The sequence below is a fragment of the Xiphophorus maculatus genome, chromosome 2 (assembly GCF_002775205.1).
Source record: "Xiphophorus maculatus strain JP 163 A chromosome 2, X_maculatus-5.0-male, whole genome shotgun sequence".
Lineage (NCBI taxonomy): Eukaryota > Metazoa > Chordata > Actinopteri > Cyprinodontiformes > Poeciliidae > Xiphophorus > Xiphophorus maculatus.
The window spans coordinates 5,856,499-6,000,677 of NC_036444.1; the positions used below are offsets into that span (position 1 = coordinate 5,856,499).

Here is a 144,179-nt window from a genome sequence, read left to right on the forward strand (position 1 = left end):
ATGTATGTAAAATTTTGTATTAACAGAAAATGAGAAATGGTCAACATAACAATAAGATGCAGTTCTTTCAGACCTCAAATAAGGCAAAGAAAACAAGTTTATGTTAATTTAGAAACAACAATACTAATGTTTTAACTTAGAAAGAGTTCAGAAATCAATATGTGGTGGAATAACCAGGAGGTGATCGATGAGGTTCAGTGCAGCGGACTCCTAATTTTTTCCAGAGCTGTATTTGTTAAAACTGTCACCATGTCGCGATGGTACAATATGTGAAAAGATGGAGCTAATCTACCTTCTCCTTGAGCTAGTTGTTGCTGCTCGAATAAATAAAAAAAGAAAATAAAAACAACCAATCAGAGCCAGGAGGAGGGTCTTGGCTCTCAATCAACCTCATGTAATGGCTGCTCAATAAGCTAATGGTGGAGAAACAACTTACTTTTACAGAACAACCTTTAATCTGCTCTCATTGGTAGCCATGCTAACTAGGCTAGCGCTCACAAGCTGTAGTAGCAGAGAGTGATTGACAGCGCTAAGGCCCGCCTCTTGGTTCTGATTGGCTTTTTCTAGTTAGAACTGGGAGAAGACAGTTGAGGTTTATTTTTTTTTTCACAGATTATCTATCTCATACCATACTGTCACAAAACAGTGACAGTTTCAACGAATATGTAAAAAAAAACAAAACATTTTTATAAAATGTACAAACTGCATCTGTAACAGCCATCTTGTTCTCTCTTGTCAGCGGACTGTGGTTGTTTACAAAACATAACTGGTGCATTGGATACACCACGGGAAAATGTAAGCGATTGGGTAAAATTCAAAACCTACACATTATTTTTTTAAAGGGCCTGTTTTTTTATTTAGTTTTTTTCACCAGGCTAAATTTACCAGAACTCCTCCTGGACGTTTGGTCCAGATCCAGAAAGCATCTTGTCTGTGAGCCGCTGCTCCTGGATCACAGTGAATCCAAGCCTATTGCAGTAATAGAGTTGAAAAGGACTTCATGAAAAGTCACCACGGGTCTCAGGTGAATGGAGCCTGGTAAATCGTAACCACCGGCAACTAATCACCCCAAAATGGCTCCTCTGATAGACTTGTATTTGGTATAATTTCAGTTCCTCCATTCAACCCTGACAATAATTTCATACATGGAGCCACCCGATCCAAAGGTAATCACAAACCTTTTGCTTTCTGTTCCCTTCATCAGCTTCACCACGAAGCAGGAGGCAAGTCATGTCTGAGAGGAGGAAGGCGGGGGGCTTTAACTCAGAGTTAATTACATTCTGCTCTTCCTTCTCATCCTGCAGCTCTCAAAATCAGCCAGGCTCTCGTAAGCTTTTTTTATTTATTTTTAGACTTGTTGCTCATTGTGTGCTGGCAGGGTCAAAAGTAGGACAGGTAGCTGTGACGGAAACAGGAGGAACAAGTCCAAGATGATGTTCCCTCTCTGCTGATCAGTGAAGCATCACTAAATGAAAAGACAAGATCTTCATTAGAGGTCCCAGGAGTCTCCAATCAGAGCTCATATCCCCCCATGAGCCCTCTCTAATACGTCTAAATTATACTTTCAAATAGTAGTAATTATATTAACATTACCCTCCGTTGTTTACATTTCTGTCGCTGCTGATAACTGTCACATAGAAATGGCGATCAAGACACGTAGAGGAAATAAAATTAAAATAGTAACCCACAGAAACTCAAAGTGGTTTTGATAAGTGTTGAAATAGCAACACGTTAGATTACTCGTTACTGTAAAAAGTGGTCCGACGTCAGTAACGCGTTACTTTGTAACTGATAGTCTGATCAGGATGTCTGATAGCATCAGATATCCTGATAGTATCAGTATCAGACATCCTGCATATTCAGCAGGATGTGCAGGATATGCATATCAGACATATCAGGATGTCTGATATGCAGGATATCAGACATCCTGCATATTCAGCAGGATGTCTGATACTATTTTGTCAGAACATAGTGAAAAAAATGTATTTTTAATTTTTTATGTGTTTTATAACAGCCACCTACCCTCGTTTCAATGTTATATTGATTTAAGACAGTTATCTGAACACTGAAATACCCACGTTTGTCTGCGGCTAGAAATGCTTTTGTCTCCAGGTGTAGCATACTGAAGAGATTAAATGAGTGGGTTGAAACTGGACTTTCCTGTAAAGCGCTCTCTCTTAGATTACATGCTTTTACCTCTAATCGCTGTTTGGAAAGAAAGTGGAGTGGCGTGAAATTACCAGGGTCAGATGGTCCACAGCAGGACTTCGTCTTCCAAACGACACAGAAAGTCACTTCTGCTTCTCTCTGACTGCGTGATGGCCATGTTGTGCTGAGATTAAATAACTTTAACAGCATGTCGAAAGCTTTGGCACCAGTCCGTTTAAAGAAAGGGGGTTCAAAGTGGGGTGCGGGGGCCATTTGTGGCTCCTGGACTGATGTTATTCAAGTAAAACTACAACTTTCAAATTAAAATCTACTTTCAAAAATGTTGGATGTGATAATCTTTTCCATGTTTTATGCTTTCCTTCTGTTGTTATTGTAAATAGGACCACATCTACTACATCTACTCATTGACTTATATACTAAAATATGATTTAATTGCTGCATTAAGGTTGCCATTCGTTAAAGAACCTCCATTGCTCGTCTGTCACGTTTTATTCCAACTGCTCTTTCAACACATGTTTGTAAATCAGGCCAACTTCTTTAAAAGTAATCAATCCTGCGGGTGTTTGGCAGCATGAATTTAATTTTTCAGTGCTCATTCTCTCAGTGCTATTTGCCAACTTAGTTTGGTAACTTTCCAGAAAATAATCAGTTTAGCTTATTTGGTGACAAAGCTATTTTTATATATATAAAAAATTATTTAATTGTACTCCAAAACCAGCTGTATTACAAAATATTTTTAGCAGATTACCCAAAAAATGATTTACTGTCAATATCTTTTGTTTTTCTTTTTTCTGAATATTGGAAACATTTCTACACTGTAAAACATTTGGGTCACATTTAGTTGTGTCTACTATCTTCTACTCTTCAAGTCAAATAAATTTATCCAGTTTTAGATTTTGAACCTAAATGTGAGTTTGTGAAAGATAAACTTACAGCAGTAAGTTGTGTTAACTTTTTATTAATTTAGTCAAACCTCCAAGAGTTTAAAACTAGATTTTTTAGGTTAGCACTTAAAAAACTGAAAGAAGAGAAAGACGGGAGTGGGAACTATTTCCCAGAATGCTTAGCGGCATGTTTTTGTCTCCTGAGATGGAAGTGCGTTACATTGATCTGACTCTTGTGTTTTATTAAGGCAAATGTTCATTTTAATGCAATTCTCAGTTAGCAAAGCTTGAGGATAATGTCCTGTTCACACTAAATGTTTCTGAGCTGAATTCATTGGGATGTTTAATAAAATTCATTATCAGATCAGAAATTTGGTTCCTGCAGTTTGAAACAAGAACTTAAATTATTCTATAGTAAAATAAGTATTTATTTTAACTTGATATTGTGAGTAAAATAATAGAGAAATGTGGCTCTTTAACTCAGTGAGGGCAGATTTTTTAGTTAAAACTCACAATTGAAGATTAATGAAGTTAAAAAACAATGTTTAGACAACTTGTCTCTTGTTATTAAATCAACTTCATGAACTTTAATTTTTGAGTTAAAACCAAAACAATTTTCTGTTGACTTAAATTTCATTTTCAAGGCAGCAAGTGGACTTTCATTTTCAAGTTAAACCACATTTGAAATGTTTTACAGTGTAGTGTTACAAGGTCAAATTAGTCAAACTTTTCCTCTCAAATGATGCCTGAGTAATTCTAGCATTTCATGCAGAAACATTACGGGTCAGTGGAGTGGGATGGCCGGGCAGATTTTACATTTCTAAACTCTGAGCTTTCAGTCTCACTTCACGGCTGCACTGGGAGTTTTTCAGGGACCTTGAATTGTGGGGAAAGATTTCCTTCAAGACCTTATTTTCTATGCAAATGTGCCCAGAGGCTGCGACAGTATGAACGCGCACCAGTGTTGCGGTGTCGTGTGTTGTCATGACAACAGCTGGTGAGCTCAGGTGGGCTATGAGTCTCACATATCTGACCCGGTCACCTGCCAGACCGGACACCGTCCAATAGAAATCAGAGACACAGGAAGAAGAGATGGGCCTTTTGTTGGTTTATGTGCTGCTATCAGCAAATTATTTCCATCTTATCTCAGTCACGGTTGCAAAGATAAAATAGGAATTGACAAATACAATTTTTCACACATCTGCAGGGGTTTGTTATGACGGAGTGTAAAAAACGCTGTTTAATGCTAAGAAAAAATAAAATAAAATTATGAGGATATAGATGTGATAATATGAGAACAAAGTTGCAGTATTACAAGAGAAAAGTCGAAATAATATGATAATAGAGTTGCAATAATACGTCAATAAAGTCATAATATTATGAGAATAAAATCAAAATGATATAAGAATACAGGCATAAAATTACGAGAATAAAGTTGAAATAATATGAGATTTTTTTTCAAATATGAGAATAAAGGCAAAATAATATGAAAATTAAGTAATAATATTTATTACAAGAATAAAGGTGTATGAGAATAAAGTCATAATAATATGACAATTCTCATAATACTATGATTTTATTCCCGTAATTTTATTTATGTTTTATTGAAATAGCATGGCCTTAATACTGTCATAGTATTTTTTATCAGATGATTACAGTTATTTGTGTGCTTCCGCAGAAATAAGCACACAAAATTGATACGATTAATTTTGTTGAATTAATCTTTTATTCCAGATTTTGTTTATCTCATACTTTATATTTCCGAACTAAATGGTAGCAAGGCAAATTCCCAAAATTACAAAATAATTATTTTTCACAAAACAACCAGGCAGACAGTTAGGCAACTGGAAATGTGACAAGCAAAGAATGAAGAGGACCCACGTTTATTTTGCCAACATGCACAGTGTGGAGGTAAGTTTAGTCAAAATAAAGAATATCCGGGGTGCTGTGGTGGCGCAGGGGCAAAGCACAACCCACGTATTGAGGCCTTGGTCCTCGTGCTGGTGGTCCAAACTAAATGGTAGCAAGACATTTAGGTTCGACTCCCGGCCTGGCGACATTTGCCGCATGTCTTCCCCTGTTTCCTGTCAAACTACTTTCAAATAAAGGCCACTAGAGCCAATAAAACCTTTAAAAAAGAACATCCAAAACAAAGCAGACCAGCTTTGGTGACCAGGTCACCATAACAACCATTACAGAATATACCCATCCCATCTGCGCGTCTTATTGTTTCAGCAATGGGAGAAAAACCTTTTCTTTTCCACCATCGCAAATTAATTCTGCTGGGAGTTCAAATGGAGCCATGCGCTATGTAGCTAGCTCGTTTTGATGGCTAACTGGCTTGCTGTGATCGCTAGCTTTGATAGCTAACTGGCTGCTGTGATAGGTAGCTTTGAAAGCTATCTTTGATAGCTTCCTAGCTCACTTTAATAGCTAGCTTTGATAGCTCCCTAGCTCACTTTAATAGCTAGCTTTGATAGCTCCCTAGCTCACTTTGATAGCTAGTGTTAAGGAGAAAAGTTATTATGTTAGCTTAAATTTTGGAAAAAGCATGGCTCTCCTTTTCCTCCTGTTAGCCGGGTCGCGAGCGGATGTCATCACGGCTGCAAAAGTACGGCGAAACAGAATGACGTCACAGATCACAGAGTTTAATCTCATACAAAGCAATCGACAACAAAGCTGCAGAGATACAGAGATATGCATTTTCTCATGAAAATAAAAACACACAAGGGAAGACAAACGAACACAGAGACAGACAAAGGCGCCCATGTGGAGAAAAGATGAAAAAACTCTCAACTCTCCGGTGCTGACCTGAAACTATAAACCAAAAGGGTGTTTCCCTATTTAATATATGCAAAGAAGGCGTTCTGCTCTTCGACCAATTAGAACTCCCTCAGGCCCCCAAAGAAAGTTGGGACTTCCTGATTTATAGCAAAGGTGTCTGTTTTTTATCTAAGTAAAGGCGGACCACTTCGTGCCCATCTCCATCCGACCCGGGCCGAGAGGCGCCAAGAAGTCTCTGACCCCTTTCGGACTGTAAATTTTATTGCTCTGTGTGTCAGCGGGGGAGGAAAAGGGCCCTGCTTTGTTTGAATGTCTGCTATTGTGAGCTCCCCCATGCTCCACAGAAAACTGTTCCAAATAAAGTGTTGGCTATCCCTTTACACATGTCGTAAGATTAAGTGTATTTTTAGCATTAAATAATCATTTTCCTTAGCACTAGCTTTGATAGATGGCTTTCATAGGTAGCTAGCTCGCTTTGATAGTTAACTGGCTTGCTGTGATAGCTAGTTTTGATAGCTTGCTTTGATAGTAGGTAATTTGGTTTGACAGCTAGCTTTAATAGCTAGCTGGCTCACTGTGATAGTTAACTTTGATAGTCTGCTTTCACAGGTAGCAGGTTCGCTTTGACAGCTAACATTGATAGCTAACTGGCTAGCTATCAATACCTGATGTGGAAGAGTTCTGCTATTTTTTTTAATCAAAGAACCTAACCTCTTTTATTTAATTTGTTGGTATTGTAAGATTTTTAGTTTGCACCATGCAACTTGATCTTTCAGCAAAATTCCCATTTTCTTTGTTAATTAAAGAGCAGCTGCAGGTAATGTTTTGTGAACAAAAGAAAGAGAAATGCAAGTTTTCCGGATCTCGTCTTCTTCACTTTGCACCAGTGTTTTACCAGTCTGTTTAAGCCCCTTCTGGAAGCATAGTACGTGTGTGAAATATAAAACTATTGATATCACATTAACATGACAGTCATTATCATGACAGAGCTGTGTGTTTACATGGATCCGGTTTCTGTCTCTGCTATCCAGAGGTTCAGAGGCAAGAAACACACAGTGGCTCTAAAGGAATAGGAGAAGGACTCGAGGCTGATTGTAAGGAGGTTTGGACTGATTGAAAACTTGTCAGGAGGCTGATGACTGATTTAGCCCCGCTGGGAGAGAAAGCCCAGAGATATGGAATCAGAGCAGACAGGATTGCAGACGAGAAAAAAAAACTGTGAGCCATGGGAAACAAAAAATTTGACTGCACCAAAGTTTTACTTGAAGTGCAGGTTAGCAGAGTAGAGTTGAAGAAATTAGTGTAAATCCTAATTATTGGGATGAGAAAGAACAGCCTCCAGTTCTGCAGCTAAGCTGATCCACACTTGCCACACAGAGACAGAATTTGCCACTTGTGGTGCGACAACAAGTCAGGCTGACCAAGGAAGGGATACAACAGGAGTGAGAAGAGGGTTCAATGTGATTATTTTTTTTGTTACACTCAAATACAACACTTACATGGTTATGTCAAATTTAGTTTCTCAATAAAGACAGCTTTTTTAAACTGAGAAATAATAATAATCCTGTTAGAAACTTAGTGATTACAAAAGACATGTCACAAATATCCAACCCAAAATTCAAAATACAGATTTTTATGTATAAGCGGGGATCATAGCTCTGTGGATAGTTATACCTCTTGCTCTCGTCCTATAATCTATGACCAATCAAGTTGTGACTACAGATACAGGAACAGAAAGGACCTTGCTTGGAAGAGGATCATTGAGGAAGTTGGAAGTTAAAACTTTAACTGTTTGAAAATATTTCCCCTCATTTGAGCCATCCAAATCCGTCCAGCAAAAACGTTGAGTCACGTTAAATAAACGTATTTATTTAGCCGAAATATGCAGAAGACGGTGGAAGAGATTGAAGGACACATATGCCAAGTAGTTTCCTCTCATCATCAACTTAGAGCGATTTTGACTCGTCTACAGCAAAGTGTCAACCATCTGACTTCAAAATGCACATGCGTCAAACTTAAAGCATGATGCAGTTCGGTGCGACCGCATCATTACACCTGCAACTAGTTTATAATCAGCCATTTTTTCTTGTTCGGTATTTAATCTTCAGACATCTCATTCTCCGTCACTCCTTGCTGGTTTCTCCTGTCTAATCCCATTTTCTCCTTGTTTTTTGGATTCCTGTTTTTGTTCTTCTCTGGCTCCTTGTATTCCCTGTGTGACTTTTTTTGGTAATTTTTCTTCATTAAAAATTTAACATGATCCATGCTCCCACCTCCAGTCTCCATTTTGATCCATCCAAAAACTCACAACTCGTGATAATTTTTATAACTGATCTTTGGTGACGAGCTCTGCGTTTTAGGTTTTGTGGTTGGTCTTCCCTCTTGCCATCCCCCAAATATTTAATTTCCTATCATATTCAAACTGGGTCTCTGGCTTAGCCACTTCAAAAACCTCAATGCAACTTCCAGCTGGAAGAAATTTGTTGGTTAAAAAAAAGGTTACTTTAAATCTAAACATGCCATAGGATGTGAAAATATTAAGGCTTAACTGTTGAAAGACATATGATAGTTTAATCAAGTAAACAAATTAGTGTGTTTGCAGACAGTCTTTCTTTTCAGTGCTGCAGTCAGCCATGGCGTTATTCCAAGTGTTAAAAAGAAAATTAAGCTGGAAAAAATAGCTTCAGAAAGATGCATAGGGCTCTGACTGAAAGCTTCACTAATTAGCATAATGGAGTGCAAATTATCTGTGATAATATTTGTGCTGCTTTAGAACAGCAGACTTGTGTTTTTTTCTCTTAGAAACCCTCCTAGCTTTTCATAAAAACTAATAAAAATGTCTAATTTGAATTGGTTTGGTTATTAGCAAACATTGCATGGTGGTTGCGTATGCAGTCGGCCATTAGCAGGCAACACCAGTTTAATTTAAAATTCTTGTAAAAGGCATTTATTCTAGAACGACAAGCAGATCTTATTTTTGTTGCAGTCGATAAATGAACTACAGTTAATCAAAGGAATTATTCTTATTTATTATAACAGCTAATGGTGAATCTGGGAGATATTTCGTCTTCCAGCTGCAATATCAAAGCATCGGTCAGGAGCAGCGAATACAGGTGAAATAATGTGAATGAGGGAGCATTAAATTATTGACTTGGAAAAAGAGGCAGCCAGATTGGCATGAAATGATCAGATCTGTCCAGCACAATCAGGCCGTTTTTGGTCACCCGACCGTTTACATTTCCTCTGGGTCTTATTTTCAGCTATTTGCATAGTTTTTCTTTGCTGATGGAGGTGGGGGAGGTAATTGTTATGTTGCTGTGTGCGCCTCGAGACAGAAATGTTCTATATGCACCAAAACATTATTTTTAGGAAGTCCAATAACACCAGTTGTGGGTGCTTTTAGTAGGGGTGTCTCTGAGGTGCTGTTTCTGTGTTATGTGCCGAATTGTCCCCCGTCTCTGCGAGAATAGACCATTTTCTGTGGCATGTTCAATAAAGCAGAAATCTGAAAATAATATTGCGCCGTCTCCTCTTTCCCCTGCCTCTCAGAAGAACCATCCTCATTACAATGAAACTCACCGTTTCTTCTCTTTGCTAGTTGAACTTTGCTTTTCTCCATCTTCCTCTCACACTCCGTCAATTATCTCCTCAGAGCTTTTGCTGACTTGGGTGATTCATTCACATCTCAGATTTAGATTGGTGGCATCTCAGTCCCCGGGGCGGCTGGCTGGTCTCTGCTGAATTCATTTTGAATCCACGCTGTTTCGTCTCTGCCTGTCATTTGAGAATGACTGAAAGGGACCTCGGTGGGTTTTAGACAAAGCAGAGTATGTAGGACCCCAGTTAATGTAAAGCATTCAGATCTCAACCATTTCCAGAAAAATCGTACAACTTAACTGTGTTGTCTTTGTCTCAATGTCAGGAGAACTGAAGAATAAGGCTGTGTTCACACTGCAGCCTGACGTGACCCAATTACGTTTTTTTGTCAAATGGGATTTTTTTTTCCACTTCCAAATGCAGCTCTGGAAAAAATTTAAATGATCAGTTTCTCTGACTTGACTTTATATGAACATTGTTCTTTTAGTGTATAAACTACTGACAACATGTCTTCAAAATTCAAAGCAAAAATGTAGTATTTATTTGCAGAAAATGAGAAATGGTCAAAATAACAAAAAAGATGCAGTGTTTTCAGACCTCAAATAATGCAAATAATGCAAAAAAAAAAACAAAAAAACAAAAACAGGTTCATATTCATTTAGAAACAACAATACTAATATTTTAACTAGGGAAGAGTTCAGAAACCAATATTTGGTGGAATAACCAGGAGGTTTTCAACGGGGTTCATTGAAATGGGCTCTTAGTTTCAAGAGCCCATTTGTAGGCGACTTGTATAGGATCTTCAAACGACCTGAAAGTGTCCCGCATGCGCAGTAGAGGGCGCAATAACGTCACATATACAGAGCGTGCTCAGTATTTTACCAACCGCCAGAAAACATGGATGCTAACGGTGGAGCATATCTTACGATTTTGAAGTTGTTATCCAAACTGCGTATCGGGACGCAGAATAGTGACTTTCATCGAGAATCAATGACTTTCGGGTCGGATGACCGCGACCAGGCCGTTCAGATTCAGGTCATATAAAGATCAGATATGTATCGGACATCCAAGCGGCCTGGGTCGCATTCAAAACAAATCCGCCCTGTGTTGTTCAGACTGCATGAAAAGACCAGATACAGGATGAAATAAGGCAAAACAAAACAAAAAACCCCGTCACCCTAGTATGAAGACTAATAATACTTTTTTCCACTGGCAGATTATGTCACTTGTGTAACTATCAACGGGACTTCGCCGTTACCTAGCAACCACAGGCAACCCCAGGATGTCACCTAGCCTAGCAACCAAGTTCTAGTTCCACTGGCAGATTATGCCACTTATAACAAGACATTTTCCCCACGTTGTAAGTGAAATAATCAGCACTTTTAGTTACTTGGCAATTTATTCCTGGACAGATACAAGCAGTAAAACTGAATGGAGTGCTTGGATAAGAGTGTAATAAAACAGTGCAGCGTCCATACAGCGCTCCAACGTGTTATTTTTCAGTTGACGACTTTCAGCGTCTTTCCCAGCCCAACAGTTAGCTGATATTCTGCTGCACTTACTAACAGCCAGTACTTCATGAATTAATAAAGTTGTAAAGTCTAACCGCTCATAGTAGTTCTTATTTTACATCAGTTCAAGGGGGAAAAAACTTACATGTTCCCTTATTCAAGCAATAAACGGACACAAGCAGAGTAATATTGTCTGTTTCCCTTCCTACTGACTGTATAGGCCACATGTGTTAAACTCAAGGCTCATGGGCCAAATCTGGCCCACCGTAGCTTTTTATGCGGCCCTCTAGACTTCAAATTACATCAATAAGTCCCTCCAGTTTTTAATAAATACACAAAATTCACACAAAATCATCAGATTCCCACATTTTTTCTGAGGTTTTTCTCAAAATTGGCCCAAAACATTGCGGTAAATTGACTGCTGCCTCAGCCTTACTTAGACAGTGATTAATAAAAAGTCACATTTAACATCACACAGAGCGAATATTGTAAAAATTCCTTGCAAATGTTTCTAAATTAGCACCACAAAATCTGTTATTTTGATCGCCAAAAATCCTGGATGAGCTGATCAGTGTGAAAAGACGTTTACTATTATTTTATTTTAAGAAACACTTACTGAATGCTGAAACAGCTCTTTTCTGATATTTTAGCAGTTTAATGGGTTTTATTAACACATTCTGGCACAACCCGCCCTTTGAGAACATTCAGATTTTTGATTTGACCCAAAATGAAGATGAGTTTGACACCGCTGGTCTAGATGGCAAAAATCCACTCGAGTGTTTTAAGGTTTTCTTCCAAGAGTGCCTTTCCTTGTTTTGCATCCAGCTTCCCTTCAAACGTCCCTCTCACTGCTGAAGAACAGAAATCCCACAGGACCATGCTGCAACCACCGTGTTTCGTAGGGGATATGAGACATTCAGTGTGATGCACTGTGCTAGCTTTCCTCCACACATGCAGGACAAAAACTTTTGGTACAAGCTGGAAATAAAATGTGTTCTGGCTTTTCTTTCAAAAAAAATTTATTTTCTGAATTTTTCCATAAAATCCAGATTTATGGAGATTTTGTGGAGTGACCATCTAACAACAGATTCTTCTACCTGAACTGTAGTAGAAAACAAATTAGGTGATTTTTAATGGAAATTGGTTGAATCCCAGTTAAATTATTTAATGTGACAAAATGTGTAAAAGTTAAGAGGGTATAATCACTTTTTGCAAATCCTCGGGAATATTTCTTACACACATTTAACCTCCATCTATATTTGTATCAGGTGTTTAATTTTAACACAATATCATAAAGCACAATTTAGATAATTTACTGCATATGTTGTCTTCCAAAATAATACAAAATTAAAGCATTGATTCTGCGTTAATTCACATTCTTTCAATGGTGTAATTATTTTTAAATGTGCGATTTATGTGCAGGTTTCTGTACTTTGTGAATGTAATTTTGTTTTTCTATGGGGACAATCTCCTGTTTCTTATACAAGTGATCTGAAAACGGCTCTAATCTATCTCTGCTTTGTGGCGCTGAAATTATTTTACTGTTGTAGACAAAACAACATAGCGAAGCATCATTTTACAGATATTCCCAACTGAAGCAACACTAAGCTGCTACTATTTAAAAAACATAAACAATAGCAAACACAAAAGCATCAAAGACATGAGAAAAGATCCCATGTTCTGCCCTTTTCATCATATTCCAATCAGTTGGCAGCCCTAATGAAAACATTTAGAACTAATTAACTCATTTCTTTCTTTTAACAATTAATTAATTGTGATTAATTCATGGCAACCCCGTGATTACTCAGATTTAAATTTTTAGTCGTTCAGATGACGATGTGTTGCAAAAACCTTTCTGTTTCTCTGCCTGCTGCAGTGTTTGCTTGTCCTCATACCTTTGTGAAGGATGGGAGAAAAAATAGCCCACACATTATTCAGCCCTTACAGCGGTCTTCTCTCTTCTGCAGTGATGAAATATAACGTGAATGTTGCAGGCATGCATTCATTTCAGAGCATGAGTAGAGGCTTGATCAATGTGAGAAATACCTTTCTACCTTCAGGTGATTCCTTCTGTTCTGCTCAACAGACATTTGTGCTCCAGGAGTCGGTTTGATCAATTATGCTTACTTTTATTGTACCAGATTGAAGCACCTTTTTTTTTTCTCTGTACTTGCACATGTGTTCAGTTGATGTCGCCTCTTACTGTTTCGACCCAGAATCAATTTGGATTAATCTGCTTTTAATTACATCATTAGCATTTCTCAGACCTGTTGGCTCTGGAAATGAAGCATTCACTTTCCCCCCTCATGGGAAACTCTTCGGATTTAAAAACTATTATCTTACATGCAAAAAATATAAAATATACTCATTACTCAGGGTTTATGTGTTACACTGAAACCAAGTTTGATTTTAATTATTAATTTTCTCCCACTTCATAATACTTTTTGGCTGGCGTACAGAGAGAATTTAATTAAAATGAGAGTAGGGATGCTATTGTTTCCATAAGACGGGCAGCTTATAGGTGTTAAATCTGTAGCTCGTCGTATGAAAAACAGTTGCCATTTGCATAAGCTTTTAATTATCCTCAATTAGGTTATCTGTATGCAAGGTTTTCAGTGTAAATACAACTGATGTGCTTCTTCAACTTTTTTTAGTCACTTCCTGCAAAGGAGGGAAAGATAAGCCGCTTATTTGTCTGGATTGTTATTTAATGATCAATGCAAGATCAGATAAAATTATGGATTATTCTGAAAAGTAAATTATTAATTGTGGAAATGATTAACTGGATATGCAAATGCTCAAGCTGGTAGAAGAAGACAGGCACATGTGCAACCCTTATATGTTCGTCTCAGATCCAGTCTCCACCTCTCCTAAATTATTTTACCTCATAAAATGTATTTTTTTTTACCTCATAACACCCAGATTTTCAGTACATTTAGGCTTGCAACAGACATACTCAGGTTCACCGTATTTATTCAAACAAAAGAGGAAATCAAGTTGGTGGTTAACATCAATCTAGCAGCTTCTGCCCCTATACATTAAATAAAACACAATAATTAACCCTAAACAAACTACAAAGCAATGGTTCCCAATGAGCAATGGAGCTAGCAGTAGTAAAATAAAACATAGCTAAAATGTGCAAGATTAATAATGATAACAGTTGAAAATATATATACTGTATATGTATTTAATCCTATATAGTGAGTAGTTTTGCTAAGTTGTGTTTATATATATATATATATGATTAAATGTATGTAAAATGTATGTAATACTTGTAAAGAAAACACAGATCTGATCCTAATACACAGCACAGTTATGATCAGTCCTACCCTATACTGATGTTAAGCTTTTCACATGTTGAAATAATAAGAAATTTTCATAATGTGCTAATTTTTTATCCAATTAATCAACTAATCATCAAAATAATAGAATAATTGATGACTGCAACAGTAATTAGCTACATCTCTAATGTAAAGGACGAACAGACATACCAGATAATACTGTTCAAATTTGATTGCAGCAAAGTATTGACTCATCTGGTTTCAATAAATATTCATGCCTCCTTTTTCAGATTGTTCTTCTGCTACACAATGAAGCCTTATTTTATATTGATCCAGCAAATAAAATAAAAATAAAAATACTTTGAAATTTGATGATGTAATGTGACTAAATGAAGAATGAGGAGCCTGAGGAGCAGGAATACTTTTTCAGGGCATGCTGTCCAGAAAACTGATATATGGGTGAAAACGTTCAGGCCATTTCCACAAAGCTCATTAGCCCTGAAAAGTATTGGCTGATTCTCGCTATTTTTCCAGTTGATTCCTGTTGTTATTGATTTTTTTCTGCAGTGATGCTATTAGGAAGACCTCTGCCCTCAAGTGAAAGAAATCTCACGCTTTAGTTTTGCTCCATCCTCCTGTCTCGATGCAAATAAAGAGGTCTCATTAAAGATATACAAGGAATAGCTCATATTTTTAAAGAGATTAGGCAAAAGGGTAAAAAAGGAAAACAAAAGAGGTGAAAGCTGTTTACCGTGATTAACTGAGGAGGCGGGATGTCTGCAAGCGAGGTGATAACAAGACCTTGGTGACTGTGAGGGTTTGGAGGTGTTTTAGTTATAAAACTACTGACCCGAGACGATCCTGAGGGTTGTGCTGAGTTTATTTCTCCTGTCTTCTTCCTTCGGTTCTGTGAGTAACAAACAGTGATAATGTTAGATACCACCAATTTCCTTTTTTGATCCAATACTGTGAAAAATTCAATACTGATCCAATACGATACTTTTATGCAAAAACACCTAACATGTCTGGGAAATCTAAAAATAAAAATAAAAAGTGGTGAAGTAAATTCAGTGTCTCTCAAGTAAATCTTACAACACAAGACAATTTATTTAATTGTGGTAGCAGCCTCACTTGTTAAGCTATTGCCAAGCTATTTTAACAACAGCAGACAATCAGAAAAACTATGTGAAAATTGTGTTGCAAAATAATAAAAAGATAAAATTATTAAACAAATAACCCTTCTGAAATAAATTCTTGTAGGGCTGTTGTAAAGAACTATTTTAGTAATTGAGTATTCTATCGATTATTCTTACAATTAATAGAGTAATCAAATAAAAATTGGTAAATTTGACCATTATTATTGTAATAGTATAAAATGTGATAGTATAAAAAATTAACCCGTATCAATAATGGCTCCTTTTTTAAGTTAACCTGGACAAAAATTATGCAAAATATAAAATTATGTTCAATTTAATAATATAGCAGCAGGCTCACAGTTTTTAGTTTATGTATTAATCTTCAGCCAATTTAACAGATGAACTCTCTCTTTTCCCAGCCTTTTATAGGTTTGTGTCCATGACAGCGATGGATTTTGCTCCTTCGTGACATAAAAACACAAATGACAGATATGTACCGAAACAATGCGCTCCGCCACCCATTTGTTGTGAGCGGGATGGCGGTACATTTATTTTCCGGTTCCTCCATAAAGCTACACTTTCGGACGAGCCGGAAAGCGTCCGGCGTGTTCAGCCTATCCGCTCACCTGTATAAATACACCGGCCGCGCTCTGCCCCGCTGTTCGCCGCCAACCGGCCACCGGCAGCAGCTACGGAAGAAAAAGGCTGCCGTAGTCCAGTCATCACGCCATTTACTTTAAGGATGCTTATGGATACACCGAAAACGATTTTTTTTAAAACCCCGTACATGATCATAAATCAATGGACTCCCCCTCGGAACGAACTGAAAAATTGTACGTTATGTTGCTAGCACTTAGCAACAACTCAGAGGCGGAAGTGAGAGCGATGTGCAACACAAATAATGACCCGGGCGGAACACGGAGCGCTAACTAAGAAAACATAATTTAACGAACCTTCGAGGCAGATAAAAAATTCTTCGAGGAACTTTAATAATCGAGGTACTCGAATCATCCGAGGCCTAAATCCTTGTTTCACTATTTAATATTACAAGGACATGTTTGTTAATGAAACTGCAACAAAAGCGTCCAGCTTTCGCTCATTACATCGGTATTCATTACACTCTTACCAGATTGAAGAAAAAGTAGTTCCCACGAAACCCGACTCTTTTAGAAAAATATTAATAATTTAATTACTTTCCGAAATGCTCTCGTGAAGATACTATCAATACTTCAAGTAAGTGAAGTACTGAGAATCAATTTTAAAGCACAAAGGTTATTAAAGAATCAATATCTAAATATCAATTATCACATCAGTAAGAAACAGCACAAGACTGGCTTGAATAAAATCACAAGCAGTATCATGTTTTCAGATTTAGTTGACTGCTCGGTGGCTCGATTCTTCTGAATTCCTATAAATAAACGTATTTATTAGAAAATAATAAAAAGAAAAAGGAGGCATGCAGCATGTGCTATTTCTGGTCCCTTTTTAAATTACAAAAGAAATGAATGACAAAACACAAAATGGGATTTAAAGCTTCCTGTCTTCGAACAAAGTGGAGAAACACCTTGTTCCAGACAGCCACAGTGGGACAGGCAGATGGCAGAAATCGGGTTTTGTAATACTGGCGCCTTATTGGTTGCGACGTGACGGGGGTGGAAGAAGAGTGTCGTTCGTTTGACAGGTCTGAGTGTGGGTGAAGACAAAGCACACACATGCCTCCCCCATACATGCAAGGCCCCCCACTCCTCTCAGAGCCCATGTCTCCTGATTCAATACGCAAATTTTACAAAACATGTGCACACGATAATATTTATTTCCTCTCTGCACCTTCATCTTTTGTCCTCTGACACCTGTCCTGCTTTTCTTATCCCCTGAAAGACCCCCATTATCTTGCAGCATTGCCCACCTCCATCATTGCTTCAGCTCAAATGTCACATTTTCCCATGAGAGGCCTGTAACCTGGCAAACATCAGCGAGATGGATGGCATAATAATGCATGTGAGAAAACATGGCCTGCATTTTAATGTTTAAACGCTCTCAATATTGCCTCAGCAAAATTATAGATTAGAAGAGCTAGACGCTTAAAGAAATTTTCACTATTTCTTAAAGAAGATAGAACTGGTTGCCTTATTACGGCTGCTCCTGGTGCTAAATGTGTTTTTATGTTGATTTGATTTAACAAATATGCCTTTCATTTACTCACGCACAAGCAAAAGCTCAAATCTACAGTATGATACAAAAGTATTAAAACCCGAGAATGTTTTATATTTTGCCACATTACAACCAGAAACTTCTATTTATTTTTATTTTACTGGGAGTTTGTGTCACAAATCATCATAATTCAGAGCATCGCTGGCAAGTATAAGAAAGCTCTGACGCTAATTTATGCAAATTATTGTTAAATATTTAGGTTTAAAATAGTAAAGTTGAAAGTTGGGTATAATGCAAATTAGTCATTCTGTGTTTCTGTAGAACAACAGCTTATTAAATTTAGCAAAATCTGAAAAAAAATACAAACAAATCTCAACCAGCTGTAGTTCACACTCCAACCACTAGATGGTGGCAACGTGCTTCCAGTACAATCATTCGTGTGTTTGGAAAATAAACTATCAGACTCCTTCGCTGAATTAAGAACAGAATAAGACAATATGTGAAAGGAGTGTATGACTTTTTGTACAAATTCTCGTTTCAGGCCTCTTTACTTTGATACCCCTAAATAATGTCCAGCTCAACCAGTTGCCTTCAGAAGTTGTAAATGTAGCAAACAGACATCTGCAACTTCTAAAGGCAACTGTATAGAAGTTGCCTTTTAAACAGTGCTAAACACTAATTTAATCTCAGCATAATTGCACTTCAGAGGTTTGTCAGGGAACATTTGTCAACAAATTGGTCGTTAAGGAAAAGAACAGAGAGGTAATTTGTAAACTTGTGCAGCGTTAGCTTGTAAATCAACAGCCAAACTTTAAATATCTCTCTGCTCAGTCAATCTAGCTGAGCAGAGAATGAAAAGAGTTGGTCTTAATTTTAGGTCTACCAAGAGCATAAGCAATGCAAATATGTGGAATAAACTGGGTGGTCAGAGGACACTAAAACTAAATGTTTTATGTGTAATGTGAGGAAGAAAATTTCTTGAACAGGAAAAGATGGTAGTGGCAACATTATGTTCATTCTCACTGATTGTCTTCATGCAATCTCAAAAATCTTGAGCTGCTTTGAGTTCCTATTTTGACAGATTTGCAGAGCGGGCAAACCTTTAGAGTCATTCACCATCAGCTAAATTCACCTGCAAACCAATTTTTAATTTCTGCTTTTATGAAAACAAAAATACAGAGAGTACTTTGTCCCAATAAAATACACAGAAGTTTGAGGCTGTCATGTGACAAAATGTGATAAAGTTCAAGGAGCATGAATACTTTGCAAAGCACTGTTAAATATTAACCATCAAAGCTACTGTGTCTCCAAGCTAATTTTGTAATGAAAACTTTCCGACTCAGGATATTTATGTTCTAAAATTTCACCTATTTTCCTCCTTAAATCTGTTTTGTTCATCTTCAAAATTTATCCATCTTTCCACCTTCTAATTTTTCCTGCTTTGCAGGAACTATTCTGAAATGAGAGAGCTTCTTCTCATTCTCGTGTTGGACATCTTTGTTAGAAATATTGCCCAAATAGCTTTTTGACAGAGCAACATTCAGGTGCGGCCCACTCAGCCACAATTCAGAGAAACAATCCTGCGTCTCCCTCTGAGGACAGTCTTCATTTATCAAAACAGATGACGAAAGAGTGAAAGAGATCAGAGAGCAAACTGGCACACAAAGATATTTCCTTTTGGTCATGGCATCAAAAAAGATCCGAAAATATACATGTGCAAAAAAAACAAGATTTATTCCCACCTCCACCTGCAATTAACATATACTGAGAGCTGTTTTGCCCAGAGAAATCTATTTATGTTGCCATAGAGCTGCTCTATTTAATGTGAGCCACTTCATCTCGCTGCCAACATCCAGCAAATCCTCAGTGGTATTTTCTCCCGCAGTAAAGCAGCAGCCCTTCGCGAAACTGAGCAGCTTGTTTTATTAGCACCTGGATGCTGTTACAAACACAGGAGATCACAGAAAAAACACTCCTCTTTTCAATATAGATATATATATTTTAACTTTTTACTTTTGCTTCAAATGTTATGTGAACTGTTAAAACATAGAGTTGTCCATTTTTAGAAATGCACTGTAAAACATTTATAGGAGGTTTAACTTGAAAATGAAAGTCCACCTGCTGCCTTGAAAATGCAATTTAAGTCAACAAGAAAATTGTTTTGGTTTTAACTCAGAAATTTAAGTTCATCAAGTTGAGTTTTAACTTAATGCTGCAATTTAAACCAAGTAATTATTTCACACTATGCAATAAAAAAATCTGCCCTCACCTAATTAAAGACCCGCATTTCTCTATTATTTTACTCACAATATCAAGTTAAAATAAATACTTATTTTACTTTAGAATAATTTAAATGATTGACTAAGTTAATAAAAAGTTAACTCAACTTACTGCTGTAAGTTTATCTTTCACAAACTCACATTTAGGTTCAAAATCTAAAACTGGATAAATTTATTTGACTTAAAGAGTGAAAGGTAGTAGACACAGCTAAATGTGGCCCAAATGTTTTATAGTGTAAGAAGTTGTTAGACTGTTTTATTTTTCTCACTTTGTAAAATTGTCAAGACCCCTTTACTAAACATCCTTGGATCAATCAGGACGGTTTGTGAGATAATTAACAAGGGAAAAGTATCGTCATGTTCGGTTAATCTACGCGGCCTCCCCTACACAAGCTTTATCCAAAAATTAGGAGGTAAATACTGTATGCTGTGATTTATTGCATTGTGGGCAGGAGAAGTGGCTTTGCATTTCATCTTCTGTTTATTCATCTCTTTAAAGTTTCTAGTCAGCCAGTGACCTGTTACAAGTCCACACTAAAACCTCGCCAAACAAAAGCAATAAAGCAAAAATCTTTTATTACATTTCTTTGCCTTTACACAATTGATGAAGAAATAACTTACATTTATACGGTTCAAATATAACACATTAATCAAACAAATATAACAAACAAATTAAATGTCTTTGCACAAAGTATGGCATCGGTATTACCGACACCAGCTTAAATTTGACTTGGTATTGTAATATAAACCAAAAATTAAAATATTAAACATGACATTGAGCTAATCAATGTAGCTGATTCTAACCTCATTATGTGGAATACCAGCCATTTAATGTCACACATGTTAATAGGAATGTCATGACATGTCAGTATCAGGTCCCACATCTTGCATCTTTTGATTTAGCCATCTGACCATGGAAGATCAAAATAAGGAAAGTCCAAAGCAGATGAAAACATGTCAGGAATTATCTGGATACACAAACTAGTATTGTCTCCGCCGTTGTTACAAGTTCTACATGTCAACTGTTTAAATATTAAATTATAATTTCCAGAACACTCTGTCACCTGTACAAGCATATAAGTTCATGGTTTTTAAAAAAAATTATTGACAGTAACACAAGGGCTACCATTTGGAAGCCCTGTTTTAATTATCTGAAGAGATTTTGTTAAGTAAGTGATTTCGTTTTTTGTGCTTAACATAAGAAAATTTTACTTGGATAAAATAAGTTCTAGACTTGAAGTTTGCTTTAAATATTGATATTCTAGTTTCTAGTATATATTTACTCATAATAAGTAATATTTTCTTAGCATCAAGCTTTTATATCTTACTGAGATAGTTAAGTAAGAAAAATATTCTAACACAAAAACATCTTGGTGAGAAAAAATATCTTGTCAGAAAGTAAACAAGCATAAATCTCCTTAATTTAAGATATTTAATCTTACTAATATTTCGGTTTTTGCAGTGTGATTTGTGCTTACACTTTTTCCTGTGCGCACTTGTTTTTGTTTTACGGTAACAGCAGGCAGGTTTGTTCCCGCGCACTGCTGTGTTGTATTACGGCGGTGTATTGTTTGCTGCCTCCACGAGCTTCCCCACAAACTGCTCGCTCGCGCTCCCGGTGAACACGGATAACGTTCCCGTCGGTCAAACTGCGGATCCCGCCTCGCTCCCCGCCGTAAGTTACTCTTTTTCCCCATTCCGTTTGTTTTCGCCGCCTTTATCGCTCTATTTGCGCCAAACTACACTTTTAATTTGTGATGCTTCGCGCTTTTGTTTATTGTCCGTCCATATCTTTGTGGTTAAATATTAAACTGCTCCATTTAAAATGTAACTAATGCGGGATGTTTGTGGCTGGAAAGTCGTTTAAAGGTGGTTTTATTTGCATCAGGTGCTCGGAGTTGTTTATTTGTGCTCATACGATTTTTAATAAAATGGAAAGTATCAGAGTAACACAGCTTAGTGATGGAACTTAACCGAGAGCAGCGAGGCTCCGTTTGATTTTTCTGAATATCAGCAGCAGATTATCGATAATTACCAACACACACAACACGGACCATGTTCTCCACGGTGCTGTTTTTATAGCTTTGCTCTGAGTAAACGCCTGTGCCGCCTCAACCCCCCACTCCACCCAACAAGTGTGAAGTTATAATGGAGCCAAGATAAAAATGTTACCCGGGATACTCATCGTTTTCATGCCCAATTAAAGTCTTTCCTCTCCCTTATTTCATCTCTTCTGCTTCATTTTTTAAATGTGTGGCTTAAAAGATGAAAATAACTGAGTTTGCTAGTGCAGTAAAAACTAAAAATAAATTCGAATACTAACTACTTTTTATCTGATTCATGGTAGCCAATTAGCTGCATTTTAAAATAAATTGTGACCACACCACCTGCAGGAAGAGGGGAGCTCTGCTTATCTTTGCTGCTGCGGTGTTTATGTTAAAATGACATGATCTGTGTATGTTTCTGCCACTTCCCCTCCTAAACTTGGCTTAAAATGACTTTTAAATAAAACACACAGGACTATACATTGAGTCCAGGTTTAGGAGTGGTAATTCAGGCTGCTGTTGTCAGTGTGCAACACTTTTCCTCCCCAACCTTTGCTGTGTCGAGGCTTGTTCGTTCATGTTGTCAGGGGAGATTTCAGATTTGTTTCTTATGGGCCAATCTTTTTAGGCGTTTTCTTCCGTTTTTTGTTGCTAAGGTAATTTTATTTACATAGCACATTTTCAATAACAAAGTAATTCAAAGAGCTTTACATGAATTAGGAGGAAATACAAACAAAACCAAAAAAAAAAAAAACCAAAAAACGGTAAAGTACCAAACTACATATTGGTTCCCCATGTTTAATAAGAATAAGTAGTCCATAGCTTATAAGCTATAACTTATGGACTTATAGCTTATAAGTTATAAGTCCATAAGTTATGGACTACTTATTAAGTTTTCTGGCTTAACCAGTTTCCCCAGAAAACTTGTTAAGCCTGTTGGTTGGGTGGCAGGGCAGTCATTCATCCAGCAGCCCGTCGTGTTTTTGAGTAAAAAATGTTTAAAGTTGGCAGGAAATTTGGAAATATCACTTGATAATTATGTGTAATTGGAAGATTAATCCCTGAACACCAACTATAAAGTCTAAAAAAATGCAGACATTTTAAAAATACTTGAATAGTAAAAGTAAAGCTTAGCCTGGTGGGGGCACAAGTAAAGCCTGGTGGCCCGCCAGGTTTATATTACACTGGGAGAAACAGGGGGTTTCTTAAGCTTGTTCTGGATTAGTGAGGTAAAAAAACGAAATATTGGTGAAGTATAAAACTACATGTTGGTTCCAGGTGTTCTGGGCTGAGTTCTAGATTTGTATAAAGCTAAATGTTGATTCTCCATGTTTGATTCTTGTTCTGGGTTGCTAAGTAACAAACTAACAGAAGTTTCTCCAGGTCTTGCTCTGATATTGAAAGTATAAATCTAATCACATTACAAAGCCTTAGCTGAAAAAAGGATGTGAATTTCCTTCAACAACTCTACAGTAATAATAAATATACATTTTCAATGACAGACTCTTAATTAGTTTTTTAAGCTATACTTCAGTGCACTGAATGTTAATTTCACTAGTGTTAGAGGTTATTTATGAGGACTAGTAAACATAAACAATAATGGCTGACAACTAGAATTAACACAAAGTTTCAAGTGAATTTTGTTAGTTTTTGTAAACCCGACGCTGAAGAGATTTCTAAACAAGCTCATTTTAATTTCACCAAGATCTTGGACATCCTCAAAGGGCCGGTTGTAGCAAAATGTATTGATAAAGCTACTATTAATAAGCTGTTAAAGTATTGTAGCCATGGGAGAAATATGATTAATTTCTTCGGCACCGGTCTTGGTGGTGTAGATTGTTCTGCAGATGGATGGGACTCCCTGGTTCGACTCAGTCTGTCTGGAGATCGCTCTTGATAGCTGTGGCGGATGGTGCGATTGCTTCGCAGCTCCCAACAGGATATGGAGTTTAAAATAAAATAAAATCTCACAAAAAAAACAAAACTCTGCTTCATGAATTGCACCCAAAATATCCGGAAACCTACGTTGCATTGTCACTACAGCATACAAATACGCACCATTGACGAACACTTTTGAATTTAAATAATATTAAAATAAGAATAATAATAATAAAAAAAGTAGACATATTAAGATCTGTATTTGTTCCAATATTGAAAAAGATTCTAGATGAGGTTTTGTGAGAATACCTCATTTATTCAGTCTAATTCTATACTTTAAGCTCTGAGCGATGTAATTTATTTTGCATTATATTTAGAATTCCTGATTGCATTTTCTTTGCCATTTGGAAGAAGATATAAAGCCGTTTACTTTACATATTTGTAAAGTGTAACAGTATGTCAACCTATTATTTTGTCAGTTTATCTATTTTACATTGACTTTTATACTCCTAAATTCACTGACTGATCAAATTGAATTTGTTTTGTTTTTACATATTTGACCAAACTTGTGAAACTATCGGTTTATGTAAGTGTGCTTTACTGGTGCAGCGTTATCAAATAAATGTGTAATTCAGTTCATTTATGTCTGTTTTTTTTTTAAAAAGGAAAATGTTTTAACATTCAGGGCTGTTTTTCTGTATCAGATCGGTATCGACCAATAATAAACCTCTGATATTGGTATTGGTATCAGAAGTGAAAAAAGTGGATTGGTTCATCCCTTAAAAACCAAAAAAAAAAAAATTAAGTCTGTTTCATAGAAAATGAGCTATGTGAGATAAATATTGAAGCAAAGTCTGTTTTAAATAAGAAGAATGATGCAGTTCTGTCAACCAGTTGACATTTTTGCATACTTTTCTTGTTCTTCATTTCATAACTCGTGCGTTATTCTCAAGGCGGCAGTAACATTTGTTCCTCCAGTGAAGAAGCAGAATAAGATCCAGGTTGCGTGGGTGGGCAGAGGTTTCTAATTGGATGAAGAAACGGCAGGAATGAAGCTGAGCTCCCATCTCCGTTCTCCCTGCTAATAGCAACAAAGTTCTGATGTTTGTTGAAACTGCAGATAGTCGTTGTAGAGTGAGCTGAATATTGCTGTCTGTTCGCGTTACTGTGGTCGTGTTGATGTAGCTTTCAGCCTTTTCTCTGGCTTGGGTATTTCAAAGGCTGCTCTGTCCTTTCAACCATTTTAACCACCACACCGTTTTATGTTTACACTGCTCACTTAGTGATGAATGGGAACAATAAGAGGTCGTATTAAGGTACACTGCCAAACACAAAATCTCACCAAGTACTTTTGGTCACGTTTCTAGTGCAAATATCTTAGTAAACCTGAAATAGGACAAACCAACTTGCAAGTAACTTTTTAGCAAGATATAAAGGCTGGTTTTAAGCAACTAATTCCTTAATATTGATGAAAAAGCACTAGCTTTGGCAGAAACTTATGTCACTGTCAACGGACACTTTGCCGTTACCTAGCAACCCCAGCCCTGCCCAGGATGTCACCTAGCAACCCAGTTCTAGTTCCACTGGCAGATTATTTCACTTGTAACAAAACATTTTTCCCTTGTTATAAGTTAATTTATCTGCCAATGAAGCAAGAACTTTTTCATAAATATTAACGAATTACTTGCTTAATACAAATCTCTATTTCAGGGATGTCAAACTCATTTTAACTTTGGGTCATATCAAAAATCTGGATGTTCTTAAAGGGCTGGTGGTGCCAAAATGTACAGAAAAAAACCGTTAAATTGTTAAAATATAAATAAATAGCAGCTTGTTTCAGCATTCAATACGTGTTTCTTAAATCTTTTCACACTGATCAGTCCATCCAGGATTTTGATGTTTTTTGTCCAAATCAAAATCAGATTTTGTGGTGCTAATTTAGAAACAGCAGTAAGGAATTTTTACAATATTTGTGCTAATGTATGATGTTAAATGTGATTTTTTATCAATCGCTGTATCGGTCACAGATATAACTTGACATCAAGCAGTCACTTCAACCCAAGGTTTTGGCCAATTTTGAGAGAAATGTCAGGAAAAGAAAATGTGGGTATCTGTTGAATTTTGTGTGTATTTTACAGATTTATGAAAAACTGGAAGGACTTAACTGATGTAATTTGGAGTCTAAAGGGCCACATAAAAAGCAACGGCGGGCCAGATTTGGCCCCTGGGCCTCGAGTTTGACACATGTGCCCTATTTCTTGTTATTTTGCTTAATTTCAAGTTTACTTGTATATTTGCACTAGAATTTTGATCAAAAGTACTTGGTAAGATTTTGTGTTTTTGCAATGTATCAGGCTGGACTGGGTGGTGACATTTTTCGGCTTGTTTTCTCTCCCGGTTCGGCTTATTAAATTCACATTTTGTCACCTTCAGAAACCCTGTAAAGGACCTCCCGGCTTTTATCCCAAGTTTCCCTCTGATGGCGCTAATGTGGAACAAGCTTAGTATTGCATGTGGGCATTGCAGCACACTGGATTGAGGGTTGGGCCTCTTGAGCCGGGCAGTGAGGCAGGAGGACCCCTCTGAGAGTTACAGTAAGCCGTATAAATGGAGATGCGTCTCTGTTTGGTTTTGATGCAGGACTCAATTCAGCCTCAGCGGATCTCAGGGGTCCTTCACACTTTTTGTTGAGCTGGATGACCAAAGCAGATGGTAAACCCCTTTCAGCTGTAGATCCTTTTGAAATAACACAGTGCAGGGGCAACACAGCGGACAGATGCTCACCGAAGTACATGCTATGGCTTAGATATATAATCTCCATTCTTTCATACCAAATCTGATTTTAATAAATTTTTTGGTAAACATTTTTCATGAAAAAATGTACAAAAAGTTTATTTTACTAAAAATAGTGTTTTGTATAAGTTTTTCATTTAAAAACATACTTTTTAAGGTTTTTTCTTTACTAAAAAATGACAAATTACAGAAAATATTTTCACAAAGTGGTTTTTATTTCAATCATTATTTCTCTAAGTTGTATGATGGTCTCTTCTGGTCAGGCTACAAATTTTAATTTAAATACAGGGATATATTAGCAGAGAAAAATGGGCTCAATGATTTGACTTTTTTATTTTGGTAAATCACTGGAGCTGAAATTAAGTACGTCTTGGTTACGTTTTGTTATTTTCTGAAATTTTTATAATTTCTTCTTTGCATCAAGCATAATTTTTGTTTAATAATTTATCTACCTGTGTCGTGAAGCACTTTGCTCGTAAATAAATAAACTTTGACTTGACTTGAGAATAAACACTCAATTTTACCAGAAGATCGTCTTAAGATTATGATAAAAAAGTCATTTTAATGAGAGATGAAAAGCTTTGATAGTGTCTGACATGTTCAGTGTTTGTGGTTATGTGCTCAAAACAGATTAGTTTGTTCCAGAGTTTCAATATTACTCATAATCAATTGATGCTCATATGTTTATGATAAGGGCTGCACAGTGGTGCAGTTGGTAGCACTGTTGCCTTGCAGCAAGAAGGTCCTGGGTTCGATTCCCGGCCTGGGGTCTTTCTGTATGGAGTTTGCATGTTCTCCCTGTGCATGGTGGGTTCTCTCCGGGTTCTCCAGCTTCCTCCCACAGCCCAAAAACGATGACTGTTTGGTTAGTTGGTCTCTCTAAATTCTCCCTAGGTGTGAGTGTGTGTGCGTACGGTTGTTTGTCCTGTCTGTCTCTGTGTTGAGCTCAGGGAGAGCTGTGTTTTAGAGTCTGCTGGGGTTTGTTTTCATACTTTCACTGGAATATTGTCATTGTTTTGGCTGCTGGCTTGTGTTTGGCCCTGCAAAAGCTCTGCCAATGTGTTATTACTTGTCTTTTAAATGCTTTATTCTCCAGAGATTAATAGTGTATTTTGATTTTAAAGATTTTTCTTTTGTGAAACAGTCAATAGTTAAATGAGCATGTTACCAAACAGAGTCCCGGTAATAATGTGACATCTGACCTCAACAGTGATTTTATATTTTCTTTAAATCATTTTACCTTTTTTCTTTCATTTAGATGAAATCTTTTTCCTCTACACTCATCTTGCATAAGGTGAGTGTATGTTGTTCTATATCTGGAAATTTTGCGCATGTGCACAATGCTGGAGGGCAAAAAGACGATTCACTGCCTTCCATAGCCGCGCTGCCACGGTAGAAAAACTCCGTTAACTAAATGAAACCTGGAGATGTTGGTATTATTAATTTATCGCATTGAGACACAGCAAAGGGAAAAAATAACGCAGAAAAACCGGTAAATAACAACTCAGAACCACTTTTTTCTCGCTCTCTGTGTCGTCTATGCAACGCACAGACTCTTTGCCATAGAAACTGACAACAACGCCACTACATGTTTCAGGATTCAACAGAACAAAAGAACAGAACATTCAGTCCGTTACAGTTTTATGTTTTTAGGCTTCATTACTTTGCGATTAAGTGATCGGTGTGCAATATTAGCTGCTGCTGCTATTAGCTGAGCTAACGCCGCGGTGGTTGGTTAGCTAATTTAAACACCTGCACTACTGATAATCTGTCAGAGTTGATTAGGTCGCCAATTTTTTTTTATTTTGTAGCCGAACTGAAACGCACTGAATTCCACATCACATCTATATGTTACGGTTGTCAAAGTCAAGCTACATTAACTGAACTACTTCCCTCTTCCTCGTTATTTGTTTTCGTAATTTAAACTTTTCCTGACCTTGTTATCTAGTTGTCATAGTATTGATAATTAGTAGCAAACCACGGAGTCCCCATTTCTTTTATATATTAGGCGTGTATTTAAGATTTAGCACGTTATTTTGATAACTTAACAGCTAAAATCAATGCTAGTCACTATTAACAAGCAGATATTTGCCCTCCAATAGCGAGATGGGGGCGGGATCTTGCAGGCTTGACGTCACGCTGCAAGGGGTTCATACCATTCTAAACATTTACCTGGTTTACTCGGTTTGTTTATTTCAGGGAAAACTTTTACTGGAAGGTTTAAGGCGGAAACAACAAAGAAAGAAAACATCTCTTGTTAATTGTTGAAATGTTTCCCAGGGAGCCACTCACTGGCTGAAATCCTTCTCTTTCTCTGATTTAATTTTTAAAATAAAGAGCTCGCTTTTGTTTGTTGTTTTGAGAACATTTAGTTCCCACTGAACCCACAACTTTAACTCGTTTTCTTTGTGATCGATCGCCTAAAATCTGTATTTAATTAAAGGTTTCTATTAAGTAGTTTCCTACTAATTGACCTGGAAAACTACAGATTTAATTTGAAAAGCTGAAAAATGCATCACACTCTTGTTTGTGTGATGTATGACCATGAACTAATCTGCCTTTGTTCTACACTAGATTGCTATTCTTAGCAGGCATTTTTTAGGTGAGCTTGTTGAGGTCATGGAGGTCATTGCTTTTTAATCCAACATTGAACCAGCTGGAAATGAGTCTGTATGTAGTGGATTAACTTTGAGAATTAAGGGCTTGCTGCTGCAGACGAGTAAGAGATTAAAGTGTTACAAACAAGGCCCAAATTATGACAAAAATCATTAGACTACTGTGGATTATGACTCAGTTGGTTATTAATTAACTACAAGCACACAATCATGCTTTAATTGGTTTGAAATGACAACGAATTAAGACTATTATTGACAGAAACAAATTCTGCCAAAAAAAACCAACTGAATTTTTGTATTAATCTCAATAATTTTCTAAAAAAAACCAAGAACATTTCTGAGACTCAAAAGTGAAAACATCCTTTTTACTTTTTCTTTTTGAAAAACACAAAAAACCCACAAAATCCTGTATGGACTTTTCACACTGGACATCCTTTCAGTGTGAATAGATGTTCAATATTACATTTATTGTTTGCTGAAACAGCTATTTATTGGTATTTTGGCAAATTAATAAGTTACATCAATGCATTCTGGCCCTTTTAAGAGCATTCAGATTTTTGATGTGGCCCAAATTGAAAATGAGTTTCACACCCCTGAAATCGATAATATGTCTAATAACACATTCAACCATTTCACTGAACTCCAATCCAGAACCGCACAGCATTCTGGGAAATGTTGGCAGAGGAAACACTAGCTGCTGAACCTCTCCTGGCTAGCTAGGCTCAATTCACTCGCTCGCTCTATGGTTACCTAGCAACTCACTCATTCTTTGGTTACCTAGCAACTCACTCACTCTTTGGCTACCTAGCAACAGCCTGTTGAGTAACTGGCGCAGCAGCAGTTTATGGTTCATCTATCGTTCCTTGTAACTGCTTATAAATAAAAGACAGGCCTGCAGGATCTTCTTTTTTCTGCGTGGTGCATTTTATTGGAAAATGCTCTGTCTGCCTGCAAACGGCACTTTATCAAAAATCTAATTTAAAAATGTCAAACGTTTGAGGAGAAAATAGTTATTTCAAAAGCGGCACATAGTTTCTAATCTACCAGAAAATGCTCTTGGTGTATAATTGTGTAATTATTTTGGACATTGAGTAATATTTCTTTCAAGCTGAGGTTCTGTCTAAAACCATTTCCATGACTGGAAGTGGTTTTAGTTTTTTTTAGTTATTTTTACCTTTAAGATTTTCACATGTATTTGTGTAATGGGTTTGTTTCTATAAGCCTGAAATTCCTATTAGATTATATTACTATCATGATATGAACCCTGCAAGTGTATTATTGCAAAAACACAAAATATTATTAAATATTTTTAGTCTGGGTTTTAGTGAAAATATCTTAGTACACTTGAAATAAGACAAAACTAACGTACAAGTAACTTTTCAAGTTATATACGTATATGGATAGAAGCTTGTTTTAAATGAACAATTCTTGAATATTGATAAAGTACTAGTTACATTGGCAGATTATTTAACATATATCAAGACATTTTTCCCAATTTATAAGTGAAATAATATGCAAAAGTACTTTGCATCAGTTTAAAAAAATACCTTTCTTAAAATAAGCTCCTATATCTTGCTGAAAAGTTACTTTAAGTTACATTTGTCTTATAAACTACACCAAAAATACTTGATAAGATTTAGTGTGTTTTTGCAGTGGGAGAAGAAGCAGAATTGAAGAACAAATTTATCAATTACTACTTTTTTTTACTGATCACATATTCATTCAGTTCCTCAAACTTGATGAATGAATCAAACCTGATATTCAGATAAAAGAAGAAAGCATATTTTTAAAGTAATTTTGTGCAACAGTGAAGAACCAAGTTTATTCTGCTGTGACTGTTTGATAATTGGTGTGCTTTAAATTATTTTCTCATGCACAGAGGCAGAGCGATCTGCTTTTTGAACTTCTGTTTGGCTGCACTGCTTTAATCAAGTTACACAACTGCTGCTCCGCTTTTGTTGTATTGATTTCTCTGATGGAAAGCTGCTCTGAAATTGCATCTCTTCACAAACGATTCAGGGTCTTTTTAGCAGCAATTATTTATGTGCCTATACACTTTTCCCCAAAATTAACATTTTTTTTAGATCAATGATGTCAAACTCAGTTTGATTTTGGGCCATATCAAAAATCTGAATGTTCGTAAAGGGCCGGTTGTGCCAGAATGTGTCGATAAAACCCATTAGATCAAGAAATAGCTGTTTGTTTCAGCATTCACTGAGTGTTTCTTAAAATTAAATATTGAACATCTTTTCACATTGATCACTCCATCCAGGATTTTGATTATTTTTTGTGTTTTTGTTTTTTTTGCAATCAAAATTGCAGATTTTGTGGTGCTAACTTAGAAATATTTGTAAGGAATTTTTACAATATTTGTGCTAATGTGTGATAAATGCAGCTTTTTATTAATCGCCATGTAGGTCACAGATACAAGTAAAGCTGAGGTCACTTAAATCCAAAGTTTTCGGCCAATTTTGAGAAAAAATTTGAGTAAAATCAGAAAAAATGTGGGAATCTGTAGATTTTGTGTGGATTTTGCGAATTTGTGAAAAACTAGAGGAACTTATTGATGTAATTTGGAGTCTAATTTGGGCCACATAAAAAGCTACGGCGGGCCAGATTTGGCCCCCGGACCTCGAGTTTCACACATGTGCTTTAGATGAACATTTTATATTTCACACAGGAAAAAGTATCTACCAGATTGAATAATATACAGTATTTTTTTGTTTTAAATGAATATTAGTGCTGCTAAATTGCTCTGTATTGTCTCCTGTTTAATGAAAACGAGGAAAGCTGATGTTTTTGTGTCACTTGGTGATGCTGCGCTTTAATTAAGACTCCAAGCATCCATATACAGAAGTAATCCTGCGGTCACGGGTTTGTTTGGACCAATGTGATTCCCACTGTGGATAGTAAATCTGTCGTAGAAGTTAATCATATGATCAACTTCCCACCCTAGAGGCAGTCTGTCTATTAATGCTTCAGGGTGTTGATGAAGATCACTTCTGTTTGTGGTTTTTATGTGAATCTTTGCTCAAAACTGTAAGTAAATAGGTGGAAATTTTTAGTTCTTATTTTAGCATACAGTTTTTCAGAGTGATAGAAAATTACTCTGAATCAGTCACACAGTAAATATGCTGCGGTTTTCTTTCCACCAGACATAATCAGACAGTAAGCTTTATGTGCCTTCGCGTGACAGTTTCTTTCTTTCTTTCTTTTTTTTATGGTGAAGGAGAATACTGGGCGCCATGTTGTTTAAGAGCCAGAAACCCCTAAAGCACATGTGTCAAACTCGAGGCCCGAGGGCCAAATCTGGCCCGCCATAGCTTTTTATGTGGCCCTCTAGTTTCCAAATTACATCAATAAGTCCTTCCAGTTTTGCACAAATCTGTAAAATTCACACAAAAGCAACAGACTCCCACATTTTTTCTGATTTTACTGAAATTTTTTCTCAAAATTGGCCAAAAACAGAGTTTGAGTGACTATTGCCTCAGCCTTACTTGATGTCAAGTTATAGTCCGTAATTGATATAGCGATAAATAAAAAGTCACATTTTAATCAATGAATCAATCAAATTTTATTTGTATAGCACTTTTCAGAAATAAGGCATTTCAAGGTACTTTGCATCATAAAAACACAAAGCCAGCAACTGAAACATTACATTTTGCCACCATTACACATCAGATTATTGATTAACATCACACATTAGCGCAAATATTGTAAAAATTCCTTACAAATATTTCTAAATTAGCACCACAAAATCTGTGATTTTGATTACAAAAAAGCTACAAAAGAAATCGCAAAATCCTGGCTGGACTGATCAGCATGAAAAGATGTTCAATATTATTTAATTTTAGGAAACGCTTGTTGAATGCTGAAACAAACATGTATTTATTGATATTTTAGCAGCTTAATGGGTTTTATCGATACATTCTGGCACAAGCGGCCCTTTAAGAACATTCAGATTTTGATATGACCCAAAATGAAGATGAATTTGACACGCTGGCCCTAAAGGAACTAGATGAACATGAAAATGCATTCAGGCTGAGTTAAAGGAGATCAGATGAGGACGCAGCCTTTCTTCTGATTAGGTGTTTACTTCTTGGGGCTTCAGCACCAGCCGTTCAGGCATTGATTTGCCACCAGGCTGAGGTCGATTGCCTCGTTTGTTTCCGTGTAAACTCTGGATGGCATTTGAGCTGCATGGTAAAAACCCGATTAGCAGGCTCTCATTTGCCGAGAAGTGCCTCTGGAATGTCTGGAGATACGTTAACTAAATCATTTCTGATCGGGGAGGAGAAGAGCTCTGACATTCTTGTTTAAGAGAGAGCAGGCACGATATGTTCTGAAGTAATTAAAGCTCTGCAGAACTGCTTTACTCCTATCTGACAGCAGAAACCCAGAATAACTTTAATTTCCAGCGTACATGCATCCATATGTTGGTTAGAGCTGGGCAGTAATGTGGGATTTGAACCCACATTACTGCCCAGTACCAGCAGAACGTTTCTAAACACATCATTAAATTTTATCTTATGAAGAGCGTACGTCCTGTACAGCTCTTCCTCTGCTGCGTTTTTCTGTTGCCTACTGTCAAAATGGACATCTATAAATGTAACAAATGGATGTAAACAAACAATCCACTGCATTGATTACACAACTCTCTGTTTTATAGAAAGACACAGTGGTGTCACTAGGACCATTTTAGGGTGCCTGAGGCCCAAATGAAATATTCTGAAACCTGAAAAAATATATGGAAAACAATTATTATATATATATATATATATATATATATATATATATATATATATATATATATATATATATATATATATATATATATATAGACCCAAGGTGTAGGTTGTGCAAGGAGGCCCCTGAGACAGTCCAGCACATAACAGCAGGGTGCAAGATACTGGCAGGGAAAGCGTACATGGAACGACATAACCAAGTTGCAGGCATAGTGTACAGAAACATCTGTGCAGAATATGGACTGGAAACCCCGGGATCAAAGGTGGCGGAGAACGCCAGAGCTAAGATCCTGTGGGACTTCCAGATCCAGACAGACAAAATGGTAATGGCGAACCAACCAGACATTGTCGTAGTGGATAAACAACAGAGGAAAGCCGTTGTGATAGATGTAGCAATACCAAGCGACTGCAACATCAGGAAAAAGGAGCACAAGAAACTAGAGAAATACCAGGGCCTCAGGGAGGAACTGGAGAGGGCCTGGAAGGTGAAGACCACAGTGGTGCCTGTGGTCATCGGGGCCCTCGGGGCAGTCACCCCCAAACTGGACCAATGGCTACAACAGATCCCAGGAACAACATCAGACATCTCAGTCCAGAAATGTGCAGTCCTTGGCACAGCCAAGATACTGCGCAGAACCCTCAAGCTCCCAGGCCTCTGGTAGAGGACCCGAGCTCAGAGGATAAGAACCACCCGCGGTGGGTGAGAAGGGAATTTTATATATATATATATATATATATATATATATATATATATATATATATATATATATATATATATATATATATATATATAAATAAAATCTTTATTGTTCTTTTTTAAGTGTGACTTTTTATTCATCATTACAAGTTATGGCCTGTATCGATCACAGGCCATAACTTGACATGAAGTAAGGCTGAGGCAGCAGTCACTTAAACGCAGTTTTATTTGGCTAATTTTGAGGAAAAATGTCAGTAAAATCAGAAAAAATGTGGGAATCTGTTGATTTTTGTATGAATTTTGTGGATTTGTAAAAAACTGGAGGGACTAATTGATGTAATTTGGAGTCTGGAGGGCCACATAAAAAGCTACGGCGGGCCAGATTTTGCCCCCGGGCCTCGAGTTTGACATGTGTGACTTAAGGTGTAAATTGAATCGTCTGCCATGGAGTTTCATACAAAATGTGCATCACTTATCTGTATGGGCGGCATTTCATACCTGCTTTGAAAACCGCTAATTTAATTTAAATAAGTTTCCAGATTCTACTCAGTTGAACGAAATATGATCGCCAACTACTGTTCATACAGGGAACAGATGCCCAAATAAATGGAAAATATGGTGTAAGGCAAAGTTTTCAATTGAATTATAAGTGAGATTTGACCATTTTTATTAACATTTTATATAGAAGTATTTAACTTTGAGAACAATAAACTATGATGCAATGGCAGAAGTAAATTGGTGTGAAATATTTTTGGCAGAAATGGGCTGAGTACAAAGGTTTTTGTTTTTATTTATTAAAGTATTTTCAGTTTTCTTACATTTTACGTAGATTTTAAGTGTGAACAGCGTATTTAAGCTTTCCTTTATTATGTTATTAATCTACTAAATGCTCATTTAACTGCCCGGTATTAAATTATTCCCAGCTGCTCTTAAAATTATTTATTACTGTAACACATTTTGATACGTTTATCTTCTCTTAATGAAAGCACTAATAATAAAATTAACATATTACATCATAATCCAGCCCGAAGTCACTTAAGAGATTAATCTATACCTCAAACACTTAATTTATTAAGACAGTTATATTAAAGTAAAATGTTATAGATGTAAATCACCTATTAGGGCAGCTATAAATGTATGTCTACATGCTATTTAATGCATTGTCCAGCAGACATATTAACATAAATAAACAGATTAAAAAGCTGATGCTGCCCTGCAGCTCTCTGGTTCTCCTCTGGCTGCTTCAACACAGAAACATTCACTACACAGTTTACTTTATCGCTAGTTTTGTGTTTACATTTCTGCTTGAATGAGATGTCGGCTCAAACCTTTTGATTTTAATCCAGAAAAACCAAGATGTCTCATTTATTGTTAAAAGTATCTTAAGTGACTCTTTATGTCAGGGGTGTCCAAAATTGACAGATCAAAAGTATAAAAAATAGAAATATTAAAATAAAATAAAGCAATGCAAGTTGTCTTATTTTGATGTTTTTGGTAGAAAATTGATATTATTTATTGTAGATCAGAAATAATTTTTTTTTCTGTATTAAAAAAATTGAATTTAGTTTTCAGGTTTTTTGGGGGGCTTGATTGAACAAAAAGAACTGAGTCCGTTTTATTTCAAAACACTATTTAGCCAAGTTCAATAAATAAATAAAAGTCCCTACATAGTCGTGGTTCTGCTTGTTATGAACGAGACAAATACTTTGTTATACTTGACATTTTCCATTGCAAGACATTTATGTTGGTAACAATTATAATTTTACCCTAATTAAAAATAAAAGGTTTGCATCTGGCCAAATGTGTATCATTCTTGAATTGTAGTTGAAGGCTGAACAAAATCACTCCAAGTGCCACAAATGGCCCCTGGGCCGCACTTTGGACAACCCTGCTTTACGCCATAAGAATTTTTTTACTTTGTAAAAAGAAGCGAATTTTTTTGATGTACATACCTGGCCTGCAGTTTATTTTCTAAGTTTTGTTAGAAATGGTAAAATAAAGCTGTCAATAAGTCGTTAACCTCCACCTGGTTGGTTCGTCTCCTTCAGATATCATTAATTATTAATGTTCACGCTAAAAGTTTACCGTACTTGGAAAGATTAAAGCAAACATCAATTACCTCAGCTCAAATGTTTTGCTCTGACCCCAATTACCTTCTTTTTAAAAGTATTTCCCTCCTCATAATGAAAATAAAAAGCGATTCAATTAGCTTTAGTCTTCACAGTCTGCTGAGGTTGTAGGCTGCTGAGCAAAGTCTCCACAATTAAACTAAGTGGCTGTTCTTTTCCTAACACTTTATTAAGGCTTGAACGCGCCGTGACATTCCTGCATGAAAGGCGTCACGCAGGCGCAGACGTCAGTCAGAGTTTTGGAGAGCCGTTGAGGTTTGGGAGTCTGGCTGGGTCTTTCTTTGCTCTAAGTTTAAGCAACTCAAGCACCTTTTGAGTGCATTTATGCCTGTCTGCTTGAGAAGATGAACGTGTCTACTAGCTCTGGAAAACTACACTTCCTGTACTGACCCTTTGCACGTGACGTCATGCTCTTCACGCCCGCGCCGCCATGACGTACGTCCTCTTCCGTAGAAGTTTGCAGTGGTAACGTAACAAAATGTGATTATTCCTGCTTTTAAAAGGCTCTGAATGGAACACCATAGGAACATAAAAAGTGATTAAAATCGATGCGTTGGCCTCGGCTTTCCACGGCGTGTGTGACGCTGCGCTTTAAGAGAAACCCGTAGTACCAAAACAGCAGCCACTCAGAGGAATCCACCGTTAATCTTTGCTATAATCACGTTTCTCACATTGTCACAGAGAAAAACGCAGACATGCTGCCGTCTCGTTTTTATCCTTTAAGCTGCTTGAGGACTAATTTTCTCCAGTTTTACTCACTTTGCTCTGCGAGATTCACAGAACTGCTGGGCATTCAGCAGTTCATGCTTTCAGTCAAATGACAGGTCCGTTCAGTGTGCGCTCAGGCCGAGTAATGATGTTGGACGAGCTTTAGCTCTGCAAATGGTTCTGGTAAAACCAATCACAGTGATGTGTGGCAAAACGCCTTGAAGGAGGCAAAGCTTTACTTTTTCACAAGCTGAGGTAACGGCGTGAAAAATCAGCTTGAATTGTTGATGCATTAAAAACGTTAGTTCTTAATGTTAAAACTCCTGTAATGCCTGCATTTTAAGGCATTTCATGTTTTTGTTATAAAGAAAATTAAAACAATTTTTAAAAAGTTACAATTTGAATTTAAATTAAGGTGAAAGAGAACCAAAAGTACAAGCAGTATATAATTGATATTTATATATTGTATAATTTTTTTGAACAAAAATTTTATTTTTCCAAGTTAAAATTTTAATTTTTAAGTAAAATTAAGAACCAAAAGTATATACTTCCCAGAAGTTTATTATAGTAATTTTAGTCAAAAGTCAGGTAATATTTCACATACAGTGATATGTAACATCACCGCAATATTATATTTATTTAATATTAGATATAAACATAAAATTAAAACATTTTCCCAGCAAAACCCATAAACACATGGGCAAGAGAAGATTTCTCTTCATATAATACAAACATTTAAAAACATCCAGACATGTGTAAGTCTCAAGTAGGCTCTGTTTTCTAAACTAAAGTTTTTAAATTTAAACGTTAAATGATGACACCACCACTCATGTTTAAATCAGTCCTGTGAAAATAAAAGACAAATGAGGAAATTTGCTGATGCATCTGCAGCAGAGGATTGAACAGCAACTACTCGCCTGTTCTGGGGTCATCCGGACCACCGTGATGCAACGGTTCTGCACAAGATGTTTACATATCCAGGACAGGCTGTTTCTCAAAAGGAGAGTAAAAACAGAATAGACATTTAAAAATATCTCAATAAATCACCATTAAGCTAAGTTTTTTCTGCAGTCCTTTTTGTCTCTCTGTAGAGTATTTCTTTCTGTAAACTGGTTGATACTTGAAAGTCCAACACAACCAATAAAATTTCTTGCTTTTAGCAGGAAAAGTTCACTATTTTTTGTTTTAAAACTTTTTTTCTCTTGGAGTTAGTGTGCCAAGTTTGACCAGACCCTTAATAATTATTGGCTGGCTGTCTAGTTGTTTTTTTGTGCTAATTGGTTAAATGTTTAAAGAAATACTCTACACCTTTCTTTTAAATTGCTTCCACTCATTTTATTTTAATTTGAGGGTTTTTGGTCCAAAGTATGCTATATGTTAGAAAGCAAATGATGGTTTTTATAGGATGAGAAAAGGAAAGTATTGCACTGCACATTTTCATTTTCTAGTAAGACAAAGAAACAATGTTTGAAAATCATGTTTACAGAAATAAACATGATTTCAATTTGGTCTTTGCTGTAGGTTTTAGATCCTGGTTACTTTTGTTTCTCACACTGCGAAAACATAAAATCTTACCAAGTAATTTTGGTCTGGTTTCTAGTGCAAATATCTTACTTCACTTGAAATAAGACAAAATTAACTTACAAGTGACCTTTCAGCAAGATGTAGGAGCTTGGTTTAAGTCAGTTTCTTAATATTGAAGAAAAAATACTAGTTTTGTTGGCAGATTAATTCACTTATAAAATGGAAAAATTTATTGTAAATCAATCTGTCAATGGAACTAGTAATTCGTCATTAATATTAAGAAATTATTGACTTAAAACAAGCTTTTATATCAGAAATTTGCACTAGAAACTAGAACAAAAATACTTGGTTAGATTTTCTTCCTTCGCTGATGAAAGTCTGAATAAAATGGACCATTTCTGATCAGTTCTGCTCCGTTTTGCTCCACATTTAGCCCTCCATTCCTGTGAGGTCAGGTGTGAAAACAGTCTCCTGTTAAAGTGGCCGACTGTCACATGTCATGTCGGTGAATCCATTTCCTGTTGGAAGGACTTTTTGAACTCAGTTTGGGGAAAAACACAGTCAAAACACTTAAATCAAAGACTTTGATTATTGTACGAAGCAGTTTCTGCTCTGATGGTGTGACATGTGCGTGCGTTGTGTGCGTGGAACATTATTTTCATTTCCTCCTGTTAGGAGATTAGAGTGACCGCGTTGGCTCTGGGTTGGTTGCGCCTCAGCTGCGACTCGTTGCATCCAGCCTTTCACTGAGGACGGCTTCAGGATCGTAGTTCCTGCTTAAAAGATACAGATTCAACATTACATCATATCTCCATTGTAGCTTCATTAGGTTGCCAATATCGAATAGATTAAAGATGTTACTACCCACTATAATGATGAATGTAATTAGATTTTTATAACTACATGTGACTGGCCTCAAGAAAACAACCCATGAACTCCCTGCTCTCCACTTTTCAAATCATGTCAAACATGAATTACACACTTTTCAGGAAATTTCAGGGTCATAAACATATGAATTGATATTATAAACGCGTTCAGGGCTTTACTGTGACTCCTGCAGTGCAAAAAATACTTTGAGGTAGAAATGGATGCAGTGTTCAAAAGAAAAATTAGGATAACATACTTTGGCATGTCTCAATAAGAAATAAATCAATTAATCGCATGATAAAGTAAAACGAGCAAAATTTCTTGCATTTGCATGATTTATTGTTTTTCCCTCTTCTGGCAGAAACTTTAACATGTTAATTTTGGTTGTAGATTTTAATGTGTTAAAAATGTATAAAAACAAATCGCCTTTACAAAAGTCCGAAGCTGAAACCTTTTTATTCTGGCATTTCTGTGATTCTGACGCACAAGCAGAATCCGCAATCAGCAGCAATGGACGACATACTCTTTGTCGTCCATTTAATTATTTAACGTTAATAAATAAATGGTTATAAATAAATCATTATGATGTAGCAATATAGCATTGAATAAGTTATTGTTGTAACTTTTGTGTTTATGTCTAAAAGTCTTTTTAGCTGAAAAGCTAATTTGCTTTTTTTGTGAATGGGGCAAATATTATGTTTACACTTCGTTCTGCTCCTTTTCAGTCAATTTTTTTGTGTCAAACTATTGATATTTATTACTGAGTGACTAAAATAAAAAATAAAATGAAAGTAGACTGAAGCGAACTTTTTTTTGCCAATTAAAATCTGAAAGGTTTGTACATTTGTGTTGCTCTGTACAACACAAGTTCTCTTTTTGCTACCAGTTTTAGACGTGAAGATTGAACTTTGCATGTCGACTTAGATTGAATATTAAGTATCAAGTCTTTCCTCAGAATGATGATTCATTTAATTTGGAACTCAGTGTTTCAGCTGTTTCACAGTTTTCTGGAAGTTTGTTCCAGATTTGTGGTGCATAGAAGCTGAAAGCTGCTTTTCCATGTTTGATGCTGGTAATGTCAGAGTATGAACTCTTGCTCTAACATCTGCCTGCAGGCCTCTGTTATGTAAATGCCGTCATTGCATGTGTGTGTGCCACATCCCAGTAATGAAACACTAACCCGGATTCCCATTTGCACATTATGCTGGTTGCTGATGCTGTCACAACTTTTGTTGGCTCATTTAAATCCTATAGACAATAGAAGCGCGTTTATCTCCCTCCAAGCCTGCATGTGTGTGTCCATTAACCAGGAATTACACGGCAGATCTTCTCTCACGCCTTCAGGAGGAGAAAATGGGACGCCGCAGAGGGCGACTGGTGATATGTCATGAAATGAACTCAATGTTGCCAAATGGCAGGCTAACCAGAGAAAATAACAACAACCCGTCGGTTATTTTAAGGATTTCATTTTGACATTTTCCAAGCAATTAATTCCAGCAGAACGGTGACATGAGCCGGGCCCTAACTGAGCACGCTCCATTATCGAGCTCGGCTGCCTAGCAACCAGGTGAAAGCTTCAGCACGCAACACAACCTGAGACAGGAGGGATCAAGTTAAAGGCTAGACGTAAATGTCCTGTGAAGGCACCTGGGGTTTACAGCTTAATTAGCTCTCTTGTTTACGTAAAAGTTTACCTTTTAGGTTACATAGTGAACAAGCGTCATCCAGAGAGCCTCTGGATGCTTGGTACTTCTGCGAACAGTGCATCTGCGATGTTTCATGTAGTAGGGATGTGCGATTATGGCACAAATTTCATTTCACAATACGCATTGTAATTGGTGGCGATAACGATACATATCACGATATGATTTGTATAAAACGAACAATATAAATTAAAAAAATTACACTTATTGAGTGGGATGTGTATATTTTTATGCGTTAAAACTCATCTAATACTTGTTTTTGTTTATTTGTATGTAATGCTTATAACTGTTTTTATGAATTCCTTTAAAAAATCGCATTTTAAGGGAGACCTGGCAGCAGACTCCAGTCTCCAGCTTGTTTCACTGTGCATCTCTAACTTATTTTATAAGTTATATGTAGATTAAAATACCAAAATGTGTTTGTTTGAATTTATCATGTATTGTTCTGATTGAGGCCAGATATTAAACATGCCTGTTTTTTTTCTCTCAGGAAAAAAGAAACAGTCAGTTTACAGTTGTAGTGGTTAATAGACTCCAAGATGCAAATGCAGCCAGAGTGCAGTCACATAACGATAATGATTTCTGTGCTTTTTTCCACCAACTAATTTATCTGACAGCACTTTCAAAAGCCTCGGTGTCAGACACTGTAGTGAATTAGTTTGTCCCCACATTGAAATTAAATTGCGCAGTAACTTGACCCCTTTTTACTGTGATGGTGTTTGTACTGAACGGCATGTCGGAGCTGAAAGTCTTCTGCAGTACGCCGGCAGTCATAAGGGAAAAATAATTGTATGTAGAGAATTATATTCACTAATAACGATGTGTTGTGCATCATTAAAGCCTGCTTCATTAGATGATTTAATTAGCCCTGGCTCAGTAGTTACCCATGACAACAAGCTCTGCCAGTCGGATATGTCAGGATACCTGTGGCTCCATCATGGCTGCTGCAGCTTTTGGCTCTTTCACTTCAAGCTTTGGTCATATTATAGAGGCCTGGAAACTTGAGGGTTCAGCACAGTATGTTAACGGTTAGCTTTCCACTGGAACAGGGAGTCTGGAAAGATTTGATAGGAGAGATAAATGAAGCTACATGCGGTGGAGTTCTGGGGAGAAAAATGACTTCAGAGGCAGCAGAAAACTTGAGACTAGCGGAGGTTCACCTGTCAGACAAGCAGGCAGAGAAATGGAAGAATATTTCATATTAGACAGATTTCTATTGCATTTCAGACGTGACTAAAATGTAGGAAGTGAGCCTTTATGTACAAGTTTGACAATGTGCTGCTAGAGAAAATACACAATGAATTAAAGGTTGTGCATCCAATTCTTGTTTTTTCTCTCTCTGAAATTGTAAATTGGAAAAAAGAACAAATTAAATCCACCATTAAAATCAATCAGGTTAAGAGTAGAGATGCACCAATCCAATATTAATATCAGTATCGTTTCAATGTTAAAAGAAATTCTATATGGGGTATCGGTAACAATGTGCCTGATCCATAAAGACAAATCTATTCAGTCTAATTATATGCTTTTTGCTCTGAGCGACGCAATGCTTTATTATTTATTTACATTATATGTAGAATTCCTAATTGCACTTTCTGAATCATTTGAAACAAGATTTGTTGCAGTTTATTTTTCCAAAATAAAGTTGAATAAACTTGAAATCCTAGTGAAAATGTAACACTGGAACTGGAAGATATTTTAAATATTCCAAATAAACAAAACAATAAACAGCAAATAAAATGAATTATGCAAACAAAATAAAGATATTTGAGACCAAATCACCAGACTGAAGGCTTCTATCATCCAGGTTTTGGTAGAAAGAAAAGAGAAACAATAAATCATTCAGACGGAAATTATTGAGTTCGTTTTAATTTTTCATTTATTTAATTTATTTAGTGCTTTTTGCTACAGACCTACTTTAGATTATTAAATTCTTTCTGCTAGATCTTAAGTTTTACATACAGAAGCGATTATTGCTGACATTTTTACATGTATTGGAAAATCTGAGTGGAAAGGTACACAAGTACAGTAGGCTCAAAGCTTTACAGTTTTTTATTTTGTTTGGCCTTTTCAAAACGTTATTTTTAAAGTTGGAAGCCCAATTCTCCCATTTGTGGTTGATTTGTGCTAATCTCATGTTGTTATCCCTCTAAAAAGACCTAACTCATGTCCCAGCTGTGTGTATGCACCATGTGCCAGGTTTGCTTTACCTCAACACACCTTTCCTGTTCCTGCGTTGCCTTCGCAGAGAGCCTGCTGTGTCAAGATGGTTTCTAAGATGGAAACATGAAACAAAGCCTGGCAGCCTCTGACTTCAGCCGCTCCATCTAAATCCCGTCCTCCACAGGGGCTCAGTGCAACAGATGGCAAAAATAAACTATCCCTCTACGTAGACCTGTACCAGGAACTGTGAAATTACACGCAGGAGTGTTTTAGACGGGGATGTCCAAACCTTTTTGTCACGTGGGCCAAAACAGTCAAGTCAAAAGTACTTGTGGGCCAAAACAAAGTTAAATAAATAAAGCAAAAAAGTAAAATAAAATCAAGCACTTGAAAAACTTTCAAATAAGTTTACATGTTTTCTGTAAAAGAAATTAAATTCAGTTTCCAAATTTTATGGGTTTCATTGGGCACATGTATTCTAAGAAATAAATTTAGTTATTGTCTTTCAAAACAGTTGTTTAGCTAAAGTTTAAAATATTAGATAAAAGCTGATTTATGCACAGCAAAGTCGGCTTTTCAGAAAAAGTCTCTATAGACTTATTTTAAAAGGTTGGTTATAAAAAGACAAATATTTTATGTTGTACTTAACATTTTCTATTGTAAGAAAATCATGTTGGTTATAATTTTAGCCTGATTATAAATGAAAAAGTTTGCATCTGCACCTCAGATGGACATGCAGAATTGTAGTGCAGGGCCACACAAAATCACTCCAGGGGCTACAAATGGCCCCCGGGCCGCACTTTGAACACCCCTGGTTTAAGATGTAACTTTTATTATTATTTTTTTTTCATTTGCTTTCCGTTTCTGTTGTTTGCCAGCGATACTTTTGGCATCTAGCCGCAGATTTTCGAGTCAAACCAGGCGGGAGTTGAGGGAACTTCAGCTAGCATCTCTTGACGTAATCTAGAGTGGATTTTAATCCCCTTGTCAAACAAATTACACTTTTTTCCCAACAATTTCTTCCACGCCAGCTGCTGGGATTGTATTGAATCTATTCTTGTTCTGTCTGTGACGCGTTTCTGGTATTCCTGGCTCCGGTCCGTAGTGTGATCGGTCCACCCCCAGCCTAACCGTTGGATAGGTGTTCATTTCTTGAGATTTCCACCCTTTTTTTCTGCAAATATGTCATTTCTCACAGTAAGCAGCTTATTTTTGGCCCAAAATGTCTCAAGTTTCCTCTGTGGATGACTCTTCCAATAAGGTCGTAAGTGTTACTGAAATGTCTAGGGCCAGGTGAGAATCTCCTAGATCTTCCTGACGGATCCTACTCACTTTCTTTGATAGTAGTTCTCCAATTCTCCAATTTTACTCCTAAATGCCAATTCTTTCTTAAATGAGTGTTTTGTTTTTTTATATCTGCCTTCCTTCTGTAAGATCATCATTTCCATGCTGCTTCTCTAGAGGCTTGTGTTGTCTGACCTTTTTTGACATCTTAAAAAATAAAAAGTCATGCTCCTACCCCAAAGATCATGGTTTGAAATATTTGGAAGGTTCCTTTCCTGCCCTTTCTGGTAATTAAACATTTCCTTGGCGGCAATAAGCCAGGAAAGGATAAGATTCATGCAGAGATGCTTAAGCGTTTTTGAGCTGTTGTGGTGACATTCCTCTTTAACGTTGCATGGAGGCCTTGGACTGTGTCTGTGGAGTGTCAAGCTGGGATGGTGGCCCAGATAGTGGGACCAGTGCGCGCTCCAACTGCCGAGGATTACGCGTATCAGCCACAGGAAAGATTACTCCAATCAATTCTGGGTTCAGGATTAGCAATGTAGCTTCCATATCGTCATGGCAACATCGGTGGGTGCAATATTTACATCACGTACAATTAATTTATTTCAAGTGTTTTAAATGTGACTTTTCATGTTAGAGGCATATTTAACCAGCTGAACAGAGTCTCAAGTAGGACTGGACTATGGCTGAATCGTTTCATATCCGTCAATCAATAATTATTGATTAGGGTTTTTTTTTTCTTTTTTATATCTGAAACACTGCCAAGCTAGTAATGTGATCTTTCCTCTTTCATCCCGTTTTTAATAAACTCCATTGTTTATTTTTAAGCAGCTATGAGGCACGGTGGCAAAACCTTAAACTGCTGCTGTGGCAGTTACTCAGCAGGTTGCTGCTAGGCAACCAAAGAATGAGTGAGTTGCTAGGTAACCAAAGAGTCAGTGAGCTGGTTGATTCTACCAACCTTACTTGGCTAACCGTTACTTTAGGTTGGGTGGCTAAAGTCTTTCAAATTCAATTAAAAAATACTTTATTAATCACAAAGGGAAATTAAATAAAATATGTAAACCACCTTGCTGCTATGGTTACGCATCAAAACAAAAATAGCAGAAATCTGAAAAACATTGCACACAATGTCCAAAACAAAAAGGATCAGTTTTCCTCCAAAAAGGCAGGAATGAAAGTTTGAAAGAGGAAAAAATCTCAGTGAAAGAACAGAACCACTCCAACGTGCCGCCACCCTCAGCGGTCCAATTCTAGAAAAATATCCTCTGCCTCCATCCCCCAGAATGCTGTGCGGTTTGGAATATTCTGCCACACATATTTCTGATCGCATATCTATTGTGATATATATTATTGATTTATTGACCAGCCCTAATTAGGACCATGTCTGCTCTCTGCAGTAATGCAGGAGCTGCTTCAGTCTGTTTAAAGAAAAAGCCGAGCCAAAACTCTCAGTTTGCTATTCACTTGTAGTCAATAAATACGGATTTTGACAGAAAAAGATTCTGGGAAGTTTTGAAGAGTTGCTTCTCCTCCACATCAACAGGAGTCGATTTAAATGGTTCCGTCATCTGATCAGGTTTTTGGGGCTGAGACAAAAAAATTCATTCTCTGCTCTTTTCAAAATGAGCTGGAAAATTTTATTTTTAAACAGCAATTTGTTGGTTTCCGGTTACACCTGTAACCCAGTCACAGATCAACGTAAGACAGTGATCTGAGATTGGATGTAGATCTATACCAAATAGAAGAACTCTACGTTAAACATTATTTTATGTTTTCTCAGGGGTTGTCCAGATTTTCCCCATGGTGTTATACTTCCTTGTGCTGGGTTGGAGCTTTTTCTCCTGCACCCACTAAAATAAAATGAACTGAAAGTAAGAGAGTATAGATGATGGTGTGTTTAGACAGGTTTTATGCTGTGGGAAGTCATTCCTGCTGAGACTCTTGTTTGCTTTTTTCCTCATCTTGTGCTCTTGGCTTCACCAGCCTTTTCATACCCATTTTGGGCTTTTCTTAGTTCATAAAATGAAATGGGAGCAGAAAAGGACACTGGATATAGTATTTAGAGTAATTTTTAACAGCTTGCTGCGTTTTCACAGTTTATAAGAGCAGTGCTTTAATACGTGAAGCGCGGTTGGAGAACTGTGCCCTAGAGGAGACCTGCAGGAAGTCAACAGAGACCCAGCTGGACAATAACACTGTAATCTTACTGATTATCCACAATCCCGACAGCTGAGATCATAGTACAGTCCCTGAAATTGTTGTTTGGAAGCAAAACATACTGTTACGATGCCAATAATTTGGGGACTTTTAAGCAGAATTACTGTTGAGAACTATATTTTTTGTTTTACTAGTGTTTGTTACTGGTGGAATAACACACTTTGTTGTTGTTTTGTCTTCCTAAGCATCCTCCCTGACATGACTGGTGTGGCTTTAGTCGTACTACGAGAGTAAATCCCATTATGTTATGTAACAACTGAAGATTAGAGGGCAAACTGGAAATCCCAGCGATCATTACAGCCGGTTCATTCCACGGCAACGATCCCCAGATGATCCAACAGTATGAAGTGTTTTTCTCTGCACAGGGATCTAGCAATGACTTTGTCAGCTTCGTTTCCTTCGTTTAATATGCTAAAACTAAGGCCTTGAAATGTCTCAAATTAATTAAAAACACATTAATCACAAGCCTTAATTTTTATTATTGAAGCACTACTTAATCTCTTATATGTAGGGATTTTTTTTTCTCGTGGGAATTTTATGTTGAGTAAAAGTTTGAATTGTCTGCAGACGTCTTAATGGCGTCCTGTGATTGAGACCGCCAGTGATTGTAGAAGAAATAAACACTGAGATTAGATTAGATTGGACAGTCACATGGTTGTTTTTGTACCATAAGGTGCTGTTTGATATCCTAGACATGGCAGTGGGAGTATTTACCGGCTGCTTCTCCTGTTGTTTAGGGGGGGAAAATGTGGAGAGTAACAAGGTCTCAAATCGTCTCGTATTTTGGGTAGCACGTTTTCTCACAGTTGTTCCTCCACACCCACACACATCTTTGTTCCTAAGATACAATCATTTTTGTAGAACATCTTTTCAGTTGCTAGCCAGAGATCTCTGAAGGAGTTCACACCTTTCCCACAATATCCTCCTCATGTATTTAACAGATTTTCTTCTCAGCAGCACATGCTCTGTCGCAAAAGTTGAAAATGGAACCAAGGTGGTATTATTGCCTGCTGCTGATGGACCCCTTGCAACATTTTAAGCCTGTGCCATAAAATATTCTCTTGTATTCCTCACGTCTGCTTCCCTGTACTTCCCTCCCACTGACAGTCCAGCGAGGCCATGAGCCCCCTGCATGTTATTGTTTACATCGACAAATTTTGTGCATGCGCACATCGCTAGAGGGCGAAAAGACGATTATTTTACATGGCGTCCATAACCACGCTGCCCAGAAGAACAACTCCGTTAACTAAATGAAGCCTGGAGATGTTGGTATTATTAATTTATTGCCACAGCAACTGAGAAAATAACGCAGAAAACCCGTTAAAGATCAACTCCAAACCTCTTTTTTTTTTCCTGCTCTCTGCCGGCTACACTACACATAGACTCATTGCCATAACAACCGACAACAACGCAACTCTACATATCAGGATTCAACACTAAAAAACAAGCAATCATTTCCCACACAAAGAACAGAACATTCAGTTCATTACAGTTTTATGTTTTTAGGCTTGATTATTGTTTTTTTCGATTATTAATAATAGTGAAATAGCAAAATGTGGTAGATTAGCTACCGCTGCTACTAGCTAAGCTAACACTACAGGTGTAGATTAGCTACTGCTGCTACTAGCTAAGCTAGCTCTGCAGTGGTTGTTGATTAGCTCATTTAAACACCTGCTCCACTGATAATCTATCAGGGTTGGTGTTTATTTATTTTATAACCAAAGCACACCGAATTCCACATCACATCTAGCTTAACTGAACCACTTCCCTTTTCCACGTTTTTTTTCTTTTAAATTAAAATATCTTCCTGACATTGCTATCTAGCTGTAGTGGTGTTGACAATAGCAAAGCACTTAATTCCTTAGGGGTTTTTTTTATACATCAGATGTACATTGTTACTAGAGTTAAACTTTTTTTTTCCAGATAATATTTCTAACACACTTAAAATGTTTAAGTTCAGTCTCTTACAAAGTATTCATTTCCCACTTCAAATATTGTTTTGAATAAACACAAATCAATTTTTTCTTTCTTTCTTGCTATCAAACTTAGAGGGTCAACTAAAATGCCCTGGGGTCAGCACCAGCTCCACCTTTGTCAAAGGTGGTTTCAGTCATGAAAGGGCTTTCAGTTCACAAGAGGGGATTGGTCCTTTGGTGGTTGCTAGGCAACTGTATCAGTATCATTCTTGCAAGTCAAGAGGAGCTGGTGGGGATGCCGAGACGACATGCAAGGGTATCTTCAAATCTGTAAGGAATGCTGGGTTCTCCTGCTTAAAGTGGGATCTGTCAACAGCTTCTTTGTGGATCTTGAACTGGAATTTCAGAAAAGTCTTTGCTGGAATTTTGAATTATTTCTGGGAATAAAATGGAACCTAAAACGCTCAGATGATGTCTTTGATATGGCGATGATTTGATTTCCCTTTTTAACCTGTGAATAGGGCACAGCTGGTGATTTTACAACATCAAAGAGGTTTTAGGTAGAGAATCAGCAAGCTGTTTATTCAGCAGATGTTTGGCCATTCATTCCCACTGAATCATCCGTTTCAGGAATATAAAACAATAATTTAAAAAAGCAAACAGGGGGAGGTCACCTCTGCTTTTTCTGACATTTATTTTATCCTCATTTAGCAAATATGAAGCAATTTTATTCATGTTTTCACAAATGCCTTTTTTAAATTTTGGTTTGCAAATTCTGCAAATATTGTTGAATATGTCTTTAATGATGTGATTTGCCATAAATTGTCCACTTTTGGTTAATGGTGAATGTAATAATCAGAGGTCAATTCAGCTGTTGAAAATGTAATAAACTAAACCATTTCCACTGCAACAAGGCTTTATTGAAAAAGTAGCTTCTGCAAATGGTTTTTCCATTATACTAAATAACAATATTGGAGTGACTAAGGATAAAACCCACAGTTAGCTCAGTCATAAACATGAGTTATGCTAATGCTAAACACCAAAATGCTATTAAGCAGAAGGTGATGCTAACGTGCAGAATTCAACCACATAGATACCCACCATGCGTCAACACGCGTTACAACATGGCGCATCGCCCTCAGCATGGTCAGATCTGTGACTGCACACCTTCCTGTGTGGTTGAAATTCAGGAAGCGGTTGTTTGGAGCAGACGTTTCACACACAGTTTCAGTTTGTGAGGTGTTGAATTTTATTAACTTTGCTGCCTAATCATTCAGTCAGAAATCATTCAGGATGCCAGGAGATTTTAAACTGTTTTAGATGCATCGTGGGTAGAGAATAAGCATCATTTGCTTTTTGAGAAATAATAATTTAGGGGAAGCAAAGTTAGCAAAAATGCTAAAGTGCTAAAGGAACAATTAGCTCTGCTATTAGCTGACGTTTTCCAGTAACAACAATCAATCATGGAGATAAAGCGACATTAATTTTCCTTTTAAAAGTTGTAAGCAGTTTTGACAAAAGAAATTTGCTCATTGTTATTTGTTCTCTGGAAATCAGTTTAAGACATTTGATCATAAATTATGAATTCTCTTCCTGGAATATATGCTGCTCTGTTTGGAATGACACTTTGTCTGGAAGGTCATTTGTGAAACTATACGTTATGTAGCCCACACAGCCATGTCTTGGGTCCATTATTAAGCACCGTAATTATGCCATCATGTGTTCGTGGTGTACATTTTCTGCAACGCCTTTTAATACATGTTCACAGCCAGTCTTTGAATCTTTAATGTGTCCATTATCATTATTTTCTTAGCTGACTGGAGAAATGGTGAAGAGCTTTTATCTCCCGCAGCATGGAGGTTAAAAGCAAAAGGTTTTTCTTATACATGCAACAAAAGCCAGTTTTGGATTTGTATTAACCAGAGATGGTGGGTCATTTATCTTGGTAAAAAGCTGTTTTAATCGTAAAGCTAACAGTTGTTTCCCTCTTTCCTGAGGCGAAAACTCTGTTAGACATTTTTCTTATCGCTGGAAATAAAGTTCAATAACTGCCCTTGTTTTTCCTCTCAAGGCCGCTACCCCGTGGCGGCGGCATCGATTTTTGGCTGCCCCTTTGTGTGCATGAGTGCACTCATGTTGGCACAGGCCTTTTAGCCTCCCCTTTAATTATGGGGCAGCTTATTGAGTCAGCATTGATCTCTCCTGGTGTAACTATTGCTTGTACCTGTTTAAATCCAAAAGGCAGTGTTTATGCTTCTCGACGGTGCCATTGTGATAACAACAGGGCAAACATCCAAGGAATCCTCTGTATCATTATTTTCTAAATAAACTCGGTATGCAGCTAAGTAAACAATTGAAGCAACTGAAATGCTATTTTTGCATCAGAGAAATCAAAAACAATGTTCTTTGTAATAAAGAAGCTCTTAGCTGAACTTTAATCTGTTTAATCACAGAAACATGTTGGCATAAGGTGAGAAAAAATAGCAAATGATGAAAGAACCGCTCAGATAAAGACAAACAAATATATATATGTGTATATGTATATACCAGCACTGATGACTTTTTATATATATATCTATATATATCTATATATATATATAGATATATATATAAAAAGTCATCAGTGCTGGTATATACATATACACATATATATATGTAGGCCTGTCGCAATAAACGATAAATCGATTAATCGTACGATAAATTAAAACTATCGACGTCATTTCAATTATCGGCATTATCGTCTCTTCCGTCCTTTTTCTCTTTCTGTTGATGACACCGAATGAAAAAAGGCTCAACTCCGGTGCTCTCCACTGACCCTCCCTTCCTCATTTCCTTAGTGTAAAGCCCAGCGCACACGACACGATCTTAGAGCTGTCAGCCGATTGTCGGCCCAATTTTAAAACCTGACAGACCACACATTAGCCGACAGAAATCCTAGGTATAACGGTTCGATCGGGTTCGTTCCTGCCGTGTGGTGTCCAACAATGGGCACAAAATAATGGCTACAAGTCCAGTGAACTAATTTTAAAACCAGGTATTAATCAATGCTTTACTACAATCTACCTGCAATGCGTCTAGCTAGTGTCAGCGTAAAGTCCTGACTGAATGAAAATCATTATAACCTATTTACGTCAGTTAAGGAAGAACAGCTGAAAAGTTACCGGGTTTGTCAACTGCGGTAGCGATTTCGCTCCAACTCCTCCCGTTGTCATTTCTATATTCTTTGCATGTTGAATAAACATTAATATTGTTTCCACATATCATCTCCGATGTCCGCTGGACTTCGGGTTGCGCCGTGTCAGCTGTTTGGGATTCCCCTCAGTAATTTCCCCTCAGAAAACACGGAGGAGAATCCGCGCTTTCTGATTGGCTGCCTGTCACATTCAACAGGCTGTGTTAACGATCCCAGTGGGGAAAACCTGATTTAGATCGGAGCGGCAACGGCGATCTACCGTAACACACCACACAATCTTAGAGAGACCAACTTTCTAAGATTGTCATAAGGGGAAAAATAGGAGCAAAAAATCATGTAGTGTGAACTATTGCATCAGGTAGTCGATGTGCCCATCTTCTCTATTTAAATCTAATTATTACTGAAGGGCAACATAATATACAGACTTCATAATCTGCAGTCTTTTGGTTGAATGCAGTATTTATTTCCACTTTGGCTTTATGCTGTTTAGATGTTATCAAGTACATTTTTTGTTAATGGAGACTGAGAATCCATTTTGTTTTTGGTTGTTTTGTTTATTTTGTTTATCAGCTCCAGGGTTAAATATTCTTTTGAGAATAAAGTGTATCTATCTTTGGCAGGAAATCGCATGCATTATTACGTAATTTCCATTAAATCAGTGTAAAAAGGTCTTCAGACAATATTATCGTTTATCGCAATAATTTTTTGAGACAATTAATCGCTCAGCAAAATTTGCTATCGTGACAGGCCTATATATATGTATATATATATATATATATATATATATAAAGTCATCAGTGCTGGTCATAACCTGGGCACAATTTAACATTTCTGCATTAGGGATGTTTTTTGTTTTCATTCGCTTTGAACTATAATAATAAAATTTACCAGAAGTAAACAATAAATCTCACGTCAACACATCTGATGGTCTTCATTAAGACCGTTACAGGCAGAAATGAAACTACTTTCACTACTTCCTTGACTGTTGCCTATGTTTGGAAGAGTCCTATTATGTAATTCTTGCATAACTAAAGTCCTGAAGTTGTTTCTTCTAGATTGGTAGGTACTGGTTCCTTACTCCTTACTTTTTTCCCAACCATTCACAGCAGTTTTTCTCTCTGTTCCAGGTGTGCACCATGTCATCTAAAAGTCACCCTCCGCTCATGAAGAAGCACAGTCAGACGGACCTGATCAGCCGTCTAAAGAGCCGGAAGATCCTCGGGGTTGGTGGCGAGGACGATGACGGGGAAGTGCACCGCTCCAAGGTTGGGACGTTCACACCAAAAGCGAGTTTATTAGGACGAGAAACGGCTGCAGCTAGCGATTATTCTGATAATCAATCAATCGATTAAAAAAATAGGCACATTCTGCTGGTTTTTGTTTTAAATATTTTCTGTACAGTATTAGAAACATATCTGACTATTTTTGGATTAACCGATTAAAGATGCATTTTTATGTAAAATTGACATTTTTGAGCTTTACAAAAATATCAAAAACAAATTTGATGCCTTGATTTTTCCACGAATGTTTGAGGAATTTTTTAATCTCCATGGCAACCACTAATCAGCTGTGCAAAACACCTGGTGGGACCAAGCCCCGCCTTCGAGGTCAAAGCTCCTCCCCCACTCAGCTCCTTCAGACTAGCCAGAAGCAATTAGCAAACACCTGGTGGAACTGAGCTTCTGCTGATCTCATTATAGGAGCTACTTATGAAACTCTGGTAAAAAAAAACAAACAAACAAAAAAAAACGTTATAGGGTTAATAGAGGAGCCATGTTGTGATGACTTCCTGAAGGCGGAGTTTCAAAAAGAGCAGGCGCTTCTTAAAGAGACAGAGGCTCAAATTCAAGGCATTCAGTTACAAGTTATATTTGATATATTTAATTTCAATTTTATAACAACTCAAGGAAACATAGTTGCTTGATTGTGCTATAAAATGACACCATGAGACTGGAAAACACGTAATACTGACTCTTAAAGAATTAGATTGGAAATGTTGCCTAAAACCACTGGGTGAAGCTAAAACTATACCACTTACTTACAAAGGATTTTCTTATTTTAATCTTAAATGCAAAATGTAAATAAAACTCTGGGAAAAGCTAAGAGCCCATTAAAACCTGCTGAAAACATTAGCTTTGTGGTTTCTAAATGAATATCAACTTGTTTTCTTTACACTATTTGAGGTCTGAAAGCATCTTTTTATTATTTTGACCATTTCTTATTTTCTCCAAATAATCAATCAAATCAATCAAACTTTATTTGTATAGCACATTTCAGCAGCAAGGCATTTCAAAGTGCTTTACATCATTACAAACACAGAAACACAAAGCAACATAGAATCAACAATCAAAACACAGCATTAAGTCAGATTCCATCAATAAATTTGTAATTGATTACATTTCAAATACAATTCTAAACAGGTGGGTTTTTAGTCGAGATTTAAAAGAAGTCAGTGTTTCAGCTGTTTTACAGTTTTCTGGAAGTTTGTTCCAGATTTGTGGTGCATAGATGCTGAAAGCTGCTTCTCCTCGTTAAAAAAATAAAAACGACTACCAGTAGTAAATAGTTCATGGAATAGAAGAACAAGGTTAATTTTACTCAGACATATAAAAAGTAAAATCGGAGAACTGATCATTTTAACTGGTCTCTTAATTTTTTCCAGAATTGTGTATTTTGTAGAGTTTTGACTTAACTGCTGCTTTGAGTTTATTGTTTCTTCAGGAAATTACCTATTTGAGTCGCGTTTTTTAAAATACTAAATTAGCTGATTCAGTAACTGATTCGTCACCACTAACCCGATGAATCGCCTCAGCCCCTACAAACAGCTCTGCTATAAATGAAGCCATTCAGTTAAACTGCCATTAGTCCAGCAGTGCATAAAGAAAAGTGCCAGATGCCGATATTAACCCACAGAGGAGTTCTGGATTCCTCTTAAAAGCCGCAGTGGGCTGTTAATTGGCTCGTCTCTGTCGTGGGCTTTCGCCTCTCATGCTTCAGGGAATCTGGATCACGTAATGCTCTGGGCTCGTGCAGCTCCGCTGAGATATGGCCGGCTCCCCCGGGAGGCCGCCAGCCCGTTTCATCTCACGTGTTAGATTACTTCCTCTTGTGTTTATGTCCGTACTTATGGACAATGCAAACCAAAACATAATGGCTCCCATGCTGGTTTGTTCAAACAGAGGCGGAATATTTTGATTTCATGCCATAGCTGCAGGTTGTGGGTCATTTCTCTCCTTCCAAAGGACTCAAATATCACAGTTTTTATCTTTTTTTTTTAAATGTAAGATTTCATCGCTGTGCGTGGCCACAGCAGACAGCTCTGCTCTGAAATATTAATCAGGGAAGCGAGCGAAGGGAACAGAGCAGAAGGGAGCAGGCATACGGCGGCAGCTGATAGCTTGTGATGAGATGTCAGCCCCCTTTTCTCAGCCCTGCTGAATGTTTGTTTTCTCTCTCAATGTTTTAGCACGGAGCCTAACCCAGACATCTGTCACACAAATCTCTTTCAGCGAGCGCGGTAGTGAAAACAGACGCATTTAAATAAATTCACTTACAACAGCGATGCATCTCTCCGTTTCTGACACAGACTATTATTTGATTAGACACAAACTCTTCAGCACTGACTGGGTAAAACAAGAGCAGCAGGAATTACCAGTAAATCTTTATTTTTATGTGGTTGGTACTAGGAACGCACCGATCCACGTTTTTCAGTTTTGATACCGATATCTGAAGTTGGTATCAGCCGATACCGATTGGATCCAGAAAAACAGCAAAATTGATTTAAAGTGTTTCTTTTATTTTACACACAGACAAAAATGTACTGAATTACAAATTTAGTACAGCAGTAAAGCAATCTTAAATGCACCAAGAGCTTCACTAGCTTGGTCATTCGTGTAAAAACAACTTTAACTTATTTAGTCAGTTCCGTTAGGAGTAGGACAGACGATGTTAAATAAATAATAAAGAAACTGGAACTAATAAAAACAACAAGTTGACTACGTGGGTCAAACTGCAACAAACCTTTTGTTCACAAAATTAAATTATTAAATATAATGTAAAATAAATAAAGCATAAAGTCGCTCAGAGCACAGAGCATAGAATTATACTGAATAGATCTGCTCTTATGGGTCAGGCACATTGTCACCAATACCTGATCTAGAATTTCTTTCAATATCAGTACCGATACCGATATTGATATTGATAAAAAAAAGTTCTAGTTCGTTCTAGTTTCAGTTATAACAAAACGTTTTTCTCACATTACAAGTGAAATGATCTGCCAGTGGAACTAGAACTTTTTCATCAGTATTGAGGAATTATTTACTTAAAACAAGCTGCTACATCTTTATAAAAGTTATTTCTAATTTAGACGTCTTATTTCTAGGTGCCCTTCAATATTTGCTCTAGAAACGAGACCAAAAGTTCTTGGTTAGATTGTGTGTGGAGTGAATTGTTTTGTCGTCGTTCTTGTGTGGGCAAGAGACCCATGGGATCGAATCTAAAAGTAAACGGCTAGCTTAAGTTATAGACTAAAGGAAACGGTTGGACTTGACCTTGTGGGACCCATAAACAAAGGAGGGAAGTGCGGCCTGCTGACCGTCTCTTCCTGACGTCTTCACTGATAAGAGTAACAGCAGATACTTTAACAAAGACAGCTCAGGAGCATTGGTAGTGTTGAATCGCCAGGCTCTGTTGCTTGTCCTGTCTATTGTTACCAACGGCTCCATTGACCCTAACAATGTACTGCTTTAGCGCTATGGTGCTGTAGCAACAAACAAGCCTTGAGTCAAGCCCTCATCATACTCCGTACCATAAATGTTTTGTGAATACTCTTCAACCTTGGCTGTTTGACTGGCACACATGAAATAGTGACTGCTGTCGACCTGCTTAATGTGAAAACACTGGCAGTGACTCACTGTGGCCTCTGTGTGTTTTATTGGTACTTTATGTTCAGTACAAACACAAACGACTTTATGGTTTTAAGATATTTTGAAAATGTTTCTATCAGCTCTGCACTAGGCCTGTTGCAATAAATCAATTAACCGCATGATAAATTAAATTGTGCTCAATAATTTGCATGATTTATCCTTTTTTCTCTCTTTCTGCCAAACACTGGATGGTAAAAGTCTGGTGCTTTGGTCTCAAATAGATCTTTTTTGACTTCAGTGTCAATTTTATTTGTTGTTTCTGTTTTGTTTATTTATTTTGGATATTCAAAATGTCTTCAGTGTTAAATCTTTGTTAGAATTTAAGGTTTATTGATCTTTGAGAGTGTATTCTTGCATTTTTATGCCATTACTATTATGTTACTTGAAAATGGTCTCAAAATTACATTATTGTTTATCGCGATAACTTCTGGGACAATTTATTGTCCAGCAAAACTTTATCATGACAGACCTGCTCTGCACATCTAGACATTAAAACTTTGGACAATTATTCTTTGTGACACAGTTTAAGCTCAGACTTGGAAGACATTTACCAAGTAGACTTGGTAAAAACCTACTTTTATTTGGTAAAAGGTACCGAGTACTCAAGTACCGAGTAACTGATCAAATTATCAGTCATTTAATATTTAAATATTACATATTCAGACCAAAATATAAAGTTATGTCAAGATTTTGGTATTTTAGGACGGAAATAACTAATTCATTTACTCAGGTAAATGTAACTAGTTTCTACTCGGCTCTGCATCACACCAGCTTTGTTTCGTCCATTTAATTGAATTCCAGTTCGTTTGTCCAGAAAGTCCAGTTCATTTGGGAAGGTGTGAATACACTTTTAGTTATATTCACCTCTGATCCGGACCAAAGACTCTGGTCCTCCTACAAACCTCTGTTTTGTTGTAGTTTGTCGTTTAAAAGCTTTAGAGGATGTGAATATGTTCCTGTGCTCTGACTGTTTTTGAATTATTTTTAATCCTCTGAGTCTCTGAAACCAGCCAGTTCTTCTCTGGATCTAACCGACTGATGTGAACACGAGCCGTAATTAGGCCCGTTTGCGTCTCTTTCCTGTTTTTCTCTCGCAACCCAGAGCCATCAGTTAACTCTCAGTCCCCTTTGAGTATTTGTCATGGCGGTCATGAATATTTATGTGTTCCTGTCAAAAACAGCCTCTGGAGCGCGGCACAGGAAGGCTGATTCACCTGGTCATGTGTTTGCTGCTGGTGCACCGGGACCCACAAACAGGCGCGTCAGCTGCACAGCCAGGAAGGATGTAATGGTTTCTGACTGAAACTTTTCATCTCGGTAATTTTTAGGTTTTGGCTCCAAGGGACTCCGTTTTTTTTTAAAGCTCCCATTCAAAGATGGCAGCAGCCGCGGGCGAACGTTTAGAAATAAATCAAAGGGAATGTTTTTCTTGGCTTTCTTGCTTATTTGTAAATTCTTGAAAAACAGCTTCTTGTACATTTAAAGTAATCACTACATAGTCTCTATCAGGCCGGTCGCAATAAATCAATTAATAGCATGATAAATTAAAACGAGATCAATAATTACCATTGCATGATTCATCGTTTTTCTCCCTTTCTGCCCAAAAAACTTAAAATGTCTCCCAGTTCCAGCATTAAATGTTAATTAGAATTTAAAGTTTATTGATCTTTAAGGATGTTTTTGCATTATTGTCATGACATTACCAGTGAAAATGGTCTCAAAACAACAACATTATCGTTTATCGCCATAACTTCTGCAACAATTTATCGTCCAGCAAAACTTATTATGACAGGCTCAGATGTGACATTGATCCAAATTTAGATTTAAATTGTAACGTTTCTTCAGCACACTGCAAACACACAAAGTCTTACCAAGTATTTTTTGTAGTTTCTAGTGCAGATATCGTAGTACACTTGAAATAAGACAAACTCACTTAAAAGTAACTTTTTAGCAACAAATACAAGCTTGTTTAAATTATTATACTGATAAAAAATTATTAGTTCCATTGGCAGATTATTTCACTTACAACAAAACATTTTTTCCATGTTTACAAATTAATTTATCTGCCAGTGGAACAAGACGTTTTGATTAATATTAAGGAGTTATTTACTTAAAATAAGCTCTCATATCATCCTGAAAAGTTACTTTTAAGTTGGTCTTATTTGAACTGATCATCTAGAAAAATTTAGTCTCTTTCCTTTTATATAAATCTATTTAAATTGTTTGTGTATAAATATTAAAATATAAATATGAACTAAAGTGCCATTTTTAGCTAAATCCCCTTTTTTGTTGCTCAATTTATTTTTCTGTGCACCTTTCAAGCATCAGTGGACAGATATGCTGCTCCAGTTGTATGTTGGTACAGTGACAATAAAGATTTTATCTTAAATTGTAAAACCCTCCTCCTTTTGCCTGAGTATCAGAGCTTTTCTTTCAATCACTCTGATGTTTTGCGGTTTTGTCGAACAGAAAATTACTTTCCAATTGATGCTGAGCTCCCAGTAAACACGGCGAGCCAGAAAGTGATTCATCATTTCTCTCGTGTTGCGTTCTTTATGTATTTTTAGTTTCTGTAATGCCGTCTGACTCCAACGCTGCTCCTCTTCAGAGACGACGCACTTCAGGATGAAGGAGTCTAATTGATGTTGGAAACTCAGAAAAACGGTTTTCTTTTGTTATGTATGATCTAATGTGTGTTTTCCCCCCCTAGAGATTATAAAAGTTTAAAAAAATAAACAGGTGGTAGGATTTAAGAAGAGTTGTTGGGGTAAAAACCTGGCTGAGTTTTATTTTTAATTTTTAATTTTACTTTCCTTTTTTTTCGGGGGAAGTTTATTTACCCCTTGCCCTTCTGTATCTCAGTCTGAAAAGGAAAATCTAAATTTGTCGGCGCATTTCTGAGAACATAATTTCCAGTTACTTGTGGACAGAACTTCTGCTCTTTGCAGATAAAAAATAGAAATAATCTTTCTATGCTGAACGTACGGCTCTGCACACAGAAAACTCTTAAGTATTTAACAGAGGGAAGCTTAAAAGACGTGTTGTTCATCTCAAACGGATCCTGAATTATCCAGTGGACATGTTTTAGTTTAATTTTTTGTTTTGAGTCCTTTGGGTTGATCAGAGATGCATCTATTAGAGATCGTGAAACCAATTTCTGAGTTTGTAAAGTTCTGACCTGTAGAAATGGATCACTAGGTCATTCTGATTTCTCTTTTGCAAATATTACAGAACAAACGTATTTTTAAACAGATTATTCATGTTAATCTCCTGGCAGTGGTTACTCCACGCCTCCTTGCATTTGACGAAACAGAGTTTGAATCGGAAATTTCATGTTCTGGCATCGTCTAAAAGATATGAAAGGAAATTCTTGATAACCTTTGACTGAGCTTCCTCAGTATTGGAGCGTGGCAGCTCACTGTTGGAGAAACATTATGGAACAAAATGTTTGTTAATGTGTTTATCAAATCATTGTAAGGTACCTGGTGCCACGACTGCAGCTATTTGGTTTCTCATTCAGGGTATCTGAATTGCTAACATCCAGGAATTACAGTTTTAGGAATTGTGTGTTTGTCTGTTTTCACGTTTTGTTGCATTACATGCACAAACATTAATGTATTTTACTGCGATGCTGTCCGACTTGCACAGCATAGAGGACAAAATGTGGAGTGGAAGGAAAAAGCAGTCATGGTTTTTACAAATGAAAATCAGAAAAACTTGTAATTCCACCTGCAAAATCTTCGTAGTTGTTTTTTAGTAATATGGTCATTGCACTGGATTTAATTAAGAGTAAGAGGGGGATAAATGACAATGATTTTTATTTATAAAATCCTTCTACTTTCCAGTTATGTACCAGTCTGTGCCAGTTTATTATATAAAATACCAATAAAACTCATTTTGTGCTGCAGTGTTTTGGTTTCTCTCCATTCACAACAGAATTCCTCTGGAAGTATTTTTTTTCCAGCTCCAAAGTTTTTTCTTTTTCCTTTTGGCATAGCAACAGCAACTTGATTTTTCATTAAGAATGCATTGTGCGATGTTATGAGAAACAGGTCATTAAGGAGGTGAGGACTTTCTGAGTCTCCAGTTAGCATAATAATCTGTTCTTCCTCTCCCCAAGGTTGATTTAAAGTGCTTCTTTTTAAGAGCTGTGCAGCTTTAAGTACAGCTACAGAGTATTTTCCATCCCTGCTTGTCGAGCGTTATCGGATGCTAAATATCTGGCGAGATATTTGTGATAACATTTCCCCTCTCATCGCTCATTTCCTTTTTTTCTTCCTCTGCTGCCCTGTTTGCTCACAGATTAGTCAGATGCTCGGAAACGAGTTGAAGTTTGCAGTGCGAGAGCCGATCGGGTTGAGGTGAGACTTTGAGTGCTCTCTGACTTCACAGCAGAGTTTAGCACGCTTTTGTTTCCATTTGTTTTAAGACGGATTCATTATGGCATGTTTTTTTTTCCTCTTAGGGTTTGGATTCTCGTCTCTGCTGTGGGTTTCACACTAATGGCCATAACGGTAAGCGTTTAAAAGCTCCACGGTTACCTGTAACAATAGACTTTGTTTGAGAAATCTTTATTTTAGATGTAAAAACATTTAGTTTTTAGACATTTTAGTAAAATATTGTCACATGAACGTCGCCATGTTGTTCACGCTGCAATGCATTCTGGGTAAATAACATATAATAGTCCAACTGCGCTAGCGCCGTCCAGCCAAAGCAGTGATTAACATTATTAAGCCTTTGCAAATTGAACCAGAGTGGTCCAGGTCCAGTGGCACCGTACTACTGCCTCAAGAGCTCCATTAGCATTTAAAGAGCTTCCAACGCTCTGGTGGCAGCAGGGTTTAGGCGCTTTGTGGATAAAAACTGTCAGCACTGCATTTATTTTTTTAGCTTGTTAAGGTAATGATCCTTTGTCAGTTTTGCTCGTACAAGTGACTCAAAGTCTTCTGGAGAGAAATGTTGAGAGCACAGATTAGGTCCTTTAGAAGTTGTTTGGCTCCAGCTCTCTTCCACTGCGCTCTTCTTTTTTTTTTCATGTGTCAAATTATCCAGATTCGTGTGGGAAGATATCCAGGTCCAGACAGTGTGGCATTATCTAAAATTACACCAGTCAAACACAATATGACAAACAGCAACTCGGGTAAAGTTAGCCTTCCTGTGTTCACTCGGTAGACTCCAGTACAGAATGGACCTAATGACGTCATCAACCCAGCAGGTGAAAACATGGCGACGTCCATTGGTGGAAAATATAACAAAAGTTATAATCTTTTTTAAATAATTATGATTGTTGGCGTATCAAAAACAGTAATTTTTCAGTTAATAGGAAAATTACAACATATTTAGGCCAATATGTTAAACTAATCTTGTATCATTTTAATGCGGAAGCATTTCAAACGTCGTTCAGTTTTAATTGACACCATCAATAAAAAATGTGCAGATAATAAAAATTTTGCAAAACATTAGACACAGAGCTATCTCCAGAGTCATCATCAGTGTATTACTGAGCGTCATCTGCACACACAACTCCCTCTTTGTCAGCCTCGCTATCAAATTCTCAATATCCTCAGTGTTCTGGGTATGAGCGGTGACACTGACTCACAACCCAAAAGACTTTGGGAAGCACAGAATGCTACTGTGTTGATATGACAGGACTGTGTTGAGTCTTTCTTTCCCCCCCATACAGGCTCTGGTGTTTCCCAACCAACTCTACGAGCTTGTTTTCGAGGAGGAGCTTTCCACAACTAGCATCTCTGTCCGCCTTTATGGAGCAGCGCTGCTCAGTAAGTTTCAAAATGTCCAAACTCACAAGAAAGACAGAAAATAGACCTGATTTCCCATCATGCCCAGTGACTCTGAAGGCTTTCTCATTGTTGGCACTGTGTGTCACAGTTGGGTAGTAACAAGTTACCTTTACTTGAGTAACTTTTTGGGGGGGGAAAAATTACTGTACTGTACTTTTTACTTAAGTAATTTTATTATGATACATCGCTAATTTTACTGGATTAAAATTTCTGGGTTCTCTTCCTCACTGCACTGCAAAAACACAAAATCTTACCAGGTACTTTTGGTCTAGTTTCTAGTGCAAACATCTTGGTAAACTTGAAATTAGACAAACTAACATGCAAGTAACTTTTCAGCAAGAGGTTTGTTTTAAGTACATGTTTATTATTGATTAAAATTACTAGTTCCATTGGCAGATAAATTAACTTGTAACATGGGAAAATGTCCTGTTATAAGTAAAATAACAAGGAATTGTTTACTTAAACAAGCTGCTAAAAGGTTACTTGTAAGTTAGTTTTATTTCAAGTTTACTAAGATATTTGCACTAGAATCTAGACCAAAAGTACCTGGTAAAATTTTGTTTTTATAGTGTGTGAGTAAGTTCACTGAATGAAAAACAAGCTTGTTTTAACAAACAAAATCAGGTTTTATTAGTTTCATAAGATTTATATAGAAAGAAATTCATTTGGAAATTTTTTTTTTTTTTTGCCTGATTACTTTTCTTATATGAACTATTTTCATTTTGAGCTTTTAAAATGCCCAAATTTCCACTTAATTTTACATTTTGGTTCATCTTATGATTTAATTCTTAAATATTAAATAATTGATCATTTGATCAGTTAGTCAGTACTTGAGTAGACTTTTTACCAAATACTTAAACCACTACTTTATACTACTTGAGTAAAAATAAGCTAAAGTAGTGCTACTCTTACTTGAGTACAGTTTTTAGGTACAGTGCCCACCTCTGCAGGGTTTTAACATTTATTTGTGCAAATGCTATAAATACTCATTGCTCAACTGCATGTGAATTTTTTGCGATAATGTCTTCCAATGCATTCATTAGAACTGGCACACACTCCTCATTCAGACGTGACATAAAGAGCTCTCTCTGTGCTGGAAAAGTCTCTCTTTCAGGCCCCAAGCAGATGCTGCTTTAATCTGATACAGTTCAGTTCTCCAGGAAGGAAGACGGCTTCAGGCGTGGAGGAGAGAAATTCTCAAGAAAACTCACAGCTAATGCTCCAGTCGCCTCTTGTTTCGGTCGCTTCAGATGTCAAGTTTAAATCCGGGGGGAATTTGGTGGGAAATGGCAGGACTGCTGAGGCGCAGACACAAGGAAATGCACTTTGTTTCATTTTTCGCTTTACTCTAAACCAGAGGTGTCAAATTAAGATCATGAATGTTCTTAATGAGCCGGATGTGCCAGGATGTATTGATAAAACCCATTAATAAACTATCAAATAAATAGCTGTCTGCATTTTATAAATGCTATTTGCTATTTGAGGAAGCAGTGTTGGAAAAGTGAAAAATAACTGACTCCTACAGAGAGTTGGCGAAACTTCAACCCAACGCTTTTCTCAATTTTTGTGGAAAATTATCAATAAACTTAAATTGTGCATTAGCATAAAAACTTGATTTTATGTGAATTTCCACAATCACGGTCTGGAGACTAGAGGGCCACACAAACAGCTAGAGCGGGCCAGATTTGGCCCCCGGACCTTGAGTTAGACACGTGTGATCTAAACTCTAAACGCCCCCTAGTGGTGCGCAAGATGTTGCAACTGTTTATCAGAATCACAGCAAAATTGTAAAAATAGCAATTCTCAAAGAAACAGAACAACTGGGATGATGATAATGAATGAATTAATAATAATGATGATTTAATTAATAAATGATACATAAAGTAATAATAAAATGAAATTGATAAATATTTATTTGTCTTAACATGAGCTGAAAGTGTGACGCATAAGCCTGGCTTACCAAAATATTGTGGTTAAGAATGGTAATGTCAACAGCTATTTGTTTTACTTGATAAAAAACTATTAAATTAATTAAATACAATAGATAAATAGAGTTAGTAGAAATTGGACAGCAAAGCAATCAAAGTCTATTTTTCTTTTCTTGTGCTTTTAAATCACAAATAGCTCTAAAATGTTATTAATGCAGACAACACTTGGTAATAAAGAACAACTTGTTTTTTTATTTATTTCCATGTGCTTGCCATCATTGGAAAGATTAAAAACTTCGCTTTCATAATCTGTGAATAACTCAAAATGCCCCGAGTCACATTTACCAAACGGCATGGATGAACAAAGAAAACGATAAGCGAGTTGAAAATATTTCAGTTTCAGTTTGTATTTATTAGGATGTCGTGTTACTGCGGGGGAGTTTCATGTTAGGCGGTCTGTGAGGTTTTGTTAAATACCTTAAAGTGGCCTGAAAAGGTCTGAGAAACGCTGCTCTAAACCCAATAAATCGAGGTTTATTTTTTTATTCTGCTGTTCTGTGCCGGTCGTTGACAGGCGACAGACACTGATTATAAATAAATTATCCTGTGCCGGCTTCGCCCTGCTCTTAGACTGTATTTTGGAGACGAGCAGCAATCATTTTAACGGCCCTAATTTGAGACCAGTCCGTCAGTCAGGCGATTAAATGGCTCCATGAAGAAGAACTGGCAGCGATTAAAGGCCAGGGAGGGAGAAAAGAAAGAGGAGGATTTAGCTCACAAACTTCTCACCTCTTCACAGCAGTCTGAGCATTTTCCAGAATTTCATCACTTTAATAACTTTGTCCCACTTCTGTTCCAAACCCAACATGAGACATGCACTGTAGTCTAACTTTAACATTTCTGGATTAAAAATAAGCGATGAGCCGGTGAGAATCTTAGGTAGTTTAAAAATCTCTGACCTGACAATACCAGTTTTAGCTAATTTAATTTTCTCTTTCAGAAGTAAAATAGAACATTTTTCTGCTCTTGCAGGCATTAGGTATTTAAAGCTGCACAGTATAGTCTTCATCACTGTATCTGTGTGTGCAGCATTTGGAAGGATATTATATTTAATTGCAAGTCAATAAAATATCTGGATTTCCATGGATTTCAATTCTCTCTCTCCATATGTGTTACCAGTGGCTGAAATGCTAACACACAGAGCGATGGGGAGCAATGGATAAGAACCACAAACAAACAAACTAATTATTGTCACTGGTTGTAATATTCTCAGATAGTTGTAAGTTTTTTCATCATATACCTTTAGAGCAATCTCTGCCAAAATTGTTTCATCATTTTAAAATGGACGTTGTTATGGTTAGCACTCATAGAGCTACAAGAACGATTATTTCTTTGTCTATTTTGTAAAGAGCTTGTGTCAAACCTGAGGCCCGGGGGCCAAATCTGGACCGCTACAGTTTTTTATGTGGCCCTCTGGACTCCAAGTTGCATCAGTAAGTTCCTCCAGTTTTTCACAAATCACAAGGATAAATTAAATATTCAGGTTCAGTTTTAAAATTATTATAAAATTAATAATAAAATAGCCTTTACAGTCGCTTGGCAAAATAATTATAAACTTTATTTCACCACTGTTCGCTGTATTTACAGATGCAAGTCTTGCTTTGGAGTGTTTTCTAACATCTGCTAATTAGATTTGGGACTTAACTTTGACTAGGCCATTCCAACATGTGATTATGCTTTGGTTTAAGCCATCCATAGAAGCTGTCAGTGTATTTAGGGTTGTTATCCCTATAGCTCACATGTGTCAAACTCGAGGCTCAGGGGCCAAATCTGGCCCGCTGTAGATTTCTGTGTGGCCCTCTACACTCCAAAATACTTCAGTAAGTGCCTCCAGTTTTTCACAAATCCGCAAAATTCACACAAAATCAGATTCCCACATTTTTTCTGATTTTAATGACATTTTCACTCAAAATTGGCCTAAAACTTTGGGTTTAATTGACTGCTGCCTCAGCCTTATTTCATGTCAAATTATAGTTTGACCGATACGATTAATAAAAAGTCACATTTAACATCACACATTAGAGCAAATGTCATAAAAATTCCTTTCAAATATTTCTAAATTAGCACCACAAACTCTGTGATTTTGATTACAAAATTCTGGATGGACTGATCAGTGTGAAAAGATGTTCAATATTTTATTTTAAGAAACACTTATTGAATGCTGAAAAAAATGTGTTGATATTTTAACAATTTAATTAGTTTTTAATCAACACATCGTGGCACACCGGCCCTTTAAGAACATTCAGATTTTGATTTGACCAAAAATGAAGATGAGTTTGACCCGCTGTCCTAACTATACGCCCTATAGGACAGTGTGGGAAAATGCAATAATAAGTGTTTTATTGGAGTATTTTGATCTCATGAGGACAATGTCACTCATTTTGAAGCTTTTATCAAACTCATGTTAAGAAACACTGGGTTGGTCAATTTCCTCAATGCCAAAAACAAAACAACATTGCATTCAAATAATCTAGTTTGTTTATGAGTGAGGAAATAACTGCAAGGTTAAATTTACCCATATTTACCCATTCAGAGCAATACCTTTAAATGAAAAACAGGAAGTGATGCAGGATGTGGTCTCTGACAGAAACGGTGTAGATTATGATTTCCAATAAATATTGTTTTTACTTCTTCACTTCATTTCCTGACTAAAACGTAAACAGCCAGTAACATCTTCCAAACTTAAGAGTGTTTTTACACCATTTACTCTGTAACGTTTACTTAAAGTAACCTAATTTATATATATATATATATATATATATATATATATATATATATATATATATACTTTTAGGAATATTTTACTACCCTGCACTTTCTACTTATTGCTGCTCTTGCTAGTGTAAAATTTCTGGATTCTTCAGCTTGAATGAAAAACAAACATGTTTTAACCAAAAACCCATGAGACACAGTCACACACCTGCAGTTTTTATTCATTTCATAAATAAACTGATTTGAAAAAAAAATTTCATCTGATTTTGTTTATTTATATGAATTATTTTAATTTTCATTCTAAAATATCAACATAGCATTTATATTTTTACTCTGTCTTATTGTGCAATTTTGAAATATTAAATTATTGATAATTTGATCAGTTACTCAGTACTTGAGTAAACTCATTACCAAATACTTATTTACTCTTACTTGAGTAATTTCTTGGAGGAATAATTTTGACTTTTACTTGATTAAAAATATGTTCAAGTAGTGCTACTTTTACTCGAGTACAATTTTTGAGTACTCTGCCCAGCTCTGAATTTAGGTGATCTTAGAAATTGTGCCAGACAATCTCAGTTTTGCTACAGCAGGGGTGACTAACTTTAAAAGTAAAAATAATAAAAACTGTCCTGTCCTCGAAGAATCGGGTCAATCATCCTCGATCTTTATTCATCTGCAGATGCTGGCAGGATGTTATTTGTCAGATGTATTTCCTTGTGCCAAGATTGTTAATCCTACCAACGGCTTTGATGCTCAGCTGAAAAGTTACAATTTCCGCTAAAATGCAAATGAATATGCAGCTTCCTGATATCCCTTGTTTTCACCGATGTATTTTAAGATTAAGCTAGCATTTGCTGCAGAGAAAAAAAAGATCTTAATAAACCCAAAAATGGATCGTAGAGATGATAAACTGATTTGGAAAAATTTTCTTTTGCCTTTTATTTTTTGTTACTTATGTGAATTATTGACATTTTAGTTTTGAAAATATCAAAATTACCACATAACTTTATATTCTAGTACGCCTGATGATGTCATTTCTAAATACTGAATGATTGATAATTCGATCGGTTACTCAGTACTTTTTGTCAAATACTTTTTTACTCCAACTTTAGTCATTTCTTTACTTACTTACATTACTTTTTAGTTTTATTTGGGTAAAAATATGTTGAAGTACAGCTACTTTTACTTGAGTGCTATTTTTTTGGATCTGAATTTAGGTGATCTTAGAAATCATAAACATAACCAATGCCTAGTTACAGTTTTGGTAAGCTGAAACTATAAGCGCGTCACGGCGAGGCGATGTGAGCATAAATCATCGCTGAGCTCCATAAGGCCGGCTAGAGCCGGGCTTCATTATGATAAATGTCAGCAGAGCTTCAGGGAGCAGCAGAGAGGGAGGGGGCAAGACGAGGTGCAGCAGTAGGGGTGAAGGATGGAGGCTCATCTGCCACACAGATGGATCCTGGCAGGGAGAGGATGCAGTCCATCAGCCCTCCCACCTCGCTGCCCACCCCTTCTTCTTCTTCTTCTTCTTCTTCTTCTTCTTCTTCTTCCAATGGACCCTTTGCAGCGTGACGTCACACGCGCGAGATCCCTGCTGGAGGGCAAAAAGCTGCTGGCTGATGATGACTGCCATTGGTTTTAGCTGTTGATTTGTAAATATAACACGCTAAATCTTAAATGTGTGTGTAAAAGAAAAAGGGAGTCGGTGCTTTGCTACTAATTGTCAACACTATGACAACTATATAACAAGGTTACAAAGAAAAAAAAACGAAGAAGACGGAAGTGGTTCAATTATTCTTGCTCGACTTTGGCAACCGTAACATGTAGATGTGAGGCGGTGTGTTTCAGTTCAGATACTAAATTAAAAAAACTCTGACGTAGCATGAGTAGATGCTACGTCAGAGTTTAAATTAGCAGTGTTAGTTAAGCTAATAGCAGTGGTAGCTAATCTACCACAGAGATCACTTATTAATAATCGCAAAATAAACATTAAGCCTATAAACATGAAACTGTAACAGACTGAATGTTCTGCTCTTTGTGTGGGAAATGTTGGACCGTTTGTTTTTTTTTTGTTTTTTTTTTTTGTGTGTTGAATCCTGAAACACGTAGTGGCATTTGTCTGTTGCTATGGCAACGAGTCTGGTATTACGTTGTTGTTGTTGTTGTTTACCGGTTTTTCTGCTTCCCCCCTTTGCTGTGTCTCACTGCGATGAGTTAATGATGCCTACATGAACTGAACGAAACATCTACAGGTTTCGTTCAGTTAACGGATCGTAAAAGAATCGTCTTTTTGCTCTCCCACAGTTGTGCGCATGCACGAAACGTCCGGATGTAAACAATAACAGGCAGTGGGTTCGTAGCCTCGCCAGTTTCAGCGGAGGAAAGCGGACCCCAGTAATACGATATACCATTTTATGACACGGGCTTTTAGAAAGCTCAGATGTAATGACATGATGAACTGTCATCCTGCTTCAGCTGAAGCGTTTTTCCATTTATTAGTGATAAATGGAAGTCAGCGCTCCCCGGAGCTTTTCTCTTTGCTCCGGTTTTATTCCCACGCCTCTAAACCCTTAACCTATGAATTCTCTTTGATCGTTTCTTTTTCCAGGCCTCGCCCTCATTATGTGGAACGGTCTCTACACAGCAGAAAAGGTCATCATCCAGTGGACTCTGCTCAGTGAAGCCTGCTACTTTGCCGTCCAGTTTCTAGGTAATTAACAGGTCTTAAGAGTTACCATGTGCTGTTCAAATGCCCTCTAATTTTACTTTGATGAACATCGGATGAGGTCAGACCGCAGTGGGAGGGAGTTTCATCATTTATGGACACGTGGACAGTGCCCTCTTGTGGTACGTTTGGAGAATCACAGCTTTCAATCAGATTCAATGTAAGGTTTCAACATTTATTCACACCTCCATTAACTTTTCCACATTTTTTTCACATTATAGCTGAACTTTGATGTTTTTTTTTGTTATTTTGTTTAGAATTTTATCAGATAAACTTGACAGTTATACACTATTTTCTGTTGATTTAAGGTAGATCTTCACAAGCTTTTATAGATGGTTTAATTTGTATTCTGCTCCTATTACTAATAATACAATCTCAGAATATTTCGTGTTTAAAAAAAAACAACTGTCAAGCAAAACAACAAGAAAGTAAATTTGAAGGACAGTTCCTAGTGTAAATGTTCCCAGACATTTACACTAGGATGTAAAAATGTGAGGTATCAGATAGTAAACCAAAATCAAGATGTTAAGATTATGCTGGAAGCATCACACAGAAACCGACCAATAAATCAAAGTTTTTGTTTCCCATAATCATGCCTGCATATTTCAGCAACAAGGCAGTTCAAAGTTTTTACATCATAAAAATAAACACAAACAACACAAAGTTGTAAATCACACAGTGAATAATTGTCAAATGACATAACACATTAAATGTTGATGTTTCATTTATAATGTTTCAAAAGCAATTCTAGATTTAAAGGAACTCAGTGTTTCGGCTGTTTTAAGGTTTTCAGGAAGTTTGCCCCAGATTTGTGGAGCATAGAAGCTGAATGCTGCTTCTCCACGTTTGGTTCTGGTTCTGAGGATACAGAGCAGAACAAGAAGACCCACTTTTGCCAACTGAGCAACTTTCTTGCTATATTTAGCAACATTTCAGATAAAAAAATCAGAATCGGCAGGTCAGGCTTTTTAAAGCTCGTTGATTGGCCAGAAAACTGCAGTCGGTGCATTGACCATATAAAAGTTGTATTCTACATTTTAAGTGTTTTCTGAAAATGAAAATTAATTCTCAGCCAACTTAAATAAAAATAAATAAGAGAATATATGTTCAGGAAATGGTTTTCGTTTTGCTGATGTGGCTTTGTGTTTTCAGTGACTTGCGTCACCCTGATGGAGATCGGCATCCTGCCCAACGCCGCCATGCTGCTGCTCCTCAGTCGAGTTCTCTTCTTCGTGGTCACCGTCGCGTACTACTACCACCTGGGCCGCAAGCCCAAGAAGATCTGAGCCGACTGCGGCGCTTCAGGGAGGGGTGTTTCAGCACAAATCACAGCTGGGGATCAGGGGGTCTAGTTGCTTTGTAAGTAAAAGGCCTCATACCCCCTTTCTGTGGGACCTGGCCTACGACAAACCCCACCAAAGTGATATTCAACAGACGTGCAGAGCATCACATCGCCATCGATACAACAGGAACAAGAAACCTCAGCACAACACTGAGCGGCTGGGCTTCACACACATTCCTCCTCTGCGTAGTTTTGCGTGCTGGACGCTGCATCTGTGTCAAACTTTAAAGTGTACAGGACAGACGGCTACGTACCACCTGTCAGTGTTTCTCTACAGCTATACCATGTCCAGGTGAAGTGTTAAGTGTTTTTCCTTTCATCTACTGTTTATCACGCTCAAGGGTTTGTGCTATTTGTTGTTTTGTGATATTTTATATGTGAAAACGCGAACTGCCTCCCTCTGAATTTGCTAGAAAAATAATTAGCTGTATGCTTCAGATGAGATCAATGCTGGATTACTGACACAAAGAAAACTGATGGGTTGAGTATCCAGAAACTCTCTGTTCACCTGTTCAATCAAGACTGGTAATCATTTTACCATTTAGTCTAAAAATTGGTGTCTTAGTTTTGAAATCTCTTATTTGTCAGGCTTTAAGCTGAGAGTTTTTAAAGCACAACTGACTGTCATGTTATGTGAACCTGTGAGGTGAATCATCCCAGAGAAACCATACAGTTGTCTCTGCTGCCTGTGCACTATTAGGAGGAACTTTAACCTGACTGAAAATCAAACCCTTCATGTGTAAAATTAGCCTGTCAAATCAAGCATGTCATGTGTGTGATCAACACATAATAACTTGTTATAATCTCTTAGTTATGTAGCATAGCTTGTTTTTTAATGCCCTGCACCATATCCAAAGTCTTGCCTTAAAACAACTTTAAAGAACAGTCATCAGATCTATGACTTGTAAATATGTAAATAAGTATTTAATATTAAGTGGTGTTCTTGTGAACCAAACAGGGAACTTGTTCAGTATTAGTCAATGATTATTAAAGGCTAAACCTTCTCTTAATGTGTCTTATTTTTGTACCTATTTAAATCATATTTGTTCAGTCATTTGCCACCCAGGTAAAGATCTGTAGGAAAGCTTTTTAATTAAAAGCACATTTTCAATTGTGAGGAAAAGTTCATAATGCACTAACACACGACAAAGAAAACAATAACTATAAATACATGTACAGAAATTAATAATAAACACAGTAAATAAAATTGCAAAGCCCATTAAAAATGTACAAAAAAAATTAAAGTTCATAACATCAAGTTCTAAAAAATCCATAAACTAGCGGAGACATTTTTTTCCACACAATAAAAACATCTTCATAGATATTTTTAATGAACATTGGAGCCCAAACTGTTAATATTACTAAAACTATCTTTGGCATCTTTTATTATAGCAGCTTTAATATATTCCTTAGATATTTTTGATGAATTATCTTTGATAAGAGATGTATTATCTATCATTACCATTGATGGATAATTATAGATTATCTATCAGATTGAAGTTAAAACTCTGGCTGCTCTAAAACATTAATATTACTTCTAGTCAGAACGCTGGTCAGCAGAATACAGATTTTAAATCTTTATATATATATATATATATACCTTAAAATAATAATCTGTATCTGAAATAAATGGTTGTTATAAACTTTTGTGAGCTTTAGAAAGTTTTTTATTTTTATTCTTGAACCTGGCCTAATATCCACTCTACTCAGCATTTTCTGCCCGTCCAGCCTCTTTGGTCACAGTTTTTTATTTTTGGGCTTTTTTACTTTTTATTGTAGAACCAGCTGACTCTAATGGTTTTCTTTTCTGTTCTGGTGTGACATATGGCTAAAAGAAATGGGCACATTATATTTACACCCAAAGCAAACAGGAAATCATAAATAAGCAGACACTGAAAAACTGACATGAGAAAGAAAATGCTCTATTTTTGTAGGAATTATCACTTTATTTAAGAAACAAATATTTGAAGCCAAAACTTTTTACATGTCTTTACCATGGAGCCAAAACATGCAGAGGATGTTATAAATGTCATCACCAAACTAATTTGTCACAACTTTATTAGCCGTCCCATCAGATTTATTGATGCAGTAACCAAAAAATATTCTTAAAACAAATCAGCACATTAAAACTTGCTTACCTAAGCAGATAGTTATATATATATATTTATACATTTTTCTATCTGGAATACTTTACTGAGAGTTACAACTGCTTATTTGACATTTAAAAAAGCCTTTTTCATCAGTTTGAAACTTGAAAATCAAAATGGATTCAGACTGTAAGCGAGCCGAGTTTCTTCAGTGGTGGTCCATCAGGTTTCCAGTGGCCACATTAAGTCCTGCGCCAGAAGGGAGAGGTTCTGCGGTCAGAGGGGGTGTTTTTTTTGTTTTGGGTCCGCAGCTGCAGATTCAGCACTGAAGGGAAATGTGCGCCGTCCTCCCCCATGTTTCAGCTCAGATGGGGGAAACTGAAACACGGGTGAGGTATCCTGCACCCCTAAAAAGCCATAATTATGCTTTTTTTTAAAAATTTTTTGCAGGGTTTAATTAGAAGCAGCTCTCCCGCGTAACATTGTGTTCCCCAACCTTTCGCTGCACTGCTTTGCGCTGACTAGCATAATTATGGAGTACGAAAAAAAGTGTCGCTCCGTTTCCATCAGTGCTGCAGGCCTCAAACGATCAGCCTGGTGAAATGTTCAAAGGTCTGCAAGGCAGGTCTATTTTTGGAGAGAACAGCAATTTTGCCGAGGAGGGCAGAGGAGAGGAGGCAGAGCAACTCTTTCATCATCCCTGATGTCGTAAATTAGAGATATGAAACTGGAAACTGGTCTTCAAGTCTGAAAACAGTGCAAAAATGTTTCATTCACAATGTTACGGACGGCGTATGTTTAACTGTTTTAAATTGTAGCAAAGTGTTTTCATGTATATATGTGGGATATTGTACATGATAAATTAATTGTGATTGAATTCTGATTATTAGTTTTAAATAAAAAGAACACTTGTTTATTATTGGAACATCTGAAAATGAAGTCATTTTGTTTGTTTTGTCAGATAAATAAAGCAGCCAAGTGTCCAAACTTTTTGTCACTTGGCCCAAAATTGTCAAGTGAAAAGTATGTGTGGCTCAGGAACATAAAAACACTAAAATCAGGCAAATAAAGTGTTTGTTTTTTTTTCTTCTTTTTTTTGGATTGCATTGCAAAACCACAAAATATTACCAAGTATTTTTGGTCTAGTCTCTTGTGCAAATATCTTAAGTCAGGCTTACTAAGATACTTGCACTTAGCAAACTTGACTAAGATATTTGCACTAGAAACTATACCAAAACTACGCAAGTGTAGATCTAAAATTAAAAAAAATTATTTTGCACATTTGCTGCATTAAATGGAAGGCATCTACTTTTCAAATTAAACACAATTACTAAGTATAAGAACAGGATTTGGGTCAGTTTCTTTCCAAAAACCTGCTAATACTTAGCAAAGATTAATAAATTAGATAAAAGCAGATTTGAGTGTGTTAATGTCTGCTTTTCAGTAAAACAGACATGGTTCAGCTTACAATAAAAGCTTGTTTATAAAAAGACAAATACTTTGTTCAAAAGTTAATATTTTCCAGTGTTGCCAAATCCTGTGACATCACTGCTCATATATATAGGCAGTGATGGCACTGATGTGATGCCATATATGACATCACTGATGTCATCACCTCAGTCATTTGACATGTTGATCAAATTATCGACTTTGCAAAGGAAAGCAGTGACTGTTTGCAACTACGTCCCTTAATTATTCAAGGCGCCATGACGGACGTCGGAAGTGAGGCACGGGAGTCTTGAACAGAGCGTAACTGAAATTGTTTTCCCAAGTTGTTTTTGTCCGTTTATTCGTGGCTTCTACTTGTTAGCATCGAGCTAATTTGTCTGTGAACGTAACACACCTGGTTGGGGCTCATACCTCACAAACCAACTTCTTCAGCTAGCTTAGAAACCGACCCGTACCTCCTCCCTCTTGACGTGTTGATCAAATGACCGATTTTGCTTGAATTTATACCACATGATTTAAGTCACTATATCATAAACAGCGTTTCCCCTTAAACCGGAGCGGCCTTTAAAAAGTACAAAAGACGAGATGCTAACCAGTTTTTTTCCATACATGCTAGGCTACATGACGTGCGGCACTGTCTCCATGGTTACCCATGGTTAGACGCCTACCTTCTCCATAATGCAATATGTAATATATTTCTAATATACTTATAAAGTATAAGAACGTAAATCATCTTACCTTGTAAAACTGTTAGCTGCAAATTCGCCGTTAGGCCTGACGGTCATGACTGGCAGCTGCCGCCGTATCTTCCCTCATTAAAAGTTATAAAACGACAAGTTTGGTTTCTATCCTTGTCTGTTTCTGCAGCCGACCGCGCAGCAACCTGTGATCATTCTGACTGCGAAATCAACTGAATAGAAGCGACATTAGGCTGCAGATGTATGTTTCTAGACTAGCTTTAAAGGAGCGCATTGGTTGTTTTTGACGTCCGAGTGATAGAGAGCGTGACGTCACGTGCAAAAGTACTTGTACCAGCTCATCAGCGGAAATGACGCATTAACATGTCTCAACAGGCTGTTTTGTAATCGCACTTTTGGTTGTTATCTTCTGAAACAAGTTCAAACTCATCTCCTGTGGCAAGCCGTTTTAACATGCAATGTTAGATATCTGGAACGTAATTACGGATAGTCAGACGAAACCGAATTTATGTTAAAACGGCTTGCCATACATCTACCCAAATATGACCTTTTGTAAAACCTGCCCGAACCGTCTGCTTTCCACTTCCACACACACATCGCACAGGGGTTGAAAAACGGCATTATGTGGCTGAGGAGATCAGCGTGTGTAGTCTGGGTTGTTTACATCCTAAAAAGCTCCTCTGTGTGTGTATGCGTGTGTGTGTGTATGTTCGCATTCTCAAACTTTCCACCAAGTGAACTGGGTTCTGGTTGATTTTGTGGTATTTTCAGGTGGCAGCCTGTTGTAGTGGCTCTGTTATGTTTTGTTTGTAGACTTTTAAAAAATATATATGTTTATATTATTTTGTTTTGTGCGTTGCATTTTTGTACAATTACTCCTTGTGGTTTCAGACGCAGAGAAGCTGAAAAGATATTTGCTTATTCTTTTTTACTTTTGGACAGTGGTTATAGTGTGTAACCGTGGCAACAAGATATTGTTTTTTTGTTTTTTTTTTTACAAATGGGAGCAACTGATTACCTAAATTATTCAGTGAATAGCTGAACAAGAGGAGTTGAAAAGGAGGAATCTCTTAAAACACTCATAATCTGCAGCAGCAGTCTTCAGTCAGAGGTATCTTCGGATTCGTTGCGAGGCTGACTGCTCCTGGAGATATTTCCTGCCCCAGCTTCACCATCCACATCTTTGAAAGTACTTGGATGATATACATAAACATTTTGATTTTTACATTACTAAGGAACCTATCTGTGTCCAAATGTCATAGGGAAACAAATGAGTTAGTGTTTGAATTTATATCTTTTAAAGACAAATGTTTTTTCTGTTAAATCCTAAATATCTAGACAATAAATAAATATTTACATTTGAAATTCATTTTAAATAGCTCATGCTTGAAAACAGAAAACACCAGACGCTTTTATTCCTTCAATATTTTTCCAAATATATACTGGATACTATTTTTTTATTATTTAATTATAAGACAATGACATATACAGCAATATATCTCAGTATATTTCTGTGTTTATGGTCTGTATTAAATGAGAAGACTCGCTCTCTGATGACGTATGTGACACGTAGGGGTGGATGGGAATATGTTATGTCTGCCGCCGCATGGTGGGGGTGTGAACACGTCCGTTCACGCACACAAACACACCCCCACTCACGCCCACTCACCCCACAGAAAAAGAGGCAGACAAACACCCAGTTTTCTTTCTCACGGACGTTTTGCGTCCCACATTCAGCAGGAGCGCGGATCCACTCAGGACGTCTGCAGACCAACTCTCAGTAAGTCCCGTTCATCTTTGTTCAGCTAACGCCAAGCTAAAAAACTTTGACTATGACACTTTGGAAGTTGGTCCGGATCAGTCCGAAGCGACCCGGACTCTCTGAGTTTTGTCCTTAGAAGAAAATAGAGTTTCGCTAAACTGACCTAGAAATGAATTGAATAAAACTTGAACCCTCGTTAAGATTTTCCGAGTAGACTTTAAACTAGTCTTTGTGGTTTGACGGTATGAAAATATTCGGTTTTTCTGAGAGACCTGTCTCACTGGATCAGTCGCATCTGTTTCAAACTAAAGCAAAATCTGCCTTTCATTACACATTTTTATTAAATCTATAATAGCTAGCATCACCAAGTATCCTACACAAAGTTTGGTATTTAGCATTTGTGAAGTTTATCATGTTATTACGGGATAAACGTGTGACTTCGGTTGAGTTTCACTGCTTGAATACTGAAAATAAACAGCAGCCAGTTGTCAGATGACTGCGTGAGTTTGGGACTTTTTGCTCAAGTTGGTTGCTAAATGTTGTGGGCAGTGGCGTAACTCTGAAATCTGGGGGCTGTGGGTGCCCTGTCCTGGTGCCTGTTAGGAAATTTGTTTTTCTTTATTCCAAGTTTGGCCACACGCAGTACAGAGATACTAGTTAAAAATAAACAACAACAAAAGTCTATGGTGTTTTTAGCAAAATAGGAAAAGAAAAATATTTAATATAATCAAGTTACTATTACTCAAATAATTTTTTTTTTTTACACGTTCCAACTGCAGCTGACAAAAATAAAATTAAACAGATTCTAAACTCTAAATAAGGACTAGCTAAATAAGCTAGTCTTGGCTAATATTGGTACCATTTGGTCATTTGTTAAAAGAAGCACATCCATTATAGTTCTACAAAGCGTAACATATTCATTTATTTATAATATTAGTTAAAATAATACTTGCTATAAAGTGATCTAGTTTAACAATATAATGAATAATAATTGTCAAAATTTAGTTTGAAGATTTTAATTCTATAGAAAATGTATTGGACTCACTGGACAGTAGTGCGCCCTCTGGTGGACACATCATGGACAAGAGAAGACTTTTTTTTTAATAATCTCATCTTTTATTAAATTAACTAGTTATTATCACACTGTACAAGATTATATCCCATGTGTTCAAGGGAAACACAAAGTTATTTCTCCATCTTTCCACACGTTTAATACAACCGGCACAGAAAATAGCAAATTACAGTCACACTCTTTATTGGTATTTTTTGTTATTCTCTTTAAATCACACATTATTTTTGTTTTATCACAATGAGATACAAAAAATAGCTAATAAAAAAACGTCATCCTGGAAGTATTTCTTTTAGCACATGTGCAAATGAGCTTGTGGAGTAACAGCGCTAGCAGCTAGCTTAATCGCTTTAAGATGCCAACGCCTTCATCGGAGTGGAGTTAGTTTAGGTTTTACCATTCAGATATTTTAAAACAACCATCACTTTCTTTCTTGTATGCAAAGAAAAGGTGTTGGAGCATTTTTCCTTATTATGAAGAGCGTTATTATACTCTGCATAATAAGGTTAGCAGTTTTAAAACCATAATTTGTGAAAACTTGTATAGTCTACTGGTAAGTATCCTGTTTATACCTACTAATTTAAAAGAAATATAAAGATATATCATTTATTTCAATGGAATCTCATGAAGAAAACCACAGTAAACATTGTTACATGTTCAAAACAAAGCAACCGTTGAAAGCAGGTTTTCCAGCCACATGTTAATTTGCAAACCTGGTAAATGTAACTGGTTACATTTACTCAATTACTTTCACTTGAGTAATTTTATTATGAGGTATTTTTTTACTCTTACTTGAGTAAAATTTCTGGATTTTCTACCCACTGAATGAAAATCAAATATATTTTATCAAAAAATTCACCAGGCACAGACACTCACCTGCAGTTTTTGATAAAGTTTTATTAGTTTTTTTTTTTATTGAAAGAAGCTGATTTGGAAAAATGTCATTTTTTCTGATTTTGTTATTCTTTTTGTTACTGTTATTTTCATCCTTAAAATACCAAAATTTCTTTAATTTCTGTATTAACTTTATATTTTAGTCTGTCTAATTGTGTAGTTTTTAAATATTAAATTATTGCTAATTTGTTACTCAGTAGTTGAGTAGACATTTTACCAAATACTTTTTTAAATCTTGAGTAATTTCTTGGATGGCTGCTTCTCACTTTTACTTTCACTTTTACTTGAGTAAAAATACTTTGAAGTATTAATACTCTTACTTGAGTACTGCAAGTGTAATACCACAACAGAAAAAGCACAACTTTACCTACCTAAATGCATTACCCCTTTTCTAGAAATTATCTCTGAGATTTGAGCTTTTTATGTTTAATGACACCGAAAAAGACAAATTGACTAAATTTAATTCTAAATATGGACATAACAACAAAATATCACTTTGATTAATTTAGTACACATGTAGAAATTTGCTGAATAAATTAAAAGCACATCTGTGATGTATTAAACTGCAGGTGTCAAACTCAAGGCACGTGGGCCAAATCTGGCCCACCATAGTTTTTTATGTGGCCCTCTAGACTCTAAACATTAAGTGGGCTTAAATATTATGTTTTCAATCAAATCAGTGCAGTTTTTATCTGTTTACTGCCAAATTGTAACAATCAATTCCTCCAGTTTCTTCAGAATTATTGTGGAAATTTACACAAAATCAATAAATTGCGTTGATAATTGGGATTTTATTGCAGATTTTTCTCAAATATTGTCAAAAACGTTTTTACTTTGTACTAAACAGCTGCCTCAGCTTTAATTGATTTCAGATTATAGTCCATCATCTATACAGCGAGTGATAAAAAGTTGCATTTACCAAATTAGTACCACAAACACTTTGATTTTTATTGTAAAAAATCACAAAAAGAATCACAACATCCTGGAGGGACTAAAAAGACGTTCAATAATATTATTTGATTTTAAGAATTCATTGATATTTGATATTTTATCAATACATTCTGTCACAACCGGCCCTTTAAGAGCATTCATGGTCTTGATTTGGCCCAAAACGAAAATGAGTTTTACACCGCTGAATTAAACAAAAGATTAGTTTACAAGATTTAGAATTGAGTGGTGAAATTGCACAATTTTAAATGGTTTTTAAGCTCAGCTTATAAGTGCCAGACATACGATAATATTATATGTAGCTGCTGTTGTTCAATCTGTAATCTCAGCCATTTATGCCATTAATAATTTAACATTTCTAACTCCATCCCATAATAAAATATCTTTCTTTCTTTTTATTGCTTTCAGACGTTCAGTCAACGGCTCCCTGACTTCCACATGGTCGTTTTCTGAATCGTGTCACTCGTCGCTGCTGCAGTTGGAAAGGCTTTTTCAAATAAACAATCGACACATTTCAGAGACGGGAGGCGCCTCGTATACACAGATTAGAAAGCAGTGTTTTAATTTAGGCTTTGGCTGATCCTCCTCACATTTAACAACGCTGCCAGCTAATGATAGGCCGGCTTTCCAAACTGGGACGACAGAGTCAGCAAAAGTCTGCGAATTGTTCAGTTCTTACAAGATGTTTAAAGTGTTTTGTTAGACTGGAGAACATGAATGGTAGTTTTTTGTTTTTAAACTGAAGGAGTGAAAGCAGCACTCCTTATATGTAGCTTCCTGTTACCCCACTACTCGTATGAGCAATATTCTTCTGTAGGTTTTAGTTGTTTTCACAGATGCTTAATAATTTCCACAGACAGAGGGAAGTCACCTGGGGGGGTTTCACAGGTTTCTGTCGCAGCGTCGTCATAGCGATGCTATACAGGAAAGTCCCCTCCTTATCTCCTAAAACGTATCCCAAAACATTCAGAGACGTGAAGATGCGTCATCACAGCTCATGTTTTACAGCATTATACTGTAAAACATTTGATTTAAGTTGAAAATGAAAGTCCACCTGCTGCCTTGAAAATGCAATTTAAGTCAACAAGAAAACTGTTTTGGTTTTAACTCAGAAATTAAAGTTCATCAAGTTGATTTAACAACAAGAGACAAGTTGTCTAAACATTGTTTTTTAACTTCATTAATCTTGAATTGTGAGTTTTAACTTAATGCTGCAATTTAAACCAAATAATTATTTCACAATATACAATAAAAAAAATCTGCCCTCATCCAGTTCAAGAGCCACATTTCTGTTATTTTACCCACATTATCAAGTTAAAAATAAATACTTATTTTAATTTAGAATAATGTAAATTCTTGTTTCAAACTGCAGGAACAAAATTTCTGATCTGATAATGAATTTTATTAAACTGTAAGTTTATCTTTCACAAACTCACATTTAGGTTCAAAATCTAAAACTGGATACATTTATTTGACTTAAAGAGTAGAAGGTAGTAAACACAACTAAATGCAGCTCAAATGTTTTACAGTGCACATTAAATTCAATGCACAGCAAAAGCTGCGGCTCCTTTGTGTAGAAGACTAAACAACATTATTACAGATGTTTAGGTGGGAGTAAAAGCTTCAGCAGCACCAGAATAACACCTTCAGCTTTTATTTTGCTGCATGGTATCAATGTCAGCAGGAAGCAGTGAAGAGACGTTGCATCTGTTTTAGTATTTAACTTCCTTCCTTGCCGGATATCACAGACTGTTTTAGGTTCAGAACCTGCTATTTTTCTGTTTCAGCTACACGTGTCAAACTCGAGGCCCATGGGCCAAATCTGGCCCACTGTAGCTTTTCATGTGGCCCTCTAGACTCCAAATTACATCAGTAAGTCCCTCCAGTTTTTCACAACTTCACAAAATTCACACAAAATCAACAAATCTCCACATTTTTTCTGATTTTACTTACATTTTTTCCTCATAATTGGCCAAAAAACTTTGGGTTTAAGTGACTGCTGCCTCAGCCTTACTTGATGTCAAGTTATATTCTGTGAGCCATACGGTGATTAATAAAAAGCCACATTCATCATCATAGATTATTAGCGCAAAGAGTGTAAAACTTCCTTCCAACTATTTCTAAATTTGCACCACAAAATCAGTGAGTTTTATTGCAAAACAAAAATTCCTGGATGGAAAAGATGTTCAATAATAATTTATAAGTTCACTTATTGAATGCTAAAACAAACAGCTGTTTATTGATATTTTGTCAGTTTAATGGGTTTTATCGATGCATTCCCTTTAAGAACTTTCACATTTTTGATTTGGCCCAAAATAAAAATGAGTTTGCCACCGCTGAGCTAAGAAGTTGTTCTGTTATTATTTCCCAAACTGTTTCTCGGCAATAACATTTTAAAGCGAACCACAGCGCGGATCTTATGTTGCAGAGGGAAAATCCATGTCAGTAAGGTCAGAGAGCCGGAAAGTTCTGGTAAATGGTCCAGATTTCTTTCCACTCTGAGTAATTTTGGTGCTGCATGCAGCATAAAAAGATAAACTTCCCCACAGTCTTTTATTTTCAGCTGCGTTGTACCGTATTTGTTGTGGAAGTTATAACAAGACTGGTGTTTTTACTTCTGCTTTCAGTTTCTAGTCAGATGATTTTTACTTCATTTTAAAGGAAATCACTGCATCATTGAGACAAAAATTAGATTTTTGTAATGAATTTGTAATTGTTGTAGAATAATGTTATAAAATGCATTAGAAACACTTTTTTATGCTTTAATGAATAAAATAAAGATTTCATAAACTTCTAACTCTTAGACGTAAACTTTCTTTATTGATTGTTGAAAAGTCAACAGGTGCTCAAATGCTGTTGAACTGTAAAAGAAGAAGGAAAACAGAGGCTGTGATGTTGAATTAAAATATAGAAGAAAAGTTACCGCCCTCTAAATACATGGTGCAAGCTAAATTTTCTGAGGAGAGTGTACAGATGGGTAGAAATGATGGTGAATAAAAGGAAATAATCACATTTAGAGTAAAAACATATGCTGCTATGGTTCTTTGATACAAGATTTTTGGCAGGAATGTAACGCCATACAGAGAACGACATGCAAAATCTTTAATTTCTGTCAGCTTCACAGGGCAACTCAAAACCTACTTCACTTCTTTCTTCAAAATAAGAGTCATCCATACAGTAGATGCCGAAGCTAAAAAATATATGTTAGCTTTAGCGTTGCTAGCAGCTAATATGTAGCCTAACAGGATTCTCACATCTACATCTTGTATGTCCAAAAATGTTGCCACACAAACACTTCTTCATTGGTTTTTGTAATCGAGGGTTTTTAGTCAGCCCAATCACAAGAAGATTGGTCAATAATGTCGACATAACGAGGCAACTCAACTACTTCCTTCCTCCCTTCAAATTAATATGGATACGAAATGCCGTATTTTACTGCTCACCTGTAGTGTTGATGAGCGAATAAATGAAAATACCCACAATGAAAGCTATGTACTCTCAGTCAAAAAATACGCTGCTATAATTGCTTGATTCAAGGTTTTTGGCAGGAATGTAACACCATACAGAGAACCATACATGAAAATCTTTGTTCATTTCTGTCAGCTTAAAAGGGCAACTCTAAAACCACCTCCTTTCTTATTTCAAAATAAGATACAACAGATCCAACAGGGTTTGGGTGAAGCTATGAAATAGATGCTAACTTTAGCATTGTTAGCAGCTAACATGTAGCCTCACAGGATTCTGCCTCATTGTTTTTTGTTTTTTTTTTATAACTAAGGGTTTTTAGTCAGCCTGATCATAAGCAGATTGGTCAACAATGTCAACGTAATAATGCAAGAATTCCCTTCAAAATAAGAGTCTCAAACATGGATACAAAATGCTAATTTTAGCTAAAGATTAGCCAGTTGCGTCATTTTCAAAGAGCCTTAAATCATAAACAATTTAACAGTGGCAGAAGGTTCTTTAAAACTTTTCTATCCAAACTTTAGTCACCATTGTGACAAAAAGTCTTTATTTGTCAACAAAGCAGGATCTGAATCTCAGAATATTCACATTCATATCCAGGATTCACAACAGTAGCAGAGACTGGAAGACAAAGCCGCATGCTGAATGAGACGGCGCTTTATGGGGCTTTATTTCAGAGAGATCTCCTTTACACCCTCACTAGTTTGTTTCAGCCAAAATCAGTGGCGACTATAAAACAGCCGCAGTGAGTAAATCTGCAAGTCAAGCAAACGTTTGCTCTTGTTTGAGATGTGGGAAACAGCTTTATTTTTAAACTCACTTTACTGTTTGGCTTCTTCTTGTAACTTAGGATAAAAATGGAAACTCTAAAACTGTTGAACTGATTCCAGAGTGTCGCCACTTTAAGCCTTACTTGCAACCATTGTGGTGATCATTTAATTTCCTGAACGGCAGGAAAATGCAGTAGAGATGTTGCTTAAAGCTGTAGTGATGCTGTAGAGCTCGGTCACCAGACGGCATCATAACTAAACCTTTTTTAATCTGCATTGCTGCTCAACATCGAGACAACAATCTCCTTTGAGGATTATCTGCTTTGCTGCTGAGTGCTTCAGTTTTGTAAACAGGAAGCTCTCTTGGTATTTTCTGGCCAATAGGTTAATGTTGTGGATGGAGAGTTTCAGTGGTTTTAATGTAGCTGTGTAGGAAAATATGTGAACATGGAGTCAGCCACACATTTTACATTTTATCAAATTAGGGTCAAAATTACAGTAACTCTTATAGGACTTTTTACTTTTGAAGGCAATTTTGACTTCATAATCCATTATATTTAGTGGTTTTTGTTTTAATATCATTTGTTCTTTTTGGTTGTCATGTTTTACTTTGGATATTTAAAATGTGTGGCTTACATTTGTGCTCCCCTGTTCCAGAGAGAGATTTTCTCCCATAATTTCACTGCATTCAGACCCATTCTCTGTCCCTGTTGAGGAAAAATCATCCCCACAGCATGACGCTGCCACCACTCTGCTTGCCATTTGGAGGTTGTGTATTCAGATTGATGCATTTCCAAACACACATAGTGGAAAATGTGTAATTTTGGTCTTTTTTAACACGTTTTCTGTGTCCTACTCTGGCTTTCTTCTATCTTGGGATGATGAATCAGCAGAGATGCTCAACTCAGGATGTTTCATGGTGACGCCATTCTTTAGATCTCAGCATGACTTCATCTTTGAACTGCTTTCTTCTGGTCCTTAATGGTTCTGTTTGTTTACTGACGTTCTCTAACAAACCTTTATAGGACAGCTGGATTTATGCAGACGGATTCTGTTTCTAATTTTGTGTCTCTGACGGCAGGAATAATTGGATGTCACTGTTTTGAAAGTTGTGTATTTTTATGCCTTACATTTTGTAAACCAACAAAATTATAAAAAGTTGAAGGGTTGTGAATATTTTTGCGTGGCAGTGTGATGATGCAAAGCTACTAAATGGCTGTGCAGACATCTGAAAAAATAAAACTAAAAACCTGATGCTGGGCATTTTTGTTTTCTTGTGAAAATCAATTCTTCAGTGACAGAGCGCTGCATCCGAAATGCACAAAGGAGCGTTATCACAGATCCTTCCTCCCATTAGTTCCACGACTTTGTCATCATCACTGCTCATCATCAGTGTTTTCACTGCTGCACAGTTTCTAATTTCAAATAACAGCCGTGTTGTTTTCACCTCTTGTAAATACATTTCAGTAATGAGGCAGCTCAAAGTTCTTTACATCATAAAAGCACAAAAATGCAAAGTCATAGAAAACACAGTCAACAACGTTACTTATAACCAGGTGGGTTTTTAGTCTAGATTTAAAGGAACTCAGTGTTTCAGATGTTTTACCGTTTTCTGGAAGTTTGCTCCAGATTTGTGTAGCATAGAAGCCAAATGGTGCTTCTCTATGTTTGGTTCTGTTTTTGGTTCTGGTTCTGAATGTAGAGCAGAACCAGAAGACCTGAGAGGTTCTGGAAGGTTGCTATGACAACAGTAGCAGATCTTTAATGTGTTGTGGTGCTGAGCTGCTCAGTGATTTATAAACTAACAACAGTATTTTAAAGTCTATCCTCTGAGCGACAGGGATCCAGTGGAAGGACTTTAGAACTGGGTGATGTTCTCTATCTTCCTGGTTTTAGTCAGAACGCCAGCAGCAGCGTTCTGGATCTGATGGATTTTATTTTAGGCAGACCTGTGAAGACACTGTTGCAGTAATCAATGTGACTGAAGATAAACTCATGAATGAGTTTCTCTAGACCTCGCTGGGACATTAGTCCTCTAATCCTGGAGATGTTCTTCAGGTGATAGAAGGCCGACTTTGTAACCGTCTTTATGTGGCTCTGAAGGTTCAGGTCAGAGTTCAGTCTGATCTCTGGTTTCCAGCTGTAATAACTGAAGCTGTGTGTTGACTCTACATCGTTCCTCTTTCGGTCCAAAGATAACATCTTCAGTTTTGTTTCTGTTCAGCTGGAGAAAGTTTCAACCGCACATTTATCAGTTCTCAGCATCTGTTCAGTGATTGGACGGATTATGAATCACCTGGTGACATAACGTAGAACTGACTATCAATTATTGTACAGTCTTATAATTTTTTGTGTAAATTTCCTCTTACTGTACAGTCACTTATTCTCATTTTTATATATATTTTTTTACACTTACTTTTGTTTTGCTGCTGTTAGGCCTGAATTTTGCCACTGTGGCGCATCTGTCTGTGGTTTAATCGATAACGAGAATAATTTGATGCCATTTGACAAACTTGAGTAGGAAGATGCCACCACTGTCAGATCAAAACCTCACACCTGTAAAAAAAAAACAGTAAGTGAAAACAAACATCCTTCTTCTAAACGTGAATCCTTCCTGTTTGGTCAGAGTCACGTGGTGTTTTTGATACTTTTACAGATAATATTAACCTCTAGGAAACTTCTGTTGAATCCTTTTATCAAAGTATTTTGAATTTTTGTTGATATCAACGCATTTATTGAGTTTGAAATGGTGTACTTTGCTCTTTAAAAGGACTTAATCAAACAGACAAAGTCTAAACTAGAGCTTTTGAGTAGAAGTGGAGGGAGAGACGGAAGCAGCTTGTAATCTGACCGGCAGGGAGGGAGTCGTCTTTTTGGGATATTTTCAGACTCCTCAAATAACCACAATGGATGGGTGTATTTTTACTCCTTCCAGTGCAGAATAACATCTTGTAGCGGGTATATTTTCTTTGGATTTAGTGAAGTTCAGGCTGAATGTTGGTGGCTTGATGAATTTTATGAAATTGTACTCTGGCTGACTTGGTTTTATTGACACTTTCAGATATGATAGAAATACCAAAGTTTAAGTCAGATCAGATTTACATCCACATGATGGTTTCTGTTTATATTTCTTCTATGACACCAGATAAAGTCATTGAATGCGGCGCCGTTTAAAAATTGCCCGTCAAACACTGTTTGCAACCAGGACTGTTGTTGCTAACAAACACAGTGGTGAATCTGTTTCCCCATTTTCATGCAGACTGAAACCAAATGGCCTACCAGACCCAACACTTCAGAGAAACTTTGCTTCCTTTTCGTGTGAAATTTGCTGCTGCAATGGTAAACAAGGTCATTTTTAACCTTCTGAGGTCAGTGGTTTGCTGCTAAGTGTGAATGAGAGGAGGGTTAGCGCTTTCAGAAGCTGTTGTGAATGAATTCAGAGTCTTAAAAAGTCTATTTGACCATTTTCCAGGCCAAGATATGGGAAAAAAATACAACAGAGCATGGAAAAGTGTTTTATTTTCCAGGTTTATAACAAATCACGCCTTGATTTTTAACATTTTATCCAACATTTTGAGGTTTTGACTTATGACTGAATGCACACATTATTCACTAATTATTGCTGCTACTTTTTGCATTTTAAACAACTTCAAATCAGGTTGAGTTCAGACCTGCAGTCTTTAAAGTGAGTGAAATAAATGGTTAATTTTATTTGACCATTAATAAAACTTTAATAAAAATAATTAATCTTCATGAAGTTTTATTATTATTATTATTGTTGTTTTATTTTTTAAATTGTTTTTCAGTTATTAAAAAATCCAGTAAGATTGCCACTTAATTATTTTTTTTTTAGCAACAATTCATTTTTTTTCTTTTTTAGCGGAACATTTTAAACCTTATTTGACAAATTCACCAGTTAGAGTTTGAAACGCAGCTGGAGTCCAAGCTGCAAAATGCTAAAAGTGTACCGCATATGATGTTTTATGATTTCTGAAACCTACAAATAGGACTGCTGTTTAATCTGAATAATGGTGAATATTTTGTTATTACATGGAAATCTAGAAATTTAAGCTTGGAAAAGTATGAAATTGTGAAAACCCATGAATGATTGCAAGATTATGGCTGTGTTTAATAATAAATCCAGCTGTGCAGATTTTCCCTACAATCTGCTCTGAAGTTCTCCTACTGAGGTGAGACTAAATGGATGTTTTTATGTTTCAGGCTCACAACTCGCTGCAAAGTAGCACGGCCCAATCACAGCCATGTCGAAAGGATGCATCACAGTCACCAAGTACTTCTTATTCCTCTTCAACCTCCTCTTTTTTGTAAGTAATGCCATTTCTTTATCAGTTTGTTAGTTCTGACTTTCTCATCAGCAGCTTTGCTTAATTTAAAAAGCAGAGCAACATTTTTCTAAACTGCGTTTGCAATCAGAAGTCAGAATTTCCAAGTTGGAAAAATAAAATGGAACGCAAATAGAACCAGTGCAACGTCTGCACAAATAAAACTGTGAAAAAACTGTACACTGCAAAAACACAAAATCTTACCAAGTATTTTTGGAGTTAAAAATGATTGGTGTTAAAATAACCCAATCATTTGTTGAAATAACGCTTAAAGAATTAACGGTAACACTTTATTTGACGGGTTGTGAATAAGACAGTCATGACATCGTCATAAACATGACATAACGCCTGTCATGAACATGAGTAAGTCTTCATGAATATTTATGACTGCTGTCATAAAGTGTCATTAGGTAAATCATAACACTTTTAATACAAAGTGGACATTATTTAAAATGTCTTTGTTATGACAACTTGACATTAACCAAGAAAATCATAATCTGACATAAATTTGTTATAAAAAGTATTACTGATTAAACTTTAAAAATTATGTAGCTTTATGTTATTAAAGCTAAAGTGATTTCTTGGTTAATGTCAAGTTGTCATAACGAAGACATTTTGAAAAATGTCAACTTTGTATTAAGTGTTATGATTTACCTAATGACACTTTATGACAACAGTCATAAATATTCATGAAGACTTACTCATGTTCATGACAGGCGTTATGTCGTGTTTATGACGGTGTCATGACTGTCTTATTCACAACCCGTCAAATAAAGTGTTACCAAATTAACACCAATTCTGAAAATTACCATATAGAAAGTTAAAAAGTATTATTTTATCCCTGCCAAATTTGATGAGTTGAAACTGAAAATAGCTAACTTTGAGTCGTCTTCTTCCATTTATGTGTTGTTGCCAATGCGACCAAGTAGCACTTTGGTATTTTACGTTCACTGATCAGAAAAATATTGGATTATTGAGTTTCAGGACCAACTAAGAGGAAAATCACCAGCTAGCTTCTCTGTGTTAGCTGGGAAGTTAGCTAACATAGAGAAGTTAGCTAACTTCTCTCAAAAGAACTTCGATACTGGACAGTGAAACCATTACTGTACTGGTGCCTCACAGCTAACCTGGAAAACCATGTCATCTTTAGAGATGTTTGCTGCCTTTCAGCTTTTTATTTGAATAATTATCTCTATTCAAATACTCGATACTGTATAAGGAAATGATGCCTGAGGAAAGAGACTTTACAGACCAGCCAGGTCTGAGTAACAGCAGATGGTTCCAGTTTGCTTCCTCCTCTCTTCCATTAAAGTCCAGTTCTGGCTTCCAACACTGACTCTGCGAGGTTGTCCAGACCTTTCCAATGAGTCTGCATCTATAAACCTGACACAGGCCTTTTGAAGTCAACTGGGGTCTAATAGGAAGCGTGTGTGTGTCTGTGTCAAGTGTTTGTCCATGTGGACAAATTATGCACGTTGAGGCCAGGGGAGCCAGGAAGTGGTGGGCTAATGATGGCTGCCGTTGCTCTGCTGCCTCTTTAAGAGATCGGCTCCTAAGCAGGGCACTAATTACTGCTGTGGGGCTCCAGAGGGGGCAGCAATACAAGCAGGAAGCTGGAGAATCAACAGAGCCTCTTATTGAGGACTTTGGTCCCCAAGACAGAACCCCGCAACTTCTGAACAGATGCTCACAGTCAGAACTTTACAAACTCAGTCACAGTAAAAATTTGAGGGAATGAAATAATCATAAACCAACAACGCTGAATTTGTTGCCTAACGCTGGGTGTTAATCGTGAGAAAACGTGGAAGAGGCATTTTCTTCATTGCTGCTACGACAGCAAGACAGTAATTGAGATTTAATGACTTCCAGATGTGAAAATAAGAAAACTCTCCCATGTTTTACGGCATACCCTTCTGTTTTGTTCTCATATGACACAGAAATGCACCGATCCACTTTTTTCACTTCCGATGCCGATATCGGAGATTTACCGATATGGAAGAACATCGCTGAATTGGCTTAAAACGTTTCTATTTTTAAAAAACATAGACCTATATGTACTGAATTACAAATTTATTTGATAATTCTGCACCAATACAGCACACTTAAAAACACCAATGGCTTCACAATCTTGGTCAAACATGTAAAAACAACTTTAATTTTTTCAACAGCCAATGTAAAATAAATGATAAAAAACAGAAACTGACTAAAACAATATGTTGGTCAAACGTGTAAAAATAAACTCCAACAAATCTTCTTTCAAATGGTTGAGAGAGTGCAATTAGTGATTCTAAATATATTGTAAAATAAATTATAAAGCATGGAATTAGACTGAACACTGAAAAAACACAAACTCTGGTTTAGTTACAGTTCAAATATCTTAGTACACTTGGAATAAGACAAAGTAACTTAAAAGTAACTTTTCATGAAGATGTAGAGGCTTGTGTTAAGTAAATAATTCCTTAATATTGATTAAAAAGTGCTAGTCTGTTGGCAGATAAATTTACTTATAACAACATGTGAAAATGCCTTGTTGTAAAGTGAAATAATCTGAGAATGGAACAAGAGCGAGACAACCTCTATTTATGATCATGTTTCTTTACTTTATATAAAGCAGATCAATATGTTAGCAAAACAGTTGGAGCGATTCTAAATATCATGATCTTGTATTGGCAGCTAGCCTTGCTAGCATTACCAAAACGGCATTCTCCATGTGTAATGCTAGTTATGCCGATAATATCAGCATAGTGAACTATTATGCAGTTAAGATCAAAATTATACAGATATTGTAGATTTTGCCTTAACTCTGAGATTTTCAAATGACAAAACTCAGAAGAATAACAAAGAAAAGCTAGATTATCTCACTATCAACGGGCACTTTGCCGTTACCTAGCAACCCTAGCCAAGCTCAGGATGTCACCTAGCAACCAAGTAATAGTTCCACTAGCAGATTATTTCACTTATACTTGGATAAGATTTTGTGTTTTTGCAGTGTATATTGTGAAATAATCTGCCAATGTAACTAGCACTTTTTCATCAAGATTATTGTTTTATTACTTAAACCAAGCCTCTATATCTTGCTTAAAGGTTACTTGTAAGTTAGTTTTGTCTTATTTCAAGTGAACTAAGATATTTTCACTATAATCTAAACCAAAAATACTTGGTAAGATTTTATGTTTTTGCAGTGAATAGATATGTCTCTTTATGGATCTGACACATTGTCACTATAATACCTGATCTATTATTTTTATCAACATTAATACAGATATTAATATTGGATTGGAGAATCTCTAATATTTCCACTTTCTTCTTTCGCAGATCTTTGGAGCGTTGATCATGGGCTTTGGACTGTGGATACTCTTCGATAAGGAAAGCTTCATAGCGGTGCTACGTAAGTGCCGACACACTTAGACGCAAACTGCAGATATTTTAATATCCAGTTTCTTTCTTCGCCAGAGGGATTTTAAAATGTTAAACACTGAAACAGAAACTGGAAAATGTGGGAAACCCCGAAAGTCTGTGTCCAGAGTCTGCGTTTTATGGAGTTCCCATGGGAATCGTTTCCATGGAAACTCAACGTTGTTTTAAAAAAAAAGAGTGACTCACAGATGAAACGAGTAAAGGCTGTAGACGCACAAACATTCACATCTGTGCGGCGCAGGTTTCCCAGTGGGTGAGGCGTCTCTGGAGGTTTCATCTCAAGTTGGAAAATCTGACTTTTACTTCCTCGTTTCCTCCGTAGAGTTTTTCAGTCTGCCCACTCAGCAGGGGGGCTCAGGTGGAAATTCCCTCTGCAACAGATCATAGCACTTTTACTATTTGTGTCAATATCTTCAGATTAATATGTGCAACTCTGTATTGTTTTTATATGTGCAGAGCTTTTTTCAGGCAGGCAGCGTAATTAAACCCAGCTCTAGCCTCTGTGACAGAGAAATGGAAAATGTTTGTTTCCAAAAACTGTCCGTGTTTTCAACACACATGGAGCGAATCCAGCAGCAGCAGCGGAGCTTTCGCTCTCTTCCCCCTTAAGAGTTTAGTCATTTATTGCTGGTCTGTTTGGTCAGTGTGAGTAAATATAGCGCTGCTTAGTTTGGGACTTTAACCCTTTATTAGCTCTTTATTAACCCTTTATTAACAATGTGTTAATCCTTTGTTAAACATTTATTAACACTTTAACTCTTTGCTAACCCTTTATTAAGCCTTTATTAAGCCTTTATACCTTTTATTAACCCAGCTGAGATGGGAATCAACCAGAAACAAAATGAGGAAAGTTAATCACTTTAAAAGGATGACAAGATTTACTTCCATCCATCCATCCATTCATCCATCATCCATTTCTTTTTCTTTATAGCTTTGTAATTGTTTCTTTCCATCCATCCTTCCCTCCCATTTTTCTCTCTTTCTTTATTTGTTTTCTTTCCTTCTTTTTCCTTTCCTTCCATCCCTCATTTTTCTCTTTCCATCCATCCTTCCATCTGCTTTTTTTCTTTCTTTATTGTTTCCTTTTCCTTTATTTAATTCTTTCTTTCTTTGTTTATCTCTTTCTTTCTTTCCATCCATCCATCTTTCTGTCATTGTTTCTTTTTTTGTTTTTCTTCTTTTCCTCTTTATTCTGTTAACTTTCTTTCCATCTTTCCTTTCATCCATCCATCCATTGTATATGATCCATCTGGTTATACTAATTTATGTAATAGATATTATTTTCCTTTTTGTTTAAGATTTGTAGCTCTGAATGGAAATCATTTGTGTTATAAAACTCTTTAATGTTGAAAGGGTCTTCTAGAGTACATTTACTGTATTTTTGGTCAGTAATTCTCTTGCTATTGTTGTAAAACATTTTTTGGAAAGGCTAGCGTTTTGACAAAGGTCATGAGAGCTGACGTTATCTCCCAGCAGCCATTGTGTATCCTGACTGACTATTTAAGGCCTTGAGGTCAGAAACAACGGAAAAATCACACCCAAGATGTTATTGAGCTGAGTGTGCTAATCTTCAGTCAGACCTTTGGAAAACAAATATCCATCATCCCCTCTGGGTTAGCTGCGATGTCAGTTTGTCCACAGATTGTGAAGCTCTCTGATGCTCCCTGGATTTTCTTCCTGTGGGAGTTTTAAAGAGAACCCATTATGCAAAATTCATATTTAGCACATTTTTTAATTCCCCTGCATGTCTCAACTGTTTCTATAAACAACCCAAGCGCTAAGAAGAAACCACCCAGACATTTTTTGACATTATGTTTTTGGTGTCTGAAAAACAAACCATTTCAAAAACCTCATATTGTTACATTCCACGGGCACCGTTGCCTAGCAACCCCAGCCTAACCCAACCCGTTACTTAGCAACGCAAGCTGAGTTCCAGTACATGCGGTAGCTAGTTTTAGCAGGTTATAAACCCTTTGCAACTACGTCACTTAATCATTCGAGGCGCCACAATGGACACCGGAAGTGAGGGACGGGAGTATTGAACATAGCGACTGAAATTCTTTTCCCATGTTTTTACCACTTTATTCATGGTTTCTACTTGTTAGCGTCAAGCTAATTTGTCTGTGAACGTAACACACCTGGTTGGGGCTCATAGACGGCGGTATTTATAAAAGTTGGAAATAGCTAGCTTAGAAACCAGCCCATACCTCCTTCCTCCTGACCTGTTGATCAAATTACCGACTTTGCCTGAATTTATACCGCGTGATTTTAATCACTATATCAAACAGTGTAACTGGCGGTGTCCCATCCATGGCACAAATCTAGTTTGCCTGAATTCTCTGCCTTTTTCGCCGCCAGTAAAGGGGTTAAACCGGATCAGCATTAAAAACGTACAAAAGACGAGATGCTAACCAGTTTTTTTCCATACATGCTAGGCTACATGACGGTGCAGCATTGTCTCCATGGTTACGAATGGTTAGATGCCTACCTTCTCCATAATGTTATATTTGATATATTTCTAATCATATTTACTTATAAAGTTTATGAACGTTAAAATGACAAGTTTATATTCTTGTCTGTTTGTGCAGCTGACCTCGCAGCATCCTATGACCATTTTTAAAGTGAAATCAACTAAATAAAAGCGATTTTAGGATACCGGGTGTTTAGTTTTGACATTGGTTGTATTGACGTCCATCATGGCAGTGCAGGCAGGTTTCTGAAGAGCGTGACGCCATGTACAAAGGGTCAATACACTGTACAATGGCTGCTGGAAAAGACAATTGTTGTTGCTTTACCATCCAGAAACCACTTGCTGCAGTCTTGTTGGTTGTGCAGAAGGATCTACTATTGCTTTTCAAAGATGTACAGTTGTATAATTGCACATCTGTTTGCTGCCATTTTCACGTGCGAGTGCAAACATTGAGTTTAAGCAGCAGCTTATGTAGATTTAAAGTGAGAAGAGGCCATAAAGCAGCTCATTCTGGAAGGAAATCAAAATAGGCAGAGCTGAGCAGACTGAAATCTCATTATCTAAGAATGACTTTGTGCAAAGAAATGTAACGAACATGTCTTGTATCGACCCATAGACCCATCCTAACCTGTTAATGATAGCACACTTGCAATGGCCGCCTCTCCAGCACATATTTTTGTGCCTGATTCCTCCAGGAGTTAGCCTTAGTTAACTTCACTGGAAATCTTTCCCACTGTGTGAAGGAACAAAAGCTGAGCTCAGCTCTGTTTATTGACTCTAAATGTTCCCCTCAAACATTGTACCACTGCCTGGCCATAAACAGGATCTCTGTGTTTTCAATGTGCTATTCTTTATGATGTCTACCAGCAGAGTCTTCTGCAGCTGTCTGACTGACCTCAGGCAGGGAAACTATATGAATATTGTGGTATTTCTTATTCAATGAACAGAACTTCTCTTTTTAGTGTAGGTTTCTACGCAGCGAAGTCGATGTTTTCCTCCAGTGCTGGGGTAATATAAGTCTGTGTCAGCGGCGTTTGCCAAAACACTGCTTGCCATGTGCTTAAACAGACGTCAGCCTTGGAGAGGAGGAATGTGAACCAGGGCGTGCGCCAAAGTAGAGTTCGTTTAGAGAGACCAGCAGGGAGCTGGGGGCTGAAATCGCTCTTCTTCGGACTGTTTAAACCCAGCATAAACTTAAAACTCAGCGCAGCGCCGGTTCGCTGGTGTTTACTTTTAAAATCTGGTCACAATGTCAACTGTGGATTCATACCGGCTGTATGCAAGCTAAACATGTGGCTCTGGTCATGTTCAGGTTGGCAGAATATAAATATCCTTTATTGTGCCGCAGCTGGGGAGTTCAGGTCTGAGTGGGAGCTACTGAAACTGGCTGAAAAGTCAACCTAAGTTTTTCCAACTTGAACGGAAACTTCCATAAAAAGCACTTTTGTTTAAGCCACAGACAGACTCCTAACCAGTTAGCCTGACACTTAGCTTTGAGCTGCACGGTAACCTCCACTGTATTTATCTGCTGTAGGAGGAACATAGATTTGGTTTATTATCAACGTCGCACTGGAAGTCCCTGTTTGCAGCTTAAAGTAGGCCATGAGAGCACAACAAACACTTAGAAAGTTCTGTGGTGAGATGAGGGCACATATGTGAAAAACAACAATATGTGGCCGAAAACAAACCTTGCATATCGCCCTGAATATACCATGAAACATGGCGGTGGAGGCGTCATGCTGTGGGGAGACCAGGAACAGTCTTTATAGAAACTGACCTGGAGCAAATTTGGAAGGAAGAAAAGCTGAAAATTGGTGGAGCTGAATTCAAATGTAACATTATTTAAATTTTTAGTTGTTAATTTTTTTAATTATATAAGTCATCGTTATTGACAACTTCCTGATGTGGTCGGGTCGTAAAATTAGTAATTTAGTCCATTAATGTCTGTGTCTAAAAAAAGAAACGTTTTTAGTCAATTCAGCATCAGGTTTCTGTATCGTATCAAATAGGTATTAAACCTACGATAATTTGTATTGGAAGGGAAAAAAATGGAGCGGTCCATCACTAGGATCAGAAACTTTCCAAAAATTATATTCTTTAAACGCTTCCCACTTCCCTGTAATCCCTACCACAGAAAATCCTCTTAATGCGACTCAATGTTACAAAGCTGCAGTGGTGTGAATATTTTTGCAAATGCTCTGTGTTGAGTGCATTAGTTGTTTTGGTTTTACCACAGAGAAATGCACCAAAGCAAGAGGAAGTATCTGTTGCTCTGCAGCTGTCATTCACCAGCAGATTGACAGAGATGATGCAAGACTTGTTTGAGATTACGCGAGTAAAAAGATAAAAGATTCGCTGATTAGGTCTGAGATTAAGGATTAATCCAGCAGTCAGATATCGTGTTACACCTTATAAATTGTTACATTAGGTCTTGTTTACAGGAAATCGACACACACTAATATGTCACATAGGCTTCGTTCACACTGCAGCCTGAAGTGACGCAAATCCGATTCTTTGTGAAATTATTTATTTATTTTTCTTTTTGTCTTTCACACATATGCGACTTGTATGTGATCACCAGTGTGAACGGCATACGAACTGAAAGTTCCCGCATGCGCAGTAGAGGGCGCAATCACGTCACACATTGAGAAGGTTTTGCCAAAGTGAACACTGAGAAGTACAGTAGTGCTCAATGTTGACGCCCGCACTGCAGTCCAGTAGGCGGCGGTAAATGCACCTGAATGTTTGTTGCGATCCGCCATAATAGAAAAGAAGAAGAAGAAGCAGTAGTAGTAGTAGTAGTAGTAGTAGTAGTAGTAGTACGGAAGTAAACATGGATGCTAACAGTGGAGTATAGTTTACGATTTTGAAGTTGTTATCCAACAGGAACCAGCACAGTAACAACTTAATTCTCATTATCGGCCGCCATGATTGTTGTTTTTCTTCCCGCTTGCTCGTATCAGGACGCAGAATGGTGACGTTTGTCGAGTATCGATGACGTTCAGGTAGGATGAGCCGTTCAGACTCGGGTCACATTTGAAAAGATCAGATACATATTGGATATCCTTGTAGTCTGTCTGGGTCGCACTCGATAAAGTCTGATATGAACATGTCTCATTAAGGCAAAAAAAAAAAATAATAATAATAATAATCTGAACTCAGTGTGCAGTGTGAACGTTGCCTTGCTCTTTTTATTAATCTCACTTTACCGCCTCTTCTGGCGCTTCCTCTTGAAGTTTTTTCTTTCACACCCTAAATCTTTTATGTAATTACATTGCTAAAGAAACCCAAGGACATATGTTGCTTTTGCAGACTGGTCGTGTTTGGGAAGCGGTGTGTGTGTTGGAGATCCTAAATGACATGTTTCAGCTGTGTGTTTCATATACAAGACTCAGAGAGTACGTCTCCCTTCCTTTGAATGCTACCCTGCAGCCACATAAACGCTTAGCATATGTTCACCCGAGTGTGTTCGGCCTTAAATTACACCCCAACATGAGCCGCTGCGGTAGCCCGTGTAAAGTCAGCACTTCTTTGGTGTAACATCATGAATTTTTTTTTTAAGCTTTTTCTTCACTGTTTTACTTTACAACATTTGAAGAAGTTTGCGTCTGTTCGAGGGTTTTCCTGTTTTGATGTATATAAAAGCTGGACCATGATAGGATAATATCCTGCAGCAAGGCAGGATATTATCCTATCCTATTTGCCTTTCGGATGAGAACGCAGTCTGCATCCTGTGATAACAAGTAGGCAAGCTAACATAAAAACACTGAGGAGATTATTTTTATTTTTCTACGCTGCAAGAACACGAAATCTTACCGAGTAAATTCGGTGTAGTTTCTAGTGTAAATATCTTAGTTGACTTGAAATAAAACAAAACTAACAAGTAACATTTCAGCAAGAAATATGAGCTTGCTTTAACACAATAATTTTGAAAAAGTGCTTGTCATTTGGCAGATTTCTTCACTTATAACAACACATTTCCCCTTATTTTATGTGCAATAATCTACCAGTGGAGCTAGTGTTTTTCATAAGTATGAAGGATTATTCACTAAAAACAAGCTCCTTTATCTTGCTGAAAAGTTACTTGTTAGTTTTGTCTTATTTCAAGTGTACTAAGATATTTGCACTAGGAACTAGACCAAAAATACTCGGTACGATTTTGTGTTTTTGCAGTGTATTTCAACTTGATAAAACTGTTTTTGTTCTTCGTTCACATTCAGAAGTAAAAGATGCACAAAAAGTTTTTATTCCAAGTTTTTGTTGCTTTAAATTCAATAAATATTAAAACTATTAATGCACCAATCAGTGCCAGGGATCAAAATCAACCATTTCTCTCTTTGTCTGCTCTGACCAGTCAATTACCATATATATATATATATATATATATATATATATATATATATATATATATATATATATATATATATATATATATATATATATTTTTACATTTCAATAAATGCATCAAAAATAAAAGCTCTGGATTTTAATTCAGTGTGTAACCACATCAACCAAAACAATGTTTTTGGATGCATTTAGTAAAGGAATCAGATAAAAGGTCAGATAGAAACATAATTTTCTGCTGGATTCAGAGCTACAGCCTCTCTGTATGATAAAGCAGCAATATTTTCTCCTCTGTTCTTCTTGTTTGTCAGGTTTAATATTTGCATTACTGTACAAAAAGGGCCGGACAACATGGATGAAAAACTTATCACAATATAAGCCTTTCATGTCAGTCCATATTGATAATTGTCGAATATAATTGATAGTTTTTTCAGAACGTTTTTTGTTTTATATCTGAAATATTTCCAAACTGGTTTCATGACCTATCCTGTTTTTGTTTTCTGTTTTTTTAATTTGCACATTTTTTATTGAAAATTCTTTTTCCATACAGATTTTACAGGTTTTTTTTCTTTGTTAAAATGTTCCATACATATCATCCAGGAGAAGCTGCACATACATTCTGTACCTGCATTGGACACAACGGCTTTGCTAATCTCGATATTACCCAATCTACCCATACACTTAAAATTAAAATGAGAACAAAGAACAAAAAAAACAAAATCTAAATTAGGTTTTGTTGTCCGTTCTTCTCTTCCAAGTCATCACAATTTTAAATCTCTTCCCATCGGAAATGAACTGTAAGCAAACTATGTACAGTCTGTAGCTCTATCCAAACCCACAATATTAATCAACAAAGTCTGATCTCCGTGGTGAAATAAAACCCCGCCAATTTTTCCAATAATTCTTAAATTTTCCAGATTCTAATTTGATGGAAAAAAGTCAGCCTTTCCATAATACAAATATTATGCAACCCAATCTTTCCTTTTAGGAGCTTCTGCCTTCAACCATTTCCTACTTAATGTCTTTTTTGCTTGCTACCAACATAATCCTATATATATATTTATCTATCAGCTGCTCTTGTTAATCTTTCCATCCCGCTTCCCGTGTGCAGAACGTCAAATGTGAGTGGGATATTCACCCCCAGCACCTTATCCGTACATTTCTCCTGTTTTCGTTTTCATGCTGGTTCATGTTTTTAAGCAGTTATGAGGCACAGCGGTGAAACCTTAAACTGCTGCTGAGTAATGTTACTCAACAGGCCGTTGCTAGGTAACCACAAATTACTCAACAGGTCGTTGCTAGGTAACCACAAGTTACTCAACAGCGTCAAACTCAAGGCTCGGGGGCCAAATCCGTCTCGCCGTAGCTTGTTATGTGGCCCTCTACACTCTAAAGTGACGCATAAATAAAACCGTCAGGATAACCGCGCGCTTAAGTATTATTTTATCATTCAATTCACAGCAGTTTTTATCCATTTACTGCCAAATTGCATCAATTAGTCCCCCCAGTTTCTTGTGAATTATTGTGGAAATTCACTCAGCCACCAAATCCCTGCACTTTAGTTCGTTGCAGATTTTTCGCAAAAGTGGTGAAAAACATTGGATCTAAGTGACGGTTTACTCCCACCTGCAGGTGGCAGTATTTATTCTACTAAACAGCTGCCTCAGCCTCACTTAATGTCAAGTTATAATCCATAATGATACGGTGAGTAATAAAAAGTCGCATTTACATCATAGATAAGCAAAGATATTTCTAAATTACTACCAGATATTTTTTTGTATTGCAAATAAAAAACAAAATCACAAAACAATCTCGAAATCGTGGAGGGAAAAGATGTTCAATATTATTTAATTTAAGAATTTATTTATATTTTAACAGATTTTATCAATACATTCTGGCACAACCGGCCCTTTAAGAACATTCATGGACTTGATTTGGGCCACGAGGAAAATGAGTTTGGCACCACTGAGCTAAAGCCTTTCTTCTGTCTACATCTCCCAGAATGCAGATTATGGACTTTATTTTTTAGAACGACAGTTTGAATCAGCAGGTCAGACCCGTAAAGAAACCCGGAGATCGTTATCAACCCTTAAAAAGGTGCATTTCTGAATTCTAGCTCCTGTAGAGGAGATTCTGTGACAGTTTTTATATTTCATATTGACAGGTCATCCTCGTTCGCTTCGGCCAGGCTTCTTCCTAACTTGGACTCTTTTTCACGAAGCTCAGATTCTGGCTCCATCTGCAGACGGAGCTTTCTGTCTCTGGATCTCCACAGACAGCGCAGAGCCACATAATGGCTCCCGTTCATCTCCTCTTCAACTCTGCACCTCTCTTTTTAGACTCCTGCTCCTCCTGCATCTCTCCCTCTCCACATACCAACAACTGAAATCAATTAATCAGGCCCACTTGTCCCAGTCCAACTCCCCCTGGTGGCAAAATAAAACAATCTGTCACAGAAAAATGCTTTGAGTTGAATAAAAAAGTGTTTAGTCTGTGAACAATTGTAACTCAGGGTAAACAGTACTAGACCAAATTAAGGGTTAGCTGAGTTAAAGCTGCATTTTGCTGTTTATTTAATGCTGTCTGCGTTTTCTCCATCTTCTGCAGAAGAATCTTCTGACACGGTGAAGGTGGCTTCGTATATCCTCATCGGAGTCGGATCTCTGACGATGGCCATGGGCTTCTTCGGCTGCATCGGCGCCATCTATGAAATCCGCTGCCTGCTGGGACTGGTGAGGAGAAACGCACACAGAGCCTTTTTCATCACCGCTGACCAGATCAGCACTAACTAGCACCAAAAGTTACTCAAGTAACTTTTTGGAATAAATGTACTTTTGCAAGTATTTTTACTTTTACTTGAGAATATCATTATGGATTATTGCTACTCTCACTTGCAGAGGTGGGTAGAGTACCTAAAAACTATATTCAAGTAAGAGTATCACTTGCTACTTTAACATATTTTTGCAAAAGTAAAAGTAAAAAGTAGCATCCAAGAAATTATTCAAGTAAAAAAGTACTTGGTAAAAAGTCTACTCAAGTAACTGAGTAACTGATCAAATTATCGATCATCTAATATTTCAAAATTGCATCATCAAATAAATCAAAATATAAAGTTAAATGGAAATTTTGGTATTTTAAGAACAAAAATGACAATAATTCATATTGGTGACAAAAAATAAAATTGGGCAAAAGAAAATGTTTCCAGATCAGTTTCTTTCAATAAAAGACTTATTGAAAGATAAAAACTGTTTAATAATACTGTTTAATAAAAACTGCAGGTTTGTGTCTTTTGAATTTTTGTTTAAACATGTTTGTTTTTCATTCAGTGGGTAGAAAATTCATAAATTTTGCTCTGCTTCATAATAAAATTACTCGGGTAAAAGTAAAGTAAAAAGTGTAATTTTTTAAATTTAAAAATTACATAATCAGACAGACAATGACATAAAATTAAGTGGAAATTTTGGTATTTTAAGCACGAAAATGACAATAATTCACAATTCACAACAAGATAAGGTAAAATGAAATTTTACCAAATGAGTTTTTTCAATAAAAAACTTATTTATTGGCAGAGGTCACCTCTTCTGACCAACACCAGCAGGAAAGGTGGTTGAAGAGTCCAGGGACATAATCGATGAGGGTGTGCGGACCGGGATTCGAACCGCCGATCTACCGATTGTAATTCTCATATATCAATACAAAACCCCTCATTGCATTTTGTAATCATGCCAGTTTTAATTTCCACTGATTTCCACCTGCCTGGTTAATAGCATGTGATGGATTCCTGCTGACAGCAAAGCCTCTGAACGCTCCTGCTAAAGTGTGAGGCTGGGAGGAGGGAGGTGCTGGAGATAAAACCAGGGATGTGGGGGGCGGCTTCCACCAGAGTGGGGCTGGGTGGGTGACCTCAGCCGCGTTAAACCTGCTGGGGGTTAACTAGAGAACCGCCGTGACCTACTTCTCTGAGTGACAGAGACCAGCTGGCGGTGAACAAACCCCCCTCATCACACACACTGTAAAACATTTAAATGTGGTTTAAGTTGAAAATGAAAGTCCACCTGCTGCCTTGAAAATGCAATTTAAGTCAACAAGAAAATTGTTTTGGTTTTAACTCAGAAATTAAAGTTCATGAAGTTGATTTAACAACAAGAGACAAGTTGTCTAAACATTGTTTTTTAACTTCATTAATCTTGAATTGTGAGTTTTAACTTAATGCTGCAATTTTTTAAAATCAAAATCTTTTTATTATTTTTTACATAAACCACAAAAAACACTGATGAAGGCACACACAGCAGAAATCCCTCCCAGCCCTGCCCTCCTATACCGGATCCCCTACCCCACAGGTGTCAAACTCCAGGCCTCAAGGGCCGCAGTCCTGCAACTTTTAGATGTGCCTCTGCTGCACCACACCTGAACAGAATAATTAGGTCATTAAGGCTCTGGAGAACTGATCTACACAAGGAGGAGGTAATTAAGCCATTTCATTCCAGTGTTTTGTACCTGTGGCACATCTAAAAACTGCAGGACTGCGGCCCTGAAGGACTGGAGTTTGAGACCCCTGCCCTACCTCAACATGTATTCACCTTGTGTTCATACAACAGGCGATGCAAAACTCAGGTTTGTGCATAAATGAAAGAGCCAACATTTGACCTTTACACAAATTTATCTGCTGAAACCTTTTCTTCGTAAGATATAAATGGCTGCCAGATATCATAGAATTTGTTTACAGATCCCCTAATTAAGACATAACTTCTCTACTTAATGCTGCAATTTAAACCAAATAATTATTTCACAATATGCAAGAAAAAAAATTGCCCTCTCACAGTAAAAGTTTGCTTTATAATAATTTAAATTCTTGTTTCAAACTGCAGGAACCAAATTTCTGATCTGATAATGAATTTTATTAAACATCCCAATGAATTCAGCTCAGAAACATTTAGTGTGAACAGGACATTATCCTCAAGCTTTGCTAACTGAGAATTGCATTAAAATGAACATTTGCCTTAATAAAACACAAGAGTCAGATCAATGTAACGCACTTCCATCTCAGGAGACAAAACCATGCCGCTAAGCATTCTGGGAAGTAGTTCCCACTCCTGTCTGTCTCCTCTTCCAGTTTTTTAAGTGCTAACCTAAAATCTCTAGTTTATTCAACTCTTGAAGGTTTGACTAAATTAATAAAAAGTTAACACAACTTACTGCTGTAAGTTTATCTTTCACAAACTCACATTTAGGTTCAAAATCTAAAACTGGATAAATTTATTTGACTTAAAGCGTAGAAGATAGTAAACACAACTAAATGCAGCTCAAATGTTTTACAGTGCAGGCTCTTAACTACAGAGGTTTCTGAAATCTCTTCAATTTATTTAGTAAATCCAACATGATAAATCTAACAACAGCTACAAGAGGAAGGAAAAGCTTTTGCTTTTTCATAAACGTGACTCCCTGCTACTTCTTTTTTTATTAAAATGTGACAGGTTTGAGGCATTATTTTTTTTTGTTATTATTGAAATGCCTTCTGTATTTTCTGTTAAATATTATTTCCTGTTTATTTCCACAGTACTTCACCTGCCTTCTGCTCATCCTCATCGCTCAGGTCACTGCTGCTGTTCTCATTTACATACAGAGAGATCCGGTGAGACACGCTCCACTTTCTTCTCTTCCTCCTTAACCTTTAGATTAAAAAAAAAGAAGAAATTTCAGTGAATTATTGTGCCTACAGCTACCCTGAAACCTGCGTTTCTCATGCACCACAAAGTTTCCCACTGTGGGCCCAGCTGGACCCGGCTGAACACTGCAAAAACACTAAATCTTTTCTAGTTTCTAGTGCAAATATCTCAGTTTACTTAAAATAGGACTAAAGTCATTTCCAAGTAAATTTTCAGCAGATATAGGAGCTTGTTTTAAGTCAATAATTCCTAAATATTAATGAAAAAATACTATTTCCACTGGCAGTGGAATGTAATTATCTACTGGCACATTGCCGTTACCTAGCAACCACAGCCAAGCCAAGGACGTCACCTAGCAACCAAGTTCTAGTTCCACTGGCAGATTTTCACTTATAACAAAACATTTTTCCCATGTTCTTTTTTCATCAATATTAAGAAGTTATTTACCTAAAACAAGCTCATATTTCTTGCTGAAAAGTTACTTGTAAGTTAGTTTTGTATTATTTCAAGTCAACTCTGATATTTACATTAGAAACTAGATGAAAAATACTCGGTATTGTAGTGTTTTTGCAGTCAACGTAGGTGTCGCGTTAAAACCCGCAAGGGATCCTGCTGCATCCTGTGATGAAACGCAAAGCAGATGATCGAACGGAAACCCACAGGAAGTCAGTCTGTAACTGAAACGACTTCAGATCCGGGTAGAAGAAGAAAAATGCAGGAAGTAGAGAAGGGATTGTTTGTTTTGAATATTTTCATTGTCCTCTCGGTTCCCCCTGCAGGACGTCTTTGGGTTTGTTGTGTTAATAACGACAAATGTTACCCTAGAAATGATTACTTCTCTAGGGTCAGTAAACACTTCTGCTGAATTATGAATAAAAAATAAACTGTAGCACTATTTAGATTTAGATTAACAGCACTCAAAATGATCAGACATTTCAGTGTATTTACTTTAGAATTACTTTGTTAATTAGGACGCAGTTAAATAAATTGATGCATTCTATATTTTTTTCTGAATTGGACCCATTTCTCTTGCAAAGTGCCATAGGATTAACTAAAGTTTTTTTTAAGAAATAAGAAAATACGCCTGGAAATGTTCAGCAGACTAAAAGTACTTTTAATTAAAAGTATCTGACATACTTTTAATTAAGTCCACAATTTTGTCTTTAAAAATAGGTTTTATTTAAACATTGTGTTTATATTTGTTAGCAGAAAATTATCATGATAAAGAGAAAGAAAGATGTTTTTCTTCTGTCTTTGTCTTATTAATCTATATAATGCAATGGAGCTTCTGAAATAAACAGACTTTTGAATGTTATTCTAATTTATTGAATGAGTTTGTATTATTGAATATAGTGGTAAATACATTTATTTTTAAAGAAAATTTGTCCTATTCTGTTGGGGAAAACAACAAAAACTCCAAATGATATTTACTCAAATTTAAGAGTAAATCTTTTAAAAACTTCTTAAAGCAGTAAAAAAAAAAAAACAGTAAAATGAAGGGAAAATAACTAAAAAATATTCTAATAAATGTTCTTTGTACATATCCTTAAGCAAAACTATAATAATAATGATAATAATTTTGGTGTACCCATCTGCAGAAGTTAGATAAACCAGTGCAATCTCTTTATTATAAATATCTCAGTTATAATTATAATAATAATTATTATTATTTTATCATTACACCATGACTGCATTGTGCCTTTAGAACTGAGGCAGTTAATTTAAGGTAATTTAAATGTATTTATAGTGCACAATTTCAGTGCTTTACATGACTTAGAAGGAAATACAAAAGAAAAACAACAAACCAAAGGAAAGAGCAAAAGAAAAAAGTAAACAAAAGAGCATAAAACTACATGTTAGTTCCCCATGTTTAAGAATAAATAGTCCATAACTTATAAACTAGTAGGAGTTTCTCTGTATTCTTGTTGTGATGAAACTAAATGTTGCTTCTCTATGTTTGATTCTATAAAGCAGAGATAAAATAGAAGAAGAAAAAGCCGAATTTATCCTATCAGATTACACAGCGCATTATTTTGGGATCCATTCTTTGGTGTTTGTTTCAGGGGGAGTGTTTTGTTTGAACACATCAGAGTCTTGGCCATGTTTTATTCTCTGAACAGCGGGATAGGTGGATGTGCTTTCAGCTGTGTGTGTGTGTGTGTGTGTGTGTGTATGTGTGTGTGTGGGTCGGTCACATGTGGGTCTGCAGCCTCCGACACACTCCCTGTGTTTAGGGCTCGCCGCAGGGCAGGGCAGGGCGCCACTCCTTCCCAGAAAAGGGCGCGGCTCTCGCTTGTCATGAATCTGCATCGCCGCTGCCGCTCTCTGCGGTCTCACACACATAAACACTGAGCCCCAGCCTCAGCCGCTTTTCTGCAAAGCTTCAACATGGAGCTTCACGTGTGTGAACTGCAGCGTTCGTTCTGCTGAGAAACATGACATGAATGTTGATGATTCACTGTGGGAAGAGATTTGCTGACATGCAGGGCCTAGTTTTTGAATAATCAACACTTTAGTCTATAAAAGTGGGGTAGAAAAATGCAGAGTTGGTAATAACTAGATACATTTACTCAGTTAAATTTACTTGAGTAACTTTTGTGTAATTTTTTAAAATTACTTTTAGGAGTATTTTTACTACGCTGTACTTTCTATTTTTACTTGAGTACTTTTATTATGAAGTACCGCTACTTTTATCTGAGTAAAATTTCTGGATTTTCTACCCACTGACTAAAAAACAAACATATTTTAACTAGGGGTGCACCAATTGCAGTTTTCTGGCCGATCACCGATTACTGATCTATTAAAGAACCTGATCTGCCGATTCCGATTTTGGCCGATACCATTTTTTTTTTTGTCTAAAATGTTGCTACGTGTAACAAGAAATAGCCAACAATGAGATGACTATTGTTAACTGCAAACATACAGACCTGATCTGTTGGGCCCGTCTGCTAGCCAAACCTCTATCGCAGCAGAGCAGAAGAAGATAGCAGTTGAATTAAATATCTTTGCCGAGGTAGATAGAGTCAGTGGTTAAGATCAGCTTCACATGTAAAAATCGTCCGATCACCGATTTCCCAAATTTAGGGAAATCGGCTGGGCGATAAATCGGTGCATCCCTAATTTTAACCAAACATTCACCAGACACAGACACACACCTGCAGTTTTTGTTAAAGTTTTTAAGTTTTTTTATTGAAAGAAAGGGATTTGCAAACATTTTCTTTTTCCTAATTTTGTTATTTTTTGTTAATCAAATGAATTATTGTCATTTCTGTCCTTAAAATACCAACATTTCTACTAAAACTTGACATTTAGTCCATCTGGTTATGTAATTCCTAAATATTAAATGATAATTTGTTGAGTTACTCAATACTTGAGTTGACTTTTTGCCAAATACGTTTTTACTCTTTACTTGAGTAATTTTTTGGATGGCTACTTTTTACTTGAGTAAAAGCATGGTGAAGTAGTGCTACTCTTAAAAATTTGGCTGCAAATCTAGACTTATGGAGCCTTTTCTGATTTGGTAATGAACTAAAATGATTGACTTTGTTCATTATTTCAGTGTTGGCAAACATGAACCCGTGTGGTTTTATCTCATCTCATGCTGACTGTTTTCTATAACTGTTCACTGTTTTTCTCCAGCTGAAACACGAGATGTCCGTCATCATTAGAGGACTGATAGTGAACTACACGGGTCAGAACAAAACCACAGAGCACGCCTGGGACTTCGTTCAGAGGACGGTGAGTCAATGAGTCCAACCGGATCAAAATAAATAAAACACGCTTCATTTGATGGGAAAGAAACAATCCAGGTGTGTCTTCATACAGGATGAAAAAGCAAAATAAATAATTCAGTGAATGCAAAGGTACATTTTTATACTGATGATACAGTTATCTATGGCTCTGCTGCAACAAGCTTTAATATTATAAAGGCAAATTTTAGTGTTAAAAACCTGTTTTAATCTCAGAGAAAACAAAACTTATGTTACCTGCTTCCCAGGTTTCTCACATTGACTTTGTCTTCCACACTGTAAAATATTTGAGCCGCATTTAGTTGTGTCTACTATCTTCTATTCTTTAAGTCAAATAAATTTATCCAGTTTTAGATTTTGAACCTAAATGTGAGTTTGTTTATTAATTTAGTCAAACCTCCAAGAGTTGAATAAACTAGAGTTTTTAGGTTAGCACTTAAAAACCTGAAAGAAGAAAAAGACAGGAGTGGGAACTATTTCCCAGAATGCTTAGCGGCATGTTTTTGTTTCGGATGTTTCTGAGCTGAATTCATTGGGAATTTAATAAAATTCATTTAATAAAATTCATTATCAGATCAGAAATTTTGTTCCTGCAGTTTGAAACAAGAATTTAAATTATTATAAAGTAAAATAAGTATTTATTTTAACTTGATATTGAGAGTAAAATAATAGAGAAATGTGGCTCTTTAATTAGGTGAGGGCAGATTTTTTTTCTTGCAGATTGTGAAATAATTATTTAGTTTAAATTGCAGCATTAAATTAAAACTCACAATTCAAGATTAATGAAGTTAAAAAACAATGTTTAGACAACTTGTCTCTTGTTGTTAAATCAACTTCATGAACTTTAATTTCTGAGTTAAAACCAAAACAATTTTCTTGTTGACTTAAATTGCATTTTCAGGGCAGCAGGTGGACTTTCATTTTCAAGTTAAACCACCTGTGAGTGTTTTACAGTGTATAATTGCTGTCTGGTAAGAAACCATATCAATGTGGAGTTTAGTAAGGAGGAGTTTAGAAAGTTTCTTATCTTTCTCTTTCTTATGACTTTTACATTTTTTTTCTGTTCCATCTCCTCATTGCTCTCAACCTCTTCCGTGTCTCCAGATGAAATGCTGTGGGTGGACTGGTCCAGGTAACTGGTCCGAGAACACTTTGATCAAGAACAGCACGCAGTATCTGTACTCCTGCTCCTGTCGTAACGACACCATCCCGGGAACCGAGGTGAAAGAGTTTGGCCTTTGTGAGCGCCTGTCAGCACAGCCACCTGTCTTTGAAATGGTACGTGCCTTAACTCGTCACATCTCTCGGTTTGCTGCGTGACTCCAGCGTGGCATTTCAGCAGAACATAATCAGTGCTGGACTCACTGACCACTGAGACGAGCTGTTTATTCTGCACCATTTGTTGAGCTCCAGGAAGCCTCTGCTGTTCGCTGTTTGGTCTGCGTGCTTCAGGAAGGTCACAGGCTGTTTTCCTTTCCCCCCACAGAGCCGACCCAAAGCCAACAGTTCTGCCGTTAAAAGCCTCTGAGCACGTCCGGCTGCGATCGCTCAGCCTCTCGCCCCCTCCTCCTCTTACACTTCTGCTTTTCTCTTTCAGGGCTGTATAACCAGCGTGGAAAAATGGCTGCTGGATAACTGTGGGATTATCCTGGGGATCTGTATCGGGGTGGCTGTTGTGGAGGTAGGATGTTCATTTCTAACTTTCTATCATGTTCTGTAAAGATGTGAAAATGTTCTGACCCAGTGAGCGTTCCCACATTGGTTATGTAACAGAAACAAACATCACTGTATTCAACACAAAGAAATGTAAGCATTGTTTTCTATTTTGGTTCAATGCCACCCTGCTTATCTCCATGGTAAAACATGGTGGTGGTGGTGGCAGAATCATGCTGTGGGGATACTTTTCTTTAGCAGGAACAGGGAAGCTGGTGAGAGCACTGTAAAAATAAACATCTCTAGTATACAGTAAAATACTAACGGCTATGGTCGCAAGAATTTTACCGTGTAAATACGGATTTGTGTAAGATTTATATTACTACTGTAAAATCTGTATTTATACGGTAAAATCTGAATAAATACGATGAAATTTGTATTTATGCAGATTTTACCATATTTATATGGTAAAATTCTGGCAACCACAGAATTTTATAAATAATAATTATAAATATAAATAATTATGTATTTATATGATAGAATTGCCAGAATTTAATTGGAAGTGAAAATTTTATTTTGCTGTATAAATAGAGCATAATTTATAAATACAGATTTTTTTTTTTTACAGCAAACCGTTTAGAAATATATGGTAAAATCTGTATTTATCTGGATCTTACTGTAAACAAATATGGTAAATACTTTATTTTTTTTGCTAAAATTCTGGCAACCACAGAATTTTACCATTTAAATAAATACATTAAAATCCATATAAATTTGTAAAAAATCTGTATTTACAAAATCTATAAATTTTACCGTACCTGTATGGTAAAATTCTGGTTACCACAGAATTTTACTGTATTTATACGGATTTTACTGTAAAATTTGTATATAATTATGGAAATTTATGGATTATATAAATACAGATTTTACTGAATGTTTATACAGATTTTATAAATTCTGGCAACCACAGCTGGTGGTATTTACTGGAATTAGAGACATTTTTTGCAGTGCGTTTAGGACAATGGCAGGTTATTGACCCCAAACATACAGCTAGAGCTGCGGTGAAACTGTTCAGATCAAAACAGATTCATGTGTTAGAATGGTCTAGTCAAAGTCCATTTAATATTCTGTGGCAAAACAGATGCTCCCCATTCAACCTAACCGAGGTGGAGCACAAGTTAGATTATTCTCACAGCTCCTGGTTTCACAGTGGATATTATTTACAGAAAACATGGAAAAAATAGAATAAAAATATGTAAAATGAAGTTTCTTCATTCCGAGGAAATATTCCCAGTTTTCAGTGACTTTTCAGAGAATGTTCGATAATTTGTTGGTGAGTTTAATTTCTGATGACTCGTTTTGCTGCAGCTCCTGGGGATGATCCTCTCCATGTGTCTGTGCAAGAGCGTCGTCCAGGAGGATTACACCAAAGTACCGAAGTACTGAGCCGAGCACGAAGCCAGCCAGTTCAACACAGATGGACCGACTCCCCTCCGCCTCTCCTCCACACACACACACACAGCCACACACACACACATATAAAGAAATTAAGACAGCTGTCTTCACCATTTGAGGTTCTCGTGTCTCAACAGCTGTGCAGATTTCTCACACACTCACCCAACATGTCCCACACTCAGTAATTCACACTCAGCTCTCAGTCATCCTCGACACACACCATGGACTCATTTGATGGGATTTTTTTTTAAGGTTAAGAATTTATTGTTTATGACGGAGTATTGGGGCCAAACTCTGAAAAAATTCAAGGTTTCCCCCTGTGTATTATAAAGCCGGTCCGCCAGGCTTTACTTGCCCCCCACCAGGCTTATAATACACAGGGAGATCAGTATAAAATTCAGTACAAAAATGACAAAAACACGGTGGACCGCCTCTGCGCCCCGACCACTGAGCTCAGCAAGTTTTCTGTAAATTAAAACAGAAATATGGGGAAAAAGTCATTTTTCTAGAATTAAACAGTAGTAATATGAGACTAAAGTCCAAATATTGCAAGAATAAAATCTCAAAATTACCAGAATAAAGTCATAATATTTCAACTTTATCATGGTAATGTTATCACTGTAAATCTTGTAAAAATCTATTGTTTTTATTTTCTAATTGCAACCCTAATATTCTGTCATAATAATTTGCTTCTGTGCAAATGTTCATTTAGATTTTAGTCGTTTCTCAGCCGACCTCGGCAAACGCGGCGCGGCGTTGGAGCGAGCACTTTAGAGAGATTTAGCGATCTGAGAGCCAGATCAGTAGATTTCTAGGCAGGCAGATGGGAGGGAAGCCAGTGTGTGTGGGGGTGGGTGTGTGTGTGGGGGTGTTTGTGGGCCCGTCTTAAGGATTACCGTCACCCTGTGATCCTGCATCTGGTATTTCTGGTGCTGAGTAAGCGTTCTGCTCCGCGCTGCAGTGGTGGAGGTTTTTGGTTTGGTTGAAAATCAGCTCTGACCTGGTAACCCTGACATCCGCTGACCTCTGCTGACCTCTGCTGACCTCGCCACCACTTCATCCTACTCCCTACACTGTAAAGAGCAGAAGATAGTAGGCACAACTAAATGTGGCTCAAATGTTTAAGTCAAATAAATTTATCCAGTTTTAGATTTTGAACCTAAATGTGAGTTTGTGAAAGATAAACTTACAGCAGTAAGTTGTGTTAACTTTTTATTAATTTAGTCAAACCTCCAAGAGTTGAATAAACTAGAGTTTTTAGGTTAGCACTTAAAAAAACTGGAAGAAGAGACAGACAGGAGTGGGAACTATTTCCCAGAATGCTTAGCGGCATGGTTTTGTCTCCTGAGATGGAAGTGCGTTACATTGATCTGACTCTTGTGTTTTATTAAGGCAAATGTTCATTTTAATGCAATTCTCAGTTAGCAAAGCTTGAGGATAATGTCCTGTTCACACTAAATGTTTCTGAGCTGAATTCATTGGGATGTTTAATAAAATTCATTATCAGATCAGAAATTTTGTTCCTGCAGTTTGAAACAAGAATTTAAATTATTATAAAGTAAAATAAGTATTTAGTTTAACTTGATATTGTGGGTAAAATAATAGAGAAATGTGGCTCTTTAACTGGGTGAGGGCAGGTTTTTTATTGTATATTGTGAAATAATTATTTGGTTTAAATTGCAGCATTAAGTTAAAACTCACAATTCAAGATTAATGAAGTTAAAAAACAATGTTTAGACAACTTGTCTCTTGTTAAATCAACTTCATGAACGTAAATTTCTGAGTTAAAACCAAAACAATTTTCTTGTTGACTTAAATTGCATTTTCAAGGCAGCAGGTGGACTTTCATTTTCAAGTTAAACCACCTGTAAATGTTTTACAGTGCAGTGTTGTCCATCATCTTCTGAATCTTCCTGTCAGCTGTGTGTGTGACTTTCTGTTTTATATTTTTTATGTTTTCATGTCATCTTGTAAATATGTTCACTAAGGGATTAAGGCACGTTGGTGCTTGGTCAGCATTTCATAAGGGAAAGTTTTTCACCCACATGCTCTTGTTTTAAGAGTCCTACTGTTCTTGTTTCCTCTATTGTTCAGGAAGTGGCTCCCTTTGCGCCTCGTCAGCATTTATTCAGTCTGAATCTGAGAAATTGAAGTCGCTGAAGTTAATCTGTCTTTACTCATGAACCTATACTGTTACTTCTTTAATGTTGAATCTAGTGAAAGTATTTTAAGCTCTTTTTTAAAAATTTTAAATAAGACAGCCAATATTGTTCAGTCTGGCCTAGGTTATACAGGCGCATAACAATGAATTATTTCAAAAAGCTCATCTATTTTAAATCAGTAAAATTCATGAATTCATTTCACACAGCTCAGAGAAGTATTTGGTGGTCACACAAACCTTTGAATTAGTTTTGCTTGAGAAGCACTTTTTCCTTCCACTTAACCTTCCACTAAAATTCTTTAACTTTTATGGGTTACCCACCATGTGGAGAGTTTTTGTTTTAGATGTTACAACATTCTGTAGTAAAAATCCTTTTCTCATTTGTTTTAAAGAAATATTGAAATATTCTGATAAACTGAATTTCAGGTTTCCCTTGAATTATGTAAATGAACAGAAATAACTATTTAAAATATATAATTCTGTGTGAAATAAATCTAAATAAACCTTTATAAATTTGATTCAACTTTACTTAGACACATCCAGTAACGATGGGCAAAGAAAAAACTTAAAATAAAGGTGATTTCAAATTTATTAGAGCATCACTGACTGAAAAATGTTGCTTTGATTAATCCATTTCATTTAAAATTAAATAATAAAATTAAATAACTGTTTTTAGGGGAGACGAGTGACCAGACTACATTTTTATGTTGTTTTTTTTAAATCATGCTCATCAACATGAAACAGTCATTTTTGGGTTTTTTACCCTGCAAACCTCCACATTAATTTAACTTGATGGAAAATGAAGACTTTTTGTATAAAATGTTTTGTGTAAGGATTTCATTTGGTAGAGGGGAAAAATGTGGATTTGAAAGCCATTAGAAAGTTTCTATGTTTTTTTTTTATTATAATGAATAAACCTAAACTATTATGAATCATGAATCTGTTTCTTTCTCTCCTTTTGGTGCCTTACAGGTAATAATTTTATCACACATGTTTTACTTTAAACAGTTCTGTACAGCTCAATTTATTTTTTAATTGAGAAAACAAATAAAAAACTAACCATACACTGAATATGAAATAAATATGCCAATGATTTATATGTTTCTACAGTAAATACCTGGTATAAAAACAAAACAGAAAGCAGATATTACAGATATAAAAATAAATGTAAAAAAAATCAATGATTTACAACATTAATGTGTTAACAGGTTTTTTTGTTTGTACTTATGCATATAGTTGATAAATATAGTTCGATTTCCTGAACCAAAACTAGAAAAGGATGAAAATTTAAATTTCTGAACATTAGATTAGCCAAATATTTAGTTGTGTGTAACCAGGTTGTTGTGTGTTGCACATTTCTGCACAGGTCCCTCTTGAAAATGAGATCTGGATCTCAGTGGGGCTTTTACCCAGTTAAATAAAGGAAATAAAATATATAGCTACTGTATATACAGAGCCCACTGCACTGAACCCCATTGAAAACCTGGTTATTCCACCAAATATTGATTCCTGAACTCTTCCTGAGTTAAAACATTAGTATTGTTGTTTCTAAATGGATATGAACTTGTCTTCTTTGCATTATTTGAGGTCTGAAAGCATTTTTTTGTTGTTATTTTTGACCATTTCTCATTTTCTGCTAATAAATACTAAATTTTTGCTTGGAATTTCAGAGACATGTCAGTAGTTCATAGAATAAAACAACAATGTTCATTTTACTCAAAAATATACATATAAAGACTAAAATCAGATAAACTGATCATTTAAGTGGTGTCTATATTTTTTCCTGAGCTGTAGATACAATACTTTGATTAATTGCCAGTTTTCTATCTTTGTATTCTTTTGCGGGTTTTGCACCTAAACAGCCAGCAGATGGCAGTATGCACCTATTACTGTTTGCGCCGTGGCTCTTTAAAGCGCAAGAAGAAAAATTGTTTTGTAATCCTGCGTATAAAATCAGTGATTTTACAACATTTCAGCATCTGAGCTTTTCCGTTTGTCTTCTTGTTGTCTAAGTGATGCTTTCTGCAGATTGGGACTGACTACTCCTGTGGCTCAACTGAACAAAAAGCTCCTCGTTTTGTGAGATTGTTCCTCTGCAGTGCAAGAAAAAGATCTCCAGATATCCTGAGTGCCTGACTGTTTTTACAGGAAACAGGGAATCGCATGGTGTCATGCCAGAAGCAAATTCCTCTGCGCAGGCTGCTGCTCTTAAACCAAACAACAAACTCCCACTGAACCTCCCACTGATCCACTATGGTGTTGTGAGAACATGTTCAGTTACGGCCCTGTCATTTGCTTGTGTGTCTCCTGGCAAATTCAGTCACACTGTCATAACTTTAAGTTGCATTTCTTATGAAGCACTTTTTAACACATATTTTAATATAAAACCAAACAATTGTTGTATTTAGCAGCAGGAACTGGCTGTTGCAACAGATACCTTAGAGATGTCAGCTTCAGATTAAGATCACAAGTCTGATCTTGTGAATAAGAAAGGATACAGACGGATTCAACCGCTTAAACCAGTTAGCATGAGCGATGGGACAAACAAGGAAAGAGGTGGAGTTAGCTTCTCGCTTTAATCTAAAGAGAAAAACTCTTGACAATATAATAATGTCCTGATCCAGTCCCAGGTATCAGATTGGGGTTATGTGTTGTTTTATGTCAGCTGGACAAGATGGCTGTACTTTACACACCAGTTAATTAAAGATGTAACATGGTTTTGGTGTTCACTGTCTTCATAATGTATGATGTGATCTAACAGATTTTGGCGTTAACCCAACAACCTTTGTGTTTTAAATCATTTACAAAGACACTCATAGCAGTGGATAGACGGTACTGGCTGCTTATGAAATTCAGAGCAAAATGCTACATTTCCGAGACGGTTTGTCCTTTCAAAGTTAACTGGAAATGTACTGAAATACGATGCAAGCCGTATATTCAATGAGTAATATCAAAACAGGAAGAAAACTTTGCAATGCTTCAGTACTGCTTCAGGAGTACGCTATGAGTCGGTCAATTATGTCTTTTAAAAACAAAATCAAGTCCTGCTGAAACTTGCTAAGTTGTGTCAAAAATGTTGTCACTGTAAGAAAAAGTAATAAAATAATACTCCAGTTTCTGGAACGTTCTTGGTTAATAAGAAGGAGACAATTACAATACTAATTTTAACCATTTAATGTGGACGACATATGGTGTTATTTTATGCTTGGCAATTAATTTTAACCATAATAGTGGTTTGTACTGGATGTCCCAACCCGATAGGTGACCCTGCGCAGAAGGCGCCAAGTGGTCGGAAATCGGGCCAGTCACGTGACTTCAGACTCGATCGGAACCTGGCGTTACATCCCGATCAGGGCTCGGATATCTATTTTTATTCTAAAACCAGAGAGTAATTTTTAAAAAATAGTATCTACCGTTACGTGGCGGTACAGAGACTGCACGATACCACATATGCGCGGCATTTTGCAGCAGTGACTGCCGTAAAGCGAATCAGAACACGGCATTAACTGGAAGCGGGAGCATTCTTGGCAACGTTGCCTATATTTAGCAACTTTTCCCGAACCTCCCAGGTTCTTTAAAAACAAATCCGACAAGCGACGTCCCTAGAAACGGTAAGTCTGTCCCTTTTGCAGCAGATCCACTTTTTTATTATTGTTTTGACCAGTAAATTAAACATTTCACGAATCAAAAGAGTTGAAAAACGTAAAAATAAACTCATTAGCTAATTCAGCTCAGGTTTCCAGGTGTTTTTAGCGCCAAGCGCATTGAAAAGATTCCCATTTTCTTCCATTGCATTACAGTAAATAGGAGGGTTTCATGTCGCTTTACCAAAAACAGCCACTTGGTATCAACAACTGTGTTTTCATAAATGACTCGGATGAGTAATGGGCCGGTACTTCCCCATCAAACATGTCTGCTGTTAATTAGGTGCTGCTTTCAGCATCTTGATGAGCTTTATTCACTTTGATGTTTCTGATCAAAGTGAATAAATTGTTTTTGATGTTATCTTGATTTTTTTTTTTTTTAAAGGAATCCTAAGAATGAATTCTAATATTTGCAATTTTTTTAAATGTTATTGTTCATCATATCAGATTGATATGTAAACCCAAACCTAAACGAAGAGGAATAAAAAGCAATAAATTCAAAGAGTAAGTACAAGACTGACAGATTCAGAAAGCAGCTGTTTACAGGTAGTTTGATGTTTTTCTCCGTTCTGCAGCAGGATATTTTTCTGCTGCCGGTGTCGACTGACCTGACAGCTGACAAACTGAAATAAATTGCTGAGGTCAAACAACATGAGGAAGGATGCTCCGTCTGTCGGTCGGCCAGTTCAAGGCAGGGGAAGTGAGTTTTGTAATGGTCCCACTGAGACCAAATACAATAACAGAGATGAGTGATGGAGATGTTGAGTTGGTGTTTATTTTTTACAGATGTTTGCCTGCGAATATTTAATCAGAACAGATTTTTTGCTTAAGGGATGCAAAGATTTGTGGCAAATTTATCAATAAAACTACAGATTAAACGTTAGAATAAGAATAAATAGGTGTCTCCGCATTTAATGAGTCCTCCTTAAAGTTAAATGACATGAAATTATTTTACACATTAATGTAATTTGACAGAATGCAAATCAAAACGGCTTTAATATGATTGATAAAAACTTGAAGGTTTATGTCTCTCCAGGTTCTAGAGGGCCGCATAAAAGGTTATGGCGGGCCAAATTTGGCCCCTGAGCCTTGACACATTTTAGAGGCTTCAAAAGACTTGGTGAAGTTTCTCCGTTCAGCAAAAACAACCCCAAATATAAAGCTAGAGCTGCAATGAAATGGTTTCAATCAAAGCTGTTGATATTCATGTTTGAAGAGCCTAGTCAAAGCCCAAAACCTTGATAATCAGTGACGAAGCTCGAAAACAGATGCTCTCCGTCTAATCTGACTGAACATGAGTTATTCTGCAAAGTAGGTAGATACAAACCCCAAAAGACCTGCTAAAAAACACTTTTAATCAACGTAAAAACATTTTTAGAACCTTTTAGATTTTGATTTCTAGACAACAACAAAAAAAGAAAACCGCAATATATTTTCCTTCCACTTTCTAATTGTGGAAGGAATTTAAAAGAACTGCTATCCTGCTTTTTACTGCTAATTAAAATGTGTTCTCTGGGGTTACACCAATTTATTGGCACCAGTTTTCTTAATTTTGGGAGATCGGTGATCGGCCAATACTGACATGTGAAGCTTATCTTATCTACCTCAGCCAAAGGTTTAAAAATCATCCACTGACCTCTAAGCAGCGCACAAATAATAACATTCACCTGGATTAGCATGACGGTCAGAAAGCTAAACAAATAACCCGATAAATAATTCAAGTCTTTGAGCTGGCGGTGTAAGAGGCCGGTTCTGTTCTCGCTCTTGGACCGCCGCTACGCGCTACTGGTAGTGATATTTCACAGACGGAGCGCCTCTCAACCTCCACCAGACGGTGAACTCTCACACTGAACAGCTGCTTACAGCTGCAGCGTGTAACTTAAACAAAACGATTTTTACATATGTATTAAAATATATCTATTATGTCTAAATTAGGTGAATTTATTGCCAGATAATTTTTCCATTTTGCCAGATAACATAGTATAATTTATACTTAAAGCGAAAAATTAAGGCTATCGGCAAAGATCGGTGATTGGCAGAGATCGGCCTCATGCATGATCGGTATTGGAATCGGCAGCAACAATCCTGATGGGAGCATCCCTAATATTTAGACAGAAACAATTAGTACCGGCCAAAATCGGAGTCAGCAGATCAGGCTTTTTAAATATTGGTAATGGACGATCAACCAGAAAACTGCAATCGATGTACTCGTAATATTTTCTGCTCCTGCGGTGGCGATCCGATGATGGTGGCGGTCTCGCTGCAGCTGCAGCAGCCCCCGCCCCCAGCATCCTGTCCCCGGCTGCATGTGTTCAGTCAGCCCCCGCATCTTCCACCTGCAGGCTGACCTCCCTCTGGTTGGCCCTTTCCTGTTCACAACCTTTCCTATCCCTCATACACAAACAAAGAGAGAGCACTCAGTCTGCTCCACGTATCAGTCTGTCTGACAGATATGTATAATAACATAACCGTCTGGCTCTATCCGGAGTCTGGTGCAGATTACCCCTGAAGCCCGAGGAGCTCTAATCAGAAATGAGCAGTGTGAGTCACAGCGGCCCTGTGTGTGCCATAGAAAGAGGATCAGTCCAGTTCCATTAGCAGTTTAAATTGTTTCGGAGATAGGCGGAGAGCAGGCAAGTGGCTTCAGGTCAGTGGGTGTCCTTCGCCTCATTTCCTGCCCACTGGCTTGGAGGATCCAGGAGGATGATGGACAGATCCTCCTTGCTTTCTTCCCTTCCTCCTGTCCCCAGCTCTTTATATCTCCACGCTGGGTAAATCCGGCTCGATAAGGGCAAGCTCTCGTTTTCACATGGCCTCTTTGGCCTCTGCAGAAGAAAGGCTGCTGAAATCACTCTGGCGTTGCTCCACTACCTCGCCAAACACCAGGGAGCATCAGCAGAGTCTGTGAAAACTCATGGTTTCCACTGAAGTCCAGTGAGACGGAGGTGAGAGGAAGAGGAGGAGGGATGGGTATGAAAGAAACAACAAAAAGTGACGAGTGATGAAGAAAGAAAAGAAAATATCGCCTGATAGTGAAGCCATCTGCCTTATGCACACACCGCAAAAACACAAAACCTTAACAAGTATTTATGGTCTAGGTTCTGGTGAATATATCCTAGTACACTTTAAATAAGACAAAACTAACTGACAAGTAACTTTTTAGCAAGACCTAGAAGCTTGTTTTACGTAAATAATTCCTTAATATTGATGAAAAATACTAGTTTCATTGGCAGATTATTTCAGTTTATAACAAGACATTTTTCCCATGTCATAAGCTGCTTCCGCATGGCGGCAGAGCCGACGTCATGTCAGATGCCACACTTCTTAAATCACACGTTTTCTGTTAATTAACCATATTTGTTTTGGAAAGATAAGGTAATTTCCACTAGTCACACCAATACCAACCAAGAAATTACTTACCGTATTTACCGGACTATAGAGCGCATCTCACTATAAGCCTCACCCACAAAGTTAAAAAAAAAGAAAACTGGAATCGTACATATATAAGCTGCACTGGGCTATAAGCCGCTGGTATCTCCGCTGCTCTCGGTTTTCCACAAGGGCTGCGTCCTTTAAATCTGCTGTTAAGGACGCAGCCCTCTGTCTCCAACGCCGATCCGTTCACGCCGAGCTTACGTGCAGCAGCTATCGATCTGTACTGCCAGATCGATAGCCCTCCACTTAAAAGCGGCATCATATGAACTTCTTCCTGTTGTTTCCATGATGAGTTTGAAATCATTTCTCACTCGTGCCTGCTGCTAGCATGTTTGTTCTAAATGAAAATTAGCGCTTTCTTATTTGATTTCCAGGTTTGACTTCCAGTGATTCACTTCCTGCTGAAGAGCCCCCTGGTGGTTGAAGAAAAATCCACAGAAATGCCGCACCGGGCATAAAGCAACACATCGTGACCCAATCTAAAGAAATTTAGGAACAGACGAAAACAAAGTCACTGATTTCCAGTCTGGAAAGGTTTATGAATCCATTTCATAAACCTTCACAACTGCAGTGAACCACAGTGAGAGCCCTAAATTCAAAGTGATGGAAAGTTGGAACGAGGAACCTTTCCACGACGAGTCGGCCCACAGAAATCAGGCAGACCTCGTTTGTTTGAGTTAAGGTTCAAGTTCATGATTTAAACAGAAGAAAAAGACTGGATAAATGTCATAAACACGTTTTCAAGGAGAGAAAATGGAACCTAAAAGAAATCAAAAGACTTACTCAGATTTCCAGAAAAAACCAAACAAAATTGTAGCCTTGGGCTTTTAAAAGGTGTGAAGGTGGGCAAATACTTTTTATTTAAAGCAATGAGTCTATAAAACGGAGCATAAAGCTGGTCCAGCCTTCCCTTCTCACACTGAAGCCGTATTTTTAGTAAGACACAAACTCGTCTTAAATTATTTTGTGATTTCAGTGGATAAAATATGTGATTTTTGTTTCATAAATTATGCATGAAATCAACAATAACGTGTATTTAAGCAGTTTTCTCCCTGCCATCTGCAATCTGTTTGCCAGCACACTGATTTTTATTTATTTATGTGCTATATTTTGTTTTTGCACTGTGCTTACTGTATAAATTAGGGGTCTGGACATCAGAGGGGATTCTAGCAAAAGCATAATCCACAATGGGAAAAGCTTACTGTTAATGGAACTAGAACTAGAAAGCAAATATTATTTGATTAGGGCCATGCTAAGAAAAAATACAATTAAATAAAATTATGAGAATAAAGTCATATGAGAATACAGTGAAAATTATATGAGAATAAAGTCCATAATGTTATGACTTTATTTTTTCATAGTATTATGATTTTATTCTGGTAATATTACAACTTTATTCTTGAAATATTGACTTAATTCTTGAATTCCTATGACTTTCTGCTTTTTAAAAAAATTATTGCATTGTTACTTTTTTCCCCCACATTGTTTCCATTTTTGTCTCTGTTTTGCAAAAAACAGAATATTGTGATTTTGTTCTCATAATATTATATGAGAATATAATTCTCAAATTATTATAACTTCATTCTGATATTTTTTTAACTTGTTTTTAGTATAGCCTTAATATTCCCTCATACAAAATATACAAGAACTATGAATATTTGTCCAAGGTATTCCCATATTTTTAAATATTTTTGCTCTTTCATTCAGTATATTATTATTATTATTAATTTAGCCTTCAGTGGTTGGTTGCTCACAGGTTGCCAGGTCAAAAATAATATCAGTGGGGGGGCAACAACAAATCACTGCCCTCAGGCCCTGGAACTTGTTTATCCGCCCATGAAACCAAATTAGCTTCAACCAGAGGAATAATTTATCTTGATGGCTTGTTTAATTAGCTCTTCCTAGTATTTGAATCTGATAATAGTTGGCAGTCAAATCTTTCACATTAAGTCATAATGAATAAATAATCCTGAGGTTAAAATGTAAATATTTAGCTGAGGTTTCCTTTAAAATTTTTATTTTTGTTTAGAATTGAAGCATTTTTTGAAACATTTTACTTTTGTTTACAGTGCTTATAAAACATATTCATTCCCTTTGATGTTTCACCCTTTAAAGTTACAGTTTTGACTTGGTTGACAAAAGAAATACAAAAGAAATCCTTAAATGTCGACTACATAGTGACATAAAATGAATATTTGCACAAATATTCATCTCCTTCCAGTCAGCATTTAGTAGATGCACCTTTGAATTCAGTCACAGCAGGGAGTCTGCGGTTTTCTTCTATTCTTCCTGCTAAACTGTTCCAGCTCTGTCAGGTTGTGTGAACAGGTCTGGACTTTGACTAGGCCACTCCAGAACGGGCACCTTCTTGTCTTCAAACCATTTCTGCATTAGCTGGATGCTCCAGGTCGTTATCTTGCAGGATTATAAATGTTCTCTTGCCGACGGAAACAAATTGTCCTCCAGAATTTGAGATTTTGTTGATTTCATTTTATTTTCTATTTGTACAGACCTTCCAGCACTTGCTGCACCATCATACTGCCACCACCATGCTTCACAGTGGAGATGTGTTTGGTTTGGTGTCCACCAAACATTATGTACATTATGTCTTGTCTGTTTTCCAAAGATCTCTATTTTGGTCTCATCAAACCAAAGAACTTTCTGTCTTTTAGCAAACTCTAGTCCAGCCTTGATCTGAGTTTTCTTCCACAGTGGTTTTCTCATTTCACGCTCCCATAAAGCTTTGACTGGTGAAAAACTAACGGTTGTTATCATTAAGAGTTTTTATTTATTATTATGTTAAATGCAATTAATAATGTTGTCAGGATTAATAGTTTTACTATTTTCTCCACTGTTTATTCAATGAAAACATCAATAAATACACATTTATTTGGAAATACAGTTACTTTGTGCAAGTTGGTTATACAAACCACACTCCTTTATGTCACTCTATTAATAAGAAGTCTATTACAAATTTCATTTAAAGGATTAAAGGATTAATGTTTCAGCAAGATCTAGAGAAACTCATCCATGTGTTTATCTTTAGTCGCATCAATAACTGCAACAGTGTCTTCACAGGTCTACCTAAAAAAATCCTCCAGCTGCCGCTGATCCAGAACGCTGCTGCTGGTGTTCTGACTAAAACCAGGAAGACGGAGCATATCATCCAGTTCTAAAGTCCTTCCACTGGCTCCCTGTAGCTCAGAGGATAGACTTTAAAATACTGTAAGTTTATAAATTACTGAATGGTTTAGCACCACAACACATTAAAGATCTGCTGTCGTCATAGCAACCGCCCAGACCTGACTACAGTCACTTTAAAGCGAGTCCATATTTTTGATCATGTTAGATTTGTAAAAGCAGTAAAAAGTGTAAAACATCCATGGAAATTGGTTTGCACTATTTCCAAGAGTGCAAATACTTTTTAAACACACTGTATAATTTTTATTGTGCAAACCAACTTTGTGATTCCAACATTTATTATTGAGTAGGAGTAGTTTGATCAGGTTTGTTGTGTCCCTAGCAATGAAAGTAAAAGCAAATTCTGCAGAACCTTTCTCATTAGAGCAAATATTAGGGGAAAAGGACAAACAAGCCAGAAAAACAAAACTCCTCGCAGTGAAAAGCTGTTATTTGGCTCAGCACAATGTATTGTTATTATTTATAATAAGATCTCCAGCTGGAAGGAGAAAAAAAAGCCTTTCAAGGCATCTAGTTAAAACCTGAATACATCCGGCACTGTATTATGTGCTGCGGTACAGTTAACACGGTTTGATGATCACACCTGAGATCTGTGCTTGAAGTGCTAATTATCCCTCATTGTGTCCGTAAATACCTGATAATCGCACCAAATTAACGCGGTAATGCGGCTCCATCAGAGCACTTCGGGCTGAAACGAGCCGACGCCGATCTCATGTGGGCCGGTGTTCTGTCAGGTCAGCATACATTGTCAGATTGACGTACACGTAGAAAAACGGACGGCTGTTGACCGTTTGCATGTGACGTCACTCTCTTCGAAACTCCGCCCACTCCGCCATGACGGACGTCAAAACAACCAACCAATCTGCAAGCTAAAATGGCTTTCATTTAGTTGATTTCACTTTAAGAATGGTAATAGGGTGCTGCGCGGTCGGCTGCAGAAACAGACAAGGATAGAAACCAAACTTGTCATTTTATTTTATGACTTTTAATGAGAGAATAAGTTACAGCCGTTAATCATAATGACTGTCAGCCCTAATCACGGATTTGCAGCGAACACTTTTTACAAGGTAAGAAGATTAACGTTCATGTACTTTATAAGTGAGTACGATTAGAAATATGCAATCAAATATCATATTATGGAGAAGGTAACCATTGGTAACCATGGAGACAATGCCGAGCACTGTCATGTAGCCTAGCATGTATGTAAAAAACTGGTTAGCATCTCGTCTTTTGTACGTTTTTAATGCTGCTCCGGTGTAAAGGAGAAACGCTGTTTATGGTATGGTGATATAAATCGTGTTTTGAATTCAGGCTAAGTGGTAATTTGATCAACACGGCAGGAGGGAGACGGTTTGGGTCGGTTTCTAAGCTAGCTGTTTCCACCCATGAACCCCAACCAGGTGTGTTACGTTCACAAATTAGTCTGGAACAAGTAGAAGCCATGAATAAACCGGCAAAAAACAACTTGGGAAAACAATTTCAGTCGCTCAGTTCAATAAACACGTCACACACTTTGTTATTAACAGCTGTATGACGTCCTGACTTGGCAGTTAACCAGTCAGACCATCAACAGACGGAGCCGTGTTTTGTTGTTGAGTGCAGCAGCTAGACTCTGCTTAAAATACGCTTTGAAACAACAACAATGCATGTATATTCATCATCCATCCATCCATTTTCTGTTCACCCTTTGTCCCTAATGGGGTCGGGAGGGTTGCTGGTGTCCATCTCCAGCTACGTTAAGGGCGAGAGGCGGGGGTCACCCTGGACAGGTCGCCAGTCTGTCGCAGGGCAACACAGAGACATACAGGACAAACAACTATGCACACACACACTCACACCTAGGGAGAATTTAGAGAAACCAATTAACCTGACAGTCATGTTTTTGGACTGTGGGAGGAAACCGGAGTACCCGGAGAGAACCCACGCATGCACAGGGAGAACATGCAAACTCCATGCAGAAAGACCCCGGCCGGGAATCGAACCCAGGAAGGCAACAGTGCTACCAACTGCGCCACTGTATATTCATCTAGTTATTAAAAACAATTTATTGACTTATGTTTTTTGGTATCTTGTCGCGTATGCAGAACTGACAGCTCCTCTTTAACTGTCGCGGACCTCTTAATGCGCATGCGTACTCACTCTGACGGCATATTCACGCCGTTTGTGCGGGCGGCCTCCACCTCTGGGTCTGCGGCTCCGTACTCTTGAGTGAGGGTTCCTGTCTGGTCTGATTGATGGCGGTGCCAGCGGAGGCAGCGGCCCCCTGATTGCAGCCACAGGCAGCACCGGGCTTCTCATTAACCCGTGATAATGCACCTGTCACCCTGACACGAAAGCCTCACAGCGCATTTGTTGCGGACGGCTGTTCTCGCCGCTCACCATCCACCTCTGCTTTTCCCTTTTCTCTCTCAATTTGTTCTGAACTCAGGTTCTTCATCAGATACGGGGTAAGCTCCGACTCCGCTGCCGAGCTGACCACAGCAGATGGAGGTCAGTGCTGTATTCCCCCTCCTCTGCTCGCTGCTGCAGCAGTTACACGGTTTAATAGGATCTTTCTCCGGCTAACCTACTGGGACCAGGGTTGATACTGGATCAACTGTTCCAGCCTTCATGGCTGTGTTTGTGTGTGGAATATAAATGTGGTGGCAACTGTGTGCGCTTTCAGACAACATAAGCCTTTTGAGAGTCTCATTTGTTGGCTGGTAAATTCATAATCTCTCCCTGTGGTCAGTGGCTTAGGTTGTAACCGAAAATGGAAAGCTTTCTTCTGACTAAAACACAGAGAAGGGATGCGTCAACCATTAGACCTACAAACCAACTTCCTTGTGAAATGAAGACCTCAAAGAAATGTAACATTTATTTAGTCAATGTTTGTCGGTCAGCTGGTAGCATTAAGTATAATCACAATGCAAAAACACAAAAATCAAGTATTTTTATGTAGCTTCTTGCTCAAATATATTAGTACACATAAATTAAGACAGAACTAAGTTACAAGAAACTTTCCAGCTACATATAGGAGCTTGTTTTATGTAAATAATTCCCTAATAGTGAAGCAGCCATTAAATTGTTAAAATATCAATAAACAGCTGCTTCAGCATTCACTAAGTGTTTCTTCAAATAAACTATTGAACATCTTTTCACACTGATCAGTCCATCCAGGATTTTATGATCGTATTTGTGTTTTTATTTGTTTTTTTGCAAACAAAATCACAGATTTTGTGGTGCTAATTTAGAGATATTTGTAAGGAACTTTTATGCTACTGTGTCAAATGTAACTTTTTATTAATTGATCTAATTGTCGATCACAGAATATAACTTGACATCAAGTAAGGCTGAGGCAGCAGTCACTTAAGCTCAATGTTTTTGGCCAATTTTGAGAAAAAATGTCAGTAAAATCAGAAAAAAATGTGGGAATCTGTTAATTTTGTGTGAATTTTGCAGATTTGTGAAAAACTGGAGGAGCTTACTGATGTAATGTGGAGTCTAGAGGGCCACATAAAAAGCTACAGCGTGCCAGGTTTGGCCCTTGGGCCTCGAGTTTGACAAATGCGCTGTACTTCATGAACTTACCTAACAGCAGATCATTTCAGTGTTAGAAAGAACTGGGGTTGTGTGGGGAAATGTAATTTTCTAATGTGTGATCATTTAGCAGCTTGGTAGCGTAAAGATGAGCGGTGTCACCTGGTGTAAACCGGCTAACTGCGTTCTCTGGAGGTTCTTGGGACATTGCCACAGCTGTGGCTGAGGCGGGAAGAGCTGCGCTGCCTCTGTAAACATTTACTGAGTAAAATCTCACCTTAAACATCAGCGTATGAACAGCTGACTCAATTAGATCTGGGAGTCTGTGTGAGCGAGAAGCTGTCCTCCTCTCATACAGCAGAAAAGCTCCAGCGTCTTCACCATATGCCTGTTTCTGTTCCATGCTGCTCGTTCCAGTCGCTTTCCCTGCTCTCTGTTGGGTCTGCGCTTGATTTATTTATCCTATCTGAAAACGCAGCGCCAGGAATACACCCCAAGCTTTCACGGGAATTGGAACAAAGTTGCTGAGGAGTGAAAAGTGAGAAAAATTAGCAAATAGATTGTAAATCACTTTAGATCTGATGATGGGAGTCAGAACTGTTGCAGACTGAGTGTCTATAAATTAATTTAGGGGTTTAAAAAGCTTCAGTAGCTCCTTTTTGTCACCCTTAGAGATTAAATGGAGGAATCGGCTCCGGTTGCTTTTAAAACTGTGGAATTCAGATTTACCAGTATTGGCAGAATTTGATCCTGAATAAAGAATGAACATGTGTGGTCCTGGAAATGTGTCTGGCACGTCTGTTTGCCTCCAACCTCCGAATCTCCCGTTTTATCTTCTGCCACGCAAATTCCTCAGTAGACAGTCAAATATCACATTCATTGTTGAGCCCAAGATTGAGTCCCTCTCATTACGGAAAAGCGCGGGGCAAATTAAAACGTAAAAAAGCCTCTGTATGGAGCCAGACCTTCCTGCTTTATGAGCAAAGCGAATGCTGATGGCTTCCTGGGACACGCATGTTCACTGACACCTTTAAGGGTGAACCTCTGTCACCTTCCAATCCCAAATTATAGTTCACATAGTGGCACAAAATGGTGAAGTGGACAAAAGCAATATGTGGTTCCCATATTTCAACAATGAAAATGGGATGTATTGTTGTATTTAAAACACTTTAATCTGATACTTATTTTAAAGCTCATCTACTATGCTTCCTTGAACAGAGTAGGATAGGTCTGTGGTCGACACAAAACATGTTCATTACATTTTGTTTGCACAAAATCATTCTTAGATGATGAGATTTTAATCTGACCAGCTCAAGTGCAACGTCTCCCCTTTCAGAAACCGTTTTTTTCAGATGGTGCAAAGTATCGCAGCGTTTTGTTACTGCAAATTTGGCTTATAAAACTGTCGTTGCCGACACGTTCGGTCTAGAAAGGTAAAGTTTGATAAACAGGTCAGTGCGGTAGTCTAGTTTTTACCATTTGAGATGAATTGGCTAAATCAAACCTAATTTACCATTTTATAATTGATTTTAAGGTTTTGAAATGCTTAAATAGGCTGACACTTTAATATCTGGTAAAACTTTTACAGAAGCATGTTCCCAGAAGCTCGAAGTCTTTCTAGATGTTCTTTGTGTTGTTGCAGCTAAACTACTTTGAAGAATCTGTGTAGCTTGACTTTTAATTGCAGTTGAGCAGGAATTATCAGGCTATTCTTATCAATAGTCTTTTCTTCTACTCACTATTTTCTTTGTTGCCTTTTTTAGTTCTTATTTTTTCTCCAATCCGTTTTATTGTAGAAACTTTTGTCCTATTGGTTATGTTCTCTTTCATGGACCTGTACTGCGCAAATTCACTGAGGTTTTTAGCATTGTGGTTTTTAATATCCTTTTTTTTTTTTTTATCAAAATGCTGTCATGTGGAAAAACTTTCCAGCTTGAGCCCTCATTTGTCTGCGCCGCTTGCTGAGTGGAAATGATGGAAAACGAGCCTGTCACAATGTGACACGGGCACCGTGGATATCTTCAACATGGCAGCCTGCTGTGTTTCACATAAAAGGAAAGCCCAGCGGACATAATGGAAACGCAGAGCAAGTCAGACGCTGCTCTCCAAGAGTTTAATTCAAACCCTTTTAGTTATAAGAGGAAAAAGCAACAGTAGATTTGCGCGTCAGAGTAATCAGAATGCAGGGAAGGAGGTGGATGGCCTTCAGACGAACATTCGCAGCTGCTGATTAGAGAAGCCATGTTAATGAGATTCATTGACAGTCTAATACGGAGAACAGCATGCCCCCCTGCTGTGGTGTCTGTGTCGTCCTCCCCCCACACTCTGCTCTTCTCCCGTATTTTGCTCATTTTCTCAGTTTCCATCTTGCCGCTGCTCTCTTCGGCGTGTTTTTCCTAGACTCAGCCAGCAGGGATTCTGTCTGTTTTCAGGCAAATTCTGCAAAGAACACAGCAGAGTGGTTTCATCTTCAACTAGAGATAAATACAAGGATTTTTTTTTTTTTTTCCATGTCGCAAATCTTTAATTTCAAAATCCAATTCTGGTCTCGAGTCCCTAAAGTCTGAAATAAATGTTCTATCACTGGATGCATGTAACTTTATAGTTAAATCTAATAAAACATGTTCAAAAGAAACCTGATTTAGAAACGACAAGCAACCTGTGATGTAGTGAGAGAATGAATACACATGTTGAATTTCTGTCAGAATGCTGAAGAAAGGACTTTCAGTTTGAAGAGCAACGTTAGTTATAACAAGATAAACAGATGCCAGAGTAAAAGTAAAAAGTCCTCAGCAAAGTACTCATACCTGAAAAACCTACTTAAAATGATACATGATTAGTTGTGACAACAGACTTTATTTGATAAATACTTATTTTAGTAATAGTAATAATATTGTCACACTAATATCTGCATGTTGTTCACGCTGCAATGCATTCTGGGTAAATGATGACTAATGGTCCAACTGCACTAGCTCCCTCCAGCCAAAGCAAGGATGAATAGCGTTAGTAAGCCTTTTCAAATTGAACTGGAGCATGTTGAAATGGATGGGAACGTAGAAATCATAAGAGGTGATGAAGATGAGGAGGACCAAACGGAGGACAGAGTTGGTAGGAGTTAGTGTTTGCTGTTGCTGCCTTCAGCTTTGTACATGAAACAGTGAATGACACTTACCTCTGGTTGGACTGTGTGATCCGGTAAGTACTTTTGAAGCTCTGTGTCTGGTCTGGTCTTCATCCGGGAAGGCAGTAGTGCCACCAGTACTACTGCAGCAGAGCTCCGTTAGCATTTAAAGAGCTTCCAGTGTTGTCTGTCTGATGTTTCTCCCAGCGTTTTTCGCCCCGGTGGCAGCAGGGTTTAGGTGCTTTGTGGATAAAAACTGTCAGCACGGCATTTATTTTTAGCTCGTTAAGGTAACAACCACCTGTTGGAGCCCTTGTCAGTTTTGCTCGCACAAATTACTTAAAGTGTTCTGGGGAGAAATGTTGAGAGTACAAATTAGGTCCTTCGGAAGTTGTGTTCCGATCCGGATTTCTCCCACTGCGCTCCTCTTTTTTTTATGTGGGAAGTGATCCAGATTCACCTCACTGGTTTTTTTTCTTTTTTAAAATTACAACCAATAGTGACACAGTGTGGCATTATCTAAAATTACAACAGGCAAACGCAACATGATAAAAAACAACTCAGGTAAAGTTAGCCTTCCTGTGTTTACTCTGTAGATTCCAGTAAAGCATGGACTATTATCCATCATTAACCCAGCAATTGAAAAAATGGCGACCTCCATGGGTGAAAAATCTAACAAAAGATGTAAATTTTTGAAGTAACTATGAGTTTTGGCATATCACAAGCAACATTTTTTAGTTAATAGGAAAATTACAAAATTTTTAGGCCAGCATGTTCAACTAATCTTGGATCCCTTTAACAGTAACGCAGAACTTTTACATTTTTACTTTACAACTCTGGATTTTTCACAGTTCTCCAAATTTATTCAAAAGTTATTGGACTTAATGAACAGCTATCTAATATACTAAAAGGTGATTGAATGAGGGTTGTTCATGTGAAATAGCAATCGGCTTGGACCAAATAAACAGAATACCAATAAAATGAACTACTTCTGCTTTACGCACTTCCACTCATTCATGTTCCCATGTGCACCATGTGTTGTTCACCAACAAAATCCTGGGGGGATCCCACTTTTGGGGACTCAGTGGAAAACTGCAGAGAGAAATGAAGGAATGCAGATGTTTTAGCTCAGCAGGCTGAAGGATGAGTTCATGGGGAGAACATCTGAGGTTTTCTGCTCTGCTCACTCCAAAGGGAAGTCTTAATCCACCCAGTCAGAGAATTCATGTGCAGATATTCATTAAAAAGAGAGGAAAAAACACAATTAAGGTACAACTAATGTTCTTTTGTTCAAACCGTTTGAGGTTGTAACTTTTTTTTGGCACAGCCACACTTCATAAAAGAGATGGAAGATTAAAACATCAGCCAGATGCATAAGCAGAAACAAATGTGCTGCAATGCTTTCAGGTTTGCGTAAGACTCTCTTTGTGCGACTGTAGCAAAAGTCAAAGTGTGTACTGACTCCCCTCAGGTCTGTGTCCTTTCACCACTTTAATTTCTACACTAATCGGTGTCATAGTCCAGCTAAGGACAGGAACATTATGAAGTTTGCTGATGACCCTGTAATTGTGTCTTAGCTCGATGACCAGGATGTGACCAATCATCAACAACTGCTTGACCTCTGAGGCTAAGACACTGTTAAACATTTGAAGGTGGTTTAACTTGAAAATGAAAGTACACCCCGTGCCTTGAAAATGCAATTTAAGTCAATTGTGGCAGATTATTTTACTTATGTCACTATCAATGGGGATTTTTGCGGTTACCTAGCAACCCCAGCCAACCCCAGGATGTCACCTAGCAACCAAGTACTGGCAGATTATTTTACTTTTAACAAGACATTTTCCCCATTTTATAAGTGAAATAATTTGCCAATGGAAGAAGTTATGTATTTATCTGCAATTTGTCCTTTCTGTCTGCAAAGCAAATTACCCCTTGGCAGACAATAAAGTTGAAAGTTTATCTGAAGTGTTAGTGGAAGTTTGTAAAGGAAAAAACAGTTGATGTTGTGATTACACGGAGCGAACTGGACCTGCTTGCAGTTCCACTAAAGTGCTTCTAATTAGGATGAACTGTTTCAGTGTCTCAGTAATCACGCTTCATTACCAGACAATCAGCTGTAAATGTGCTTCTGTCACATCGTTCATTCGCTTTTTCCTTTTTGCTGAGTGGCTGCAGAATCAGCCTGGAGGCAGAGAGAGGAGCAGCAGAGGTCAGTTGGTGGGTTGAACCACTTCAGCTCCCATCACAACTTCATCTGACCTCCATCCGCCGAGGGGAAACTAAACTCAACAAACCACAAGCAAACCCAGCTTCTGTCCAGACCGCAGCACCGGAGACTGTGGTCACACTTGGACACTGTTGTAAAATTAGTGATAAACCGACATACAGCGTCTGTAGAAATTGTACACAGTTTCTTACAGCCGTTCTTTCAATCCACATATTTATCAGTGCAGGAGGTTGGATGCAGCTTTTGCTCATGCTTGCCAAGTCTTTCCAGAAGAGCGTCCTCATCTGGTTGACAGCGCTTTGTGAATGCACGCATTCATCTCCAGATGCTCACAACACATTTACTAAGATTTTTCAACTGATACCAAGCTTTGCGTCTTCTCTACTGTGGGGTCAGAACCAAATCAAGGTTATTTTTAATGACTGAAGTGAAATGATGAACTTGTTGAAGTTTACTTTTTTAATTTCGCCTCATGCAGACTGCATTGGTTGACACAAACCAGGAGAGGCTTGTGATTTAAGAGTTAAAAACTGACATTACCTGCAAACCGTATTGAGGTATTGCATGTTTCTCATGCTTGAGTAACTAGTGCGAACATGTGCTCAGCAACTGGATAAACGGTCTGTTTTGCACATTTAGCTGCACACAGGAGACTGTGAGAGCAAATAAGTTGTTAGATGTCCGCTGCAGCTCATAAACATGATATGTTGGTTTGTAGATATAAATAAATTACATTTTCACTGGAATATTGAAGCATTAAACGTTAATCCTGCTTTTTTTACTCTCCTCTTTTCAAAAATATGCAATGCCCTATTGGAGCACCTTCAGGCTCGCTAGTATTTTTTTATTCTTCTAATTTGATTTTTTCCTCACCTGACAGCCGAGGTTGTTTTGACACATCTTGGCCATATTTCATCCTTTGTTTGTGATGGCTCAGGCCCAGGTAATTTTTGCTGTCTTGGATGAGGAGGAGGCCTCCTCACACTGACCACACAGCTGGAAAGGATGAGCTCATCTGTGAGGCAATGAACCGCTTTACCCTTTGAAGTTACAGCCTTTATTTCCAAGTATTCAGCCAATCACTGATCCACCGGACAAAAGATTCATGTGAGACCAGTTAAGGCCTTTATGAGGCGAGAACAGGCAGAGAGGGGGCAACTGGACTGTGGGTTGCGTCTCCATCCAAGCTATAAAAGGTTTTCTGTGCAAAGAGACTCTGACTGCACCTGGGTTCAGACTAAACTAAAACGTTAACCCCTTTCTCACCTTCACCTGGCTGTCACTCCACATCATTTTTAACTGTAGGTAGTTCTTCAATCAGGAGTTTGGGTGGATTATCATACAGAAAGATTATTGTCCTTCCATTTAAATTACAGTACATGATAGATCTGTAATGGTTGGTAATCAAGTCCCTCAGGTTTGGCCGTCTGCAAGCCATTTTGTACGTATGTTCTTGTTTTCACACCATGAAAAGCTCTGAATGCTTTGGGTCACTTTGACCCTCTGACAGTTGACTGAATTTCAATCTGGCATGTTTCTGTTTCGTCTATTTATACTTCCATTTTGTGGCCACATGGAAACTGTTGTGTAGTTGGTGGATTTTTATCAAATGTAGCTCAAAAAGATAATATAAATGTTTAAATTTCATTTGTATAGAATATTGTTTTCTGGACACTTTGTATTACACCCTGTTTCCATTTATTTTTCTTCTGATCCGCATATGGTTCATTTGAATCTCAAGACATTTGCCACTAATATGTTCCTGTATTTAATCAAAAACCTTGAATATTAGAAATTAGAGTCATACAACCTAATGTCCGTATAGTAGATTACTGAAAATTACTTTGTCAATGAGTTCACTGGTAAAAACATCCCTCTGGCAATTAATGCATGGTTGGGACCTAAAACAAAAAAAGATGATATGGGGACATCGTGTGGTTTAGCGACCGAGCGGCGGCCATCTTGAATTCGATTACACCCTCAAAACCTTTGCTGCATATCTTCCTTTCTCCTCTTTCTACATTTTTACTGTTTTCTAACTGTCAATAAAGGATATTAGTGACAAAAGAATCTTTAAAAAAAGAGGGGCAAAATGGGGTACAGTCAACCCATTTTGCCCTGGGGTGACTAGACAGGTTCAAATTAAATCTCAAATCAATTTGGAACCAAAAAAAACCCAACTAAATAAAACAGAAAATTTTAGTCTCTTCATATATTCTGTCCTGTCCAGTTACATTAATTACACTGCAAAAACACAAAATAATACCAAACAATTTTGGTTTAGTTTGAAGTGCAAATATCTGAATACACTTGAAGTAACTGTGAGGTTTGAATTACCTAGAACAATGAAATACAGACACAAGAAAGAACAAGAGAGGGTTATCATATTTTATCTCACGAGAACAGACAGAGATGTGCTTCAGTTACAATCTCCACCTTTTCTGCAAGCACGTTCTGCTGCACCTCTCTTTTTATTGAAAACCATCCCTCGTTACAATGCACGTTTCAGCTCTAATCAAAACATATGCAGCTGCAATGTGATTCACAGTTTCATAAACTAGAACATTTACTACAAACAGTATAACTGTATCAGCACCATTACGCTAAACACTATCATTTTATAAACATGAAGAATAGGATGTCCTTCTGCTGAGCAGCCGTCTGATTAGAACTGGTGCCAGCTGTCTCTGCATCCTTCAGCAGGGCCTCCTTAAACACACTCAGAAACATACTGATTAGTATTTATATAGGTTATTATTTTAATTCTATCAGTAACACAAATCTAACTTTAAAGCAACTTTTCAGCAAGATATAGAGGCTTGTTTTAAGTGAGTAATTCCTTAAAATTTATTAAAAAGTTCTGGTTTCGTCGGTAGATAAATTAACTAATAACTTGGGGAAAATATCTTGTTATAAGTGAAGTAATCTGCCAGTTATTTTTTTAAATCAACACTAAGGAGTTAGAGGATGTCTTGCTGAAAAGTTACTTATAAGTTAGTTTGTCTTATTTCAAGTGTACTGAAATATTTCCACTAAAAACTAAGCAAAAATACTGGATAAGATTTTGTTTTGCACTGCAGATTAGATTATTTCTCAATCCAATTAAACACACAAACATTTAAATGTTTCCAAGTTGAACATTTGATTCAACTTGGGAGGAAACTGCTTCAAGCTGCAGTGAATTATTTGGGAAATTGATATAATTGTTACTCCACTCAAAACATATAAATGTGCAAATGCTCTTAAAGAAAATGAGTTGAAATAGGCTAACACTTCTCGACGTAAAATTTCTGCATAAATTGCACCGGAAGGGCTTGTATTTATTTTGAAGAAACGTTGTTCTTTGAAATGATCCAGATTTCCTTAATAACAGGGTTTGATATCTCTGATCATTTTTATTATTAAGCTAGTGATATACACGTTTTTAGGAAGTATAACCAAACCACAGTCTGTAAACGCCTCTGGTTAGTAAATAAAATGCGGCTTTTAACAGTAAAAGAAAAAAGACTTTGCAGTTTTGTTTTCAAATGTTAAGTTTTAGTGAATAACATATTAAATGAATCATTTTAAAACTGTGTGCATCCTCTGTTCCACTCCAAGATGTGTTTATCTGGCAGACCAGTTCACTTACTGCAGTGAGTTAAATTGGTGTTTTCTACCTCAATCTGTAGATTTTAGCTTTCAGGTCAGCTTTCATCTGCAGGGATCATGGCGCAGACTTGACCTTTCCCAACAGAATAGCCTCTCTTCTCAGATGGCTCTGTGAAAGCCATTCCACCTCACATAAAGCCAAAAGCCATACGACTAGTGGGAAGACAAGTCCAGTAAACCAGACTGTGATCAACTCCACTGGAGGGAGTAAGCGGTGGCGTTGTAGAGGCTGTTCACCTGAGTAATTGAGTTTTATTTCTTAAATTTCACTCCCTCGTTTTCCCAGCCGGCACTTCGCCGCATCCGGTCTTCCAGGGAGCCGAGCCGTTTATAGCCAGCGTGAGAGAATTTGTCGCTAGATTGCCTTTGTCATTTTGATTCATGTGGGGCTCGCTGCTGAGCGTGTTACTGCGCAATACTGACTCTGCTCTCTCTCCTGCCGCTGTTATTAACTTAGATGTGTCCTGAGAAATGAGGAGTTGCACTTTGAGGAAACTTTTTTTTTTTCTCGCTTTCTAAATGTTTTTTCCTCACCTCCTACGTCGCGCTGCTTATTGAACTTTTGCCGTCTCACTCTCCTCTCTGAGCTGGAGGTGGGTGGGTGGCGATGGGAAAGGTGGAGTGTAAGACGGCATGTGGATGAGAAGGAGCAGCCATTACAGCTGGTTCTGCCGCATGAGTCATGACACCGGCTAAGATGCGCCTGGCTGACCTTTCCCCTCTTCCTCTGCTGCAGGATTTATCTCACCATCTCCAGGGAAAGTTAGAAATACACTTGCACAAATTCAGGAGAGAAAGGAAGTTTGATTTATGAACCTCAGTCACATAACAGACCTACTCAACTTTTATTATGTGCTGCACTTCTGCTGCAAAGCATTTTGAAAACATAAGCAGGGACCACAATTATTTATATTATTTTCACGTTAAATCCTAAAGTTTAATTTGACTCTGATATTGCATATTATGTTCTACAAGGATTCAAACCTAAAAATAAATTACTAAATGTCACGCATCTCGCTGCCAAATCAAATGAATTACAGAAAGGAAGAATACAGCTAAAGTTAAAACCTGGACACAGTTTGAAAATAATCCCTAATCCCAGACATCAACCCAATTGAAAATTTGCAGACAATCTTCAAGGATTCAAGAATTTTTATTGTCATACCATTTCGCAATTGTTGTGGTACGAAATTCAAAGCAGTGATACTTCAGCAGAGTGAAGAAGAGGGGGCTCAGCACGCAGCCCTGCGGCGAGCTAGTGCTAAGGGTGATGGAGGACGAAACGGTGTTGTACATCCTGACAGTCTGAGGTCGGCTGGTCAGGAAGTACAGAATCCAGTTCCCCAGTGTGGCACTCTATGAGAGTGGGATCTGTTCCAGGAAACTATCCAAGAGAAATATACTATACAATTCAGAGAAGAGTGATTAAATACTCCACAAGAACCGTGTTGTAGGCAGAACCTGGAGATTCTATGTCTTATTTTGTGACATAATGATCCTTGAACAAATATGTTAAAAAATTTTTTTATTTTTGTAAAAGCCATATGATGCAGCTTTATACCTGAATGGCAAGTTGAGCTGTTTAAAATGCCAGTAGCTTATGGTTTGCATATTTTGGGGGTCCTGGGTTCTGTGTGGAGTTTGGTGCGACTTGCTCCAACTTCTCCCACTGTCCAAAAACCTGCATGTTAGGTGAAATAACTGATCTAAATCCCCACTAGGAGTAAACGTGCATGTTATGGTCGTGGGTCTCTAGGTTTCCTGGAACGGACCGCCGACCCATTCAGGATGTCCTCTGGAAACGAGCAAAAGGAACCCTTCAAGGATTAAAAGGTTACAGAAAATAAATGGACTGGGTCATGGGTTTTCAGGCTTTCTTGAGGGTTCTGCTGTTGACAAGTAAAATGCAAACTACTAAAATACTTTATAGGTCCATAATTATATAAAATTATTCTTGAACAAACTTCTCCATTGTACTGACTCCCTTTCTTTACTTTGGAAAGGTCTGTTCTCACATATTTCTTTTTCCTCTTTTCAAAAGAAGATTGCTTAAAATTGCAGTTGTGGTTTAGAGCACTTGTTTTTTCATGCAAGTTGGTTATCTCTCTCAATAAATCAACAGCGTAGTTGATTTTTTTCCCCTGCTTTACTGCCCTCCCAATGCCTTCTCTGCTTCACTGCTAACCAGGCATGTTTGCCGTTTGCTTTGCGGTCTGTAAAAGCAAGACTAAAGGTGACGAGATAGGACAAGAACGGTCCCCTCGAGATGTGCCGTGTTTCTGCCTCAGTCAGTCCTGACGAAAAGCTTCAGCCCTGACTAGTCGTTAGCTTGCAACAACAACAACAAAAAACTCTCCTAAAAAGAGAGCAGCATGATTTAGCGGTGTTTTCGCAACAGGTGCCATGATTTTAGCTCAGAGCGCCACATGGCAGAACTCTGCTGCGCCGACGACACCGAATGTCGCTCTAAATCAACCAGAAAAACTCAGAGAAGAGTTTTTCTGGCTTGTCCGCGTTGTTAAATATGCAGTCTCTCTCTGGTAAACTTCAGGAGTCTGCTTTGTGATTGGAGGCAGAAATGACGGGCTTCTTAATGGGGAAAGCAACCGGCGGTGGAAGCGTGTGTTTTTCTAGCTCATCTGGTTTAGATTAGAGCTTGCCTGAGCGCCACTGTCATACTGGAAAGTGGAGAGCGGATGGAGGCAAGAGGAGATGACGAGGGTGAGGAGAGAGTGGACCAGTAAAAAAACGAAAAACAAAACACAATAACAGTGAACAGCAAGAGGTTTGTGATGAGCTCTGGCTCTGCTACTCCAAATGCTAGAGAGGTCTTGTGTATCAGTAAAAGGCAGAAAAAGCCTCTAAAGCAGTCTTTATCAAACTTTTTAATGTTGAGGATCTCATTGAACACATTTAACAAACACTCACAGACCACCTAACTTGAACTATAACTCACTTCTTGTTTTTTTTGTTTTGTTTTGTTCATCTTAATGAGAATGGTGGTGCTATTTTCCAATAAACAAATTTATTTAGGGCATTTTGAGTATTTGCAGATCCTGAAAGTGGAGATTCTAAGCTTTCTAATTATATAAAACACATGGAAATCAATAAAGAAGTTGTGTTATGTGCACTGCATGCACAGGGAGAACATGCAAACTAAATGCAGAAAGACCCCAGGCTGGGAATTGAACCCAGGACCTTCTTGCTGCAAGGTAACAGTGCAGCCAACTAAGAAATTACATTAAAAGCAAAACTTTGGATGAATACTTTGGGTTGGGTTTCAGCCACTACCTTTACAACAGTGTTCCCTCAGCCTTACTGAATGTGAAGTTATAGTCCATCAATGATATGATCCATCCATCCATCCATCCATCCATCCATCCATCCATCCGTCCGTCCGCCCGCCCGCACCCTCCAGGACCCTGCCGAGGTTGTAGAGCTGGTCCAGTGTTCCACGACCAGGACGAAAACCACACTGCTCTTCCTGAATCCGAGGTTCGACTATCCGATGGACCCTCCTCTCCAGGACCCCTGAATAGACCTTGCCAGGGAGGCTTAAGAGTGTGACCCCCCCCCCTGTTGATTGATATGGTAACAAAAAGTCCAGATTATTGTCTTATATAAGTACATATTTAATAGATTCTTGAAAATATTTTAAAATCTGTGATTTTGATTGCAAAAAAAATTTACAAAAACAATTGTTAAAATTCTGGAGGAACTGATTACTGTGAATAAATGGTCAATATCATTTCATTTTAAGTACTTTTCAACAATGATTTATTAATATTTTAACAGTTTTACTAATGTGTTTTATCAATACATTCTGGCACAACTGGCCCTTTTGGGTCATGTCACATATGATCTTGACATGACCCAAAATACCCAAAACAGGCAAACTAGGCGAATGCCCGTGCCACGTCCTTGTCTGCAAACTATGAACAGACTTATTACAGTGGGACGTTTCATCCTCTTCACCTTCAAAACGTCCTTCTGCCTCAGCATCCGCCGCCTCTTGTTCCTCTGCCTCAGCATCTTGAGATCGCCCCTAAGACTCTGACAGTCCGTCCAGAAGGAGGAAAGACAAACGCAGGCAGAAGAGAGGGAGCGTATCCATATCTCTCTGCTGGTAGATGTTGTTTCCATGGTTTGCCAGATTTCTTTTGGCTGTGTTGTGCGGTTCATACAGAGTCACAGAGAAAAAGTCGCAGACATGCTGGAGCTAATTATTTCTTTTGCTGACAACCTCACGCTCAGCAGCTTCAATTTGGATCAGCTACGGCACTCCACCGTATCTGTTCTGCGTTTTGTTTTAGCATAAAAAACGTACCTTCAGAAATACTGTGAATTTCTCTCTACATGTATTTTTTTTTACTTGTTTTTGAGTTAATCCAGGCTTTTAAAGGGGGAGCAGAGCAGGGAACGGGGGGATTTGGAGTGTTTTGAGCCTGTCAGTCTGTTTCAGCTTGTCGAGCAGCCTTCGTGCAGACAGCATTTCTAGGTCAGGCCAAATTGACGACCTGTATTACAATGAGTGGCATGTGTGTTTGTGTATTTCTGGGTGTTGCTGTCCTGGATTTTGCTGTCTCACTGTCCTCAGGCTCAGATGAGACCCTCTGTCATCACACACAGTCTCCAGAACTAAAAATCACACGTTCGGGTGGGAGACTCGCTTGAAGATGTTACTCTGAACATGAAACATCAATCTGTAACCAGACAATGCTAGAATCTTAAAGCGACTATACAGGTGGACTGCAGTAAGTTAAATATATAGAATCTAAAATATAATTTATTTTAAAAATCCTGTTAAAAATATAAAACTCCTCTATTCTATATGCAACTGGGTTTTATTTTAACAATATTTTAGATGTGAAGTTTGTCAAAATGTGTTTATTTATTCTTTGAATTTATCTTTGTTGAGTGAAGCTATTTTTCCTGACATTTATCGGCGTATTAAGTTCGGCTACAGTTACGCTGCTCTTGTCGGTTGATGGTTACCATAGCAACCAGTAACCGACAGCTACGCCCCAAAACGTATTCGGTAAAACAGTCACTCAAATACACAGTAACTGATCAAATTGTCAATCATTTAATATTTAAAACTTAATCAGACAGTAAGGTTATGTAGAAATGTTGGTATTTAAAGATCAAAATTTAAATAATTCATATAAAATAATTACAAAATTGCAAAAGGAACGTTTTTCCAAATAATTTCTTTCAATATAAAACTTATGAAACGAACAAACTGCAGGCGTGTGCTATAATCTGGTGAATTTTTGGTTAAAACATGTTTATTCTCCATTCAGCAAAGTTACTCAAGATTAGAGGTGCTTCATAATAAAATTACTAAAGTAAAAGTGAAAAGGTCTCCTCCTCAAAGTAGATTTTTTCCAAAAGTTTACTAGAGTAAATGTAACTATAGTTACTACCCAACTCTGGTTTTATTACATGTAAGCATAAAATCACCCACACTAACAAAAATAAAGGTTTAAAAACGTCAGTCTATGTGTAATTATCCGTGTAAGTAAATAAAGCCATGTTGCTTTTCAATCTGCTAAGTCCAATGAGGCGAGACGGAGGACCTGCACCACCAGGTGATTGTTTCCATGTCAACAAGTTTGTCTCCTGAGACTCTTTGCTCACAACCCCAGGACATCCTCCATACTGTTTCCTGTCCAGTTGCTCCTGGTTACAGGTTGATTTTTGGTTGTTTTTTGCATTAGAATCCCGTCTTGGTGTCATTTTATCCGACCTCATGTTGAGCTGCGGTCCGTTTTCATTGTTCTGTAGTTTCTATTCTGCCATATATTCCATTATATTCCCTCTGAATCCACTCTACGGTTTCTCATTCAGCGTCTCCCGCTCTGTTAATTAGTACCTCACCTTTGTTTTGTTCCACTGATCAGCTTTTTCTCTTCTGGTTCGTTCTGTTTTTACTCATTTATGCATATAGTGATTAAATTTGTCACTACTTTATGAATTTGTCATCAGGTTTTTGACTTTATGTTTTTGGATTTTTCAGTTTTGGGAGTTTTTTTTTCTTTAATTTATGAAGCAGCATCTTTCTGCATCATGTCTGCTTGCTCTAGAGTTATTATCCTGAAAATGATCAATTACAAATTTATATTCAAAGTATTGGCAGTTGAAGGGTGTGTGACTCCAGGGAACCAGTGTAACCAGGTTGTTGTGTGTTGCAGATTAAATGAGATCTGGATCTCACTGGGGTTTACCTGGTTAAATAAAAGACATATACTGAACTGGTTTTAATTTGCTAAAGAAGACACTTTGTGGCCTAAAGATGTCTGGAACTAAATTTTGTGGATTTTTGAAAGCTATTTTCTTTCCTTTTGGGTATAAACTGTTTGTCAGATGATCCCCAAACCGTGCAGTGCACAGTGACACACGGTGGCTCAGGTATCATGATATGGGGATGTCTCTTCTTCTGCAACTGCAGTACATATGTGAATCAACAGCTGTTATACAACTAACCGTTCAATAATTCACATAACTTTTCATGCTTTTTTCAGCATTTACAGTAAATGTTTAAAACATAAAATGCAGACACATCCTCACTTTCTACATCAGGGTGTCAAACTCATTTTTGTTTTGGGCCGAATCAAGATCATGAATGCTCTTAAAGGGCCGGTTATGCATTATGATAAAACCTGTTCACCAAACTGTTGAAATATCTATGAAATCCTAAAGTTAAATAATATTGTTGAACATATTCTCAGTCCCTCCAGGATTTTGTGATTCTTTTTGTGATTTTTTGCAATAAAAACACAAAAAGTGTTTGTGGTATTAATTTGGAAATATTTGCACTTATTTGTGACTGTAAATGCAACTTATTTCTCGCTGTATAAATCATGGACTTTAGTCCGACATCAATTAAGGCTGAGGCAGCTGTTTAGTACAAGTAATAATGTTTTTGACAATTTTTAAGAAAAATCTGCTATAAACTCAATTATGTACTGGCGCAAAACAGTGTAGGGATTTGTTGATTTTGCATGAATTTCCACAATAATTCTCAAGAAACTTGAGGGACTGATTTATATAATTTGGCAGTAAACAGATTAAGAACTATATTGATTTGATTGAATACATAATAAGCTCACTTAACGTTTAGTCTAGAATCTAGAGGTCCACATAAAAAGCTATGGCGAGCCGGATTTGGCCCACAAGCCTCGAGTTTGACACGTGTTCCAGAGAG

The 144,179-nt window shown here is 37.2% G+C and overlaps 2 protein-coding genes and 1 long non-coding RNA gene across 4 annotated transcripts; 2 read left to right on the forward strand and 1 right to left on the reverse strand.

Annotated features, from left to right (window-relative positions):
- The first annotated feature begins 21,363 nt into the window (after window positions 1–21,363).
- On the forward strand, window positions 21,364–72,779 carry tp53i11 (tumor protein p53 inducible protein 11). The gene is made up of 7 exons (XM_005795825.2): window positions 21,364–21,467; window positions 53,403–53,540; window positions 61,503–61,561; window positions 61,666–61,714; window positions 62,884–62,980; window positions 70,316–70,417; window positions 71,585–72,779. Exons 2-7 carry the CDS (start codon window positions 53,412–53,414, stop codon window positions 71,716–71,718), a joined length of 570 nt encoding a protein of 189 aa, XP_005795882.1. The 5' UTR covers window positions 21,364–21,467; window positions 53,403–53,411; the 3' UTR covers window positions 71,719–72,779.
- A 1,509-nt stretch (window positions 72,780–74,288) lies between these two features.
- LOC111612174 lies at window positions 74,289–76,288 on the reverse strand. Its single transcript, XR_002754454.1, has 2 exons — window positions 76,049–76,288; window positions 74,289–74,608 (listed from the first exon to the last, which is right to left on the reverse strand). It is a non-coding gene; the product is annotated as an uncharacterized LOC111612174 (long non-coding RNA).
- Window positions 76,289–77,680: 1,392 nt separating this feature from the next.
- Window positions 77,681–113,210, forward strand: cd82 (CD82 molecule). Of its 2 annotated transcripts, none has more exons than XM_005795826.2 (9): window positions 77,681–77,788; window positions 89,138–89,241; window positions 92,575–92,647; window positions 102,098–102,222; window positions 105,048–105,122; window positions 108,796–108,894; window positions 110,010–110,183; window positions 110,503–110,586; window positions 111,927–113,210. In XM_005795826.2, exons 2-9 carry the CDS (start codon window positions 89,179–89,181, stop codon window positions 112,002–112,004), a joined length of 771 nt encoding a protein of 256 aa, XP_005795883.1. In that variant the 5' UTR covers window positions 77,681–77,788; window positions 89,138–89,178; the 3' UTR covers window positions 112,005–113,210. The 2 variants fall into 2 exon arrangements, with proteins under 2 accessions (XP_005795883.1, XP_023205040.1); XM_023349272.1 differs by lacking the exon at window positions 77,681–77,788 and adding an exon at window positions 88,064–88,255.
- The last annotated feature ends 30,969 nt before the right edge of the window (window positions 113,211–144,179 follow it).

Bases quoted from the DNA above. Each gene is read 5' to 3' on its own strand.
- tp53i11 (XM_005795825.2), top strand. From the start codon at position 53,412: ATGTCATCTAAAAGTCACCCTCCGCTCATGAAGAAGCACAGTCAGACG. The intron at 61,562-61,665 runs GTGAGACTTTGA...TTTTCCTCTTAG, and splicing joins CGAGAGCCGATCGGGTTGAG to GGTTTGGATTCTCGTCTCTG. The intron at 62,981-70,315 runs GTAAGTTTCAAA...TTCTTTTTCCAG, and splicing joins TTATGGAGCAGCGCTGCTCA to GCCTCGCCCTCATTATGTGG.
- cd82 (XM_005795826.2), top strand. From the start codon at position 89,179: ATGTCGAAAGGATGCATCACAGTCACCAAGTACTTCTTATTCCTCTTC. The intron at 92,648-102,097 runs GTAAGTGCCGAC...CATCTTCTGCAG, and splicing joins AAGCTTCATAGCGGTGCTAC to AAGAATCTTCTGACACGGTG. The intron at 110,184-110,502 runs GTACGTGCCTTA...TTTCTCTTTCAG, and splicing joins AGCCACCTGTCTTTGAAATG to GGCTGTATAACCAGCGTGGA.